Raw genomic sequence first — 143700 nt, forward strand, 5'->3', positions numbered from 1 at the left:
TATCTATTATACGTGATTTATCCATGCACATCATTATTTTTTTTAATTAATGTGCCCTCATAAGCTTTAATCAAAATAACTTGCCCCTCCCTCTTGCAGCATCTCATCTCTTCTCTGATGATGTGTTTTACTGGCGTGAGGGCGGGGCAACCTGTCAATCACATGAGATCCACCAATAGCAAACCACAACCATCCAAAGATCAAATCAATTCCAGATGGACAAAGACCAGCTCTACATTTTTTCTTGTTTGAGAAGCCGTTTCACTCAGATCTACATCACAATACAGGCAAGAAACGACTATCGCAACTTCCGTTTCATGTCGACTTTAATGTGAAGTCTCCAGTTGGAGGTTGGCATTATACTTTTCCTAGAAGGAAATTCCAACTTTCCAAATTAAACGGAACGCAACTAAAACAAGCTACTTTTTCCCCCCAGCTAACATCATCTAGGCTGCACAGGCTATTTGCAACCCAGTGCCATCTTTCTAATAGTTACTGTGATAAAGTTTGCAAACATAAAGTTTAGGGTTGGCAAGATTTTTTTTATGTCTCTTTTGCTCTCCAAAGCTGCATTTATATGATTAAAAATACAATAAGAATTAAAATGTAGTGAAATATTATTACAATTTTAAAGAACTGTTTTATATTTCAATATATTTTAAAATGTAATATATTACTGTGTGATCAAAGCTGAATTTTCAGCATCATTCCTCCAGTCTTCAGTGTCACATGATCCTTCAGAAATCATTCTAATATGATGATTTGCTGCTCAACAAACATTTCTGATTATTATTAGCAATGCTTGTTGTGCTGCCTAATATTTTTGTGGAAACCGTGATACATTTGTTTGTTTTTTTAAGTGATTTGAAATGGCAATCTTTTGTAATATTATAATTATCAACTCCAAACTTTTGAACGGTAGAGCACATAATACTTTTAAAAAGAAGTGTTACCATCAGAGTGGTCTGGAAGCTGAACTTGAACTTTAGTTTCCACATTTTCTCGTTAGATATGTTGTATTTTGATTGAAGTTAATTCGAGGCAAGACTGTTTAGTGTTGTGTAGGAGTTAGTGCTTCAACTTTTTCTAGCTTTGATGGACAGTAAGTTTGAAGGCAAGCACGGTTTATGTGAAGAGACTACAAAAAAAATCATAATACCAATATTTTTCAAATGTCAAACATGGATGCTTATGCCTTATAAGGTAATTGTTTCTAAAATGGAAACACATTAACTTTATAATAGAAAAAGGCAGCAGTGGTTTTACACTTTGCTCACACTACATATAATGTTATGGCAACACTCTTTAGATCACTCAAGTGTTACTGTATGAAAATATGAGGCCAGGCATCATGTGATATCAACCTCATGCAAGCACACGGATGCTTTTGAAGATCGAGGTAATTATGGCTATGACATCTGGATAAAACAATCCTCCAGATTTACATTAAAGGAGGGACCCGTGCCATAAAAAAGACCAGAAAATCATAGAGACTTGATGAGGCTGTTGATTTAAGCAACCAGCCAGCAATGACACAAAATAATTTCAGAATGAACGTTTGATACGGATTAAGTTAAAAAGGCATTGAAATTTGTACAGCTTATTTTAAGGACAAGACAAACTTTGAATCCTAGCTTGGCTAAACCTTGTTTAAAATATTTGAAGTTTGACTTTAAAAAGCATTGATCTTTGAAGGTTTATAGGCTTTATTGACAGTGGACAGAACGATAGATAAAGCGAATGATAAATAGATAGGTAGAACGAGCGACAGACAGACAGGTGGAACAACAGTGTAAACAATACCAGTCAGATGAATACATTTTGTGTCCGAGTCAGTTTTGTGAAGTGTGTGTGTGTGTGTTCTTGTAGTCCAGGCGGTCCAAGTCTGATGAGACTCAACACAAACTCAGTAAGGCTCCGTCACACACTCTGCTCGGGTCACTGCTGTTGCCCACAGCAACGACAGGCAGCAAAACACACCTCGAAAACCTGCACTGTCAAGCAGTCACATCTGAAAGCAGAGAGGTGGACTGACTTACAGAACTATTCCACAGCTCAGTGCTCCAACACACACACACTCACACATAACATAACAAATCGATCATCCTAAGGATGCAATTTCTTGAAATTATGACTATCTTAATATTAAAGGGGTCATATAATGGTACATGCACTTTTACAAGTTGATTGTACTGAAATGTGTGTTGGCAGTGTCTGTACGCAACCATCATATAATGATAAAAATCCATCCAGTGTTTTTGTTTTAATCTCCTTATATGTTTTCCCCTGCCTCAAATCGAGCCGTTCGACCGTGTGACGTCACACGCTCGGAAGCCCCTCCCACGATTGTTGATTGACAGCAGCGTTTCAACACAGACCCGCCCTCGCTCGTGAGCGAGCTTTCAATCATAGTCTGCGCGGTCATTGTTGATATGCTGGAGCACTGTCTATGAGCAGAATGGCTTCTAAGCGATTGTGGTGTTCTGTTCTTGGGTGTAATAACAAACACAGTCATTTTAATGTTCCTAAATCCGAACCGCTGAAGACGCAGTGGCGGAGTTTGTTTTCGAAGGGAATATTCCCCACGACCAACGTCAATGCTCTCATGTTTGCGCGAATCATTTCTCAGCAGACTGTTTTATAAACGAGGATCAGTATAAAGCTGGATTTGCTAAGAAGCTGCTCATGAAAAAAGGATCGGTACCAGATATTCGTGTTCCTGCTGAACCTCTAGAACAACTGAAGTGAGTGTAACGTTTTATTAAACTTTAATATTTATATTAATCTTTGCAAATCGCTAGCTGCACGCTTCACAATGAATGCGTCTAAGGTTTACACTCAGGGTACATTACGGCATGTTTTCTATGTACGACGTTCTCAATATAATTCATAATCCCACGTTTATAATGAACAACGCGTTATGGTTATTGTGTTATTGAGTTACAAATGGTGTATGCACAGAACAGAGAGGCGGGGTGAGCAAAGCTCATGATCATTTAAAGTCATATGCACTGAAACGGCGTGCTGAAAACAGAGCTGTTTTTGACCATGAAATAAGTGTTTTCTTACAATACTAATGAGAATTTTTAATTAAAGTATATTACAAACTTTTAATTTAGACCCTAATGAATCATATTAGCTTGTACAAAAATGGCATTATATGACCCCTTTAAGACTTTATTTCTAATAATTTCATCATTATTTCTTATGATTGCAACTTTAATTCTCGTACACATTACATCTATCACTTTGACTTTAAATCACAACTGCAACTTTTTTTAATTTTAATCTCACAATTGTGGTTTTATTTTTTTAAGCAATCAGACTTAAAATATACATCTAATGGACAACAAAACACCCTAAAAAAAATCTCACAGACTTACACTGAAGAAATAACACCCTAGCAACTGCATAGTGCATAGCAATGAACTTAGCATCTTGGCAACTGCATAGCAACACCCTGGCAACCACCTTCGCACCTGCTTCCACATTTTCTGCAAAACTTGTAAACCAGCAAATGTTGTTGCGATATGAAACAGATTCACATATTTATAGAGAAAAAGCTGCTGCATATAATAACAAATGAATTAAAAGTATTTTGTCACAACAAACTACATGGTGCTCCGACCCAACAGAAGTTCAGCATAATTGAAGCAGCCTACATGCTACAGGAACATTGACGTGACTGATGGTCTGAGTAACTTTTAGAAAATTGTATTATGACTATAAGAAGTGTTAAGGCAGACATTAACACGTAAGTATATATTTCGTTAAAAAAAAATGTTGTAAGGCAAGTGGTCATAACTCAGGCCAACTGTCTTGAAGTTATAGTGCGTTTTGCAGACACCTGCAGGTTTACATGGCTGTCAATCACTCTCTGACCCCCAGGAGAGGCTGGTAGCGGGAGAGGGGTGCGATCGATCACTCCAACTGATACAGAGTAATTAGCTAAATCACTGGAATCAAAATGACTATTGAACGAGTGTGCATCTGTCTGACCACAGAAAGAGCATGAGAGTCTTTAAAACACCTCACACCAAGAGACAGGCTGTCAGATGCAATCGGTCAGTCGCTAGTTTTCCTGCTTTCTGTTTTTATTTGATTACTATACGGAGTCAGAAGAGTAGCTTATGAATTTAAGATCTCGGCCTGATGTTGGTCTCAGGGCGGCCAATGAGTCCTGCTTGAATTCTGATGAATTCATTGTACTGCGTGTTTAATACTTCTGCGTTTACTCAGTGGAACTTACAGTAGTGTTTATTTATATGAATATATACAGTATACTGTTTAAAGGTTTGGGGTCAGTAATATTTTTTTTAAAAGAAATTAATACTTTTATTCAGCAAGGATGCCTTTAATTGATCAAAAGTGACAGTTAAGAAGACATTTATAATGTTACAAAAGGTTTCACTTTTTTAAATAAATGCTGTTCTTTTGATCTTTCTATTCATCAATGAATCCTGAAAAAAATGTATCAGAGTTTCCACATATATATTAAGCAGCACAATTGTTTTCAACATTGATAATAATTAGAAATATTTCTTGAGCAGCAAATCAGAGCAAATCAGTATATTAGAATGATTTGTGAAGGATCATGTGACACTGAAGACTGGAGTAATGATGCTGACAATTCAGCTTTGATCACCGGAATAAATTACAATTTTAAAAATTTCACAATAGCACTGTATATTTGTTTGAAAAAAATGCAGCCTTGGTGAACATAAGGCTATTTTCAAAAACATTAAAATCTTGAGTGTGTTTATATATATATATATATATATATACAGTGCTTAGCATAAGGGAACACACCCATGCTAAAGTTGACTAAAAAGAGGAATAAAAAAATCATCTTTTGGAAATCGATCTTAATGGCTTAATTCAAATTAAAAATCCAGCCTTTCATTTTCTTTGTGAATGAATAACGTATCGTAAATAAATAAATGTTTTTCCTTAACAGGGGTCATAAGTCAGGACACACATAAGTCTATGTTAAATTCCCATAGAAGCAAGCAGATTTTTATTTTTTAAGGCCAGTTATTTAATGGATCCAGGATACTATGCATCCGGATAAAGTTCCCTTGGCCTTTGGAATTAAAATAGCCTCACATCATCACATACCTAGAGATTGGCCAAGGGAACTTTATCAGGATGCATAGTATCCTGGATCCATGAAATAACTGGCCTTAAAAAATATATATAAGCCCTATATCTCACAAAATTAAATTTTATAGATTATTTTTGTAGAAAGCCATTATACCATGCAACAGACATTTTAAAGAGTCACTAAATTACAGATTAACGTAAAACTCATTACAGACTCATTAGACACAACATGGGCCAGTTAGTACTTTGTCCATCAAGTTTTCTTTTAGTCCACTCCAGCAGTTAACTCAGTAGTACACAAAAATTACCCTCACCCACCGAGAGACCGTGTGTAGTCAGCCATTACTGTTAAACTAAAAAAGCCAGGCTCCATCTCCGTACCCCCCGCGTACCCCATCTCTAAACGACATCAGAGGCGGTGCGAGACACACAGGCAGTAATGAAGCGCGTGTCATGTGGAGATGTAATTACCTCACTCTCCTGCTGGGTGTGCACTTCCTGGGTGAGAGGAAAGATGAATCGCCAAAGTGGGAAAGCGCTGAACCCTCAAAAGTTAAATTCACCCAGCGCAGCACCCCTCTCCTCCCCTCCCCGTCCTGCTGGCTGCTTTGGGGAGGGTAATGGTTTGGGCAGGCATTTAGCTAGCTGATAAATGATGAGTGTAGTTTTTGGTGCTCAGGATCCAGGAGATGTGTTTGTTCTGCACTCCTCCGTTTATGTGTGTGTGTGCACACAGACTGCATGCTGGGAGTTATTGAGTTACAGCATATGGCAAGACACAAAAAGGGGGGGGATATAGAGGGAAGGGAGAAGGGATAAAAGATAAATATAAAAAGATAAGTGGAAGCAAAGAAAATTATGGGAAATAAACATGAGATTTACCACGTTTCCACCAAAATGGTGCTGATGACAGCATACTCTCTCAAAACTGGCCAACTCTCCTCTGACTTGTGATGGCGTAAAAACGATATATATACACTGTATATTGTAAAATATAATGTAAAAATTATAATTAATTAGTTTAAAAAATAGAACAATTGTCACGTTGTACCTTTTCTACCCTAAATAAATAAATGTATATTTTAATTATATGTAAATGTAATATTTTTTTAATAATTTAAAAATATAAATAAAAAATATATTTAATAATTACATATACACTACCATTCAAAAATTAAGTTATTTATCAAGGATGCATTAAATTGATCTTAAAAAAAAAAGGTATCATGCACGTTTTCCACAAAAATATTAAGCAGCACAATTGTTTTCAACATGAATAATAATAAGAAATGTTTATTAAGCAGCAAATCATCATATTAGAATGATTTCTGAAGGAGCATGTGACACTGAAGACTGGAGTAATGATGCTGAAAATTCAGCTTTGATCACAGGAATAATATAATAATATTAATAATTATAAAAATAATAATTATTTTACATTTCTTAGTTATTTTATTTGTAATAAAATTTCACAATATTACTGTTTTTACTGTATTCCTGATCAAATAAATGCAGCCTTGGTGAGCATAGAGACTAATCTTACTGATGCCATATTTTTGAACGCTAGTGTATTTTTTTTATTAAACATTTAAAAGTGATATAATGCAAAAAAAAAAAAAAAAAAAAGCAAATACATGCTATTTGTGAATAAATTCAAAGCAATATTAAAGTTTTGCAGCGTGGCTTGAAGTGTCAGTTGTGCAAGAGTACTATCTATTTTCATTTTGCTTTGAAAACCATACTTGGTGATGACATCAGATTGTAAACCAACCAAGTTTAAGGGCCCGATGCAGAGTCAGAACCACTTTTGTTTGTGGCAGATATGTACAGAATGGCTCCAGATTGAGTGCTGGCTCCTGCAAAAAGGGGCAAAAGAGAAAGAGAGGGGGGGGGTTATCGGACCAGTAGGTGGAGATCAATTTCCCAACAGCCTATCAGTCAAACAGCTCTACACTATTCTGCTGATTGCACACTTTCAGCTCAAGTCAACCGATTTCCAAGTTCCAAGTGTGTGTGTGTGTGTGTGTGTGTGTGTGTGTGCGCGTGTGCTGGGCACTCATAACTACAGGTCTGGAGCGAGCGAGGATCTGTCACGATGCTTTATTTCCTGAGCTGGTTAGTGAGGACGGCCAAGAAAGGGACAGTGTGAGAGAAAGAGAGAGAGAGGGAGCTCTCAGGTGAGGGTAACCCGGTCCGCCACCGTTCGCTCTGGGAGAGGGAGGTGGCAGAAAGCCGGTTGTGTCAATGCATTATGCATTAGAGTCTGCGCTCGACTGACAGCCCCTCTGCCGCCCTCGGCTCTAACAGGGCCGCCGCTAATCAAAGACGACACATCCCAATGTCCAGACACACACACACACAAATTTACTAATCAAAAAGTGTATTTCCTAGAGGCTGTCTCCCAGGAGAAATCCGGCGGGGAGAAATTGGAATAATTTATTAGCTTACAAGTTTTGGTTGACAGTTAGCCCGGGGCTATTTATCTCAGTAATAGAGAACGTCTCCAATGTGGCAAAATTGACCAAATCAAACAGCTTTGATCAGAAAATGAATCTGGCAAGCTTGTCTGTCTCCACGCACCCCTCGAGAAAAGCGGGAAACAAACAAATCCAAAAAAAAAAAAAAAAAAGAGAGAAGGAAGACAGGGTAGGGAGAGAGAGAGAGAGATAGAGACAGAGAGAGGCTATTTAAAACAGATTCACAAATTTTCAAAGGAAAAAAAAACCCCGTCACAGATGATAAACAGCGAGTTAAATACATTCTACGACAAGAAAGAACACGCGGTGGTGCCTTGACCCGGCTATATTTATTTCAACCTGACAGGAGGGTATTTTTACATGTAATTGGTGACTTTAATCAACGCGAAAAGACTTTAATCAGGACTGCGTTCGTTATATGAGGTCGATCACATATCTCTAACTGCGAAAGTTGAAGTTTTGAATAAATATTAATACAGTGGCTCGTTTTTAAAGGATGTCCACGAACCGTTCGGACAGAAAACAGCATGTGACAACCTTCAGACACGCGCCACAGGCTTCACTTGTGAGGGACGCGCGGAGCAAAGGGGAACAAATTCGGGTCGAGCACCACAACAAACCGCCATGGCAACTGCTTTTGACAACATCACACCCGGCCTCTATACACGGCAGACAGACACGCTCATTTGCGCGGGAGATTGACGGTTCAAAGGGTCTTGATTTTGACACTGAAAAGGAACAAATATTCTCACATGTTGATCTAGTTTAATTAGAGCTGCGTGCTTTGATGCATGCTTGTCAGGGGCTGCTTGATGTTGCATCAAGTGAAGTTAAATGCGTCTCACTCAAGATGACACAACGCAAGAGAAGTTTGTGTAGGCCTACTGTCGTGCAACGTTCAAACAACCTTCAAACGAAGACGCTTCATCTCTGTTTGACATTGCTCACATGCTCCTAACATCGTTTTCTTCAAATCTGGAAGAACGATGTTTAAATTACAATAGAGAACGTCGTCTCCAATGTGGTAAAATCGACCAAATCTCTCCCAAGAATTGAGGGAGAGAGAGAGACAGGTGAGGAGAGCTTATATAAAACAGATTTACACATTTTCAAAGGGGAAAGAAACATCACAGATGATAAACAGTGAGTTAAATGGATTCTATGAGAACAAAGAATACGCGGTGGTGCCGTGACCCGGCTATATTTATTACAACCTGTAGGCTACTTTAGTTTGATTTGCTCATCAGGAGGGTATTTTTATTTTACATTGGTGACTTTAATAAATGCAAAAAGACTTTAGTCAGGACTGATTTCGCACGCGAGCCTTTTTATACACGGTTGATCACAAATCTCTCACTACGTGGTTGAAGTTTGTATGTTAGGCTACTATTAAAATAAAGGTCTTCAGTGGTTTTTAGCTTTAGCCATTTTTGATTATACTCAAACCCTTTATTTTTAACAGTATGACACAATGCACACTTTATTATCGCTACAGCAAAATTCCTTATACTCACTGTATTTGGTCAAATAACATTATAAAGTTCATTTTTACGTGTATCTTGAATGCAAATTTGAATTTGCCATCACGCGCAACCATTCAAAAGCTTCGGTAAGATTTTTTTTGGTAACACTTTAGTTTAGGGTCCAATTCTCACTATTAACTAGTTGCTTGTTACAATGCATATTACTAGGATTTAGGCTGTTTATTTGTACTTATAAAGCCCATATTAATGCCTTATTCTGCATGACCATATTCTACATCCCTTAATCCTACCCTATACCTAAACTTAACAAGTACCTTACTAACTATTACTAAGCAGTAATCAGGAGTTTATAGAGGCAAAAGTTGTATTTAATAGTAAGTTATTAGTAAGAATTGGACGATAATCTAAAGTGTGACAGATTTTTTGTTTTTGTTTTCAGAAGTCTCTTCTGCTCACCGAGGCTGCATTTATTTGTTTAAAAAACAGTAATACTGTGAAATATTATGACAGTTTAATTGAACTGTTTTCTATTTGAATATTTCTTAGAATGTAATTTATTCCTGTGATCAAAGCTGAATTTTCAGCATCATTACTCCAGTCTTCAGTGTCACATGATCCTTCAGAAATCATTGTAATGCTGCTCTAGAAACATTTCTGATTATTATCAATGCCGAAATGTTTTTTAGTGGAAAACAATTTCTTTTCAGGATTCTTTGAATAGAAAGTTCAAAACAACAGCACTTCTTTATAACATTATAAATGTCTTTACTGTCACTTTTGGTCAAATTAATGTGCCTTTACTGAATAAAAGTATTAATTTCTTTCAAAAACATAAATTACTGACCCAAACTTTGAACAATACGCATGCAAAAAAAAACTGTTTATGAGTGCGGTTCATTATAGGCCCCTCACGCCGCCAGCAGAGTGAAATTTTTCACCTCGTGCAGACTGCTTTTTAAACTACATTTGGACTCGTGCCGACAATTACCTCCTCAAAGTCTCTAAAGTACCAAAGCTCTGCCTAATTAGTATGCATTATCAATTAACGGCCTTAATAGGCGGCAGATTGATCACATCCCCCTGTTTCAGGGGCCGAACAGAGGCGAAAGCTGGAATGAAAATTTCCTCAACCGCTCTCACTCACGAACAGCAACAAAACATCCATGATATAAAACAACTCAATGCTGCTGTAAACACGCCTCCAACACCCAATAAAGTACACCAGGAACCAGAGTTATTTTGAGTTTTTAATTTAGTTTTATTAATATTTTGAATTAGCATTTTTTTTTTACAATTTTCATATTAATTTTAAATTCATTTTTAGTATTTTCTTTTGTCATTTTATTCATTTTTAAATACGTTTAATTTATTTCAGTTTTAGTTAGTTTCAGTTTTTATTTATTTCCAGTTAATAATGTTAGTGCTTCAGCTTAAACCGATTTCAATTTATTGCCAAGGCAACATTTCTCATTTTCATTTAGTTTAAGTTTTTCAACTAATATTTATATTTGAGTTCATTTCAGCTTTATTTCAATTAACAAAAATGTTTTTATTAGTTTTAGCTTTATTTAACGATAATAACCCTTTCAGGAACTACAACAGTAGGTCTACTACTAAAAGTATTATTATTAAAATTATCATTACATACACATTTACATTTATTCATTTAGCAGACGCTTATCTAATGTGACTTACAATTAATAATAATAATAATTAGTGCTGTCAAATTGATTAATCGAGATTAAATCGCATCTAACATAAAAGTTTGTTTACATAATATGTGTGTATGTATTATATTTATATATTATATATACACATGTATGTCTCTGTGTGTATATACACACACACATATATTTATACAGTATATATACAAAGATGCATATATATATATATAGAAAGAGACAGAGAGAGACACACAAACACACACACATATATATTATGTAAACAAAAACTTATGTTAGACGTGATTAATCGCGATTAATCAATTTAACAGCACTAATAATAATAATAATAATAAACCTTTGCTGAAAAAAAAACATCTTAAACCTGCCTAAAGTGGTTTGCTGGTTTAACTGGTCTTCCAATCTGGCCAAGCTGGTTTTGCTGGTCTGCCAGATGGTGTTTCTGCCTGACCAGCTGAGAAGTGCTCAAAACCTCTCTTAAACCATCCAAACAGACCAGCAAACCAATGAATGAATGAACGAACGAATGAATGAATGCGGTCTGAAATACTTCAATGAGAGCGGTATTAAACGCACACTCAACTAAAATCACGTTTGATCCAAAGTGCGGCCATTCATCAGCCAAATGAGACTCATGTTTCCAGCATACATTCATTTTCAAGACATTGTTTAATTGCGCTGTTTTACATAAAAGTCGCTGAGTGGAGGAAGAGTGTGATTTTCACTTACTCTCACCAAACTGTGTCCTCGTTCATCACTCGCACTCATCAGAACTCTCATGGAGAGCCGATTCCATTAGAAGAAACAACAAAATGGAGTTGCTGATGCCGTGTGGTGTTGGTGAAGATTGATTGACTGATGCCTTGATGGAAACCATTCAGGGAAGATCTGGAAGCAAAAGACAATAGAAATGTGACAATAAACATCCTGAAATTAAGCAAGTTTGCAGGAATACAAGAAATGGCTCTTTACTCATTCTCTATCATAGAAAAATGACAGTGTTACAAAACACACACGTGGCAGCATTACGTAAATGAGCCTGCTATACAGAAAATAATAATTTACCAATTCATTAATATTCTGCGAAATGTAAAGCCAGTATATCGCATAGATTTTAGCTGCAGGTACCAATCATGACCAAGTCTTCATTACCTACTTATATTTGATTAATTTTAGACTTATTTTTCATCTACACTCTGTGGCCTACATTATGCTGCATAATATGCAGGTCAATATTGCGAGTTACTGAGATTGCCACCGGCCATTAAATTAAAGTTTGACAAATGACGCTCTTACTGCAACAAATTTTCAACAAAACAACTTTGGTCACCAGTTTGAGCATGTTTAGAATAGAGATTTTAAGCTCCTTTTTATCATATCAAACATCCTTATTTGTCACCGACCCATATACAAAACAATATTTACTATAATATTTACAACCATTTGTTTTCTAAAGGGGTTTAAAGGCTGCTGGAGGGTGCTGAAATGTACCTCCTCTACCCCGTTTGAGCTTACAAAGTTTTAATCTGTATAAATGAATGCATTAAATTGTTTGCTTATTTGAATAAACACCGATACAAATCATTAGATGAATTACTTGGCCTGCTGATTACAACTTATGCATCAAAATGCACTTAATTTTCATTAGGAGGTATAAAATTAGATGATTATTATATTAATTAAGATGATTACAAACAATTATCCTTCCCGAGCACCCGCGGTCCTGCAAACTAGGTCAGCGTGATGATGTATTATTCCCGCACGGAGCCATTTCTCCTGGCCTTCTTTCAGCAAGGAAACCCAGAATAAAGCCCTGGAAGGGCAAATAAAACGCCGGTCAGAAATTTCTTTGTTTCAGCCGTCGTAGGGCCAATGGTGTCGGGGTGTTTTCAAACGCAAGAACAGGGTGCCAAATCCATTACGTGGCTATAGGGCCGCGGACACGCGTCTGATGTCCGAGTAGTTCACGCCGCGTAATACACTGGGAAGAATGTGCTGAGAATTCGGGGAAACTGTGGAATTGAAGAGTCACAAATAATAAGCGTCACCGGGACAGTGACCGGAGAGAATGGCCTTCCTTTTTTACGTCTGTCTGAGAGCGAGCAATCCAGCTCGAGAAAACAATAGCACCATATAGGACTCATTCGCCATGACTTAAATGACAAAAGAGCATGCAAATTAGGTTAGGATGAAGATCAGATGCATACTCACCTCTTTTAAGTCAGATGCCTTGTGCAGAGAATCAACTGCAAACTGCAAGATATAAGGACAAAGACAGCAAACATTTATAGGCCTGTGTATATAGTGTGTAAAATGATTTGAGGAAAAAGAGAAAGTCACCCTGTTTTTGCCAAAATACCAGTTACTGTCATTGTTATACTGTAAGAAGTTTTCCTTTCGTTTAATTTCCTTCTTTTATCTTAATTCTCGTCTGTAAAATACGCTGTATAGCCAATTTTCATTTGTTTGCTAACTAAAAAGCAACATGTCCTATTCAACCACTAAAGTGAAATCATTACTGCAGGCTGTTTCGAAAATGATGTTAAGCTGTCATTAGATCGTTCCTATTTTAAAGTGTATATGAGTCATAACGTAAAAAGCAAAACAGTGCAATATTTTCATATCCAAATAGGCAAAGATAATAAGTGCATCTTGATCTTTTGAGACACAACCCATAATTACAGTATAAAAACACAAAACTATCATTCATTAAAAATGTTTTTTTTTTTGTATAACTCCACAACAAATAACTAATTTTAATAGCAAAATCAACTACAATGACCAATAAAGTCAGAAAAAAAAAGCAAAATAATTATCCTGTAACAATATTATTTCATGCTGCAATGCATGCTGGGAGCTCACAAACCTTTGGGAAAAAACAGCAACATTGATCATTTTGAAAGTATTCTGCAAATTAACTCATTTTTAGTCAAGATGGAACAACATTTAGTGGAGTATTTTGTTATTCTTAAATGTGTTTTACATAAAAAGTCATTCATATTTATTAGGCCTATCTGTGACTACAATGCTGCAATGGATAAAATGCAATTGCTTATTTATTTATTTATTTATTTATTTTTTACAGTGAAGTTACAACCGCTGCATTGTATTTTGGCAGAAACTAAGCTTACCAGGGTAAATTTTGAATAGGGCCAGAATTTGACGAGGCATCTCTGATGTTTCCTAAAGCAAGATCACAAAACCCCCTGCAAACCCCACACCTATGCGCGCGCTCGAGCCTGTGGCTGCATTTCAAGCCTGTTCTCGGCACGCTGATGTATATTTCATTGTCCGCGGCTTAATTTTGATTTATCGTCCGTCCATAAATTAGAAAAATATGTTTTAGAATTCCATCTTGCGGAAAAGCTGCGCGTGATGCCGGGGGATTGGACGATATTTAAGATGTCAGAGATACATATTGGATTAGCGCGCTTTGTTCGCGCGCCATAGCAGGTGTTTAATCACGGCTGATGCGCGCGCTGAAATGCGTTAGGACAGGAACGGGAGCCGCGTTCCCCGGGACTGCGATAAATCACAGCCGAAAGCAACTAACAATCCCCCTCCCCACCTACACACACACACTTCCAAAAAGCATAAAGCCAATCCTAAAGGCGCGCGTGCACGTCACTGAGGGCAGCAGTCACATAAACGCATTTAATCTCGAAATGTTAATCGGTCTTTTAAGCGTTTAAACTTTTTTTTTTTTGCGCCGTATTAATTTTTTACCTTAAAACCGAGCGAGTGCGAGTTATTCAGTAGCCTACCTCTGACAGGGTCTACGTTTTCTGACAATTTCTGTCAGTAGTTTTCTTTTGAGATTCGTCTCGCGCAACCATGTTTGGCGCCCTCAGCATCCAAACTTACAATAGGCCTCTACTTTTGTAATTTTTGCGATTACTGAAATGTTTGCATTGCAGCCTATATGGATTTAGCTCTATGATAATTGCACTAAATCTAATTGTATGTAAATATTAATTTAGCCATACAAGAAAACAACAATAAACAAATATTGTTTAAGGGACACAAAAGATATGATTTCCACTGTACAACCAAATATTTCTACACACAGTTGTAATTGCTGCCTTACTAAACTGTAAGTTTACTTGTTGCCTTACATTTGTAAGTCAAACGAAAGTTTAGAACCTGCAGTTCATTACACTTTTTGACCATTTTGAATATAATTGTGATGAATATTCTGAAAAATCATATATTCAGGTAGAAAATGAGATAACTGACAATTTAAAACGTTAAATGGATTGAAACAAGGATATTATAACAATGAAAACATTGTATGACATGAGTGTGTGTGTGTGTGTGTGTGTGAGAGAGAGAGAGAGAGAGAGAGAGAGAGAGAGAGAGAGAGAGAGAGAGAGAGAGAGAGAGAGAGAGAGAGAGAGAGAGAGAGAGAGAGGCAGGCGGGACAACGTTTAGGAGAGCAAACATTTTCAAGGTCATCCGGTGAACTGGAACGAGCTCAGAGAGATGCATGGCGAAAACGGCGCGTTTTGACACGAGCGCGAGGTTTGATTAAAAGGTAAAGTAATGGGTTTAAACACACGCCACGTGCGTGGCGCGCCAGACTCTGTTGGCTTTTCGCAAATTACTTAACGGTGCAGTGATGGAAATAAGATTGTAATGTTTGGTAATGGAAAAGAAAGCCCCATATTCTTTTTCTGGCCTTCTTGTTTTCTGACATACACAAAATAAATTACCCAGGCTAATAGGCATGGCGCGTGGAATTTTTTTCCCCGCACCTTCTGAGGGAATTCAAACGTGTTCCTAGCGGTTTCATTTTACATTCGTTATCTCACGCAATATTGGTTGGAATGATGAAACATCAAATACCTAATGTAACATTAACAGTACTGACTGCTGAGACAAATAGCTCACACACACAAAAAAAAAGCCCCAAAAGTAACTCAACCTTGAACATAGTGGCTCTGCTGCCTGCGCGCGCCTGGCCTTAAATATGCCTAATAGTGAAAACCAGGGGCAAGAAAACAGCCATCACAAACTGGAACAAATGGGGTTTTGCAAAACACAAACAAAGATGATTTAAAGTGCTACACAAATACGTGCACATGTTAGTTAATACAACACATAATGCATCTGTGCGCACACAATCAACCCGCCACGCAAAAAATGAAAACGCATGACTTTGCATGAATTTTGGCTAATTATAGGCAAAAACCTGTAGGTTAATGGGGGGAGATGTCCTCCTTCATAACAATGTGCATTTACTTTTAAATTGTTACATATTTAGATATAGCTAAGTTTAGCATGTGCATGATTATTATGCATCAGCCAACCAATGTGTTATTATAGGAAATAAATAGAAACATTTGCTAATTAGTTGTTATAGAACAAAATGTAAAATTATTCAAAGAGGCCATTACCATATGAGGCCATATGACTGACAAAGCAAAATCCCAGTAAAAGAGATTTATCTAAAAGCTAAAATTATTCTGCGACTTATGTAGGCATATGAATATTTACATATTTAATTGCCCATATTTTAATCGAAGATGCCACTATGAATGCAAATTGAAAAATTTCACTCAACTAACCCATAGGTTTTAATGAAAGCGAAGATGTCTGACATGTACATTTAATTCACGGAATACTGAATAATAACCCCATTAGTTAAAATAATGATTAAAGTGATGATAAAAAATAATCACACTAGAAACAACAAGCCACTTGAGGCCTTCACTTGAAGGGTGGCACATCTTACCTCATGGGTCTAATTTGATCTTTTTACTTCAAAATAATAACTTTTAATCCCCAAATCCAAAAACAAGAATGTGTCCATAAATCCCTCATTAACAAATAGACACAAAAAACTTTGATATTCAACATAATACAGTATAATAGAGCACTATTTTCCAAAGACATAAAATTAGATCAATTAACCTCAAAACTGTTTCGGCTGACTAAATCTGACAAATGTTGATATTCAGATAAAATGACCAAATTAAAATTAGCGTAGCCATTTATCAAAAGTGCTGAGATGAGATTTTGTGTCATCTATGGTCTGGAGACCAAAAAAAATGAAGGTGACTTATGCAGCAGAGGAGACCGGGGCTAGTTGTCACACTTTCTACTTTCCACCATCGTTGCCCTGGAAAAAAAGATCTTTTATTAAACCAATAACAGTGCATGCTGTCACATTATGAACCTGTCTTGAAATAGCCATATAAAGTAACAAGTAATTGCCAACAGATTGGCTATTGCAATTATTAAATGGGTATAGTGACAACATTTAGAACTTGTTTGGAGAACATAGTTCAACCTTCATTATAGATATGTTTTATATGTTGGTTTATAGTGGTTATTTATTTATTAAACATGATATAATATTACTTCATTATAATATATTGACTTTCATTATAATATATTGACTATCTATCTATCTATCTATCTATCTATCTATCTATCTATCTATCTATCTATCTATCTATCTATCCATCTATCTATCTATCTATCCATCTATCTATCCATCTATCCATCTATCCATCTATCCATCTATCCATCCATCCATCCATCCACATTATAACATTATAAAAAATATGATGGTGTAGGAAATTGTAGAGGATATCATGCACAAAAATGATCCAAATTTAAGACTAACATTCACTTGACTGGACTTTCGACGTAAAACCTTATCTATCCTTATCTATTGATTTGTTTTTACTAGGTCATCACCACACTGACCGGTTAACACCCATCAAGTGCTTCTGCGCAGCTTTAGAGGTGCTGGCGAGCTTCAGAAGGTGATAGCGCCATTAAACAGCGATCAGAATATAGCAATTAAGCTGACATCACACTCGCCCGGCGCTGTCCATAGGTGTCCACCGTTTATCCGGGAACCACCTCCTCTTAATTGCCTCCTAATTCCGTGTGTCAGATCCGTGTTTCCCTGCTGTCCCGCCCGCTGGCCGTGTCTGTGTCTTTACCGTTCTTAACTCCGAGGCGTTACTCAAGTCAATGACACAAGGCAAATTGCGTTTAATAAATGAGCTTAATGGATCACGCGATTGGATTGTGTGCGCGATGCTTCCTCTGGTTAAGCAAAACATTTATATCCAGTTCTAAGTGTTTTTTAAAGCGTGCAGACGGGCTGTGTCTCTCACCTACGATTTAAACTCATTATAAAACAGGTGAGACAAATTCAAGAGCATGAAAAGTGATTTAGGATAATCAGGGGCACGACAGTGTCAGTTTAAGCTTGCTTCAGTCAAAGCGACTCCATTTAATCACAGATGACATTAAAGTACTGAGATATGCAATACTTAGCAAAGTATGATGACACTTGTCCAATATGGCATATGGCAGTCACCGTCAAACGTCCTGGTGCGACCACGTGGTTATTCTCTAATCTTGCACGCTCACCTAATCGAGAATGCAAGTAAAATGTCAAAGAGATGGTGACACCACCTCTCCCTCTCTCTCTCTCTCTCTTTTATGGCCACGGTATGTTTGGGTGCGCAAAACAATCTCATCGGACATTATTGATGTTACAGATGTTGTAGTAATCAAATTATCGGTCTGTGAAGGGCCCCCCTCAGTCACCGGCGCGCGCGGTGATGAATTACGGTAAAGGTCATCACGCGGCTCCGTTTTATTGGAAGTTTATATGGTAACGCTTGGATGAGTGTCTGTAGGTGAGTGTGTGACTGTGTGTGTATGGGAGGGGTTATGTTAGAAGTGTGGGAATATTATCTTGCTTGCAAACATAATATCCAGGCATGTTCACGTGAAGCAAAGATAATCATAGCCCACAAAGTTCATTATGCTGTCACATTAGCTGCTACTTGTAAACATATCTATTTGTAAATGCGCTTTACGGTCACACAACGCAACCCATTTTTGAGTATAATTCAGATACAGTAAGTTGTTTTCTAAGGTAGCATCCTTGACAGACACTAAGTGGGCGATTGCATTTCAGTTCACAGCAATGCAGTGTGAAAAAAAACAAAACAAAAAAACAAGTACATTTAATTCAGTTCATACCAGAAAGAAACCATTTTCTCCATTACATCTAAAATGAAGGCTACAAATCAGCACGTTCAAAACAAGTAGGCCTAAGTGCTATACATAAACAAGCTGGCAAGCTATTTTTATTCTTGCAATCACCTCAATTTCCCTACACGTATTGTCCCGTGGACAAATCCCACATTCAAATGCTCATTATATTATAGGCTTAATGGAATGTTACCAAATAATTCATCCATTGAATCCTGACAAAATCTCTCTCAGCAGGACACCTATAATCCCTAAAGGGGAACCAACACCTATAACTGAGCCTTTATAGGATTATCACGGATTACACCACATTAGGGTCCCACGTGGCCTCACACCAAAGACCCGGAGCCTCATCCATTGTGCGGGACCAGTCCCTCGCGCTGACACTCGGGGTTATTTGTTGTCACCCCGAGCACATTAATCCCGCCACAATTAGGTGTCAGCTCGCGGCGTTCTCTGTTTGATGATAGCCTTGGGCGGCTGCAGCGCTCGAGCCCTAATCAGCAGAGTAAACTTGCGCTATATTTCAATTTGGGGAGGCGCTCTTCCGCGCGGAGGGCCCCAGCACGGCAATAAATAAAGCGCCTATTTACGCCACCATCACACAGAGACATCCAAATGCACTTACCACCGGCCCTCTCATCATGGCCCGCATTCAACAACAGCCATAAATCAGAGCTTTTCAAACGCAATGATTAGTGAAGCCATTTACACACACACACACACACGCACACAGCGCGCTCAAAAAACTGAACATACACTTCACACTACTCTTGCACATTGTAAATAGACATTTTTGGTTTCCATAGGTCTGTGCTGTAAAAGAGAGGCAAGTGAATACAAGCTAGTGTATTTATTTCAAAACACCTCATTCCAAAATCTCATCAAACTTTACTTTTGACTATAATATTACTTTATTATAATTTACTGATCTATCTATCTATCTATCTATCTATCTATCTATCTATCTATCTATCTATCTATCTATCTATCTATCTATCTATCTGTCTGTCTATCTGTCTATCTATCTATCTATCTATCTATCTATCTATCTATGTCTATTTATCTGTCTATCAGTCTATATCTATCTATCTATCTATCTATCTATCTATCTGTCTGTCTGTCTGTCTATATATCTATCTATCTATCTATCTATCTATCTATCTATCTATCTATCAATATCTATTTATCTGTCTATCAGTCTATATCTATCTATCTATCTATCTATCTATCTGTCTGTCTGTCTGTCTATCTATCTATCTATCTATCTATCTATCTATCTATCTATCTATCTATCTATCTATCTGTCTATCTGTCTATTTATCTATCTATCTATCTATCTATCTATCTGTCTGTCTATCTATCTATCTATCTGTCTATCTGTCTATTTATCTATCTATCTGTCTGTCTGTCTGTCTATCTATCTATCTATCTATCTATCTATCTATCTATCTATCTATCTATCTATGTATCTGTCTGTCTGTCTGTCTGTCTGTCTGTCTATCTATCTGTCTGTCTATCTATCTGTCTGTCTGTCTGTCTATCTATCTATCTATCTATCTATCTATCTGTCTGTCTATCTATCTATCTATCTATCGATCTGTCTGTCTGTCTGTCTGTCTGTCTATGTCTATTTATCTATCTATCTATCTGTCTGTCTGTCTGTCTGTCTGTCTGTCTGTCTGTCTATCTATCTATCTATCTATCTATCTATCTATCTATCTATCGATCTGTCTGTCTGTCTGTCTGTCTATCTATATGTCTATCTATCTATCTAACTATCTGTCTATGTATCTATGTCTATTTATCTATCTATCTATCTATCTATCTATCTATCTATCTATCTATCTATCTATCTATCTATCTATCTATCTATCTATCTATCTATCTATCTATCTATCTATCTGTCTGTCTGTCTGTCTGTCTGTCTATCTATCTATCTGTCTATCTATCTGTCTATGTCTATTTATCTATCTATCTATCTATCTATCTATCTATCTATCTATCTATCTATCTATCGATCTGTCTGTCTGTCTGTCTGTCTGTCTGTCTGTCTGTCTGTCTATCTATATGTCTATCTATCTATCTAACTATCTGTCTATGTATCTATCGATCTGTCTGTCTGTCTGTCTGTCTGTCTATCTATATGTCTATCTATCTATCTATCTATCTAACTATCTATCTATGTCTATTTATCTATCTATCTATCTATCTATCTATCTATCTATCTATCTATCTATCTATCTATCTATCTATCTATCTATCTATCTATCTATCTATCTATCTATCTGTCTGTCTGTCTGTCTGTCTGTCTATATATCTATCTATCTATGTCTATTTATCTATCTATCTATCTATCTATCTATCTATCTATCTATCTATCTATCTATCTATCTATCTATCTATCTATCTATCTATCTATCTATCTATCTGTCTGTCTGTCTGTCTGTCTGTCTGTCTGTCTGTCTGTCTCCATCCATCCATCCATCTAGTGTATCTATATTTCCATCCATCAAAGTTTGAATTTTGAATTGTATCTGTCGCTAATTTCATAGTGGCTATATTCGCCATGGATTAAAGCCAGATTTTTAATGCTACAACAATGCTAAACCATGAGCATACATGAAATATATTTTTATAAGTGAACAAATGCGACACAAACATGTTGGCCAACAATACCCATTCTAGCAATCAATTGAAACACCCCAACTTCTAATTTGACCACGAGGGTGATTTCCCCTCTTCACACGGATTATAAAAATCTGTTATTATGGCTAATCTGGCATTAGACATTCAGCACGAGGTGGGCCGAATAGCCCAAAACAGCGCTATTGAGATGTTAAGCAGTGCGTTCTGTCTCTTGTTAGAGTGTTAATTGGGTAAGTGTAGTCCATTTGTGTAATCCCTCAGTTTCTCCTGACTCTCATTGCTTTACTGCTCTAAACGGGAGTGGATCTCCGTCAAGTGGCGCCCGTAATCTCTATTCAAATATCTCCATATGACAACTGCCTGCAATTAGAGCGCCATCACTCTCTATTTGAGTCCTTCATCCGGGATCCGTCAAGGGAGCGCGGGGGGCCAAACAAAGGAAACGCTTTATAGGGTTTGATTTTCCATGAGCTGCCTCTCGGTGTAATTCTCACGCAGGATCTAGAGGAGGATTAGGCCTCTGTTTCAAAACCTAGCAAGCTGCCTTCTTAGCGCTGTGCTCAGATCATGTCAAGTATTTGACTTATACAAACTTATATTTTTATGAAATCTACAATCTTTCACTTGACCATTGTAAAAAGAACCAAAATGGCAGTGGATCAAAGAGTTAAAGGTAGCTATACCTCCACACATTTGACTATTTATCAACATGCTTATGGTGCGCTTTCTATGTTTTAAACATTTCACAAATGTATATACTGATGTCACCAACAACAGATCTGCATCCATTTTAGCATTATGAGCAATACATACAAGAAATGAATCATTTCTGAGGTCTAGGATGTGAACAGTCCACACTCTTAAAAATAAAGGTTCCTCATCGGCATCATGTTCCATGAAGAATCTTTAACATCCATGGAAACTTTCCATTGAACAAAAGGTTCTTTATAAGGTCCTTCAGATTATTAAAATGTTCTTAAATGGCTGTTTCACTTAAAGGTTCTTTAGGGAACACAGAATGGATCTTCGGTAACACTTTACAGTAAGGTTAACATTAGTTAACTAACATGAGGAAGACATTTGTTACAGTATTTATGAATCGTTGTTAATGTTAGTTAATAAAAAATACAGCCGTTCATTGTTTGTTCATGTTAGTTCACTGTTAACTAATGTTAACAAATACAACCTTTGATTTTAATAACGTATTAGTAAGTGTTGACATTCATATTAACTAAGATTAATAAATGCTGAAGAAGTATTGTTCATTCTAAGTTCATGGTCACTAAAGTAGTTACCTAAAGAACCTTATTGTAAAGTGTTACCGGATCTTCTATGACATCGCTGCAAAAACTTTTACTTTTAAGAGTGCAAAGTCAAATAAAGACTCTATAAAACTCATATAGACGACTCACAATTAAGTTTAGTGTGTGTGTGTGTGTGTGTGTGTGTTAATGGTTAGAATGTTGCTAAGTCAACAATGCAATACTCTAATAAGCAAAAAAACAACAACATGAATGTTGTGTAAAGTCAATGATTAATCTAACCAAAAGTCAAATTTTTGATTAGATTAGAAATACAAGTATAATTTGAAATCATCATTTCTGACATTGCCTGCCATGTTCAACAGTATGACAAAAATTAGTATGAAACATTTGTATAGAGGGATTTCCTTCTCTATAAAGATAAACATGTAAAATTTGTCAAAAGACGCTATCTTAGAACACCTTTTGATGCCTTAAAACGCTCCCTGTGTAGTCAACTCATTTGCTTTTAGAACAGAGCCTAAATCTAGGATAAGCCGAGGAATATGCACGGGTGAAAAAAAAAAAAAGTCCCCTCTCTTAACAAAAGTGGCCAGAGCAGCCAATTGAGAAATGAGATGCGCATTTAAAAATCGGAGGCTGGCCGCGGAGGGGTACCTGCTCGCTTTGAGCCCCACGGGTTAATTAATTGGGGTTGAATGCACATGGGCGAGGAGTGCAACCGCGCGCCTGGTGACACTCCGCATCTGTGCGGCCAAGTTGCGCGTGCGTTTTGTCTTTTCTCTTCGCCGAAAGTCCATTGAGAAGGGGCGCGCAGGGGAGGATTCTTAAATGGTAAATTAGCATTCTGATGAGAGCGTTCGGGGCCCCTGAGAGAGTCAGGAAAAAGGGAGGGTGGCATTAATGACACCGCGCGCACTCCAGTGACATCATTTTCCACCGTAACCGGGCCCCTTCTCTCTCTTTCTCATCCCATCATCCCCGTGCGGTGCTAAAAAGACCCCGCTATAGACCCTCCGTCCCCAGGGAATATGTGCCCTCGGTGCCTCGGGCCCCCGAAGAGTCTCAATACAAATAGCCAATTTGTAATACATATTGTGAGGAGGAGGCCGGTCTGGTTTTGTAAAGCGGGCCGGCAGCAGGATCTCATTTCCAACACCTCTCTCATGCTGTTCACCGAGATTCACCTATCAATGGCGGCCGCTACTCGCACCTGCTCGCGAATTTGGTTTTAATTCGTTTTTCTTGTGAGTACGAAGGGAAATGACTGGACTTTTAAGAGACCAATCAGACATGCGCCGGTTATAGAGGCCTACACACACTCATTTTGGGGAAATATAAAAATGTTCTTCTTCTTCACAAAATAATAGATTCAAAACATTGATTTCCGCCATCAAATGCTGAAAACGGGGGAAGTAATGCGTGTTTTATCGCAAGGCCCCTATTATGAGCTTAATATTAAATGCATTTACGTGTTAGGACATTTTTTTGCAATTTATTAGATTGAGAGAGATGCATTTTGGAAGCATTACGCAGGCCACATCTCTCCATTTTAAACATCTCATAAGTCAGGCTTTTACACAGAGCCTCTTGATTTACAGGTTGATGGGGCATTCTGATTGTTTGTAAAAGAGAAATTCATTTAAAAAGCCAAACCGCGGACAAAACCTAAATGGGCATTTCCATGCCTTCCGCAAGAGTGCTTTCTCTCTAAGAGAAGTATGGCGGTGGATTTAAAGAGGATGAGATGGGAAGAGGAAAGCTCTCGCTGATAATAGGGTGGTGGCAGCGCGAGTCTTTATTAGCGTTAGCGTGGAGAGCTGCATGCTGGTTAATGAGGAGTACTCAGGGTCTTTGTGAAGCTTTTGTGTCTCTAATGCTACTCAGCTTTGTCTGGAGGTGGATTTAGCCAGACCTTTATAGAGTAAAATTACAGCTGAATAGACCAGTCAAACCATGGGGCCCGGCCCCCTCTGTCAAAAACTCATTCATTTATATTAACTGACTCTGAGCACTAGATTTGTGCATGCAAGTAGCTGAAGACCCCAAATCACCATTATTTTATGCAAAAAGTCAAATATATATAAAGGTAAAACATATTTGCAAAAATATATGCAAAAAGTCAAATATATTTTAAGAAATATAGGTAACACTTTACAATAAGCTTAATTCGTTAACATTAGTTAATGTATTATTAACTAACATGAACTAACAATGAGCAATACATTTGTTATATATTAGTTAATCGTTGTTAATGTTAGTTGTTAAAAATACAGCTGTTCATTGTTCATGTTAGTTCAAAGTACATTAACTAATGTTAACAAATACAACCTTTGATTTTAATAATGTATTAGTAAATGTTGAAATTAATTTGAACTAAGATTAATAAATGCTGTAGAAGTATTGTTCATAGTTCATGTTAACTACCGGTAGTTAAGTCATTTTAACTAATGAACCTTATTGTAAAGTGTTACTGAAATATATGTATACTCTTCAAAAGCTGCACGTTAAGGCAAACTGAAATATACAATATATATTGTGTATATATACACACAATATATATATACTGTATATAAACACACACACAAGTATACATATATATAACGATAGATAGATAGATAGAACGATAGATAGAACGATAGATAGATAGAACGATAGATAGATAGAACGATAGATAGATAGATAGATAGATAGAACGATCGATAGATAGAACGATCGATAGATAGAACGATAGATAGATAGATAGAACGATCGATAGATAGAACGATAGATAGATAGAACGATAGATAGAACGATAGATAGAACGATAGAACGATAGATAGATAGATAGATAGATAGATAGATAGATAGATAGATAGATAGATAGATAGATAGATAGATAGATAGATAGATAGATAGATAGATAGATAGATACTACATGGCATATATGGCAATATAGAGCGTATATTGTCAACATTGTATTAACAAACCCAAACTAAATATGCAGCATTGGTGATGAATTGTTTTTCTATTCCCAATTTTTCTGCGAGACATGTTAATGCACTGAGTGTTTTTTTATGGCTAATTCAGGCACTTGAGGGCTTTCACAGAGCAATCGGGGCTAATTAAGACACTATAGCCTTCACACTGAGCAACTCCTATTACATCTACAGCTTTTACTACATAAACACACAATCAAAGGCCACAAATTTGTATGTGCGCATTTTGCTCTCCAGAATTCAGGAAACACCTGCAAAAGAGGGTACTTAAACCTTAATGTGGAGGCACAATGAAAGGGACGTCGGCTTTCAATGAGAGTTTAATACGAAATGAAAACACCCTCTTTTATGACAACACATTCTATAAAACCCATTATCAGCCAATTACACAAACTCCGTCCTTTACAGAGCAGCTCAGAGCTGAATCAGCCTGTCGGTAGACAAGCCTATGAATGATGATCATGATTTTTTTGGCCAAAAATTATTAGATTTCATTAAACATTCATAATGTGCCATAACAGCTTTTTTATTGTATATTAAATCAGATGTGATGACATACATAATTGCGGTCAGACAGCTAATCTGTTGGAGTTATCGCCTGTGTTTATTTACTATTTTTTCCTTTGACTAAACTACATATTAACATTTAGTGGTGTTTACCTGTTTGCTAGGGTGTTGTGAATGGTTGCCAGGGTGTTGCTAGGAGGATGCTGGCTAAAATACACTTAAAGGGATAGTCCACCCAAAAAAAAAAAAATCCAGTAATCATTTATTCCCGCTCATTCCAAACCTGTATGATTTATTTTCTGTGAAACACGTGAAAAGATATTTTGAAATACAATGAAAGCATTCTTCAAGATAACTTCTTTTGTGTTTCGCAGAAGAGTCAAACAGGCTTGAAAGGAGGTGAGTAAATGATGACAGAACTATCATTTTTGGGTGAATTATGCCTTTAATACAATGGCAATCACTCTACAGTGTGCAATGACACAAAGGAGGCATTTTTCCATTAAACAGATCTTAAATGACTAGGCCACAGCACCACCTGACCTTTAACCCCGACCAAATCTCACAAACTGGCTTAAATACTAAGACTGAGTTTGAAACCTTTAACTTTCCATCAAGAAATGGGTAAGATACAGTATAACTATTACTGGTACAAATTCCCACAACCACATCAACTATAGGAAGTAAAAAAAAAAAAAAAAATTGGAGCTAGTTACATGACATAATTCAGTCCGTAGTAAAAAAAAAACATACTGGAGTAAATGTGCAAAAAAAATACTTGAAAGTGCAAACCGATCACCAAAGGAAACTCTTTACTGTAGGATCAGCGTGAAACCAAATGGCAGACAGCTGGGATTTTCAGGAAACCTGTTTGGAAACAGTCATTAGTTTTGCAATTTCATTCAGTGAAAATGGTTGAAAAATGACATACTTCAGCTGTGAATTAGCAAACTAACATGACAGAAGACAGAATAAAGGGTCAGTAAATGTGAAGAGGAAAGATTTTGGCATAAGTGTGTGTGTGTGTGTGTCTCAGCTAAACCCTGTGTCCCTGATCTATGTTACCACAAAAATGGCAATATCCAAAATCCTTGACCTTGTGAGGACATTTTTTGGTCCCCAAGAAAAACAGCTTATAAATCATAAGCCCCTTTCACACAGAGCGTTGATCCCAGAAAATTGCCAGAAAATTGCCAGAGTGCCTTTTGTGTGAACGCAAACATGTCCCGGGATCGAGTCCGCCATCGATCCCGGGATGGGGACCTATAGTAACATTGCCCCGCTTTCCCGGAACACACCCTGTGTGAACAAAAGGCAGGATCGATGCCGTAAAGGGCTGTGCCGTAGTCATGACGCGGAGATCGTTCGCCAGCTTAGTGAAATGGTACGTGATGTGCTAATTTATGATCAAATCAGAAATAAAAAAAATGCACAAGTGTGGTTTCATCGCAGATCATAAGCAAACTGAAGACGCTGCAGAGACATTACACGTCACATTGATGGCACGTGTCTTTACTGGATCCCGATCCCAAACGATCCTGGGACACATCAGTGAATTTTCTGGAATCTCTGTGCGAAAGGGGCTACAGTAAGTTATGTTTTTTTGAAAATGCAGAAAGTTTTCTGTGAAGGGTTTAGGGGTAGGGTTAGTGTAAGTGGAAAGAATATACAGATTATACAGTATAAAAGTCATTATGTCTATGGAAAGTCCTCATAAAACATGAAAACACAATGTGTGTGTGCGTACAAACAGTAAAGAAATTCGTTTTTTCTTACGCTATTTCTCCACTAGCTTGTAATGACCACAGGCAGAAATTACAATTCTCCGTTTCATCTCACGAACGAATCATCTATATGAACGACGAAAAAGAGGAAAACAAGACGGAAGATGAGGAAGAGAGAAAGATGGAGAGAGAGAGAGGAGAAAAATCAGCTGAAATTCAGGAAAGATGAATCGGTCTTTCTCGTCTAATGAGCATCTGATTGAATACTTCAGAGGGAGAACATGCAGTCATTTAAGTTCAGCTCCTCAAAGACGACCAAAAAAATCTAATTACAATAAAACAGACATAACATAGCTGTGAAGCAGCCACTTACGGCTAATCATATCAATTACTGCGCCAGGGGCTCCTCAGAGACACCGAGTGATTGTTTGAAGAGAAAAATTGTATTTGGTGAGCCAGAGACACTCACTCACAGCAAACCATCCATTACTCTCCATTCACTTTCCTCTGCGAAACTCCTAACCTGCACATACACAAACACACACACAAGAGTAATCACAGGGAGGAATGTATAGGTTACTGCTACAATTTATGCTGTCGAGCTGTTTAAATGTGTCGTAACTACGTAAATTGGATGTTAAATGAGATGAGAAACTTAGACGCATAATAGGAGATCAATGAAAACAAGACTGTTATTGGTGTCCGTTAAAGATGTAGATGTTATAAAGCCGCAGGTGTGTAAATGTTTTCCATTACTTTAAAGCTCACTTTAAACTACCTTACACAGCAATATCTACTCCAAACTGATTTGTTCTCACTTTTCAGTTCCCTATATAAAACAATATATATATATAGGCTACACACTAAGTTTGGAGTCCATTAGATTATTAAATGTTTTTGAAAGAAGTCTCTTATGGTTGCATGTATTTAATCACAAGAATTATTGTGAAATATTATTATTATTTAAAATAACTGTTTTCTTTGTGAATATATTTTAAAATGTAATTTATTCCTGTGATCAAAGCTGAATTGTCAGCATCATTCCTCTAGTCTTCAGTGTCACATGATCCTTCAGAAATCACTCTAATATGATGATTTGCTGCGCAACAAACATGTCTTATCATCAACGCTTAATATTTTTGTTGAAAAGATGATACATTTTCTTTAATGAATATAGTTCAAAAGAACAGCATTTGAAATAGAAATGTTTCGCAACATTATATGTCTTTCATGCCACTTGATTAATTTAATGAATTTTTGATGAATGAAAATATGAATTCTTTTTTCCTTTCAATCTTCAGGACTGGTTTCAGTTTATGTGGCAAAACAACTGGAAAAAGTAAATGAATTCATGCATCAGCAGAGTTGCGGTGACACTTTACATTATGACACATTAGACTTAATTATAATATAGTAACTGAGAGTCATTGCTGCTTTGAGGGATATGATTTACATGCGATTCATTTATATTACTCAGTAATTTACCTGTATGCATACACAATAATGCAATTTTTTTTTTTTTGCAAAGCCTTTCAAAGAATGATCAGTAAAGAAAACGCCAATAGAAGGGACACATTTAAGCTTTGTTGTTTCAAATTTATATTTAAAATACAGTTCTTTTTTTTGTTTTTCAGTTTTAACGTTAAAGAACATTTACATTTCTTATAACAGGCCAACAAGGCATTTCATGAAAAAACAAATTGACACAAGGCAAATAATAATGTCAAAAATATCTGCATGCGGGAGGTTATTCATTTATGAACTAAATTAAACGTAGAATGAATTCTTTGAGTGAAGCGATTTTTGTTGTTGTTGTGTCTATATTTAAAAAGATTCTGGAAATCCCTAATTAATAATCCTTTTGTCATAATATTAGATCATTTTTAAATACAGATGCCGATTTACTTCGACAGATGATTGATATTCTTTTAGCACAAAATGTGTCACAACAGCCTCACTTGTGTGCAATTTGCCTTTGCTTTCAGTCGGACATGAAACAATCAGGTGAACACACTCAATTTGGACCATTACAATCCCCAAAAATTCAAGTTCTTGATATATTGCACCAAATATATTGCATGTGAACCCTGAAGCCAAACGGAATGTGATTCTTTCCTCCAAGCAGTCAATATTTTACCCTGACAAACGGTCCTGAACATCAAGCATAAACGAGTGAACAATAGGTCACATGTCGCCGTCCCTCCCAGCACTTCACCCGCTGTTAACCGTCTTTGTTAGAGCACAACAGATGCATTTGTAAACGCTTGTGGCACTTTTAACCACACAATTAATCAAGAGAGCTGCTTTTCCTTTGTGTTTTTATTGTTTCTTGTTTTCTTTTGTTACAATATCTGCTGTCACGGAGCACTTAGTGTATTTCACCAGCTGAAATCCCCCCAGGCCTCTGGTAACAGTCGCATTTTCACCACTTATAGGCTACTGAACTCCAGTCACTGACTCCAGTCCAGCTGAATATGCTGTGGGACACATTTTGTGTTGTAAACTACTGAATGCCATATTCAAGACAATGTTTTTTTTACTTTAAATAGTAGTGTTCTGTGGTATTCATAAAATTCAATATTTGTTCTCTTCTCTTAAAGGGATAGTTCACCCCCCACAACAATTAAAGTTCTGTCAATTTACTCACCCTCATGTCGTTTCAAACCTGTATGACTTTCTCCTGTAGAACACAAAAATGTAATTTCAGTAATTGTAATACATTATGTACATACTGATCTAAATAATTAACTTAAAATTATATATATATATATATATATATATATTAGTGCTGTCAAAATTGTCACATTAACGCAAGGGATTCATTTGCTCAGTTATTAATATTTAACGCAATCTGTTTTTCCCGTCATCCTTTGGCTTGCGTGAGATTATATGATCACGCTCTTATTCATGCAAATGCTTAAATGCTTTTAAACCATTCAAGCGCGACAAGACACAAAAGAGAACACAGTACTGGTGCGCGTCTGTGAATCTCCTGTCTGTGTGACACACAACTCGTGTGCATAGAAAGCTGCTTCAGACAGTGCTTGAACGGACAAAAACACCCAATTCTGTCGAGTATCTTCGCAAGCACAGTTAAATGAAGTCTTAAATGTACATAAAGAGGATGCGTGTCAGATCCACGTCATGTACGCCAGCTCTTAAAGTGACAGCAGCCTAATAATAACTGGTAGGTAAAGGGCAGGTCAATGTGACATTTATTATAATGGGTTTATGAGAAGATTGTTTTAAGTTCACTTAAATTAAAATTTGTTATATCATTTAAAAATGATAGCTTTCAATTATACTGTAATGCTAAATGCCTATAATTAATGGCTAAAACTTAGGAACAATAAATGTTTACAGAGACAGTAGCAGTATTGATATCTTCTTTCATAAAAATATGCCATTAAACAATTATTTATAATACAGGCTGTCTTTATGTTGTTTATATGTTAATTTGGAGATTAAATGTGAAATTATTACAATATAAAAATATATTAAAAACTTTAAATGTTAGGTTTTATTAACCACAAATGATTACAAAAAAATTGCGATTAGTTAATTTTTTTTAATCGATTGACAGCACATACATATACATACATATATATATATATACTGTATATATGCAAAAGTACACAAAGTAGTAGACAAAGTGATGCACATTTTACCCAGATCATTTCATTGTGAATCCTCAAAACAATTCCTTCTTTTTCTTCGGGACTGTGAAAACAACTGGAAAAACAAGTAAAGAAATAAATTGTTAGTTGAAAAGTAAATTGGTTCATGCAATTCAATTAATTATTGAAAATTATAATTTACTCACTTTCATGTCACTCCAAACCCATCTGACTTACTTTCCTTGTGTGCAACCAATGCTATCTCACGACCAATTCGTACGTACGAGTGAGTACGAGGTGGCTAGTTTGTACGATTTATCTAAACCCCAGTGAAGGGTACACTGTAAAAAATGATTGTGATTTTAACGGTAAAAGACTGTAAAAATGCTACAGTGCAAAACTGTTAATTGGTTAACAGAAAGTTTCCTTACTATATACGGTTAATAACTGTGATAGATCTAATGGTACATTTAATGTCATTTTACTGTAAAATACCGTTGAATTTACAGTTTTTGAAAGTGAAAAGAACAACTCATTGTATAATTTACAGTGAAAAACCGTAAATTGACATTCCCACAATTCCCTGCATGACACTTCACATTTGATTTTTTTTTTGTTGAAATAACTGTTTCTTCTTAGTTTTCTTAGTTCTTTTCTAATCAGTTATGTACATTAGGGTTTTATGTTACATTTAATGTTGTTAAATTAATGTTTATTGCATTTTTAAAATGTCATGTGTGTTACCATGATGGTGTTTAATGTTTGTGCGAATAACACTGTGCAGCTTCAATATAATAGTATTAACTTTCTTGTGGAAGACTGCTTGTGATGAGCTTTGATTTATCATGTGACTTTTATCACTGTTGTGATGGTTGTTGGTTGTCAGTGTATTACAATGGTACAAAGCAGATATTAATACTTCAATAGGTTGGTAAATTATCATTATATCAGATAATGAATTACGGTTATTACTGTAAATTTTAAGTTAAGTCTGTAAAACCAAAAACGTTGATACCGTATTTTTGACGGTAAAGTTCTGGTAACCACAGCTGCCAGTTTTTTTCCGTAAAAACAACGGGATTTTTTTTACAGAATAGGGTTCAGGGGTAGGTCATTCATACAAATTGGGCAACTCGTAAAATATGTACGATTTAGCAAAAATCGTACAAATTCATTAGCCTGGCTAACGTCAGACCACGTCTCATGGACATTGAGACGTGGTCTGGGAACCACATGTTCATTTTCTCGTATTTGAGGCGTGGTTTACGAATGCCCAGAGCCGTTTATTGGGTGCTACGAATGTCTATCAAATGCGCCTGTACGTAGCTCATAGCCAATCGTTTCAATTATACCAGATGACGTATGTAGAGCGACAGAAATTAGACGAGGAAGAAGACGATGGGTCAGAGATTTATTTGCGTTCTAAACTACTTAGAGCAATATCTAAGGCTGCATCGAAAGGTAACTTCGCGTCTGCTGCCATGTTTGATCCATAGGTATAAACAAACTGCTTCGGTGTGTCGCATAGACGTCGTCATCGTCTTGCTGCTCCCTCCCCGTTCTGTGATTGGTCCCCACGCTGAGGCGAAAATTTGGTCCATGGTATCCAGACTACCTAGCAGCGTGAATAAAATCGCGCTGCGCAAAGGCAGTATGGGGAAACCCAGGCTACAAATTCGTACGAGTGAGGTCGAACGAATTCGTACGAATTAGCCACCTCGTAAAATTCATATGAATTGCCGTGAGATCGTGTTGGTGCAACACAAAAGTAGATATTTTATAGAAAGTTCATGCTGCACTGTCATTAAAGCGAAATGTGTCTAGATCAAAATCACCTTGTGTTATATTTGCTTTGTTTGCTATATTAAAGTATAAAACACAGTATCAAAAAAACACATTTCACATGCTATATTACACATTTCACGACAATATTGTTGATCTGACTGTACTTAGACTGTACTGACTGTACTGTAGAACTGAACTGAGCTGGATGATGACATCATTTTTTTCCAGAACTGCTTCATAGATGAAATGAACTAATTTAATAGTTGATGATCTTTATGACAGAACTGAATCAACACTGAACTGACTTCAGCTGAACAACAGCCGACATGCTTCATTTCCATGTTATCACTATAAAGCTGCTTTGAAACAATCTTATAAAGCGCTATATAAATAAAGGTGACTATGTCTTTGATAATAATAATGCATATATCATTATATTATAGCGCATTAAATATAGGCTAGTTATTGCAACACAGAAATAAGTGATTTTCTGTGAATGTGCAGGACTTCTGATTCATTAGCCGCTGTGTGAAATAAATAGGCTAGAAGAATAACAGTAAACATAAAACTATTTGCACTACCAACCAGTGTGCTTATAAATTACTACAACAACAATACATTAAAATATGATATGAAATACCAGTTTGCAATATCAAGCAGCTGTTTTTCAAGATGACACCAGAAGCCAGACACGTTCAATGTACAAATGGCCGGAAACAAGGTGGATAATGCTTTATGAATATGTCCATAAGGGAATATATATTCAGGGTTTTCACTTTATAATAAATATTTAGCACATGACATCAGTCTGTGGCTAACCTCATCGACATGCATGATGCTCTCAGCAAAGCTCGATAAGAATGAAGCATAAAAAAAATGTAGATTAGAAAACAAGAGCATGAATGCAGAGATGAAGTGGGGGGCAAAAAAAGAAAAAAAAGAAGAGAAAATGCCAGTTTTATCAGAACATGTCAGCACGTGTGTGTGTGTGTGTGTGTGTGTGTGTGTGTGTGTTTGTGACGCTGTCAGCAGATCGGAGATACGCTTGATAAGATTCTGTCTAATAGGAGCTGCTCCCCACGGTCGGGTCAGACAGCCGTTTCCAAAAGCTACTCACACACACACACACACTCTTCCTCCTCCTCTGGCCCTGACAGACACCATGAAAGGCTCAGATTAAGAAGCCCATCATGTTGCCCTGAGCTGCCCACCGAGAGACCACGAAATCAAGCTGTCAGAACAACGGAGAGAGAGACAAAGAGAGAGAAAAGCAAAGGAGTGCCAGTGGTGGAGAGGACGAGAGAGTTTGTTCAAGTGTGTCAGCAATGTATATTTATATTGCACAATTTCTCAAAGTAAACGATTAGCCCTTTTTCATGGCAGTACTTTGAAAGCGAAGCACAAGTGAGAGAAGTCATTAGTGTGCCAGTGTCATGTGTGTGATTGACTGTGTGAATATGTGTCTGTTTGTTTGTGTGTGTGTGTGTGTGTTGACACCTGTTGTTCTCTTTATTCACATGATGAATATGAGATCTGTCCGACAGCCCTTACAAATATACTATGATAAACAGTTTCTTCCACAATATAGTTGCTAGAATTATTGTTGCTAGTAAAAGCATATTTTAAACAGGCCAATAAGCTTTCAAAATCTTTGTTTTCCCACATCTTTATTTTAGAATCAATTTGGTATTTTTTGGGAAACTGTTTAATATGGTACATTTTTGTAAGGGAAATATAGCCTAAATTTCTTTACATTTTTTGTTGCTTCATCATTACTCCAGGCTTTAGTGTCACATGATCCTTCAGAAATCATTCTAATATGCTGATTTGCTGCTCAAGAAACATTTCTTATTATCATAAATGTTGAAAACAGTTGTGCTGCGCAATATTTTGGTTGAAACGGTGATAAAAAAAAATCCAGGATTTTTTAAATGCATAGAAAGTTCAACCTGTATTTGAAATGGAAATCTTTTGTAACATTATAAATGTCACTTTTAATCAATATAATGCATCCTTGCTGAACAAAATATTAATTTCCTTTAAAAGAAAAACTGCACAACACCAACTACGATAGAGACCAACTACTAACCTTAGTGTACATGCCAGGGACTAGATCCTTTGGCATTTGAAATCCACTTAACACGAATAACAGATGACATTATTTCTTATACAAGAAGACTTTTCGAAGCCACGCTGTACTGTATCTGAAGGGTGAATTTAGCATGATACGATCATAAAGCTAAAAGTGGAATTAAAAATTGAAATTCCTCAGAATAGGAACCGACCGATTCATTGGAGTTTGTACCCGTTCCACATTCAAAAACAGCCCCGCATCACAAAGCCCACGCAGAATCTTCACACTGTCAGTTACCATGGCAACACACGTACAACCACGCCACCCGAGCAACCTGCAACATCTCCAGGTTTAATTGAAAGCGCAGTGTTTACATTGCCCTAATTTAAGTCAAATCACGTCGCAGTAGAGTTTAAAAATAATTACTGAAGCACCAGCTGAATGCCTTTAAATCCTCGGATTTTAAATCCATTTCTAACCTCAAACCTACTTTACCAGAGGAAAAACAATTCCTCAATGCAAGTATATTAAACCTTTTATTAAAGGTGTGCCATGCCTTTTGTCAGAACAGTGTGATAAACTGTATTTTGAAGTAAATTACAGGCCTGCTGCTCAATAGTTAGTGTGACCTCTGTTAATCTAAGTGAAACGGCTCCCATTTCAGATACGCTTTGTTTTATTTGAACAGCTTTTATTGGTCGAGTGGAGTTGCATGTTGCTGATAATTCTCTTGACTTTATTAAGTTAACAGTGCATGAGCTGGACTGTGGTTTACAGTACAGTCACACTCATAACACCAACGTTGCAGCTAAAAATCTTGAAGTATCATATCCACATTCAAATCTATGATGCCCCCAAAAAAACAACAAGTAAAATTGACTTAATTTGTCTTTTGCAAGTTTTTGCATGCATCATTTATAAGTAAAATTTCACATATGGAATTTAAGTTTAAATTAGCAGAACGGTCCGATTTTTTGTTTGTACTCGTTAATTGCTCTTAACTTGAAATATTTAAGTAAGATAACTCATTAATTTAACTTAAAACTAATCTAAAAGTAATCTCAAGTTCTCAACTTTAATATTTTTAGTAGTTGAAACTTAACTAGGTGATTTAGTAAATACTAACATGGTAAATGGTAACACAATGCTTTGAATAACATAGAAATTACTGAAAGAACACGGAAATGTAGAACATTTAATATATATATCCGTTCTCAAACTATGCTCATGCTCAACTCGTCGCCATGATGGTAAATCCCCCCACGCAAAAAAAAAATCCCAACACAACAGAAACTCTTCTGAATTAGCATCGCAAACCATTAAACGCAATTAAATTACACTTAACATTATATAACACTTAATTTTAGCATTTACTCTCCCTTTCGAGTGCCATAGCAAAGCATGCTGGGAAATTCAGTTCAATTTAAGTTCCTCTAAATTAAAAGGGTCATTAAACTTAAAACCATTAAACAATTCAGATTACTTAAAACGTGTCAGTTTAAGGAAAGGAAAGTTCTAAATACTCATAAAAGTTCATTTGTTTGAACTAATTTAAGTTTGCACTACTCACACCAATTAAATATACATTTTTAGCTTTAGGGTTTACAGTGCAGGAAAAAAACCTGCATATTGATAAACAATTAAAATAATATTCCCAAGAAATTACAAAAAACTGATTGGGAAAAGAAGAAAAAAAAGATAAAATGTAACACTTTATTTTACAGTGCCCCTTTACACTATAGTAATGACAGTAAATAATGAATAATTACTTGCAACTAAACCCAAACCCTAATTATACAGTAAGTACATAAGTAATAATTATATAGTAAGTATTAAATAATATTACTGTTCTTGACTGTATAATTATACTGTAACAAGACACCTTGAAGTCTTCCTGTAGTCAATACTTTATCTCTTAAAACTCATCTTTGATAACCAAAATGACATATTTAGACGTTATTTCCTTGAAAATTTTTTTTACCCATGCCTTAAAATAGTTTGAATGCAACTACACCCTTGCCTCATTTAGTATTCTCGGTTTTATGAATATGCAAATCAGACCCCGCCTCCACTCACTCCAGCTCAGAGATCCACTCGTTGGCGATCACACGTTGATCTGATTGGTTACAAGGTATTTTGTGACGTCAGAAACACCAGCGATTTCAAACCGTGTTTTCGAGACTGTCTTTGGTTCACTGCAGTTTTAAGGAGAAAATACTCAGCAATGGTGTTGACTTATGAGTTTGCACATGATTTGTCTTAAAGCATGTTAAAAACACCATATAGATAGACATATAAACGATATTAAAAGCTTGATTTTCACTACAGGGGGAGTTAAAATAAAATAAAGTGTAACCAGAGACGATACTATTCCCTAAAGTTCACTTAAATGTGATATTTAAAAAACTAGCTAATATGTAAAATGTAAGTGTAAATAATAGCAGTTAAATGTTTAATAAAATAATTTGTCTAAACATCTGTGTCCCTAATATCCTGAAGGGGCTATAGCCATCTACACTCACCGGCCACTTTATTAGGTACACCTGTCCAACTGCTCGTTAACACTTAATTTCTAAGCAGCCAATCACATGGCGGCAACTCAGTGCATTTAGGCATGTAGACATGGTCAAGACAATCTCCTGCAGTTCAAACCGAGCATCAGTATGGGGAAGAAAGTTGATTTGAGTGACTTTGAACGTGGCATGATTGTTGGTGCCAGAAGGGCTGGTCTGAGTATTTCAGAAACTGCTAATCTACTGGGATTTTCACGCACAACCATCTCTAGGGTTTACAGAGAATGGTCCGAAAAAGAAAAAACATCCAGTGAGCGGCAGTTCTGTGGGCGGAAATGCCTTGTTGATGCCAGAGGTCAGAGGAGAATGGCCAGACTGGTTCGAGCTGATAGAAGGGCAACAGTGACTGAAATAACCACTCGTTACAACCGAGGTATGCAGCAAAGCATTTGTGAAGCCACAACACGCACAACCTTGAGGCGGATGGGCTACAACAGCAGAAGACTCCACCGGGTACCACTCATCTCCACTACAAATAGGAAAAAGAGGCTACAATTTGCAAGAGCTCACCAAAATTGAACAGTTGAAGACTGGAAAAATGTTGCCTGGTCTGATGAGTCTCGATTTCTGTTGAGACATTCAGATGTTAGAGTCAGAATTTGGCGTAAACAGAATGAGAACATGGAACCATCATGCCTTGTTACCACTGTGCAGGCTGGTGGTGGTGGTGTAATGGTGTGGGGGATGTTTTCCTGGCACACTTTAGGCCCCTTAGTGCCAATTGGGCATCGTTTAAATGCCACGGCCTACCTGAGCATTGTTTCTGACCATGTCCATCCCTTTATGGCCACCATGTACCCATCCTCTGATGGCTACTTCCACCATGTCACAAAGCTCTAATCATTTCAAATTGGTTTCTTGAACATGACAATGAGTTCACTGTACTAAAATGGCCTCCACAGTCACCAGATCTCAACCCAATAGAGCATCTTTGGGATGTGGTGGAACGGGAGATTCGCATCATGGATGTGCAGCCGACAAATCTGCGGCAACTGTGTGATGCCATCATGTCAATATGGACCAAACTCCCTGAGGAATGCTTCCAGCACCTTGTTGAATCTATGCCACGAAGAATTGAGGCAGTTCTGAAGGCAAAAGGGGGTCCAACCCGTTACTAGCATGGGGTACCTAATAAAGTGGCCGGTGAGTGTATTTCAACAATCATTATTTTTACAGTAACACTGCATTTCATACCTTATTGGTTAAATATTGCCTCATAGTTTAGAGATTTCTCCATTTATTATATCGACAGTATGATTTATAATGATTATGCTATCAGCATTATTACACCGAGATAAAAGCCAGGCAGAGATAAACCAGCTAAGCACGCAAGGTGTGCGCATGATGAGTGTTTTTCTCAGGGCGTTTTCGGAGTGCATCTTAACGGCACACTGACATCTTAACAGCCTCCAGTGATGGAAGGAGATGCTGCCGAATTCTCTCTCGCACGCGTCCGTTCCATCTCTCAGAGGCACATAAAACCGTCAGCTGCACATCATATCTGGGCTGTGTGTTACTGCAGTGATAGACAACAAGTGCCATAATGCTCAATAAAGATGTGGCTTGTTGCTTGACGGAGGAAAAAAAAGCCTCATACTGGCCATAAACTACAAATTATCTCAGTTAATGGGCAAATGTACTGAAAATCTCTCGATATACATGCTCACACACGCATCGACAGGGCTGAAAAAGGCCTCTAGAGTCAGGAAGTATGTGTTTATGGGAACAAGTGTTTTATGACATTAACGTTATGATTCATGTGCAAGCATTACACTTTGGCTCACACCAAACTTTTGAATGGTAGTGTATCACGGTTTCCACAAAAAGCAGCACAACTGTTTTCAACATTGCAAACACAGCAAATGAGCATATTAGAATGATTTCTGAAGGATCACGTGACACTGAAGTAGTGTGTGGCATAAGTGTCCAAATATTTCCTGGAGTCATCATAACATCTTTAGCATTACTCAGCAAATTACAGAGCTCCTTTTCACACGGCAATTCAACTTTGCCACTTTTTTAGACATCTCTTACCTTTTATTCTTCTTAACTTCCTCACCTACAACATGTTTGTTATCTTGTAAAAAAAAAAGCATAGTTCCCATTGGCAGAGACAGATCCTGCTTGCAAACTCCTCGAATGTTGTATTTTTGTTGTGTCCGGGACGGCCTGCAATCGATACAACAAACTAAATCCTTACACGGTATTTGAGAAGTATCTTCACTCTCTCATCACACAAATTCTTTCTCACTATAGAAAACTACAATACATACCTGTTACCTGTATGCTAAACGCTGAAGAGAACAGAACCTGTAACATTACAGTACATAAAACTCCTGATTGGCTCATCCAATCAGAGGAAGTGACAGTTCTTTCTGACATCATCTCATTAGTCTCATAAAGCCAAGCGGTGGTCAGAAGCGTTCCTTTCTTAAGAAATGTATTTTAGAGAGAAAGGTGCCAGGAACACATCAGAAGCAATAAACAAATATACAGTTAAGAAAGACTAGATCAGCTTTAGCAACTTCCTTTAAACCAGACATCATGTCTTGTGATCATATGACAATAACATCACACAAATTAACCAAACGAGCAAGAACTTCTTAGTTTCCATATATGTTTTAATCACTGTAATTATGAGTAAATGTACTGTAACTGGTCTGAAAGCCTATCGGGCTCCTGGAATAATCATTTAAAAGGAAGGCACTTCACATGTCTGAACATTTTGCATGTTTTGATCACACTAAGCGCAGACAGAAAAAAAAAGGTACAAACTGCTGACATCATGTTATCTGGGAATTTGTCGAAATTAAATCTTCCCAATAAAAAAATAAAAGTCCAAATAGTCAGTATTGAGCTCGAAAATAATTTCCGAATACATATTAGCAGAGAACATTGATGCACTCTTGATGAAAGCAGAGACTAAATGCAAGCATAGAGAATGTGGACCGATATAAAGTCTTTCTGTTTTGTGCTTTACACACTCAAAAACCTGACAGGATATCTTCAAGACAATACAAACCATCCCAAGTGTCATTATAACCCAAAGTGAGCTCTATTTGAATTATGGCACTGAGCTTGCGAGTGTGAAAGGGTGACTGTGAGCACTTCTAGGGGGTGATGATCGTCAGGGCCGTTTTAAACTGTCTCAGAAGCATAGAGGCGATCACGGTTTTCTCGGTGTTAACGGTGATCAGAGCATCAGGATCCTTCAGGGCGACTGACACCAGGACCAGAGAACCAGAACTCACCGTCTTACCAGCAAACCTGGAAACACACACACAAAAATGAAGGAAATAAAAGAACATTGGATTTTCATCATTAAAACAGAATAGACACAATTTACTTTAACAAATACCCTTATGTTATCATGCACAATTCATAAAATTTATATTATTCCAAAAAGTAAACTTTTCACTACATGTAATAACTTTCTCTGTATCTGAAATTACTCTTCTGTAGACTTAATCAATGAATATGACATTACTGAAACATGAAAAAAACTGTGAATGAGATTTTTATCAAATAAATTAGGAGAAATAAATGGAAGATGCCAGCCACAATATATATATATATATATATATATATATATATATATATATATATATATATATATATATATATATATATATATATATATATATATATATATATATATATATGCATATATGCATATATGCAATGTTTGTCAAGGATTTAATGACAAATGATCTTAAAAGAAGGTGGTAATGATAATAGCCGAACAACAATTGTAGTAATACATGACTAGATGCACACATATTATATATATATATATATATATATATATATATATGTGTGTGTGTGTGTGTGTGTCTTGTACACTATATATACACATACAGTATACACACACACGTATATATATATATATATATATATATATATATATATATATATATATATATATATATATATATAAGGTAAATACTGTTCTATATGTCAAATAATATAATATAATATAATATAATATATACAACAAAGTAAAATGTTTTCCAAAACGGATATCAGGTATCCAACCGTTAATAGCAATGACTAACGTAAGTTAAAAAATGCATTTCATAAAGCACATAAATTTGTACCATACCCATATGTGAGCATGGGAGAGGATGGATGGATGGATGGGTGTGTGTGTGTGTGTGTGTGTGTCCGTGCGTGCGTGCGTGTGTGTGTGTGTGTGTGTGTGTGGGTGGTGAACAGGCATGGCAGTCTATTATTTGGTCTGATTAAGAAGCTATTAGGGGCCAAGGGACACACTCCTGTCAATCACAGACTCGAACCTGGTAGCCTCTCACAGACAGCGAGCAAAAAGTGGGGGTGTGCACTAAACAGAGTGCAGAGGACAAGACGACTTCAGTAGTGATGGAGTAAAGCATAAAAAAAGTGATTTCAATAAAAGCTCCAATGTGTGATATACATGCTGCAGTATTAAAGGCCATTCACACCAGTACCAAACGATCCAATTATGTTGGATGATTTTTGTTGGGGATTCATTTAGCTCTGTCGTTTCACACTTGGAGCGAAGTATACATAAATATTGCTAATTGAGTAAGTATGCTTTACTTGGCATCCTTCTGCCAGTAGATAAAGTCACTGATATGTAGTAGAAGATTGCTTAATGCAAATCAGGTATAATGGAAAGACCGTGGAATAATTCAGTGTGATGTGCAGTGATACAGCAGTTTGAACAAGTGTATTTTTGCACTACTGGAACGCTTTTTGACCAAACATCCAGGGAAAGCCGCTATCGATTTTAAAATGCAAAATAAAAAATACAAATGCTAAAATGTGAATGGATGTGTTGTCACTGTCCTATAAATGGTAGTGTATGCTGTAGTGAGCTATAGTAGTAACAGTGGTGAACTGTACTAATGAACCGTTCCATAGCGCAGTTGGAGAATTCTTGGTGTCCAGTAACCGTGGTAACGTCACAGACTGGAAACACTAGTGAACGTACTGACAGTGGAGACACGACCCTGTCCGACCTCTACGCCCTTGTACCTCCTCCGTGTCTGTCTATCCTTCTCTCTCTCACTAAGGAGGACCCACGTGCCTGATACACTGCCATCTGCCTCCCATTTACACACCCTATTATACAACAATGGACCGTTTAGCACACACCCACACACGGGGACCCCTTTTAGCACTGAGAAGCACACATGCCCCCTGTCCCACCATGAGGCCCCTCTTTGACTCCCAAACTCTGTCTCACACTCACACACAATGGCCACCATTTAGTCATGACAGCATGAGACGCAAGCAAACTGCTAACAAACATCTGACAATCAGGACGCAGACACACACACACACAATACCTGACAGATATAGACAGACAGACCGAATGAACGAACGATAGATAGAGCATTAGACAGACAGATAGATAGATACAGACAGATTTTCAGACAGACAGGTCTAGTATTTTGTATCTCTGTGATGTCAGTGTGCTGATGACACTTTGATCTCTCAGTCCCTGCGGCACAACTAATGGAGTCAGTTTATAAAAATCTTATTTACACATGAACTTAACATGGCCCAGAGGTACATTGTGTGTCTGTGAGAGTGATAACCCAAAGCCACTTGATTTACATGATTTCAGTGGCATTTAAACTTACACAAATATAGACACACACAGAGTGTGCACAGTACAATTACAGCTCTGCATGGTCCTGATACTGGACAGCTATTCTGTTTAACTCTCCCTTGTCTATCTGTCTTTCATTCTCACGTAAAATAAACATTCACACACCCACAGCAGCTCTACTCAGTGTGTGTGTGTGTGTTGTATACGGTGTGGTTCAGGCACTAAATGGGTCATTGGTATTCTGGTCTATCTCCACTGGGCCTCTGAACTGGATTAATTGAGGCTGTGGGAAGAAAAGCAAAGCAGAAGCCCAGCACTGGCCAGCCGGACCGCTATCGATCCACACACACACACACACACACACACACACACAGACTTTAACACTTGCTCCTAATCAGAGAGAGAGACTAAATGACTGTCGTCTCTTTATTCAACCTTAAAGACTAGACTGGTAAGATTCCTGTTCACTCGGAACAGTTATCATTCACTTTCACAGATGAACCTAAACAGTGAAAGAAACATTGCTCAGCCAATTTATTAAATCATATTTTACTGATAAAGGGTCTGCCTCGCAGATTCACAAAGGTGTTGACGTAAATGGGTAAGCGACACAAAATCTGTCATGAACATTCAAACATCATGTTTATTTATATTATTTACCCCAAATAAAAAATAAATAAAACAAATAACACTATATTTTACTTATTGGAAAATAGTTTTTTTTTTTTTAATTGTGAAATTATATTAATTACAAGCACATTTAGCCAATCATGCTTCCCATAATGAAAAATAAATAAATACATTTTCATACTCTTTACTGCAAAATAGTGACATATTTACAGTACTTAAATATCATGGTAGTACATGCTGCATTGCCTGTATTAAAAAAAGTAAAATATTTATTTAAATAAACAATAATTGATTGAACTATTATGCAAAAAAAAGTTATATAAAATATATAATTATACAATAAAATTGACACATTAAAGTATAAAAAAACTATATATATATAGACACACACACAATTATATATTACAAAACTATTGAATGTATTAAAACATATTTAAAATGTTTAAAAAAATTATTATGCATAACAGTTTTCTAAATATTTTCAGGGGAAAATGTATAATTACCCTTAATTATCCTGAACATGTCAATAATAATAATAATTATTTTTTAAAGGGCTCTTTAAATGGGCTTAATATTCTTTATATTGCAAAAAATTATTTATTTTCTTTATTTTGACATGTTTTCTTGAGATTCAAAAGCTAGTTCTATAAGATTGGTACTGGCCATCACTGACCCATAACGGTTGACCACTTTCACTAGCTCAAATCTCCTATTCATGCTTCTGCAAAGGCCAGAAAACATTTCCTTAAACAAAATACTAGTCATGTTCTTAAAGGCTGAAAGCAAATGTTTTGCACCGGATGCGCCATATGGTAAAGCCTTATTCTGGTATCTTGTTCCTCTATGTCCTCAAGTCTGCAGAGAGGGTTTTAGTCGTCAATTGCCAAATGTCCGTGCCAAGTATGTTTGTGTGTGAGCGTGTGTGTCTGTTTTAAGAGTCCTCTGTACTAATAGAGGTTAATGTGAGTGACCAGATGACCAGCTGTCCCTCTCCAGAATGAAGGACAAGCTTCTCTCCTCTTCTCTGAAACAAATTCCACTCACACAGCTGCTAACTAACACACAGAGGATAGAAGTACACATACACTAAAGAGCATGCCTGAAATATGACGTAAACGGACATGAAACACTCTGGTCCTGCTGTAGGAGAGCAGAGGACCAGGAGACAGACATCACAAGACTAAAGCTAATTGTGATGACTTGGGGAAGACAGAAGTGAAGAACGTACTGAAAGGATCCAAAGACAAACCCTTGACGAATCCCAATCCACAGAATATGCTTCACTTTGTTAAAAAAAAAAAAGCTAATCTGTATATAAATGCCTGGTTACAGTTTTTTTTAGTTTTTTTTATAATAATTATAAATCCCAAATGTAAAAACATCCAATCTACTCCACTTTAAAGTTTGCGTTCTTTTAATCCAGCTCAGTGGTCACGCTGTGGCGTATCAATGTTCTATTGGTGATGTGAATTCGCAGATCAGAGTTCACCAAACTTGAATTTTGGTACACAGCTAAACTTCGCATGAGCTTGCGTTTCTGGTCTCCGGCATTCGTATGCGTTTGATTCAAGTCAATGGAACGAAAAGTGTAGTGTGAACGCCTCTTATCACTAAACACACACACACAAAAAAATCACCTCATCTATAAGCAGCCCACTGATATGGCTGCTTGTTATCGCTTTGGTTTGGCTTGCTAAAAAACAAAAGTGAGAATAGCTGCGATTCATTCGGTCTCTGTTTAGTAGCAGAGAGGACAGCATGTTTTCTTTCTGTAATCTAGAGAAGGACAGGAACAGAGTTCTGTTTTTCAAGCTCATATAGAAGCTGCTCTCCTAGATTCCCCTGCATTCTCCCACTGCAGCTTTAGACAGAAGCAGTGCTGCCCCCTGCTGCCAAACTGAAGAACTGCAACCCACAAACACCCACAATCCACAGAACAACCGGCTCAATTAGCTCTACCACACCAGCAGGCACCATTAACCACAGAAAGTACAGAACTTTGTGCATACATGTTAATAATGACATCTACAAGAAAAGTATACTACTAAAAAGGTGTCAGAGTTGGAAAAAGAGACCATATATTTCTCGTTACTTGGTAAAAGTGTATATGAACAAGTATGTAATTAACATCTAAACTGCATTACAACAATGTTTAAAACCGAACAAAAAACGGAGCCTTTGTTAATTGAAACTTTCTTAATGAAAACTCACAAAGAACATCTCATTCATATGTTTGTTAGTTAAAGTGTCTAAAGGTTTGTAGAGGAAGGATAAAGGAGTTTTCTTTCAGTAAGTCTGTTAAGAAACAGCCGTGTGATTGATGACACGCTCTCATTTGCCCGATTGCGTATTCTAAATGAAATATAGGCCTTTTCCACAGACCTGCAGGCATTGATTTCCACTCAGCCTGTGTGCTGTGTGTCCTTGTGAGGAAGATTTTAATGCTTCTCAAGGTGCTTTCATATTTGCTCATATTTTATAATTAAATTACCCTACATCAGACCGACCCAAAGTACAGACCAAACGTCACTTTGTTTGTGTGCATATAAGAGACAGAGACAAATAAGTTTGTCCATGTGTCAGCAAGATGGCAGCGTGTGTGTGTGTGTTTGTGCATACATGAAAGTTTTGGCGGCTACAGTCCTTTACAAAGTCAGAAAGACGTCCTATGGTAATAACTCTGAAAACTGTGAATCTCTGTAAATGTTCGAGAAATACACGCATCCCTATGCCTAACTATAACCCTTAAAAACATTGCAAACTGCATTTTAAGAGAAAAAACATAACTGGCTGATGTGTAACTGACACATAAACCACTTTTCCTTTTTATAACATTCCCAAAAGTAGGTTTTGTCAGTTTTATGCAACTTCTAAAGACATTTCTTCTGCAGAAATGTCCTGAAAGTATAGCTAGATAAGACATAAACGCACAAATTCAAGTCCTGGAGAGCAGAGAAATCTATTAAACTCGTATAAAATACTTTTTTTTTTTAAAATTAACTACTACAGTAAAACTAAAAATGGAAATGGATATGAAGCATTGTTTCTAAGAAACAGGACATTATCTTTACCTGTGTATGTTCTCTTGATTGGATGGAATCACACCTAGGTTGGCGGCAGACACCACATTTCTGTTTACTGATTGGCTGGAGATGTTCTCTGGCGTTGTTGTAATTGTTGCCGATGACTCGTTCATGCCCACCAGTTTACCTGAGCACACAAATAAATCATTAGTTTTAGACTTTGAGTAATCTAGGCTCTACAGAGTATTCAGGTAACAGTTGAAAAAGTCAGCAATTCGTATACTTTTTATTATTTTGTTCTGTAAATTGTTCTGGGAGCCCAAGTTAGACTCTAAACTGCAAGAGCCATATGTAACTTTCCTGCATATATTTGTTGAATATAACAGCAGGTGCTTGTTTATGAAGTTAAGAGATGAAAAATGAAGCCTTGAATGGAATAGTTTACCAAAAAAAAAAAAGGAAATTCTCCAGTTTACTCCAAACCTGTATGACCTTCTTCCATGAAAAACAGCAATTGTGATTTTCCACACACACTCAAGGGTTTAGGGTTAGAAGTATTTTTTTATGTTATTGAAAAAAAGTCCCTTATGCTCACCAATCAAAAATATAGTAAAGCAGTAATATTGTGAAATATTATTTATTTACAGCTATTACTAGTTCAATTCAGTTCAGTTTATTTATAAAGCACTATTAAAACAACAGAGCGTTGACCAAAATTATTCCTAATAAAAGTACTCCAGTCTTCAGTGTCACATGATCCTTCAGAAATCATTCTAATATGCCGATTTTCTGCTTTTATTTTTATAGTTGTGTTACTTATTTTTGTGGAACATGTTTTTTTTCTTCAGGATTCTTTGATGAAGAGAAAGTTCAAAAGAACAGCATTTAGTTGAAATAGAAATATTTTATAACATTATAAATGTATTTACTGTCACTTTTGATCAATTTAATGCATCCTTGATGAACAAACGTATTAAAAAAAAAAAATCACACGTAAAAAATGACTGAATTCTATAATGACTATCTTAAAACTTAAATCAAGCTTAAACTAAAGGGAACACTTCCAGAAAAATCTTCAGCATAAAGCTTTTAGGAAACTCACACTTGGGATTTATAGAAAGAAACATCTAGCATGCATACATGTGCGTTATTTCATATTTAACATAACCAGCACAGAATGAAAGGTGCGGGGTTAAAACAATCTCGGCCTTCGGTAAGAGCATGCGATATTCGTGGGCCGCGTTGGACCGCTAGACTTGATTAAGACTAACACGAGCGGAGAAACACGGCGACCCTGCAGGACATTAGCCCGGAGATGGCGTGAATAAGCCTCGTCGAGCGCTAACAAGCACATAAAGCAGCACGCCGTTGCTTCTCCAAGGAAACGTGTGCGGACAATACAGCTTAATGCATCCAAACTGGACTAAATGAAAATGTTGTGTTTCACTTAAAAAAACACAGACAGACAGGGTGCTTTTCTTTCTGAAAGGCACAAACTACGAGCCACTTCAGCGTGGCTTTCAAACGGTGTGAATGTGAGAGAGCACAGTGATACGTGCAAACACACACACACACGCGCACTCGCTCGTACAGGGGGCAAGGTTTTTGAGAGTGCTCATTTAAAGTCTTAAATCTGTCCATTAGGCTCTATTGTAGAGAAAATGTGGAGTAAATGAATATAGCGCGGCTTATGCTAAAAGCCTTTGCCACAGCAACCAATTAAGAATAAATGATTGGCTATAAAAAGCATCTTACTTCCTGTTCCTCGTCTGTAAATAGTGAGGCGGGAAGCACTCTCTTCTCTCATTAAAATGTGCGCGCACGCGTGTCGTCCTGAGTGAAGGTATAGGCGGCTCTCTAAGAAGACAAGGCAGGAATCCATTGAGCGTAAATGAAAAATCAAACCCGCCGCTTCTTTCGGAGAGCGTCTGCTTCATTATGTCGGCCTAATGTTGGGCCGTAAAGCGGAGAGAGGTATTCGAACGGGCCAGGTGTGTGTGTGTGTGTGTGTGTGTTCCCGAAAGGCATCCGAACAAACCAGATGCATGCTAAACCAAGCTTTTCTCCTCTCGGCTTCCATTTATTTGGTTTTCCCATGCCTGTGTTTGGTTTTATTAGCTGGAACGGTTTGTTGCCCTAAGGAAGGATGAACAAATTTGATCAGGAGAAGTTTAAAGTTAATTTCTGCACCACTAACATAACTTAAAAAGCAAAAAGTAATGACTGTTTTCAAACAGGTCTCCCCAGTAGCTAGTCTGTCATTGGTCAGACAAACAAAACACCCCAAATTTACATGATCGGTTGAGACACTCGCTGCATCCTAAACCACCATACGTCCCTACTATATAGAAGGAAAAAAACACTATGTAAAAAGAAAAGTATTTCAGAATTTATAAAACAGTAAGGGAAAGGCGTGCTTCTGATGGACACTTTACTATGCTTAGAGGAGTTGTGAATGGCAGCAACAAAACTGACAATGACAACATGATGGATGTAGTACGATTCATACTACTGTACACACATTCATACTAGAACGGTTACAAAGTAATTACTTTTTCTAAAGAAGTATATACTCAGAGTATGCGATTCTGGAGGCAGCCATTGTAAGCAGAGGCAGGAAACAGCATTTTAAAATTTAAAAAAAAAACATTACAAATTGGCTCAGGACAAGAAACAGTTAAAAGAACAGATTCAAGAAAATACATAAACGCATTCACATCTATTAGTTAACCGCAAAATAGTTTCTCCAGGTTCCTGCGGAGAACAGGTCACGTGTCAGGCCTAGATCTCCGTGGACAACTTGTTCTGGCCTTCAGCGGAGATGCTCGCGGTGTACATGTTAAGTATATGTGTGTCAGATTTGCCTGTCTGAGCTTTCTGCATCAGCGGTTATATTCAGAGGGACAGTTCGAAGAGCGGGGACAGTATTACATGAGAGATTGTGTGTGTGTTTAAATAACCAGATTTATATGTAAAGAGCTGCTTTATTTGAGTTTTTCAGCGGCGCACGCCTGTCACCAGCACTCAGCCAGTTCATCAACTAAACACTGCACACACTCAAAGTGGTGCGTGAGGGTCTCTGGTTTTCCCAACATGTTTGGGCCAAGCAGCTCTGGAGTGCATATGTGTGTGAATATGGGAACGGATCACATGCATATGAGGTTTTTTAAGACATACTGTTTAGGCTGGGCAATATATTGATTTTTTATGATATATTCACAATTATTTAAATAAAGTAACATCATGACTTTTCCAATGACTTTTTTTTTTGCCCATTAAGTTTTCTATGTTAAGAAAATATGTTTTAATTAGGGCTGTCAAACGATTAATCACATCCAAAATAAAAGTTTGTGTTTACATAATATATGTGTGTGCACTGTGTATAATTATTTTTAATCCATAAATACCCACACATGCATGTCTATTTAAGAAATATATATATATAGACTGAATGTAGCCTATATATAATGTATATTTTATATAAATATAAACATTTTATATATAAATAACATTTTTCTTAAATGCACACATTTATATACAAAATAATTATACACAGTACACACACATATATTATGTATACAAAAACTTTATTTTGGATGCGATTAATCGTGATTAATCGTTTGACAGACCTAGTTTTAATATAGTCTCTTATCGTCGTTTGTAAGGTCAATGCAACGGAATCCATGAATCAAATGATCGGTTAAGTGAATTGGTTCAAAACACTGATTCAAACATTTGGTTGTATCATAGCTCACAACTCTGGCCCTCAATGTTTATTACTAAATGCATAAAAACAATAACATTCTTCTTTTCGTTAAACTGAGTGAAAAACAGCGCTATCTAGATTTTGATTTTGAAACTTTAATTCTAGTTGGGTATAATGGCTGTTTGGTGGAAATATTATGATTCTTCATGCTAGAAAAATAGAAGACGCTGAAGAAATATCACCCTAAAATGGCGTTTATATATTGAATATCACCCAGCGCTGAGTAGTATGTTCTTGAGGTGTTTGAGAGTGGTCCGTAGATGTTTTTAAGAGACAGTGCTGTATTTTGAGGTGTTTAAGTGTTATTTGAAGGTTTTTACAGCAGCAGTGCTGTGTTTTGTAAGTGCTAAGAGGTGTTTGTATTACCCTGCTCTTTGGTGAAGTCTGCTTCACTCATTGTGATGGGCAGTAGCAGCTCTCCTACCGCAGGCTGGATGGACACGCTGAATTCATCTTCTTTAGTACTGAAAGAGGGGAGAACAGAACCATCAGGTCACTACACAACTGTCCAACTTTTCCCATGTTTCCCTTCTATATACACACACACACACAATACTGTTCAAAAGTGTGTGCTCAGTAAAAGAGTTTTGGAAATGAATATTCCGCAAGGATGCATCAAATTGATCAAAAGTGACAGTATAAACTTTTACAGTGTTACAAAGAAATTATATTTCAAATAAATGCTAACTATTGAAAAGAAAATCCTGAAAAAAATTGCAGGATTGTTTTCCAGAGAAAAGAGAAGAGAAAAGTTATTTTAAACTGTAATATACATTTAGTGCTGTCAATCGATTTAAAAATTAACTACTTAATTGAACATTTTTCTTTTTTTCCACATTTAATCGCACCTAACATTGACGGTTTTAATATATTTTTATATTTTAATAATTTCACATTTAATTGCCAAATTAATGTAGAAACAACATACAGTTATTTTAAATATTTGATCTAACAGTTAGGATATATACAGAAATTCAATAAAGTTATCAAACAATTCACAATCGTCACTACATAAATTAAAAATAGATTCATCTATTAAAACTTATTAAAGCTTTTGTTCTTTGATTATCCTTAATGACAGACATTACAGCAGCAGGTTTATTAGGCTGCTGTCACTTTAAGATCTGACGCACAAGACACATCCGATGTCCTCACAACTCTGAAGTTATTTTTTGAGTCTTATCACGCTTACATGGTTTAATAGCACGAATGAAATTGAATGAATGATAGCGTGATCATTTAATGTAGCGCTAGCTAAAGGATGAAGGAAAAAAACGGATGCTGTGTTAATTGTGTTAAATATTTTTAATGGATTAAATTGAACAAATGAATTGCATGCGTTAACGCATTCATTTTGACAGCCCTATAATATATATATTTTGTCAAATAAATGCAGTCTTGGTGAGCATTAGAAACTTTGTAATGTTTTTGAAAGAAATCTTACCAACCCCAGAATTTTCAATGGTAGTACAACATAATGGTATTTGGTACAATATAGAGGATTACACCTTATACAATTATATTTATGGTATTTATGACAAATTGATGTCGTCTTAAGCTCAGTAACGAGAAAAGAATTACCAGCAATATGTACAAATAAAGTAAATAGGGTTCATTTTGATTTCATCTTAACTAAGGAATTGATGTGATAAAGCAATAAAACATTTTAGGTAAGTTATAATAGTTGTTTACAGTTTTTAAAGAAGTAACAACATTTTACATCCATGAGGAAAGACTAAAACCCAATCTATTTTGTTTTCGGCCCCCCCCTCTCATCCCAAAAGAGTAAAAGAATAAACTTATTGATTGTCAGGTTTGCCAATTTACTTTGTAAGTAGTCAATTAGCTGAGAAACAGAACTGTTATTACCATCCCACTGGATCAATCATCACTGATCCACAGATGGAGAGAGCCGAAAGATGGATAGAAAGGAGGAGGGAGAGAGAGAGGAGAATGAAAGGCATTTCTATTTTCAAATATTCATACTGATTAGCATCCTCACTGTCTGTGGCCTATTGTAGGAAAGAAGACTGTCAGGTACTCCGATAAAGACTGAAATCTGACATTAAAGTCCCATCATGAAGAGCAGCAGGCTGGGAAATAGGAAGCCAATAAAGAGTGAATCCAGGAGTGGGAGAACAGGGTCACCACGGAGATCAGGTGATGAGGGGAAACAGGCTAGAAAAAGATTTAGAGTCCAAATAAGCGGGCTAGGGATCAACGTGCAAAGTAAATCCAGGTATTTCTTTATAATACGGCATAATCTCTTGACGTATCGGTGATAGAGAGCGGCCGAATCCCTCCTTAAACCGAGTCTGTGAGCTCGGCTTTTGTCTAGGGCCATAGACATGCGTGCGGGCCTGACCTGTGCCCACTCGTCTCCATGTCATTGAACTCACATTGGCTCCATTAGCACACATAATCTACCGGTCTCTTGCTCGCTCTCTCTCTCTCTCTCTCTCTCTCTCCGGCTCGGCTGTTTATGGTGATGTTATTCACGCCTGGCTATTTCACTGTATCGATCACAAAAGCCTCCGGCGTAATCGAAAAAAGAAAAAACAATTACAAGCTTTGTGGGGAAGTGTAATCACTCCAAATTAGATTATGAAAAAAATGTAATGCATATTATTACCATTCACACAATTCGGTAATAATTTATTTTTTTAAAACGTATTGAAAAGGGGAACAATTAATTTTGTCTTATTTTGCCCTGTGTAAGGATAATGAACAGCAGTAATTTAATCTGTATAATGACATGCTAGCGCCATCATATTGTGCACGCATTGTGAGTGTCTATTAATGTTTTTGCTGAATGCTGTTTTTTGAGGAAAGCAAACACCATCATGCCTCATTCTCAGGCGTATCAGGGCGACCTGATCTGAGGGTTTTAGTTCCACTAAAGCATATTGACTTAAGGTAGAGATAGAAACTGTAAGAAATGTAATGATTCTGGTTCCTCTTAACGATATACATGATTTGCTGTATAGAGTATGAGGCATATATGCAGTATGCAGTGAACTCTTACCATAGCTGGAAGTGTGCAGCCTGTGTGGAGTCATTGAAGTCCACACCCATGGACACTGTTGCTGACGCCTGCGGCTCCAAACGCTCTGAAGAGGGAGAGAAACAGCTGTCAGCATGCGGTCCGAAGAATCAAAACCATAAGATCAATCTAATTCTACAGAGAAAGATTAAAAATCAAAGCAATGTTTATGAAGGAAGGAAGGAAGGAAGGAAGGAAGGAAGGAAGGAAGGAAGGAAGGAAGGAAGGAAGGAAGGAAGGAAGGAAGGAAGGAAGGAAGGAAGGAAGGAAGGAAGGAAGGAAGGAAGGAAGGAAGGAAGGAAGGAAGGAAGGAAGGAAGGAAGGAAGGAAGGAAGGAAGGAAGGAAGGAAGGAAGGAAGGGCTCCTCTTCCCAGAATAGAGTTTAATTTAAAATTGAAGCACAGTATAGAAAGAAGCTTCATCTCTTCTCCTCCTTTCACAGCCATTAAATTCATTTTTGTGATGCTTTACCAACACAAGCATGATTCAATTTGTGTTATAAAACCCAAACCTGTCCTGTGAATGACTAAGAACTGTTTTGTGAGAGAGAAAGAAACAGAGTGAGAACATCGGGAATGCGAGTGTGTTTGGTTCTGATGATAGGAGTCTGCTAATCGATACACAGGCTGAAATCATATCAGCTGGATTAATACGGGCTGAAGGAGGGAGAAGGGAACATGTGAATGTGAGTGTGTGCTGGAGAAATCTGTTAACATTTACCAAACACATAAGATACAACTGGATGGCTTTCCTGAATTCTATCAAATTTAGATGGTCTGTGATTAGCTGAACTGATTTAAAGTTTACGTGACAATCTCAGGGGGGGTATTGTGTATTTTTTTTTTTAAATACACAATGTTAATAAAATGTAGTATATCATTTAAATATATTTATAATAAGTAAATAAATAAATGCCCAAAGTAAAAAACAACTAATTTAAAAAATAAATAAATGTCAATAATAATAATCAATGTACACAACAATAAGAATACGCTATGTAAAAACAACAACGGTGGAAGGATGGATGGATGATTGGAGGGATAGAGGGATGGATGGATGATTGGAGGAATAGGATAGAGGGATGGATGAATGGAGGGATAGAGGGATGGATGGATGATTGGAGGGATGGATGATGATTGGAGGGATAGAGGGATGGATGGAGGATTGGAGGAATAGGATAGAGGGATGGATGAATGGAGGGATAGAGGGATGGATGGATGATTAGAGGAATAGGATAGTGGGATGGGATGGATGATTGGAGGGATAGAGGGATGGATGGATGATTGGAGGGATGGATGGATGGATGATTAGAGGAATAGGATAGAGGGATGGATGGATGATTGGAGGAATAGGATAGAGGGATGGATGGATGATTGGAGGAATAGGATAGAGGGATGGATGGATGATTGGAGGAATAGGATAGAGGGATGGATGGATGATTGGAGGAATAGGATAGAGGGATGGATGGATGATTGGAGGAATAGGATAGAGGGATGGATGAATGGATGATTGGAGGGATGGATGGATGATTAGAGGAATAGGATAGAGGGATGGATGGATGATTGGAGGGATAGAGGGATGGATGGATGATTGGAGGGATGGATGAATGGATGATTGGAGTAAATAAATAAATGCCCAAAGTAAAAAACAACTAATTTAAAAAATAAATAAATGTCAATAATAATAATCAATGTACACAACAATAAGAATACGCTATGTAAAAACAACAACGGTGGAAGGATGGATGGATGATTGGAGGGATAGAGGGATGGATGGATGATTGGAGGAATAGGATAGAGGGATGGATGAATGGAGGGATAGAGGGATGGATGGATGATTGGAGGGATGGATGATGATTGGAGGGATAGAGGGATGGATGGATGATTGGAGAAATAGGATAGAGGGATGGATGAATGGAGGGATAGAGGGATGGATGGATGATTAGAGGAATAGGATAGTGGGATGGGATGGATGATTGGAGGGATGGATGGATGATTGGAAGAATAGGATAGAGGGATGGATGGATGATTGGAGGGATGGATGGATGGATGGATGGATGATTAGAGGAATAGGATAGAGGGATGGATGGATGATTGGAGGAATAGGATAGAGGGATGGATGGATGATTGGAGGAATAGGATAGAGGGATGGATGGATGATTGGAGGAATAGGATAGAGGGATGGATGGATGATTGGAGGAATAGGATAGAGGGATGGATGAATGGATGATTGGAGGGATGGATGGATGATTAGAGGAATAGGATAGAGGGATGGATGGATGATTGGAGGGATAGAGGGATGGATGGATGATTGGAGGGATGGATGAATGGATGATTGGAGTAAATAAATAAATGCCCAAAGTAAAAAACAACTAATTTAAAAAATAAATAAATGTCAATAATAATAATCAATGTACACAACAATAAGAATACGCTATGTAAAAACAACAACGGTGGAAGGATGGATGGATGATTGGAGGGATAGAGGGATGGATGGATGATTGGAGGAATAGGATAGAGGGATGGATGAATGGAGGGATAGAGGGATGGATGGATGATTGGAGGGATGGATGATGATTGGAGGGATAGAGGGATGGATGGATGATTGGAGAAATAGGATAGAGGGATGGATGAATGGAGGGATAGAGGGATGGATGGATGATTAGAGGAATAGGATAGTGGGATGGGATGGATGATTGGAGGGATAGAGGGATGGATGGATGATTGGAGGGATGGATGGATGATTAGAGGAATAGGATAGAGGGATGGATGGATGATTGGATGAATAGGATAGAGGGATGGATGGATGATTGGAGGGATGGATGGATGGATGATTAGAGGAATAGGATAGAGGGATGGATGGATGATTGGAGGAATAGGATAGAGGGATGGATGGATGATTGGAGGAATAGGATAGAGGGATGGATGGATGATTGGAGGAATAGGATAGAGGGATGGATGGATGATTGGAGGAATAGGATAGAGGGATGGATGAATGGATGATTGGAGGGATGGATGGATGATTAGAGGAATAGGATAGAGGGATGGATGGATGATTGGAGGGATAGAGGGATGGATGGATGGATGATTGGAGGGATGGATGAATGGATGATTGGAGGAATAGGATAGAGGGATGGATGAATGGATGATTGGAGGGATAGAGGGATGGTTTGATGATTGGAGGGATGGATGGATGATTAGAGGAATAGGATAGAGGGATGGATGGATGATTGGAGGGAGGAAAAGTAGTAGTAGTTGCTGATTAGGCATTGATATGCAAACGTGGCTGTTTATGTTTTAATGTGATCGATTTCAGAACGATTTATACTTCAAACTCTTATTTCAAACAAAAGCAAGAGAGTCGAAATTTCCACGCTATGAATGCCATGCTGTTTCTTTGCATTACACGGCGCGTTAAGCTCACCGATAGCGCTGAAGCGGTGGATGTTTTGTCCGCTGGAACTCTTCTCAGAGATGTGGATGTTCTCGAGGGCTTGCTCACTGTTGTTGCTCAGTGTCAGCTGCAGGGACACCATGCTGTTGCCATAGATACAGGGCTGGCGGGTGAAGCGGTACTGGGCGGACAGACCTTTACCAGTCATCCTGTGGAGCAGCTCATGGGAGGTTTCCGGCACAAACACGGGAGAACTCGCCTGCGTACATGCCCAGGATATTAGAAATGGAAAGAACAATATGTATCAAAAAGAAATTTGGTCATTATGATCAGCAGCAGTGACTTCTGGATCATTTGTGGTACTAAATAAGTAATAATAAAGACTATACTGTGGTCTTAAACAGGTTGATCTAATTATTTAAAGATGACATGTAATTCTGACCAATGGAAGATGAAAGAAGTGTTTGTGAAAACCTGTATGAAAGTCATTATTTTTGCAACTGATCAAAAACCTTAAGAATGCTTAAAATGTCAATGTTCACATTCAAAACATCTTTTGTACACACAGAGCGACACAGATAAAGATGAAAGAGAGGCATACGGCTATTTTCATTATGAACACATTAGGAGAAACCTTAGTAAAAACGTCTAAAGAACGTTAGAGTAACACTTGGTATTAAAAAAAAAAACACTCCAAATTCAGTTATCACCAAAATGTTATACAATCTATATTAGAATCAGTTACTGTTATAAAAAAAATTTTTCCAAATCAATAAAACTGTTATTTTTTTAAAAATAGTACAATGGAAATAAACTAAAAATGTGTAATTAAAAATTGCCTCCTTTTATATTGTGAATCCTCAAGGCTCTGTTTGCGGACCGGTAATGTTTTCACCACTTTAAACATCTTCTGCTCACCAAAGCTCCATTTATTTGATTAAAAATACATTAATATTATAAAAAAAATATTACAATTTAAAATAATAGCTTCCTATCTGAATATATTTTAAATTAAATGTATTCCTGTGATGCAAAGCTGAATTTTCATTTCATTTATTTATTTATATAGCACATTTAATGCAACAGTTGTTGCCAAAAGTGCTTCACAATCACAAAAAAAAACACAAAAATAGGAGGAGTACAGAGAAGAGAAAAAAAAACCGCACATAACATCGACAAGGTAATGATCAAACACCCATCATGAAGATGTCCAGGAAGTCTTTAAAATATTTGCTTTTAACATGGCCTTAAATTTGGGTAGTGACTTTACTGACCTTACAGAAAGAGGGAGATCATACCAAAGCATCATTACTTCAGTGTCACATGATCATTCAGAAATGCTGATGATTTGCTGATCAAAAAACATTTCTTATTTTTTTTACTAAAGTTGAAAACTGCTTAAAGCAACACTATGTAACTTTTCAACCTTCATAATATATTTCCAAGACCCTTGTGATGGTACATCGACTTACAATAGGTTAAATGACACGTCTGCCATAGCCTGACGTGGTCTGTATCGCTTTTACTCGCATAACTTCGGGTTTCGGGTAGTAACCCGAGCACAAAAAGAACTACAAAACTCGACTGCTTTACGGCATACGTCACTTCCCCCACCACTTCCTCAAATTGTCTATGGCCATTGCAGACATCCCAAGTCTATAGCGTCTCCCTGATGCCCGCAAATTTGTTAAAATCTGCCGGAATCTAGAGCGCGCATGCGAGACAGAACATACTGCGCGCATAACATACATACCGAGAGCACGGCAGAGAGGGAGAGAGCGAGAGAACCCGCCACCCCCCCCGTCAACAATCCAGTCACCAAGATATACCTCCCTGAAATGACTTCTTGCAGGTTGGGATGTCTGCCATTGTTGATTCCAAAGCCGGTGCTGGATAAACAGCGAGCGTGCGCGTGCGACAGTAGGCCGCGGTAGGTTAAATTATTTACGACAGCGGTAATGGACAATTCCGCTTCCAACCTGTAGGGCGACCGCTGAGGAAAAGTTACTTGGTGTTGCTTTAATATTTTTGTGGAGAAAAATTCTTTGATGAATAGAGTTCAAAAGTATTTATTTGAAATAGAATTCTTTGTAACATTTCAAATGTTTTTACTGTCATTTTTTTATCAATTTAATGCATCTTTCCTGAATAAAAGTATTAATTTCTTTATAAAAATCTTACAGACATCACATATAACCATTATATCCACTCTCAGCAATAACATAAAAATAATCATCCGCAATTGTTTCAGCAAAAAAGTCTCTATTAGTGCATCCCTTATCACAAACATTCACACATTATCACAATAGTTTGATTTAATAAGAAAAATCTGTAATGGCCCAAAGAAAAGAAAGGCCAATCGTCATGCCTGAATTGCGTCCTGTGACACCGGCTGCCATCGATATGACGAGTGTGGAAAGACCACTGACGTCTCAATGCATTACTCCTGACTCTCTGGATTCTCTCTACCTCGTGTGACAGCAGAACAGATCGGCGGCTGATGGCAGTTTTCTGGCTCTACACGGCACTCCTGAACACCTGGACAGGGATGACATTTCTGCCTGCAATTTATTTATTGGCTGCGGCTCGGTCTTCAACACCAGCAATCCCTCTGAGCTATGGATTCCATCTGCAACCCAATACTGGAGTTCTCTCATAGAGCGATGACGGATGTTAGAAAAGCTAAAAATAGAGCAATGGAAATAAACTAAAAATGTGTAATGAAAAATTGCATCCTTTCAGGTTCTGATTCCTGAAGTGCCTCAAGGCTCTGTTTGGGGACCGGTAATGTTTTCACCACTTTAAACATTTTAACATTAAGACACACCAACACCAGGACCAAATAAAAAAAAAATATTTGTTTTGATTTTGCAGAGAAAGAAATCTACAAAATTCTGGAAAGAGGATTTAAAAATGGCAAAATGTGTTAAATTGAGCTTAAATTTTTTTTTTTTTACTCATATTAACAGCTGAAAATGTTATAAAATATTGTAGTTTGATAAAATACATAAAATATTATTATTAAATAACATTAAAAACAGATAAATAATTGTTGATAAACAGATAAAAATTGTTATGGTTTCAATCATTTGTTTTATATAACATTGATATTATGACCAAATATTATATTTTGATAAATGATATTAAAATATTAATATGACAAAATCATAGATCAATAATATTACATTATTTTATTTTTAATTATTAGTATTTGTTTATTTTGAGATACATTTAAATACCTATTAATGAACCTATTATTTAATATACAATTATTTAACAAAGAGCTTCTGTACGGGCCCGCACATCACCTACAATCACCATGACGGATGGCGCAACTGAAACTAGACAAACCAAAATAAAATTGCTTTGAAAACCTGACAGTACGAATGAGTTGGTTAATCTGAAACAATAGCGTTACTTGAGCACGTGAAGTTGAAAGCACCTTTAGACGTGCCATTCCCTTTTGTAAGCTTCCTACCAAAACACACACGCATTCACACAACATAAATTTACAGCCGTGCTTTTGGAGTTGTCAAGCTGGTCTGTGTTGATAAAAGTAGCTATAATGTTTACAGCGTCAGATTTACCACACAGAAATACACGGGTTGTGTGGTGTCCACCATTTCATGATAACCGCTCCTGTCAGTGTCCTCAAGGACTGGACGAGCCAATATACAACACATCGCTTATGATCACCAATATAACACACACGTCCTATAAAGTGGTCAACTCCGCTGGGCGGTGGAAGAGTAAATAACCGAAAGAAAAGAGTAACCTTGACCGCACCGTCTCGCACACACACGCGCGCACGCACACACACTCGGACATGTCTCCTGTGTGAAGGGGAGCTTGATTGAGGGGCTCTATTATGGATGAGCTTAAAGGAAACCTCAGTGATGGATGACAACTCGCTCTAGTCACCTTCACATATCCCAGCATCCTCTCTGTCCAGCTGCCGCCCAATTCTGCTGACAGATGCAAAACACATCCGCCAGCCGGGATAAAGAGGGAGAGAGAGAGAAAGAAAGCAGAGGAGGGAAAAGAAGGATAAACGGAGGACAGGAGGACATACAGCAGAGAGAATTAAAAATCTATTTTCTATTGCTGTTTGAATATCTAATTCATTTGTTTATGAGACTGTCTGAAAGAGAAAAATGTCATTTGGTGAAATGGCGAGGTGTGAGTGCTAGCATTGATCCTGTCAAATGTTAAAAGTCACAGTGATTAATATTGAAGGCTGTAAAATAAACGTAAAGGAATACGAGTGAGTTTCATTTGTGAAGCAAAACTCAGAATGGCAACACGTACAAAGATGCAAGCATCTAACGTTGAGTTTTGGCAACACTGCTTTGGCAGAGCATCGGCCAATCTATCAAACTAAAATCTAATTTGCGATATGGCACACAAATGGCTACAATCTGATTAAGTATATAGTTTGTTACGCTGTGTGTTTCAGACACTATGTTCATTTACAACAGAGCAGCTCATGATCCAGTGTTTTAAGCAACTCCATCTCTGCGTGTGCTTAAAGGTTCATCATATAAAGCGATCGAGTCTCTTCAGAAAATTTGGACAAAACCGCTCAATTCGTATGGATAAGTTTTACGATCTCTTTAAGAACTTTTTGAAGCATCACAGTGGTAGTTGCGTAGCTGTCAATGAAGGGTCAGAAAGCTCTCAAATTTAATCAAAAAACATCTCCATTTGAGTTCTGAAGATGAATGAAAGTCTTACAGGTTTGGAAGGACATGAGGGCGAGTAAATGATGAAAGAAGTTTCATTTTTGGGTGAACTATCCCTTTAACATCCATTTGGGAATGCAACATGCAGAAGGTTTTTCATTCGCATAATAAAAAAATGAATTGTGGACAGATTACTACACGATTTCACCAGGCTTGTAAAGGGAAACATTAATAAACCTGCTCTCAAATGAACACATAAATGTTTCTCTGCAGATATACGCCAAAATAAAAGCTTGAGGGTTTAACTCGAGTAAAGAAATGAAGATATAAGTACTGTAATTGTACTACTGTAAAGTAAAATAATTATTAATATAGCAATTATGGAAAATTATTTTTTTATTTTACAGAGCAGAGGTATTAAAATAGTCTGTGTCAATCTTAGATATAATATTATAACATTATTTTTTATTATATTCAATTGTTTGGCCTCCTAAAAACACTAGTGTGAATGTAATGTGGACTGAGACTATCACAACTAAAAAAAGAGGTCAGTGAAATTATAGCATCATAATATAATAGAGATACTATTACAGTTTTTGTTCATATTTTGAATTAGTTTTTTATTTTTATATTTTCAGTTTCTTTTTAATTTGAGTTTTGTTGTTGTGTGTGTGTGTGTTTTTTTTTTTTTAAATATGTCTACATAGTTTTTATTAATTTATTTCAGTTTTAGTTTCAGTTATTTAAGTACATAGTTTAAACTATTGAAAATGAGAGATGATGCCTTGGCAACAAGCTGAAATATTTTTATTTTATTTCATTTCAAGTAAAGAAAGTTTTTATCATTTTAATTTTAGTTTTAGTAAACTAATAACTCTGTATTGAGTCTTTAAAGTCTAGTCAATGTCAATGCAAAGACTTTTTTTTTTACTCCGTTAAATATGGTCACTGAAAAGGGGTTGGAACTCCTAATTTTGCTTTCAAAGTGCACCAGATTGATGCATTTAACTTTAAATATCCAAATAAAAACAAAACAATTCCATGGGACCATGTCCCTAGACCCCCTGAGCTCCACCCAACCAAAGTCTCACAAAATCCTGAGGAAAATACTGAACTGACACAAAATCAAATCAAAACTGTCCTACTGCGCACGAAAAACGCTAAAATGTGTAAGCTCATGTGATTGACAGCACGAGTCTCCACGTGCGTTTCTACCTTGCTGCTGAGTCATAATGAGGACGGCACTGAGCGTGCTCCGAGAAGAACAGGGTCACCGCGGCAACGCCGGCCGGCTGATGGGCACCAAATGAACAAATTATGACGCGGCCCCCGGATTGTGATGGGGTCAAACGCCCCCCAGCCCGCGCTCGCCCTCGTTCGCCCCCCGCTCGCCCTACACTGACAGTTCAATTTCCCTCCAACGCCCCGCATTCGGCCCCCATTCGCCCTGCGCTAATTATGAATGAAAAGTTATCAGCCGGCTCCCCCGGCGTGAGCTTAAACAGTATTTCAGAGCAGATCCGCACGTCAAAATGTTATTAGAAACGGGAGGAGCCGAGGCAGATAGTTCGCACACTGACCCCGGATCGGCTAAATACCGCCGCTAACCATCCCAGAATGCATCGGAGTGTCTCTCTATTTCACACACCGTTATTTCATCCGCACCCGTGCCTGCCAAAGTCACACACACCCACACGCGGCCGTGTCACATGAATATATTTTCATACATCTGCATGCACGCGGCTAAGAAAGACCAGCTGTGTGACGTGACACACCATAATAAATGACCACGTTTGAATGCATGTATGTGCGAGCGAGAGAGATGAGGTTTATCCACCGTGACTAAGATTATAGCGGCCTGTAATGTATTTATGCATAGCATTGACTTTAAATAAGCCCTTTCTCTTTCTCTCAATCTCACCCTTTATTTCAGCTCTGATTAGCCTGCCCGCCGAGGCTCGTGGGTAGTATTCTAATGACCTGTGCCTAACAGCTTCTAGCTGCGCGGCAGCCCGGTCCTGACGAGCCTGTCAATCAAAGCACCCGCCCAACGCGGTGATACAGGTCGCCGGGGCAACCCTGCAGTGATGGACAGGAGGAGAATAGGAATTCTGACAGATGGAAGTTTAAAAGTTTTCTTTCAAGGATATCAAGGATCGTGCGTTATCAGCAATCATAGTCCAAACACAGTGCTGCCAGTGTTCGTAGTTTAACAGCATGCTCGTATACTGAAAGTAATATTTCAGTATGACCTTTGTTGGCTTTTTTTGGTGCATTTTTGAGATTCAGAATTTTCGAATAAAATTTGAATATTAATAATATCAGAAAGGACAGGAAATTCGAGAACATGGAGGAATGGATCTAGAAATTGTATTATGATACAATACAATTTAAAGTCAGAAATTGGGATGTAAAACTATAAATTAGTTTGAATGAAATTAAAAGAAAACTTGTTTTACACAATATGTAAATCAAAGAGATATTTTGAAAACAGAAAATATGCATTAACAACCCTTTGCTAAGCCCTGTCTTATAATCATTACTGACTGATCCTACCCATACTGTTGCAATCATTTTCTCCACAAGATTTTTGTTCTTTCTCTAATGAGGATCTGTGTGTTCAGATATTCATCAGTTATTTTTGTATCAGTTATTTTTGGTTAACAGTAAAAAGCATTATTCTCGATTCTAATTCACAGTCTTAAGAGTTTTCAAATCATTCAACTGCATATTTTCGTGCAATCTCTCTATTATTTCCTTCCAAAGTAATTATTTCCTTCCAAAGTAAAAAAAAAAATCACATCAATTTTAAGCTCTTTAAGGGAATGTTTTACTGAAAATTCGTGGAAATCTCCAATTCATTCCTATGGAATGCTTGTCTGAGGGAACAACAGTAACCACGAAGGGCAGAACTTAGTGTCAATTGACAAGTCTGTCGTTAGATTTTGGAACCTGTGCACTTTTGTTGTTCTGCCATCAGCCAGTTCTGAAAAACTTATCTGAAGTAGTTTACAAAACAATTACTTCAGATCTACTAATATGCTTGGACAAGTGGCTATTTTCGTTAGAACCGAAAAATTAAAAAAAATTAGTGTAAAAAAAAAAAGTTACACTTTCACAAAAAATTCTTCAGCAAGGATGCATTGAATTGATAAAAAGTGACAGTAAAAGGCATTTATAATGTTACAAACATTTCTATTTTAAAAATAACTGTTGTTCTTTTTAACTTACTATTCTACAAGAAACCCTAATAAATGTATCACTGTTTTCAACATTGATAATAACATGAAATGTTTCTTGAGCAGGAAATCAGCATATTAGAATGATTTCTGAAGGATCATGTGACACTAAAGACTGGAGGAACGATGCTGACAATTCAGCTTTGATCACAGGAAAAAATGACATTTTAAAATATATTAAAATAATAAACAGTTCTTTTAAATACTAATAATATTTGATTAAAGGCACACTGTGGAATTTTTGGCCACTAGGGTGCGCTCGACCTGTAATTTTCACGTCTAGTGCCCCTAGTGGCCACAAGCGCCGCAGCATTGTCGCAAAAGTCAACAAACAGTCAACCGGTCAACCTCCCGTGTCTTTATGTGTGTGCAGACGGCATTTGATTTGTATGTTGGAGAAAGTTAATCGACTCACTACTGACCAAAATAATAATATAAATATAAGATTAATAATATAAATCCTATAAAGAAAACAAATTGAATAAAAGTAGCATATGTAGAAAACAATGTCTGATAAGGTAAGTCGCATTGACAAGGGTTGCCCAATCCTGCTCCTGCCGATCGTCTGTCCTGCACAGTTCATCTCCAAGCCTAATCAAACACACCTGAAGCAAACAATTAACGTTTTCAGGATCTCTTTGCAATGGGTTGGAGATGAAATCGAGTAGTCGGGGAAATCGTGTAACAAAACTGATATAACTCACTACATATTTCCGTTATTTGTAGTCTTCAGTTTGTTTTTCCTTTTACACAAATACAAACATATATGAGCTGAAAGGAAAAAAAAACATTTAGCTACATTTGTATACGGCAGTATGTTGTGACTTATATCAGTTTTGTTACACGAATTCGCAGTAAATATTACATTATATATACACTTTTATGCCGATGTTTATTTTAAACTCTCCCTTTTTCTTTTTTTTGGTCTCCTCTGACAAAATCTTTGCTTTCTTCGCTTTCTTCCGAGTAGCTGTTGATTCAGCCATGACGACAACATACAGACGCCGGCAATCAAACGCGAGTTGAGCTCTCACGTTAGAATTTGAGGAAGCTGGGGTGGTGGGGGAAGTGACGTATGCCGTAAAGCGGTCGAATTTTGTAGTTCTTTTTGTGCTCGGGTTCCTACCCGAAACCCGAAGTTACATAGTGCTAGTAAAAGCGATACAGACACCTTCAGGCTTCGGCAGACGTGTCATTCAACCTATTGTAAGTCGATGTACCATCTCAATGGGTTTTGGTAATATATTATAAAGGTTGAAAAGTTCCACAGTGTGCCTTTAAGTAGTTTGTATAAGTATTTTGATCAAATAAATGTACCAACCTCAAACTTTTGAACGGTATTGTAGCAATTGAGCTAATGAGCAGTTACTCATTAGCATTTATTAACTTACATTTTTTTAAAGTGCCGACGTGTTTACGATGTAAAAAACATTAAATTCTCCTTTCAACACAAAATATCACTGTGTACGCATAGAGTTAGTGATGTCTTTCTGAACATATGAAAGTGTAAAACAACACAAAGTATTACAAACAATAAGATCAAGGTCTAGATCCCACTAAGAATCTTTTGGTTGAAATATGACAGCAGTGCTGGTCTATAAACACGCGTATAGAGTGTGTGTGTTATTGTCAGGAGGTGTCTGTGGGCCGCAGGGATATTACAGTTCATGTGTCAATCCTAAAAGAGAAAGACACAGATAGTATTTGAGAAGAAATGACCACACATGCTTCATTCATCTCTCAGTGACATCTCTCCCTCCCTCTCGCTCTCTTGACATCCCTCTCTCCCTGACACAGGACTCTCGCGGGAGAGGAAGGAGCCTTCATACTGCAAAAGGTCAACAATCACATACGCTGACAACACACACACACACGCTGGACACACACTGGTGGAGAAGAAAGAGGGAAGGCAATGAAAAACCAATCTATAATACAACAGGACACAGAAACAAAGAACATCCAAGACATCTAGATGGACACAAATAAAAGACTGGAGAGGAAATGACAAAAAGGAAGAATTATGTACAGTCAGTTGGTCATTAATGCAAAATAAACCCAAACAGAATGAATATACACTCACCTAAAGGATTATTAGGAACACCTGTTCAATTTCTCATTAATGCAATTATCTAATCAACCAATCACATGGCCGTTGCTTCAATGCATTTAGGGGTGTGGTCCTGGTCAAGACAATCCCCTGAACTCCAAACTGAATGTCAGAATGGGAAAGAAAGGTGATTTAAGCAATTTTGAGCGTGGCATGGTTGTTGGTGCCAGACGGGCCGGTCTGAGGATTTCACAATCTGCTCAGTTACTGGAATTTTCACGCACAACCATTTCTAGGGTTTACAAAGAATGGTGTGAAAAGAGAAAAACATCCAGTATGCGGCAGTCCTTTGGGCGAAAATGCCTTGTTGATGCTAGAGGTCAGAGGAGAATGGGCCGACTGATTCAAGCTGATAGAAGAGCAACTTTGACTAAAATAACCACTCGTTACAACCGAGGTATGCAGCAAAGCATTTGTGAAGCCACAACACGCACAACCTTGAGGCGGATGGGCTACAACAGCAGAAGACCCCACCGGGTACCACTCATCTCCACTACAAATAGGAAAAAGAGGCTACAACTTGCAAGAGCTCACCAAAATTGGACAGTTGAAGACTGGAAAAATGTTGCCTGGTCTGATGAGTCTCGATTTCTGTTGAGACATTCAGATGGTAGAGTCAGAATTTGGCGTAAACAGAAAGAGAACATGGATCCATCATGCCTTGTTACCACTGTGCAGGCTGGTGGTGGTGGTGTAATGGTGTGGGGGATGTTTTCTTGGCACACTTTAGGCCCCTTAGTGCCAATTGGGCATCGTTTAAATGCCACGGCCGACCTGAGCATTGTTTCTGACCATGTCCATCCCTTTATGGCCACCATGTACCCATCCTCTGATAGCTACTTCCAGCAGGATAATGCACCATGTCACAAAGCTCGAATCATTTCAAATTGGTTTCTTGAACATGACAATGAGTTCACTGTACTGGGATGTGGTGGAACGGGAGCTTCGTGCCCTGGATGTGCATCCCACAAATCTCCATCAACTGCAAGATGCTATCCTATCAATATGGGCCAACATTTCTAAAGAATGCTTTCAGCACCTTGTTGAATCAATGCCACGTAGAATTAAGGCAGTTCTGAAGGCGAAAGGGGGTCAAACACAGTATTAGTATGGTGTTCCTAATATTCCTTTAGGTGAGTGTACAGTTAAGCCTGGGACACAACAACCCGACGTCAAAGAACTAGCGGTGACGAAAGCCTCGGCCAAAAAGCTTCGCTTGAATACACCAAAAGGACTACTATAGGCGATTGTCAGTTAGCACATGCGTTCTGCGCCTGCGTGCAAGTAAATATCTGTCTATATCAGCATGTAGTCTATTTTTCGTCATTCAAAAAAGAAACTGAAACTAGGACTGCAGAAACCGTTAACAAAGCAGCGCTTGCTTAGCTTTTTTTGATATCAATCAAGCTGTTCACTTCCTTCATTCCAGTCAGCTCATGCTATTATGAAAATATTAGTATATTTGAATGCTCAGGGATTTACCAATCCAAATCCAAATACAAATCCCAGACGGCTTCCAACTAGAGCCAATTGTAGGGATGTAACGATTCACTCATCTCACGATGCGATACGATTCACGATACTGGTTTCACGATACGATTTTCTCACGATTTTTTTAACAAATGCGATTTAAGACAAAAGTGTCCCTTTTATTATTTCTCAGACAAAATGCTGCACATTTCTTTTTAATTTAAAATATATTTCTCAAATAATAAAACTACATTAAAAAAATTCCCTTCAAGGTTGTTTCAACTCAGTCTTTCTGTCTGTTTGGTCAAGAGGCTGGACACTGGTACCTTCGCACACTATGTAAAAGACTGTGTAAAATTAGTAGTACCAGATTGACAGGGGTTTTACATTGTAATAAAGGCAAGATTCTAATTTTGTTATAATTTGTATCATTACACTAGTAAGAGTAAAAAAAAAACACATTTAGAGAAAGAGATAGTAAAATAAATACAACACCTGGTTGCCACGGAAACACTGATGCACCTTGTGATCTCCGTGGCTCTCGCAATTGTAGTATTAATGACTTTTACATGAAAACGGAGGTGACTGGTGTTACTCACGGTGGTGATTATTATTAGTCTACGGAAAGTCAAAATGCCGCCACACCTCCGATTTGAATGAGTCAACGTCAACATCTACGCTTGCCGTCGCCAAAGCCATGTTTACTGTTTGACGGCACGTGCACAGCAGTCTATGGCACACACTGGTGCGGCGCGAGCGGAGCAAACCGAGCGTTTTCAGTTCATTCCTATGGAAGTTGAGCTTGGCTCACACAAGATCAAGTTCCATGAATGAAGTGAAAACACTCGCTAGCTTCACGCCAGTGTGTGCTCGCTGCTATTGTGCTATTGTAAAGCGAGGTTCACAACTTCACAGTAGGCTATAGTAAACGCGCCCTGCTGTTTAAAACGTGTATCGCGATTCGTTTAACATTTCAACCGACTTGAATCGTCACACATTTTTATCGATTTTCAACCGGTTGCGAGTGAATCGTTACATCCCTAGCCAATTGTGCGGAACACACCGGAAAAACTAAGCCGACCGACGCTCAAGAACGGCCTACAGTCGGCTTGTTGCATTTCAGCCTTTAAATATACACTTTAGAAGTCATTAAGATACTTTTAACTCCATGACCAATCAGAATAAAGTACTCTAGAGAGCTAACCACAAAAAGTCAGAAAAAGGACAAACACACACACCTGTAAGGCCGATGCGCTGGGTGAGATTGAGAGCCCCTGCAGGTCAGACAGAAGACTAGGAGACATGATGGAGCTCTTGGGTGTGGTCACCGGCATGGGCGAGACTGCAAATACAAAAACAACAACATTAAAACCCATATTGTCGCCTTGTATCTTCTCCAAATTTGGTCATTTTTTATTTTTTTCATAAATCATCACTATGGGTCACCCTTTACATCTGTCTTTGAGTTTTGCAAATAATTAATCAATGAAAAGCTAAATATGATGATCCAGAAGCGACCAGGCAAAGAGAACCCACGTCACACCCAGGGCAGTCCCAAGTACAGTAAGAGGTAGCGGGACCCCCTCGGCCCAGTTCCGGGGGTTGGGGGGTCCCCCTCGGTCCTTTCACGATCCCTCAAGTGCGGGGCCTGGTGTGGTTGCACGGCCCTGGTCACACCCCTCCCGATCTCACTCCACTGGCTCCCAGTTGTGGTGGTCAGAACCAAATGCAAAGTTTTTACAAACTTTTAGGACTACAACTGGAATATCTCAACTCACGACTACATATGTATGCTCCCTCCCACCAGCTCACTCAACTACACTCACTCTCCAAAACTTTCACCCTCTCTGTTCCTCTCTGCTGGAATGAGCTGCCAACCTAGTGTCTTAGTCTAGCATTTGTCATTGAGTCATAGCCAATACTGTCTTAATTATGAGATTGTCTTTTTTTCTAATGAGATTTTTTTTATGTAATAAGAAAAAAATTTGGTAATGAGATTTCGTAATTTTCTCACTGCAATTCTCTGATTGGCGGAGACATCCTTGCAGAATCATGACTAATGAAATTTTTTTCCCCAGGAATTCTGATGTTAAACATGATTATTTAAAAAAATAAGATGAAATAATCCAGGCTGATGTCTTCAACAAAACCATATAAAATCGATTAACAACCTCACAGCTCACAATAGGTCTGTCTTTAAAGGTTTGTAATTTATCATTAAAAATCGATTTCCCTATGGGGAAAATTAATCAGACTTTTACTTCTGGAACCTGTATGTAGACAGCAGGGTTTGGAAAATAGCCATTCTATTACAAAACAACACAATGCCTCAATTTAGTCATCAGAACAAACTTACAGTCGTCCAGATCAAGGAGAGACACTTCCTTCTTCTCAGCCTGCTGAACATACACACAAACATTCAATTGACACATGGGTGGCAGATGTTACACACATACGTGTCATATGCAGAACAACTTCATATTCATAATTGTTTGTACTCTCTTGTACTTCTTACCTTTGTAACCAGTTTGGACTGGACAGTTTTAGACTGTGTTTTTCTCTTCTGATCTGTTCCCGAGTCTGAATTTGAATCCAGTCCAGATTCTGATCCGGATTCAGACGAGCTCTCTGACGAGGAACTCTCAGAGTCTGATTCACTTCCGGATCTGGATTCGTCATTTGCAGCTTTCCCATTCTTCAGCTTCCTGTCAAGATCACACACACACACACACACACACACACACACACACACACACACACACACACACACACACACACACAATTGAACTATTTGTTGAAGGTCACTAGCCATAACTGCAAAATCAACCTACATATTAAAGGGGACCAATTATGCCCTTTTACAAAGTCTTGATTTTGTTTTTGGCATATTTATTAAATGCATATTTCTCACATTTTACACTGTTGCAGCTCCTCTCTTTCCAGTATCTGTTTAGTTCCTGTCTCTACTCTATGAAGCCCCTCCTTCTGAAAAGCACAATGTGCTCTGATTGGTCGGCTGGACCAGTGTGTTGTGATTGGTCAACCGCTTCAAATTTGTTTGGAAAATGTCACGCCTCTTACCATAATCTCGAGTTTCAACACTACTATCGCAACTCGACCATCCTTGCCCTTTTATTTGCATATGCCTTGGGTGGGAATTAAATGAGGAATATTGCAACGTGTTCGTTCCCAGAAGAAACTCAAGACTACAATCAAGGCGTTTCAGGGAGTTCAGAAACAGTGACACTGATATAGAGAATAACTCCCGCTGGAGTGACTTTGTAACTTTGCAGACAATTTTTTAATGCTCAAACAGAAACATAACACACACAAGAGTGTTGAAAATGTAAAATAGCATAACAGGAAAACTTTTAAAAAGAGACACACTTCACTACTCAAGAACATCTATAACCTTTCTTATGCACAAATCACTACAATATTTATAAATGCATAAATACTTATGAATGGGTCATATTTGAAAACCTGTTCGATAATGAACTACTCAAGAACATTTCAGTGTCCAAACATCAAAAGGGACATTGTTTGAGAAGTCTGATAGAGAGAGAGAGAGAGAGAGAGAGAGAGAGAGAGAGAGAGAGAGAGAGAGAGAGAGAGAGAGAGAGAGAGAGAGAGAGAGAGAGAGAGAGAGAGAGAGAGAGAGAGAGAGAGAGAGAGAGAGAAATTAGCAGAGGGAACAATGTCTGTTTAATTGTGAAATGATTAGATGGATTAATTTGGCCTTTGGATTTCATTTGCTCAGAACAAGAAGTGGCGTGGACACACACACACACACACACACACCTAACTGAAGTGTGCACAGTTCAACAGCAGCATTAAAGCAGGTTGTGTGTGTGTGTGTGTGTGTGTGTGTGTGTGTGTGTGTGTGTGTGTGTGTGTGTGTGTGTGTGTGTGTGTGTGTGTGTGTGTGTGTGTGTGTGTGTGTGTGTGTGTGTGTGTGTGTGTGTGTGTGTGTGTGTGTGTGTGTGTGTATTAATGAGAGCATTTCACGGTGGTTGAGAATGTTGGAGAGAGCCTTAAATTATGCACAATGATGGCAGAACAGCAAACAAAACAGGCAAAGAGTGTATCACACATGTGTGTGTGTGTGTGTGTGTGTGTGTGTTTGTGTATTAGCGGTTTAATTACAGTCTCTAATGAAGGCAGCAGGGTCAACTACAGGAACATTACATCACAACAATCAACAGTGCGAACTGTGTGTGTGTGTGTGTGTTCTTGTGTACAGGATGGAGCAAGTCGTTGGTCGTGTGTGAGTTTTTATGCCTTGAAAATTTAAACATTTGGTTTTAAGTAATAGACTAAACATTGTTGCAAATTCTGCTGTTTTTAAACTTGTTACTAATGTTAACAAATTGCAAATGCGACTGTTGATAGGTTTGGAAGCATCAGTATGGTTTGAAAATGAAATAACTATCAATAGATGTTTTGCATTGCAAGTCATTGTTTTCGTGACTTAAACATATAGCTGTTAATGAGTTACATTACAGCTTTTTAATTGAAACTTAAAATGTAATGAAAAATATACATATTTCTGGCACATAAAAACGTATTGCTAAAAATAAAATGTACGGTACAGTGTCTTTGTGGGGCGGCCAGTAAAAATGTTGTAAAAAAAACTGAATTACTTATTGTTGAGTCCTGGCATGTGAGAAAGAGAGAGAAATTGTGTGTGTGTGTGTGTGTGTGTATATGAACAGATGGAGGGTGAGATTATTGGTGCCACATTTTATTAGTCACGTTTTATGCAGCAGCATACACAATCACACAAACACACACTGAACACACACATTATTTACATCCTGCACATATATAAAATCCAAGTTGTACATTGTGCATCCACTTGTGCACACACTTGAGCAAAACACACCAGAAGTCAGAAGACCAAAGTCAATCTCGCATACCATCTGTCTATATATTTATGCGCATGAACACTTCAAAATTAGCAATAGCATGTGATGTAAGTATTAAGTGCTGCAATTTAATCTTTTGAGCAAACCTCCATTAACCTTAAAGGGATAGTTCACCCAAACCTGTATCTCATTCCTTGGGAACAGCATCTCTTGCGCAGATTTTTGTGCTTTTAATAGCTCTTTTTATTATTAAACGCGCCCCGCAAATTAGCAACAGTAGCTAGACTGCATTTTACAACAATCACCGATCGTGCTGATTCTGTAGTTAAGTTTGAGTTTTAGGGAGAAATGACAGCATACTGCTGCGAAGAGAAGGAAGTTGTGCTAGACAGAATCGGGCTATAGTTTTTAATGGTTTTACCGTCCTCAATATATTCTTTTTTTATAATCTTTGGAAGCCGAAATCTAAAATAAAATCCGACTAATATCACAGTCAGATCTAAAGTGTAACCAGGCTACGTTTGAATGTTTAGTTCTGTCCTCCGTCGTCACTCATTAAGCAGGACTGTTGTGTTGTGCGCGCTGTGGCACCGCGTGATATCTCTCTCTCTCTCTCTCTCTCTCTCTCTCTCTCTCTCTCTCTCTCTCTCTCTCTCTCTCTCTCTCTCTCTCTCTCTCTCTCTCTCTCTCTCTCTCTCTCTCTCTCTCTCTCTCTCTCTCTCTCTCTCTCTCTCTCTCTCTCTCTCTCTCTCTCTCTGCGAATAGCAAAAATGCATCACAGACAAATGGTTTAATATTATCATACATAGAAATGGCTGGCGAGATAAAAAAAAAAAATTAAATAACGTCTTTATAGCAATAATAAATAGTAAGTGTATTTTCTTAATTTCTTCAGTACCGACATCAGAACCGATAACATCCGAGCTTTTTGATACAGAATTCTTTCAAAACCCGTTTAATACCGTGTTTCGGTACCCATCCCTACCTGTATGAGTTTCTGCTAAACACACAAGAAGAATATGGGTAACAAATGGTTGACGGTAGCCATTGACTTCCATTGTATGGAAAAAATACTACGGAAGTCAACTTTTTTGTTACCCACATTCTTCAAAATATCTTCTTCTGTGTTAACGTTCAAAAGTTTGTGGTCTGTGAGATTATTTTATTGTTTCACGTTTACATTTTTAATGCTTTGTTTATGCTCAAGGCTGCATTTATTTGATCAATAATACATTAAAACAGTAATATTATGATATATTATTACAATTTAAAATAAGTTTTCAATTTTAATATATTTTAAAAAGTAAAGCTGAATTTTCAGCATCATTACTCCAGTCTTCAGTGTCACGTGATCTTTAGAATCGTTCTAATATAATGAATTGCTGCTCAAGAAACATTTCTGTTGTTATCAATATTGAAAAAAATTGTTTTGCTTAATATTTTTGTGGAGAACCATGATACATGTTTTTTGGAATTCTTTAGTGAATAGAAAACCCCCCAGCATTTACAGTATTTACAGTAACTTTTGATAAATGTAATGCATCCTTGCTGTGTAAAGGTATACATTCCTTTCTTACCTTACTGACTCCAAACATTTGAACATATATATGACATTGATACCTGTCTTTGCTGGCTGGTTTCTTCTGTTGTAGCTTTTTGTTTTTCTGAGTTTTCTTCTTGTCAGTGTCTGATTCACTGGAGCTCTTCTCTGATTGGCTGGAGCTGCTCTTGTTTGAATCATCGCTGTTCTCCTCACTCTTCGAATCGCTTTCTGATTCTACATGCACACACAAACAGGTTAAGACAAGGATCGATTTGAAAAAACATCATCTTACACTAGCCAAGCCAACTCATGTTTTACCTCCACTACTGCTACTACTGTCCTCACTACTGCTTCCCTCTTCCCCTCCTCCTCCTCTTCCTCCTCAGAACCAGAGTAGAACTTCTCATCTGATTTAGCACGTTTGGATTTACCAAGCGCTGGTGCCAGGGCCTCTTTCACCTGCCCCAGACACAAAGGAAACAGGAAATGAGGTCATAATCATTTGAGACGTGATGGGATCATAGGCACTGTAAATACGCTATATACTCTGAGGCCAGTTTATTTTATAGACATCAGCCCTTTTCACACAGTAATCCCAGTAAATTACCGTAAAATTACTAAAATGTCTTTACCAGTAAATACATAAATATACTATTCACACATAATCTCTTAACGGTAATTTACCAGTAAAGACTTTTACCCCCCACCCCACCCTGTGTGTTGAAGGGGCCTGTTGCCTAACATTTTGTGAAGATTATGCGTTTAAAAAAACAAAAACAAAGCAATAATAGAAAAGGGATTCTTACCGGTTCTACTACCGTCCACATTTCTGACTGATTGGTCAGAGCGACAGACGGCCAACTAGAAAGCTCCAGGTACCCAGTAGCATGAGAATTGAGCGAATGAGAGAGCGTAGCCAAGCTGAAAACGATCTCGGTCTGAAAAACAGACAAATACATGTTGATGTCATCAAATACGGTGCAAATGTCATGGTGACTGAAAACATCTAAGGTTTTAATACCGAAGCAACATCTGCTAACACAAAACTCAACGGTAAAACTTTTCAGTCAAGGTAACTGAAAACGAATAAAGTAAAAAAAAAAAAAAAAAAAGGTAGAAGTTTACATATTTTAAATGAATAAATAAACCAAAAAATTACTGAAATTGACAGTTGCCATTTAATTCTGCTTATAAGTTATTATAATCCATATCTCAGAAAATATACAGTGCCAACTTAAATATTTAATAAATATGTTCCAGATAATATTTGACTAATATTTGTAATATTATTTTCACTGTATAAGAGGTTACAATAAAAAATGATTAATAATTAATAATGATTCAATTCAATTTAAAGAATAACAATCATATTAATTATATAATAAAAAACAACAAAGCACAATAAGTGGCCAATACAAATCTAATCTATTCTAATCTAAAAAAAAAAGAAAATATACAACTTCCTTTATAGTTTAGAAATCACATCAACATATATATGGCGTAAAAAGTTTGAAAACAACTCAAACTGAGTTGAACAAGCTGAGAAGTGGTTGATACCTTATGATAGTCAAAAATTTTGCTGCGCAAGACTAATAAGAGGCCTTCTAGTTTATGCCTCCAACTCTCGGTTTACTGTACTTCGTCATAATAAACAAAAAGCAATAAGTGTCCCCACAGACCTTCAAGAGACCTGCTGAGTAATTGGTATTAAACTGGCAGAAATGCCACGGCATTCAGATCTGCCTGTGTGCCCTTCTCACAATACACTGGGTGCGTCCATAATAACCAAGGTATATGAACGCATAATCACTCTGGCTCTGCAGAATATAAACATGAGCGAAAAAACACCAACGCACACAGTGGATCTAAACCAAGAATATTAAAAATGACAGCAGCAGTTAAATGTCTCGCAAATGTTATAGGGTAAATTTATGCCGCATTAATGAAATAAAGACTAATGGCTGTATGTTTCAGTGTACTAATTTATTTTAATCTGTAGTAACCATGGGGACAATCATGAAATCATTGTTCTAAACAAAAGCGGCCCCATCAGAGCCAAAATCAGGAGCTGTCGTTAAGGAAATGATCAATGCACTGGTTCGGACTTTGAGACCGTTTTTTCGGCTAAAGTATGATGGTTCACCTTCTCGCAGAGATCAGGTTATGCGTCACAAATTGCGTCTTCACGTGACTTAAAAAAACACACACAAAGACATGTCGCTTTGAGTTTCATCACAGAGAAGCATAATCATCCTTACAAACTTTATTACCTCCTATTAAGAGCGGGACACGCTTTACAAGCACCGAGAACGATACTCAGCACAACAAAAATTACCCCCAGCGACCAGCCGGCATCAATCACACGGAGCGCATCCTTTGCGCAAAACCCAAATCCATCCATGCATCCATCAATGCATCCATCCACTGTATCTACAGGAGCAAAATGAGTAACACCCTTTTTCCCTGCTCGTGAGCGTAATTACTCCTGGTTAATTGCAGGTGAAGTGCGTGAACGTACAGGAGGAGTTGTAAACCAACGTGAGGGCGTGTGAGGGGCGGACGGGGCTCCCACATTCCCACTGTCTGTTATCAAACGGTGCAAAATCCAACAATTCAATTCTGCACGGGAGGAACAGATGGCATAGCATCCCGATTCAAGCCGCTAATCCAGAGGAAAAAAGTCCAGCTCCGGGGCGGGAAAAAATAACTGCGTGCCGTTTGATAAGATCAGATCAGAGTATTTCTGCATGCTGTATTGACATTTACAGATTAGCATTAGCACTGCTGTCATGGCCTGCGGGGAAGATTTCCCATGATGGTGTTTTGTGTTTCAGCTATGAAGCCCTGCTGCAATGGAATCATGTGATGTAATAAGAGAAAGTGGGTGAAATCAATGTCAGCAGAACTCTTAAGTTCGTATAGATGTGGTGGTATAATCTAGAATCAGAGCATGACGGTAAACAGACTCCATCAGATTTTTTTTAACTGCTTCAGCTGATTTCTCACGCACCAAAGCTTTAAACACGAAAGATATGGCCTAGAGGTTATAGATCTGGGGTGGAAACTGAAAGGTTGTAGGTTCAAATCTTCCACAGAATGATTTCAGGGATCTTATGAAGTCATTCATTTTTAAAAATCATTTTAACAGAGATTGCAATAACAAAAAGCAATTTCTAGCTGATAAAATATTTTACTAGAGTACTTAACTACAAAAATATTCACTATAGAAATTTAAAACAACTTTTTATGAATTTTCCAGACCTAAATATCAACATTATTTGAAATTTCATTATTTTTCTAAATAATTTTTATAGAGATTAGACAAAAAGCTATTTCTAGCTGATACATTTTTTTACTAATTAACTGTAAAAAAAATATATATTCACTGTAGAAATATAAATGACTCTTTATGACTTTTCCAGGCATGAAAATTTATATTATTTGGATTTTGTACCTGCAGTTTCAGGTGGAGAATAAATAAAAATAAAAACATACAAATTATTATATTTGATAAATATAATACTATATTTATAATATAATAAATATAAGTTGATAATTATTAGATAGATGGATAGATATATTTTATTTATAAAGTGCAGAGTTATTTTACATTTGATTACAGTTTCTGTACCTGAAATTTTTAAACACTGTTTATTTCAATAGTATCTTTGTTCAGTTGTATTTATTTGTCTGATTGCTAAATTGAATTTGTTTATTTGGTCTTTTTTACGTACTGAGTGTTTACTTGTCTTTAATAATGCTTGAAATTTATATTAGTTAGGCTAGTTGTTATTGCTATGGTATTTTAAACCATAGGCAAACGTTCCTTGTGTAAGTGTTCTTTAGCCTGTTGATTTTTGTTCATGGTATTCAGCTAAAATAAAATGTTTTGCAATAAGACTTACAAAAAATGTGGGGGTTTTTTCCTCATTGGAATTGAAATTAGGAATCGATAAGAATCACAATCGATAATCAGAATTGGAATCGTTAAAATTCAAATGATACCCAACCCTAGTAATACCAGTCATTCATTTTTTAGAGAGATATTACAGATTACAGAGATATGTGTGATCTGTATGTTACCAACCTTTAAAGGCAGACTGCAAAACAGGAGCTGGTTTGGGCGCCATCAGGATCCGACGAGCGTATTTGCTCAGGGCTCCGCTCTTCTCGTTTGGAACAATCAACTGACGAATGAACCGTGTTCGGTCTCTGATGTCATAGTTCTGATCGTACTTGCCCAAGTTCAATATGTATTGAGTCAACAATTTCGTCTGTATGAGAGAAAGAAAGTGAGATAAAGCACAGCCAAAACACACACACACACACACACAGTGTGATTTGATTTCACCTGTTTGGAATTGGTCAAGTAGAGTTTGGCAGACAAGTTGATGATCTGCAGTTTGACAATGTCCTCCTCACTAGTAAAGGTCTTGGCCATCTTTCGCAGGACGTCAGGGGCGATTTTAGGCACATGTTCACAGTATTCACCCATCAGCCACAGGATGCTGGCCCTCGCCATTGGGACCTAAAGAAGCAAATGGACACAAAATACACAGAACATCAAATTGTAATATTATATGATGTAAATAAGACCTAAACAGACTATAGTTGCACACACAACAGCACTAACTGTTGTGTAATATTGTGCACGTCTCTCACAGTGATGTTGTCGAAGAGTTTGGCCATATGTTTGATGATGTCACTGTGCTGTGATGGTTGAGTTTGCAGAAGTTTCTTGATGACCACAACACTCTCCGCGACAACAGTCTCTACAATGACAAGAAACACGTAAATACACCAATATAGTATGATTTTTTTTTCCCTGAAGTAATTAACTAACTGTTGTAACCAGTGTTTGTGGAGTAACTACGGAAAAGGAGCAATCAAATTGTAACTTACTGTGCATGCAGTTAATATAATTTACTGTGCATGCAGCTTTACATTTGAGCGAGGTGAGGAAATAATCATACACATGCTCCTATAATGTCCTCTCGCTCTCATATGTAAAGTCTGGGAGTTATTTTAGTGAATCAATTCATTCAGATTCAGATAAATCAAGCTGTTTGATTCACAGATTCATTGAGTCCCCGTGATCCACACATGTAGGAAAATACTGCATATTTTAAACTCAAATACAGTGTTTTTCAAGTTACATCAGTTGTGCTATAGTGTACACAAGTTTGTATGTGTTAAATGTAATCCTTTCACCCTTACTGAGATCCTCATTGTTTGTGTCAGGTAAACATTGCTCTGATTATACAATTATATCAGAGGTTTTGCCACTAAAGAAATTACTAAATCCAAGGTTTCACTTAGTTTCTCCACCCTGCACTGTGAATGATTACTCAAGAGTATTCAATTCAATAAACAATGTAAAAAGTACAATTTGTGTGTTATTAGTTGTTTATCTATAATTGTGTTTTAAATAAAGATCAGACCAGATTTATTGAGTAATCAGTGCAGAAATTCTATGTATATTTAATGTATATACATTAAATATCTCATTTTAAATATCACTAGCACTACAATGTCAATGTAGTTAGTTACTTTTTTGTTTGTAGTTTGTAGATGAACTAAACTACTGAAATAATTTCAACATCATTATGTGTTATTGTTTATAGCATCAGGCAATGAGAAGCACTGCTGCTCATAATTGAACAATAACTTTTAAAGCAAAAGGCTCATGAGGTTAGTGTATGATTACCGTCTCTGTTGGACAGCAGCAGGACCAGGCCGTTGAGGCAGGTGTCGGTCACCTCAGAGATGTTAGTGGCACACCGGCCGATGGCCTGGATGGTGGCCGCCGCAAATGCCTTATCCTGACTCTTCACGTATGTCTGGAACACACAAACATTTGCTTAAAACTTCCATTTTAAACTGCCTTTTTTAAAACCTAGTGAGCTGCCTTGCCAGAAAGGATTTTTAAGCATCATAAATGTATTCGAACTTCATCGTTTCCCCTCAAAAGTCTACTTAGAACGCAACTCTAAGGGTTTTTTCCCCCCTGAGCTTTTACCTTAACCTGCAGAAAAAACTGCTAAAACAAGCCTAAGCTGATAATTGGTTGGTTTTAGCTGGTTTAAGCTTGCCAAGCTGGTCTCCCAGCCTGACCATCTGAAGTGGCCAAGACCCCACTAAAACCAGTCTGCTAAACCAGCTATAACTAGACTAGAAGACCAGATAAAACCAGCTTTATGATGCCTAAAATGCGGTCTAGGAAGACAGCTGAATAGGTTTGAAAAACACAGCCCTCCTTCAGGTAAGAGCAAAGCTTAATTCGCAAACACAGAGATATTAAGAGAAAACAAATCAATTTAATCTATGAAACTTTACCTGGAATTCTCTCAGTATGGTGGAGATGTTTGCTTCATTAGCCAGGCTAGTTAAAATCTCCAGCTGAAGAATTTAAAAAGATGAGATAAACATCAGATAACCCACAAAACATCAGCAAACAAGCAGATACTATGCATTAATTTAACACTGCGCTGTAACACAAAAAAGTGATGAAATCAAGGCAAGTCTGTTTTACCTTGAGTGTTTTGATGTGTGTGGCATCTGTAGACCTCACATAGAAGCTCTTCATGAAGGGTTCAAACATCCCCTGAAAAAAATACCTTAGGTTTGTTTTACCTGTTCAAATCAGATTATAGTAAGTTATACCTTTTTGTTTTGTAACCTCAGTGATTCCCTTAAGGCTTTTTACCTCAGCATTTACCTCAGATTCTAGATTAGTGTTTGGCATTTTACCTCAGAATTAACCCTCACTGTTTACCTGCATACATCTTAGTTTACATCTCCGAATTTACACAGATTATAACTCGATACCTCAGATTTTCTTCAGACATTAGCTTAGTTTATCTGAAGCCTAATATAGGCATACCAGGGCTCGAGACTAACGGCGTCCTATCGTCCTGGGGACGATAGAAAATGTGTTTAGGACGAACAGAAATATTCTCCAGGACGCCTACAGGACGAAAGACATTTTTGTATGTGCGTTCATTTATTACTAGCCTATTAGGCTAACTTACTTAGAAAATGCCAAAATTAACCGACCAAGCGCTGACTACAACGGAGCGCGTCTTCACATGCTGTTACTATAGTTACTATCACTGACCGGAGACTTGTTCCGCAGTATCAAATGGCTTAATGACATCGCAAATATGTTGCGCTGGTTAAACAACGGATATTCAACGAATAAAAACTAGACAAAAATGTTAGATCTGAATAAGAGTGACGACGCAAAAAAAAAATGCTCTATTCGGTGCGGCAGCGGTTTTCTGTGCGCGACTGAAGCGTGCAGCCATAGACACCTATACAGCGCGCGAGTACTGATTGAGCTCTCTTTCGTGTCTGAATGGACAAATACACACAATATTATGTCTAAATGTCCGTTTTGGAGAGTATTCATGTAAACTATGTCGGTTCTGTCTAAAACAGTTGAGTGTATCGGATGTGCATCAGTGCATTTGTATCGCATGTCATTGGACATGATCCGACGTCTTAAAGTGACAGTGGGTAATAAATCTAATGCGGTCTGTATCCTCCTTAATAGCAACAAAAGAAAAAGAGAAAAGCATTCACTGCTCGTTATAAGGATTCATTATATTTAATTCATACAAATAAATATCTCTGCTGCTTGAAAAAATAAAGAATGATGTATGCAAGTAGTTAAAAAGAATGCATATATCATTAATTGAAAAGAAGACTGTTCTACTCTAGGAAAAGTGGTTTTAATTTTTAATTCACAGTAGTTAAATCTGTATCTGTATTGCATGTTCAAACTTTAAAATCATTCATATTAACAGGTTAATTGATGTTTTCTCCGGCACAAAGACCTCAGTCAGTACAAAGACTGAGACGGAGACAGAATTTCCCCCAAATTCTGTGTTCTAGAGAAGTCATATTACACTTTTTAAAGCCCTTTCTCTTAATAACACATTTACAGATGATCAGCTATGACACATTACCACTTTGAGATGTAGTCACCAGTATTTATTTGTTATTGTTTAATCCAACCATGTAAAAAAAGGGGAAAAAAAGATTTGTTCTGCATGAATACAAAAAAGCATTTAACTCCTTTTATTTTTCATTAAATCTGTTTTTTTACCCATTTACAGATAACTACTTTGAATGGAGCTAAATAAATATAATAATATATATCATAAACACTTTAATGGTGTTTTTATTATGTGACAAACTATAGATGATAATAACAAAGTACAGAAACAACATTTTTATTTTGGGACGGTTGACATTCACTTTAGGACGGTTCAAATAGTTTTTCAGGACGGTTTAGGGACGGAGGTGAAAAAAGTTAGTCTGGAGCCCTGAGGCATACCTCCGATTATAACTGAGTGTTTACCTCAGAAGATATCTTGGATTTTCATCACACAAAATATGTCAGATACTATCCTCAGTTTGCTTAAGACATAATTGAATCCTCAGATTTTACCTCTTGCAATTTACTTCATATTTTACCTCTAGATTTCCTTTAGAATTGAGGCCTACTTCTCATTTTACCTCAGTGTTTACCTCAGATATATCAGTATGCAATTTACTACTTATTTTGCCTCATGATCTCACTCTGAAGTAAAGTTCAGAGGTAGGCCTGAATTCTGTGTTTACCTCAGATCTTACCTTGCGATTTACCTCTAGATTTCCTTCAGAATTGAGGCCTACTTCTCATTCTACCTCAGATCATACCTTAAGATTTAATTCATATTTTATCTCTAGATTTCCTTCAGAATTGAGGCCTCTCATTTTACCTAAGATAATTTACCTCATGATTTCCTTCAGAATTAAGGCCTACCTCTGATTTTACCTCAGATCTTACCTTATGATTTACTTTATATTTTACCTCATGAATTCCTTCAGAATTGAGGCCAACCTCTCATTTTACCACAGTGTTTATCTCAGATATATTACCATGCAACTTACTTTATATTTTACCTCATGATTTCCCTCAGGATTCTAGCCTACCTCTGATTCTACCTCAGTGTTTACGGTTTACCTCAGATTAAGCACTTAAAATAGACTAACACATTTAGGCCTAATTACTTGTAAATCATTAGCATTGTTCATAATATGTTCAGATTCCATGAGAACAGTGGGATGAATGTTTCGGTGAGTCTGTACCTTCCTCTGAATAGACATGGTGGCGATGTTCTGCAACACAACATACTGAACTTCCCTAGAAGAGCCAAGAGGGAAACCAAAAACAGGAATTAGATTGACAGATTTGATAATAATGATTTGATAATAATGATATTTCCATCCCGTTTCTCTCAGTGTGTGTTACCTGTGGCTCCTCAAGAGTCTCACCAGGGACTTGGTGACGATGCTAATTTCATGTTTAGGGGCCAAATGCCAGTAGAGCTGAGATACTGCCATCACAACCTAAAAAAAGAGATGGTTATATTAATGAAGGACCAAGCATTGTACCATCCAAAAACACGATATTATCACGCTTTTTCCATGGTAAGTTTTTAAAAAGGGAGTGAGAGTAAGAGATAGACAGGAAAGAAAGAGAGACAAATTAATGGGAGACGTGGTGGAGAGTCCCAGAGAAATGTGAAGTCAGAGAAAGAGGAAGAGGAGGGTTTGAGAGAGATAGAAAAAGAGATAGATGGTGATAGATTAGGAAGACTTCAATGTATGTAATGATTTTGTCTTCCCCAAATTACTTTGACCCCAATATACGAACAGGACAGCAGACTTCAACACATCAACCACTAAACCAGCAGAGAGAGAAAGAGAGAGAGCTGATAAAGACAGAGTGCACACTGAGTGTAGAACAAAGCAGGACAAGTTTTAATCAAAACATATCACACACACAAACGTCAAAAAACACACATACACACAAGACCTTGAGCTTCCAGGTTGATGGAGCACTTGAGTCACTCTGTGTGTGTGATGTAGGAAGGAATAACATTTTCTGAGCACATTTCTAAGGGTGAGTGTATGTAACGTGATTGAGCGGTGTCTGACACAGCCTTGGTCCAAACACACACACACACACACACACACACACAAAACACACACACTCAGGTGTGAAGCCCTTCACTATTGCTAAAAGTTGAATAGGAAAGAGCACAAGAGAGGGAGAAAGATATGAGATATGAGAGTATTTGAGTAATATTACAGATAAATTATGAATTAATAAAGCAAAAAGGATGTTACTATCAGCTAAAAATGGAGCAAACTACAAGAATTACATCAGTAATACTTGACTAGATGTTTATCCACCTATACAAAAGCTTCAAAAGAACAATTTAGATTACTTTCATACTTTCATCTTGTGAGAGGTGAAAAAGTAGATCTAGCCTAAATAGTATTATCTAAATTATAATATTAATAATAATAATACACCATATAAAAAATTACCATGATTAATATTGTTGTATCAACATTTAAAAGTGCAAAGCAACATCTTGTCTGACAAATTAAATGTCGTCGTCATTTTATGTAAAAGAGGTCATTGTGTGTCTGTGTGTGTGTGTTCAGGCACTACCCATTGTGGGGACAAAATGGAAATGTTTTGGTCCCCATGAGGAAAACAGCGTATAAATCATACGGTTTAGGGTTTAATCAATAGGTTTAGGGGATAGAATATACAGTTTGTACAGTATAAAAATTCCCCAAGCATAACCATAAAAAGTCCCCATAGTATACATGGAAACCCAACGTGTGTGTCTGTGTACTCACTGCAGTGTTTCTGCTCTGTAACAGTGGTTTAGTGTTTCTGAGCAGGAGTCTGTGGTCTGGATCCATGACGTACGTTTTGGACTCGTCCACTCTCCTCTCTTCCTCAGAATCGTAAAAGGTTTTCTCGCTATTCTCATCAAACACTGCATCCTACAATCACACACATGATTAATAAACAAATGAATACAAATATCTAATGAATCGAACCAACTATAAGCCAAAACTGAATAAAGAGGCTACATAGCATCATTTAGAATAATAGCATATATAGTCCTCTCTCCAACACTCCTTCATACCTGAAACCCTCAATGCTAGCATTGAAAAAGATAAAAGAAAATGAAATTCAGATCAGCAATTCCGTGTGTCCAACTGAAACCGCTTTTCTTGATAGCTGAGCTTTAAAAATATGTAAATAATAATTAAGTACAATTTGTGCTTAATGATTTAATGAAAGCACACACACACACTAGCTCACCTCTCTCCACGGGCTCACAAACTGCGTCCTGGCGTAGCGTGTCAGCATGTTTATGATGACGACCTGACCCCACTCCTCCACATCCACCAGCATGTTACACAGCTTCCGATAGTTCTTATGGATCAAATCGATCCGGTCTGGACATACCTCCTCAAAAGCCATCACCACGCTGCCGGCAACCAGCTACAAAAAACACATGACAAAAAGCAGGGTTTAGAACAGTTAGAAGTGGTTCCTTACACTCTGTGGTACAGTAGCAAATTTAAGTGGTTGGTTGTCACACATTCCAGTGGTGTCAATCAAATAATTCCATACCATTAATGTTGGCTGTTTCAAAGCAAGATGTTTAACCCTCTGGTGCTCTTTGGTCACTTTTGACCGAAAAAAATTCTTTCTTTTTTTTTTACAATTTATGGCAATAGTTTGACACTCGGTGACTTTAGTGTGACTTGCTATGTGAACACACACCAAAATATAATTTTGAACATACTTTGAAAAAGTTAAATGGTTCTAAAAAGTAGTACAACTTTTATGAAAATTGCCATAGAATGAATAGGGGAAAAAAATACAGATATTATTTGGGAGGTAGTATCCACAAATCAGCCACAATGCAGAAAAAAGCACACAGCGATGAAGGAGTTAATTGAAAAATTATTTATAAAAAAACAATTGAAAAAAAAAGTGTCACACACAAACACACACACACCTCCACAGCTTCTGTGCAATTATCACTCACCCGTTTCTCCTGCAGCAACCCTAAAGTTGTGCTGGAGGTTTATAATTGCAAATTAAGCTGATTAGGTTATATATGCGTCGTAATTACAAACCTCAGTGTGGTCTCAAAACAAACAGATGCTTGGAAGATGACAACCTGTTCTGCTTCCCACCAAGCTAATATAACACACCACTCTCACTTTAGACTAATGAACTACAGTATATGAGAGAGAGTGTGTGAAAACAACACAAAAAGAGAGAGAGAGAGAGAGAGAGAGAGAGAGAGAGAGAGAGAGAGAGAGAGAGAGAGAGAGAGAGAGAGAGAGAGAGAGAGAGAGAGAGAGAGAGAGAGAGAGAGAGAGAGAGAGAGAGAGAGAGAGAGAGAGAGAGAGAGAGAGAGAGGGCGAGTTTGAGCAGGTCAGGTGCTTCATTCATCTTCATGCGACATCAATTCTAGCTCTGAGAGAAGGAAATTACAGGTAACGGATCACTTAAACCTTTACAAAAAAAGAATGAAAATGAACTTTTTGCCACATTGGACAGTGGCAGGTGAACTGAAAATAAAAATCATCATAAATATTTCACAGAAGCCATGAATTAGTGTTTTGCAACATCCATTATTTATAACCCTAGTTAATAGAATAAATAAATATACTAAAATGTATTTGAAATACATTTATGTAATACTAAGTATACTACAAATACATTTACATATGTATGTACTTAATATAAAGACCCTGCAATTGCACTTTTGGTATACTAAACTGGTATACTTCAAGTCTCGTAAATTGGAAAAAACGTATTTTGTACTTAATGCACTGTTATCCGGACATAGTGCTGAAGTCCAACTCAAGATATACTCGATATTTGATTGTGCTAAAAAAATGGAACTATTGCAACCATTCCAAACCTGTATGAATTTCTTTCTTCAGTTGAAAACAAAAGAAGATATTCATATTTGGGTGAACTATCCCTTTAAAACTGATGGGTAAAATGTACACTCCTTCTTCTGAGGTAACAGTTGTTTTTGGTCTATCTTTCTATTTACTGTTCATCTTTAGCCATCTTCTCCCCATCTTTCTGTTCCCATATTACCCAACAAGATCTCCAAGGTAAACTCCATCCACCATCAACAAAGCTCTTACACACACACCATCAACAAAGCTCTTACTTACACACACCTCATCAACGAACCTCTGCTATCTCCGCTGCTTGACAAGACCTTAATGGAAAAATCACACTAAGCAAATGGTTCCTCTAATAACAATAAATTTCCTGTAAAATTATGAAGGGTACAGGACGTTTCCCTGGATCCATTTTGTCATGAATTCTAATTAAGGCCGGGGCGTACTGACGGGAGAGGAAACAGGGAATGCTGGGTCATCAGCGAGCGACGAGAGATAGAGAGAGATGCTGGAACGTCGTCGCTGTGATTGATGCTATGCTTGCCGGTCACACTGAAGACACACATACGTACTCGTATTTCTTGAGCAGGAACACAAATCGCAGTGAGCTTCCTGTACACACTTGCACAGTGGAAGCTCATAGAGATGTCCATTACTGTAAGTCACAATAAACTTTTACCAGTGCATATTCGGGGAAGCTCTACAGGTGAAATACAGCTCTGCACTAAAAGCCTATGAGGATAAAAAACACGACAACGTGAGCTGAAACCCCACATCACAAGCAGACGTAATTCAGACCTGAAGCCGGGTCCGGCGGACATGCTTTATGATAATGCATCGCTGAGACTTTGTCTAAGGCCCTAGTGGGGATATTGTAGTGTTTCAAGAATAGAGATAGGGAGGTGAGAAAGGAAGAATGTGGTGTTGTTGCACCATCTGCTGGTTAAGAGCTGTAAATGAAAGTTAATGTAAATCAATGCATTGGGTTTTATTAGTTTAATTCAATTCAGCTCATTTGTTTAACACCACTTACAATATCCATTGTGCCGCTTAACTCTAACATACGTCACAATAGAGAACAATCGCAACTTCCGTTTCATGCCGACTTAGATGAGAATGGATAGACTTCAGTTAAAACAGATCTGCTTCATTATTCAACACAATTACAATATACACTGTGATTAATGATGTTCATCACTGTGAGAATTAAATCACAACCCCATATAGTCATCCCAGAGTACTACATATTCCTCTCTCTTTCGGTGGAGTAGCATGTTATGTATAGGCTTAAAAAAACTCCTCAAAAGAGGAACAAAAATAGAAATATTTTGAATTTTTAGTCATTATTTAATTAGTAATGAATTAATTTTAAATAAATAATAAATAATCTTTACCCTTGTGCAATATATGCTTATGAAGAAAAACCAGGAACAACTATTCATAAAATAAACAGACCATTTAATTATATTAAATCTCAATTATGTGTACAATTAATGAGCTATTATTAACTAGCAAGATTATAGTAATAGCTCAAGAATAGAAAATATGGTTGTGTTTGTGTGGAGATATTTTACCGTGCTTTTGTCTTTCAGGAGTTTCTCAATCACTTCGATCAGATGCTCCTTCTGATCAGGGTCCAGACTGGAAACAAAAAAAGCAGAGACCTCTGTAAAACACCCTCATTCATTAGCATTCAGTGAGGACATCTGTAGGAATGTGTAGATTACCTGTAGAGTTTCTGAATAGCGTGAGCGGCGGTTTTCCGGACGTAAGGTGAAAGATCGGTGGATGATTCTTTGATGGCCAGCATCATGATGGGGACGATGATGGGAACTCTGATACTGGACAGGACCCTGAGAGCGCTCGCTCTGATAAGCTGATTTGGATCCTACACACACACACACACACAAATGATGAAAATGTGTTAAATTAGTGCTGATCTAAAATACAGGCAAAATTGCTATTCTATGCAAAAAGGGGCGGAACATAATGGGAGGAGACTATGGCTACACCACATGGGGGAAAAAAATCAAACATTTTGTTATTGTATATCAATATGGCTATAAAATGATAATAATAATTATAATCATAACTATTATCATCTTTATTACAAAAAAAATATAAAAATTACTAAAACACTTAATATTACTATTGTAATATTTCACCAAAATAAAAAGATAATATTATAATAAATGTATTGTAACACTTTACAATAAGGTTTCATCTGTTAACATGAATGTATTAACTAATAGGAACTAACCATGAGCAGTTCATTTGTTACTGTATGTATTAATCTTTGTTAATGTTAGTTAATAAAAATGCTAGTGTTAGTGTTAACTAATGAAATCTTATTATAAAGTGTTACCAATTTGATTTTACATAACTGTAAAATTACTATACTAATATTTATGGCTGTTTTAATTCATTTTCAAATGTTAAACCACTGAAGATGAAAGGGGCGGGACTTACCTTGAGGGCCCGCTGGAAGGTGCTGATTGACAGGAGGGCGAGATCCTGCTGTTCCTCTGCATACCGGACGAGGTACACGTACACCAGCTTCTTCAGCTAAAGCATACACGCACAAATGCACAAAATATTAAATATTAAATACAAAATATAAAAACAATCCAGTTTTTGTGGGTTCATTTGCTTTTGTTTGTTTTATAGCTTCCTACTAAAACACTTCAGGAAAGAAACAAAACTTTAAGAAGCAGATAATCAAGCATCATCCAATCCCAAACTCATTTTTCATCTTAATAACTTGGAGTCTATCAAGAAACAGTCTGATCTGCTTGTGCTCAAAGGTGAAGGGTCAAAGGTCGGCCCTCCGTTTAATTGCGTCCAGCACTCGAGGTGACGAGAGGTCATTAGCGATCAGGGAGTCACGGCAACGCATTCCATCATCATCACCACAGCGATTACCAGCCAAATGGAAAAACATCACTCACTTCATAAAGAGAGACATTACCCATCTGCCCCTCTGGTTAATCACATTTACATACAGCGGCCTGCTGATCAGGGATTGGAGCATCCGTGCGCATGTTAATTAGACAGCGGCTAAATGAACCGCTGGCATTTATGAAACAGAATTATATGAGGAACAGAGGGCTTGTTTTTTCACGCAAGATTGTTGTTGATAGGTCGTTTGAAATAGGGACACAAGGAGCACAAAGAAAAGTGCTATTCTAATTTGTTTACCAAATCTCTAATAAATCCTAAGTCTGTGAATTAAACCAGGGGTTTTCAAACGGAGGAAGCAAGGATGTGCCAGGGGATCCACCGGAGATGCTCAGAGAGAAAAAAAAAGGCAATTAAAATGAGTAATAAAGTAAATTAAAAAATAATAAATTAAATTAAAAGTAATAAAATAACAGTGATAAAGCTAAATAAAAGTAGTAATACAATAAAATAATAAATTAAATAAAAATAATAAAGTAAAAACTCAAATGAAAAAAATAAAGACTTTCATGTTCAGATTCATGTTTTAGGAAGGGGGGCCCATGTAAGAGGATCCTCATATTTTGGGGGGGTTATGGCATCAAAAAGTTTAAAACATGGTGTAATTTAACAATTTCGTTAGAGAAAATGGGCAGATAAAACGATTTTTATGCCATAACATAATTAAACCCAACAAATGAATATCAATAATGAACATTTTACTGAAATTAATTTAATTTTTACTCCTATAGGATATTCTGTTCAGCTTGTCTCAGTTAGCAACTTTAACTAAAGCGGGGTGGAGCTTACTGAAGGGTCAGTTGTGTGTGTGTGTGTGGATCAATGCCAGAGACCCCTTGTCTCTGAGCTCCAGAGGGCGGCAGCATTCGGCACACAGCTGCCCAGCGCGGCGCGTCAGACGAGTGGGAGACAGAGAGAACGTGACTGGGCCCCTAGACCACCAATTACACACCGGCCCCTCAAAACACCATCCGTCCTCTTCAGCCTGGACGTTTTTCCCAACCACCTCTCATGTCTTTTCCATCATCCTGTGCAAACAGTCTTCTTTCCATCTAAACATCCATTCTTCATCAACAAGGGCTTCCCTGTCAGATGCCTGATCAAAAATAGCCCCCTGTCCAGTGTCCACAGAGGTCCTCACAACTGTCGAACGATTTTCACTCTCAAATCAGACCAGAGCAAAGAACACTGATTCAACACATTTTTGCATGTTGTGTGAGGGTGTGTGTGCAGTTTTGAGCATGTCAGTGTTTTAGATCTTACCTCAATGTTTTTACTTGCAACGTTCTTCACCACAGCTGGAAAAAGTTCAGATGCATTCTTACCCTTGGCAATCAACTGATAAGAGATGAAAATGAAGAATGAAGCATCACACTGATGTAGTCATTTTTAATATGATCTTAATACGAGCCCTCGGTCTCCCAGAAGGACGTACCCCGACTATCCTCTTCATAGCCTCCAGCTTCAGAGACTCTTTGTTGTTTTCCAGCATCTCCTTCAGATCATCATTTCTGTAGAGAAACAGATGATTCAGTGTTACACGTTTAAACACCTAGGATGAACCATTTGAGTCACTGACATTCAACATTACAGTGAAATAGTTTGACTGATGAAATGAGAGTAGTACTGTCAATTCAGTTCAACTGAATGAATCTATTCTTAGTTAACATTCAGTTCTTTTATTTAGTAAAAAATAAAAGATATCTGTATTACCCCTATAATATCTATTATAAATAATTTACAATGGCATTTTTTTTCAGTTTCAAAACGGTAGAACTACTGAAAAAACAATTTCTAAAAACAAAATCCCCAATTATATATACATATGTAGTTAGTAAATATATATATATATATATCTACACTAACTATAATATACAGTATATACAAACTATACAATAATATATACTAGCACAGGGCGATATGAGTCAGGTACTGAAATTTGAAAATGATTAACCTGCATGTCATGATATTAACCAACATCAGAGAACCATGAACCTAGAAATGTTTTGTTAAATTATTGAAATATTAACTTAAGTAAATACTTTAGGTCAGTCATTTTGCTGACAAAAACGTTTAGGAATCCCTGGCCTTGGCCTACAGCACCAAAAACACAGAATTCATGAAAAAATCATCTCCATTCAAGCAGATGGATGACAGTCAGACATATTAAATTAGTCTGTGCGGATGCTGGTCATTCCTCTGTCCGCACAACTCTGTCATTTACATAGATACCATGTGAGAGGCAAATTCTTCAGACAATTAAAGACATTTGCAATCATATCATAAGATGACTATTATTTAAGCAAAAATAACTGGATTATAAAGAGGTTCATACCGTCATGTGAGTGAGTGAGTGAGTGAGTGAGTGAGTGAGTGAGTGAGTGAGTGAGTGAGTGAGTGAATGATAAATAGATTATATTTCGCTTTGAAAATAAAGGAGCAAAGGAGGAAAGCACTGAAAACCACTAGATCTGTGCCTATTTTTCCACCTCAGAAACAATTTCCTTGTTTCAAAGTGATTTAATCTTGCTGGGCATGAAAATCATGACTTTTATTTCCAGAAAACTGGTTTTCTTGAGCATTTCTCATACCCTCTGCTTGGTTTCTCCCCATTACCACTGCTGTGGTTGTTGGTCAGAGCCTGTTCCTCCGAGCTGAGGTCTGATTTTAGCGAGAGTTGAAGGTTTTCGGCAGAGACGAGAGCGGTCCGCAGCGCTCCAGCGGCCTCCAAGCGCAAGCTGCCCAATCCTCCGTTCATCTTACACATGTACAGGACTACTAAAACCACAAACCACAGTGGTAGAGAAGGTCAAGATGATACAAAAAACCTGGATGCGTTAGAAGAGCCATTCATCTGTCCATCACAAGAGGTTTCTTAGACCCGATCTTTGTAAATCCATGAAGAAAGAAACATCCAAACAGGATTACAAGATCGACCATATCTTCAAATCAACCAAGAAGACCAGGTCTCAGAAGCAAAAGCCAAGAGAAAGTTTGACAGGGGATGAAAGACGACGTCTACTGGTTCCTTTCTCTCCACCGATGCCGTCGAGAGGACCAGAGAGGGACAAGATAGCACTATCCTCCAGTCTGACTCAATCATCTGGTTAATGGCCACGTGCAGCAGTCGCACAACCATCCTCTGTCACCATCACACATTAATTAAATCCATGAGCGCTGAGAGACCAGCGAGGTTACAATGGTTCACTCTTATCATAGACTGAAGCCTGAATTCCCATCCAAGTTCTCCTGATATATGTTCAGTTGCTTCTTCCAAAGATGCTTCTTGCTTTTGGTTTTCCGTTAGAGTATGATAAAGCCTCAGGTCTCAATTAGGTTGAGAGATGCTCAATCTCAGCAGATCCAAAGCTTGCAATTTGCGTCCTTTTGAGTGCCAGATGTGACTAGCCAAACTAGGAAGAGGGGAAAAGGGGAAAAAAGTCCAGGGAGGTCAAAACAACAAGGCTGGAGGGTGTTCCTGATGTCTGAAACTATCAGGAATGCTTAACCAAAGATGCTCAACTAGATCCAGAGCTTGCAAGTTGGGTCCCTTTGAGTGCCAGTTGTGAATAGTAGCCAAACTGAGAAGTGGGTAAAATGCAAAGGAAGTCCAGGGAGGTCTAAACAGAAAGGCTGGAAAGCCGACTCGAGCTGTGGTATTTCTTTGCGGCAGCGGTCGCCTCCCTTCAGAGGAAGCATAGAGGCTCTTATCTTCAACCCAAGACTTTCATCAACTCTGCAGAACCGTGTTCTTTGCCTGTGTTCTTAATTCACGGCAGGTCTGCTTATTCTGATAACGTGAAACTTCCTCTGCTAACCAAGGCAACAAAATATAACAAGTCTGAAACAAAAGTCAAACCCAAATAGTGAACTGGAGGCAGGAACAGGAAGAATATTTTATGCACATGGCCAGGCAAATGTGTTTTAGGCCTTGAAGACCATATTCAACTGGTTGAAAACACTGGATTGAATCTGTTGGATTAATAAGTATCCACTTTAACACAAGCAGTAATTTAGTAAAAAGTAAAAAACTTTTTTTTTTTTTTTTTTTTGTTGTTAGAGGAACAGAACAGAAAAAAATCCATCCAGTGACTAGTTCCATCTCAACTCGAGAACCGCTGCAAATGACTTAGTGAATCAAGGAGTTCAACCACAGAACAGAAGCAGTGAACAAATCATTATTTTGAGCTGATTTTCATAATTGGGCCTGTCCAAATACCCTCACCTGAGGTCTGTGCACTTGGCCACTTGTCTACTTATGACTTATTTCCAGAGTTTGGCCATAGTGTTCAAGTGGGCATGAAGACCGCAAGTGTTTTAAGATTTAAGTTTAAGATTTTGGGATGAATGACGGGATAAGCTTAGCCTGAAAAACCCCTCCGAAGCATCATGATTTTTTATGGCTGATTCTAAAAAACAAATTGGCCTATTCTGGTTGCTATTTTTTTCTTTGTTTTATGCCAATTTATTTGTTGTTTATTTGCTCAGTAACAGGTAAACTGGCCTTAAACAAAATATCTGTAACCCTTTAAAATTAGAGGCAACTTATGCTTTTTAATCACAATCCAAACAAATATGCTACATATGTAGCAGGAGCAGTTTTTAAAAAAAAGATGTAGATAGTATAATTTCAAGATTTAAAGGGGTGGTATAATGCGCTTTTCACAAGATAAGTCTCTGATGTCCCCAGAGTGTGTGTGTGAAGTTTTAGCTCAAAATACCCCACTGATATTTTAATATAGCATGTTAAAACAACGCATTCTCATCCCAAGGCGTCATATACTGACGCTTTTGCCAAAGCGTCTACACCCAACGCACATGGCACCCTTTAGCGTCAATATAACACGCTTCGGTTATGGGTAGGTTTAGGTCTGGGGTAGGGTTATGGTTAGACCACTAGGAGGCGCCTTCTGGCCCATATATATCTGCGTCTCATATTGACGCTAAAGGGTGCCATGTGCGTCGGATGTAGTCGCTTTGCCAAAAAAAGCGTCAGTATATGACGCCTTGGGATGAGAACGGGCTGGTTAAAATTGTCACTTTTTGAGGGTGAGCAAAAACGCACCGTTTTTGTGTCTGTCCCTTTAAATGCAAATGAGCTGCTGCTCGCGGCCCAGAGGGCGGAGCTTCAACAGCTCATGTCCTTTTACCTCACACACACATGCACTGAACATTTCAAGAACGTTTAGCCTTTTATGTTTAAACCGGAGTCAGATGATGGAGAGACTCAAGAAGAAGTGACAACATGTAGAATGCAACAGGACATTTCTGAATGGTTAGTTGATGAATTTATGAAGCTTATGTGTAGTTATCTTCTAGACATTGATTAGCATATTCTGTCATGATAATCTATAAATCGTGTTCCGGGGGCGGGGTTTATGTAAATTCTGGGGTTGGTGATGTCACTAACCTGTGAGGAATGTCGTGTAGTCCCTACCAGCCGTTTGTTGTAGTCCTTAAAAAGCAATTTCTTTAAAAGCAAATATCTCCCTTTGCTTTGAACTTTGAGCGTCGTAACTTTGCAGATGTTGTTTATGCTCAAACAGCAACATTACACACTAACTACAGTTAGAAAAGTGAAATCATAATCAACCACCCCTTTAAAGCAAAAACAGAATGGTCTTACTTTAGCTTAATGAAATTATGCTGCATAAGACACACCTGCACAAAGTTCACTCTCTGACAGTATAGGTGGCGCTTAAGGAACAGCAGCGGTACCGCAAAACACAAAGCAGCACTGCACTTATAAACACTACTTTTCATATGGAGGTAACAGGAAAGGTCAGAAGTCAGTTCCCTTCAAAGATACATTCATATAAAGTAAACTTTAAAGGGGTGATGAACTGAGAAATCAAATTTTCCTTGAGCTTTTGACATCTAAGAGGTCATCATATTATAAGAATATCCTGTAAGTTTCAGAACTGAAAACGTCCTTGTTAGTCCAATAAAAGCTTTTATTGACACCAGGCTCAGCAAACGACTCTTTTTTCAAAGTGGGGAACTATGACGACAAAGAGGATAAAACACCAGCCCCGCAGAAGAAGATCAACACCTACTTCAACACGGACGGTTTAGCCCCGCCCACCAATTCGCGCATTACACGAAACTCATTATAATATGCAAAACTGTTATCCACTCACAGCAGTGAGCGTTTACTTCCAAGTCTTCAATGCGACACGCACATAAAAACCGAGCGTTTTTGAGCTAGGCTCAAAACTAGGGTAGAAAATAGCCTATTAGGCTACTTATCCATTTTGATGTTTTTTAATGTAAAAACCAAGCGAACGTCATAAGTTGACCTCAGACACAATATAAAAAAATTTAAAAAGCCAGTTCATGACCCCTTTAAATTGTTATTCCTATATTTCAAACATTGCAAACAGTGAACTTTCTGTGCCTGGTACAGTATTTGCTCTGCTGTGTTCTCTTCTTTGCGTTCGTCTTCAGCTTGTCCCGTCTCTGGCCTGCGGGTTAATGTTCTGTTTACAGACTTCGTAAAATTTTCACATAAAAGACATTTTGGGAAATTATTGCAATGCAGTTTGTTTGCAAGTCCAGAATAGTGGAGCAAAACCCGTCCGGTTCCAATTTATGGCCAGTTGCCCTGTGCATCTCTACTGGAGTGGAAGATTGTCAGTGAATAATGACTTAAATGTTGATTTGTTAAATACACAAAACTATCAAATGACTTGAAATACGACGCATGAATGAGTTGTATACACTTGTTTATGATGTGTTTTTTTTTTGTTTTTTGTTTTTTTTGGAGCTGAGAGCTCAATCAATCATATGGAAAAAAGACCTGTGTAGATATCTTCTATATCATCACAATTTAAATCGGATATATCTAACGTTTTGTTACAGAGAAGAAAGTAAGTCATACAGGTTTGGCAATTGGCACAACATATAAAGGTGAGTAAATTGACACTTTTTATTTTTTTGGTGAACTGTGCCTTTAAGTGTGTGTTCTCAGTGTTGTTGTCCCTGTGTCTCATTCTCAAGGCTTCTCTCTCTGTCCTCATGACTTCAGTCTCCTGCTTGCAGTCATGTGAGAGAGCCAATTCAGTTAGGCCTAAATAACATTAAGAATCCTTCCGTTATTACCCTCAACATACCAATAACACACACACACACACAATCTTAAGCATCAGCTATGGCAGAAAACCATGCTCTTGAATTCAGGAAGCAGATCTTAGAAAGCCAACAATACCACACACAAACAATGACCTTCTTAACAACAAAAAGAAATCCATACAATGAAGTAAGAGTGAATAAATAAAGACTAACCAGCAGTGAAGTCTATTTGCGGCATAATAAATTACCCAATTCTCATCCGTCCGACTCCCATCATACAGGCTCATTAATGCAGGAAACAGTATCAGACTTCCTGTCTAAGGAGGGAAATTTGTCATTCGGTACCATAATTACTTGGAGCAGAGCTAAATGGAGTTAAGATCCCACGGGAAGAAGACATAAGGGTGTACGTCAGCCCTGTCTATGGCCTTCACAAAGAGGCTGGAGAAGACAAACACTGAGATAGTCTGGACAAATAGCAAAAACAATACAGTATGTAAATCAATCCAGTGAGATCCATAGCACCTTATGAAACACCTCAGTAAAAAGTAAAAACAATAATGTTATGACCCAGGCCTAGTTTCACAATTACCTTGATGTGATAGCCTACCCTCACCAGAGGATCAATAGTACTCTAATATTACAGTTATACTGCCCCCTGCCGGAGGAGGACTGCAACAACCAACTGCATGAGTTTGCAAGACAAAACACAAGACTCAAAGGTTATGCTGCTGACCCACCAGAAAATTAAGATTTTTTTAGGGATGCACAATATATCGTCCCCCATATCGGTATCGGCCGATATATGTTCGTTTTAATGTTATCGTTATCGGCCTGATAAGAAAATTTGGCCAATGTATTAAAGGGGTCATATAATGCCATTTTTGTACAAGCTAATATGATTCTTTAGGGTCTAAATTAAAAGTTTGTAATATACTTTAATTAAAAATTCTCATTAGTATTGTAAGAAAACACTTATTTTACCTGGTCAAAAACAGCTCTTTCAGCACGCCGTTTCAGTGCATATGACTTTAAATGATCATGAGCTTTGCTGACCCCGCCCCTCTGTTCTGTGTACACCGTTTGTAACACAATAACACAATAGCCATAACACGTTGTTCAGTATAAACGTGGGATTATGAGTTATATTGAGAACGTCGTACATAGAAAACATGCCGTAATGTACCCTGAGTGTAAACCTTAGACGTATTCATTGTGAAGCGTGCAGCTAGCGATTTGCAAAGATTAATATATTAATATAAAGTTTAATAAAACGTTACACTCACTTCCGTTCTTCTGGAGGTTCAGCAGGAACACGAATATCTGGTACCGATCCTTTTTAGCAAAGCTTCTTAGCAAATCCAGCTTTATACTGACCCTCGTTTATAAAGCAGTCTGGTGTGTGAAATGATTCGCGCAAACATGAGAGCATTGCTGTTGCTCGTGGGGAATATTCCTTTCGAAAACAAAACTCAGCCACTGCGTCTTCAGCGGTTCGGATTTAGGAACATTAAAATGACTGTGTTCGTTATTACACCCAAGAACAGAACACCACAATCGCTTAGACGCCATTCTGCTCATAGACAGTGCTCCGGCACATCAACAATGACCGCGCCGGTCCGGTCCGCGCCGCACAGACTATGATTGACAGCTCCCTCATGTGCGAGGGCGGGTCTGTGTTGAAACGCTCCCATCAATCAACAATCGTGGGAGGGGCGTCCGTTTTATTGACGTCACAAAAACGAACGGCTCGATTTGAGGCAGGGTAAAACATATAAGGATATTAAAACAAAACCACTGGATGGATTTTTATCATTATGTGATGTTTGTGTACAGACACTGCCAACACACATTTCAGTACAATTAACTTGTAAAAGTGCATGTACCATTATATGACCCCTTTAAAGCCGATAAATAATGGATTATTTCCTTCGACTGAGACATTTGAGATGCGCACTGTTCGCCATGATGGTTTTGAATTGCTTGAAATATGATTGGAATCACTTCAAAAGAAGGAAAAATGTTCAGCGCAACTGTCATAGGCTACATAAAATTACAATGAGAACATTATAATTGTGTGCTTGGGACATGGCTTTTATTGGTGAGACTTTTGTTTTTGTAATCAGGATCTTAAATTTTTTTAGTAAAATTTGGATTTAGATTTACCGACCAATATAATCGGTATCGGCCGAAATGTTCATCCCTAGTTTTTTTTAGTAATATATTTTTCGTTTGTTAGTCTTACTGAAGCAAGACTATCAAACACACAAATTATGTTTGCAAATTCCACAAAACCTCATCTATTATGTCAACCAGGTAGATAACAATATATTGGTGACAACTTTTGCATCAACAGTGAAAATTACATGACACAAAAGCAATCATTTAAAGGGATAGTTCACCCCAAAATAAAAATTCTCTTATCATTTACTCATCCTCATGTCGTTTCAAAAAGAGATATTTTGAAGAATGTTGGTAACCAAACATGACAGAATTTTAACTTTGGGGGTGAAGAATCCCTTTAAGTTCTCAAGGAATAAAATTGTATGTACATTTGCAGATGTAAAATCGTTTGTGACGACACAACAGCCTACTGAACAGAAAAGGCAAATGACAGATCTGTCAAACTTACAGTGATGATAACTCTGTGAGACTAGCTCCATGCAAATATTACAGAGGCAGTTGATCTTATCTAATAATAATATCTGTGGAAACTGAAAACCACAGTAAATAAAGAGTTAAATCAACGTGTACTAGTATGTTTACTAGTAATTTACGCAGCATACATAAAAACACCAGCTTCAGTAGTGTGAACGACCATGACGTAGACTGCTTCGTGCACATCTGCATATGTGTGTGTGTGTGTGTGTGAACTCTTACTTCTTGCAGTCAGCGCTGAAGAGGCTGAACGCGGCCCCTCCACTGCCGCCGCTGCTGATGTTGCTGTTCTCCTGCGCCGCGTCCACGCCGGACTCCACCGAGCCCTGCTCGTTATACGACACACTGTTGGCGGACATCCCGAGCATTTACCCCGACTTACACCGCTCACTACAGAAGCACAATCTTAGTTATCCTCCGATAAAGGCAGCTGTGTTTAAACAATATCGCGCTGCTATCTTTCACTGAATGAATCGCAAGAAAAAAAACTTGTTGACTCCTGACGTACAACTTTTCCCCTCTTCCACGCAGAGTCGGAAGTGAGCTGGAGTCACATGACCGTCACATGACGGCAGCGTGACGAAGACCAAACACACATCACTCTTCTCTCCACCTTTCCTTTACATTGTGTACAATGTATTTTTATGCTTTTTTATTATTATTATTAATATTATAATGTACAATTGATTGTGTGTGGCATATAAAAGGGAGGGAGGGAGGGAAATAGGAAAAAAATAGAGGACTCGAGGCATTTATTTTTTATTTTTTCAAATTTCATTTACTGTAAATCATATGTAGCCCAATGTTTTGTTTGTTTTGCTTTTGTTTTTTTCCTGGTTCTTTTTTTACTCGTTATATAGGCCTATATATATAGTGTGTGTGTGTGTTGTTGTTGTTGTTGTTAATATTTGTTGTGAGTTGTAAACATGTAGTATGTGTACTTTTGTATACGCTCAATAATAAAAAAGAAAATCTTCTCATTCATAAAATTAAAATTTTCTCACTTTAAAAATGATTTCAAGATTGTACTGTATTGCGTAATTGCACAAGTAAAAAGGTAATCCGCCTATAACAATGATGTTGTATGTGGCACCCTTTTCTTATATATATAATCATAGAACAGGAGAGAAGAGAGAATGTTTTATTAATGCATAAACAGTTCTTTTCCTTTGTAAACATTTATTTTTTCATCGCATTTGTATCACATGTTATTATCATAAATTAATCTAGCTTTCAAAGTAAAAGAGACTCTTTCTGTTTTTAGATTTTCCTTTTTTATTGTTAATAATCTAACTTTATGATCCTAATTAATTATTAAACATATAGCCCCTGAACGTTCTCTTTCACTCTTTGCATTTTGTATATTTTTCTTTATTAATTATTTAACAGAACATTTAACTTTCTTAAAAGACCAGATCATATTTTGTCAGCCCCACACATAAAGTGTGATGGTACTATGGTATAGGCTAATGATGTAGGCTATTAGATGGTAATACCGTGGTACTTTGATGTAGGCTACTGAATGCTAGTTACCACCCTGTTTAACCCCTTGCTTTTAATCATTAGGCCTACTAGATTTAAAAAATAATAATAATAATTGAGAAAATATCCAATTACTAATATATAGTAGGCTTATATTAATTGTGTATACGTTCAAAGTATGGTAGTTTCGGTAATACCCGTAAGTGATGCACCATTTTCCTATTATCACTATAAAGCTGCTTTGAAACAATCTGTATTATAAAGCATATAAACAGGGATGGACTGACAATCTGTGCGTTCGGGAAAAGTGTGCGTTTAAAAAGCAATATGACCAGCCAACAGCAGGGGCACTAATACGATCACCTGCTATAAAAGAACAACTGAGGAAGAAGAGTCGGCCTACTAGCCACTGACAGAAAGTTAGTTTTATAAGGCTTACCTATACTGCACTTTTTGCTCAAAAAAGCGGAACGAACCTAGTTTGATGTGTGCAGCGCGGAGCATTATCAGCTCGGCCCCATAAACAGCGATCGCGGCTGATCTCGGTCACGCGGACGTTATTACACAGAGCTGCGCGAGCCACTGACAAGCAGTTCAATTCAGCGCACAATTCTCTATCTCTATTATAAACCCACAGATGACTGTGTGATTTAAGCTAGTTAAAAAACAGATGAAACAGCGCTGATATTCTCAACATATTGACGCAAAAAAAAAAAAAAACTGGCGAAACATTGTTCCAAGAACAAACCAGTTAAGACATTTCACTCCACAACTTATGAATTAACTGTAAAACAAAATTTTTTGGCAGAAATGTGCCTGTATATTGATATATTCATATTAAAAATGCTGTTATATTAATAGTCATGTAGGCTTAAATGTAATGCAGTAATGTTTTTGTTTAGAAGTTATGGCAGTTGTTTATTTATTTTGCATTTATATAGGCTATTAAATGTTTGGGCTATACTGTTTTTGATAACACATAGGTTTATAGAGAATTTAAAAAAATCAGTATAGGCCTATATTTTCCCAAATTTTCAGGATTTTTTTTAAAACGCTTGTAAGTCTGAACCAGAATATGATGATGATGCATTTTATTTATAATGCGCTTTTCTCCAACCCAAAGTGCTACACAGTATGGTAAACAAATATAAAATAATTAAACAATAATTAAAAACAGAAAAATCAAACAACGACATACAAGATAATACCAGACATAATACAGTTCAAAGACAATAAACATTTTTTAAAAGATGGGTCTTTAAAGACCTCTTAAAGCAGTCCAAAGTTGGGGAATTTTTAATCTCAAAAATATAATAGATATTTTTAAAGAATATAAAGAAAATCATATTCATATTCTTCATATTCGCATATGATGGTGAAAAATAATAGTTAAAAGTAAAGGTAAGGTAAAAAAGCACCACCATGTTATATGTAGGCTATAATAAATATTTTTGGGTATAGCCCTTCTTATTTTATCCCTTGAGGAAGCCCTCGCACACAAAAAGGTTGGAGACCCCTGTAGCCTAACTATATGTTTTATAATTACAAGTTTGTGTAATTTGGGGTTTCTGTAGCCAGTGACATTTCATTATTTGTATTTTATTTTCAATGCAGATGTAATGGCATTGTACATTTTTTGTTTTTATTTGAAGGCTGAAGCTTCATTAATAATAAAGGTAATAAATAAAGGTGATTTGACTTGATGCTCAAAATAACCAGCAGAGGGCGACACATCCTGATTAAAGCGTCCAGATTCGTCATGTGCTGCTGCTGCTGCTCTGAAAGTCAGTGTGAGCTTGTTAAATCCGTCTGTACGTCAACACAAGTGGCCCATTAACTACTACAGGAACAAAAACTTGACTTTATAACTTTACTATCAGCAAGTAGACAAAAGTCAAATCTTAGAAAGTCATAATTTCAATGTTTTATCCCATAATTATTACTGTCATAATTTCGACCTTATCTCACTTTTTATGTTGACTTTTTAAGTCAGATTTTCAATTTTGTGACTTTTTAAGTCATAATTTTGATTTAGTATGTCATAATTTTGACTTTTTATCTCAGAATTATCACTTTTATGCCAAAATTGTGATTTACCAAAACAGCAATGTTTTCTTCTTCTTGTGTGGCAGAAATGAGCTTTCATACAAAACCCTCACCTGGTTATGCAATCCCTTTTTTCTTTACTTCACTTCTTACATTTCTCCTCACTTCCACATGTTTGACCCTACGCTCACCATTACATTGTAAAGCTTTTAGAGAAGTCAAGAGTTACTCTTTAAACCAGAGCAATCAGATCATTGTTGACCGGGTCATTGTAAAGGCATATGTTTAAAGCTCTGTGTCTGTGCCTCAGAATATCTGACACAGGTAAGGCTGGTTTGGGGGATGTTTCTTCTTTTTCTTGTAATGTTTATAGAGCAGGAGGCTAGAGGTCGAACAGTCTCAGGGTCAGTTAACAGCCACATTTACAGTGCTTGAGGGAAGACAGCATAGAGCCTTACATCAAGCCTTCAGGTTCAGAGAGGGGGGCATCATGACATCATAGATGACCTCAAAATGAACACTAATGACTGTAAAATATTATGTTTTAAGGGTTCACACACACACACACACACACACACACATAGGGTTTCCATGTTTTATGGGGACTTTTCAGACATGATTAAACTGTACAAACGATATATATATATACAGTATATAAATATATATATATATATATATATATATATACACACTCACCTAAAGGATTATTAGGAACACCTGTTCAATTTCTCATTAATGCAATTATCTGATCAACCAATCACATGGCAGTTGCTTCAATGCATTTAGGGGTGTGGTCCTGGTCAAGACAATCTCCTGAGCTCCAAACTGAATGTCAGAATGGGAAAGAAAGGTGATTTAAGCAATTTTGAGCGTGGCATGGTTGTTGGTGCCGACGGGCCGGTCTGAGTATTTCACAATTTCAGTTACTGGGATTTTCACGGACAACCATTTCTAGGGTTTACAAAGAATGGTGTGAAAAGGGAAAAAAATCCAGTATGCGGCAGTCCTGTGGGCGAAAATGCCTTGTTGATGCTAGAGGTCAGAGGAGAATGGGCCGACTGATTCAAGCTGATAGAAGAGCAACTTTGACTGAAATAACCACTCGTTACAACCGAGGTATGCAGCAAAGCATTTGTGAAGCCACAACACGCACAACCTTGAGGCGGATGGGCTACAACAGCAGAAGACCCCATCGGGTACCACTCATCTCCACTACAAATAGGAAAAAGAGGCTACAATTTGCAAGAGCTCACCAAAATTGGACAGTTGAAGACTGGAAAAATGTTGTCTGGTCTGATGAGTCTCGATTTCTGTTGAGACATTCAGATGGTAGAGTCAGAATTTGGCGTAAACAGAAAGAGAACATGGATCCATCATGCCTTGTTACCACTGTGCAGGCTGGTGGTGGTGGTGTAATGGTGTGGGGGATGTTTTCTTGGCACACTTTAGGCCCCTTAGTGCCAATTGGGCATCGTTTAAATGCCACGGCCTACCTGAGCATTGTTTCTGACCATGTCCATCCCTTCATGGCCACCATGTACCCTTCCTCTGATGGCTACTTCCAGCAGGATAATGCACCATGTCACAAAGCTCGAATCATTTCAAATTGGTTTCTTGAACATGACAATGAGTTCACTGTACTAAAATGGCCCCCACAGTCACCAGATCTCAACCCAATAGAGCATCTTTGGGATGTGCATCCCACAAATCTCCATCAACTGCAAGATGCTATCCTATCAATATGGGCCAACATTTCTAAAGAATGCTTTCAGCACCTTGTTGAATCAATGCCACGTAGAATTAAGGCAGTTCTGAAGGCGAAAGGGGGTCAAACACAGTATTAGTATGGTGTTCCTAATAATCCTTTAGGTGAGTGTATATATATATATATATATATATATATATATATATATATATATCGCAATCACACCTCTAAACCCATATTTCTGATATCCAAAAATATTCCCTGCAGGGTTACCAGAGTCATGCTTTGAATCGACATGCTCCTTGTATAGATGAGATAGAAAGGTAGATAAAGAAATACGAGAGTGAAAGAGAGAGGATCGGGATGGGGGTCGAGTTTTTCCTCTGAAACAAGCAGGAAACTGAGATGCCATTTCCTGATATTCCCGTTCACTCCAGCCAGTTTGTGCCACAGCGATCAGACTTCAGCTGCACATAAACACATTGGACATTTTCTTTTCGACTCTTTCAGCAGGGGGTTTCTAGAAAACAAGTGAAAGATGGTTTCCTGTTGTCAAAGAAATGAATGTTCAAAATCGAATGTTCAGATAATGTTCACCACTTAATCCCTGGAAATGTTTAATTTTGTTGTCTTGTGCACTAAAACCAAACGTGCCAAATGACTGACAAGCAGAGAGCAGCCGTTAGCCGTTACAACTTCTGACAATGATTTTTGCTGTGGGATATTTCAGATCCAGTGTTTAATTTGATGTTTTTTTTAAAAGTTTTGTTTTTGAGAACCACTTGATTTAGACGTTTGGATTTAGGAGTTAAATGTGTGTGTTTGTGTGTGTGTGTGTGTGTGTGAGGGCTGGTATTGTGAGCTCGAGTGCGCTGAAGTGTGTTTAAACAGTGATTAGCAGCTGAATGTTGATGAATTCCTGCTCAGAGATGTGGAGAAGAGAGAGCGAGACCTCAGCATTAACTCTTTATCTGTCCCTCTGTCCTCTGACCTCTGTCCTCTGTCCTCCCTCTCTTCCTCTGGGGAATCTCAAGATTGTCCCCTCAGTTCATTCATTCTTCAGCAGTCAACCTCCAGTGCTAAAAATCACACTGTGAACACGCAACACTTCATTATGCACACTAATTTTGAATACACAAAACAAACAGCATCTATACTTCAACTGCAAACAACACACTTCACATTAGCGGCACTAATAACAATGACTATAATGAACAATTATTGCTGCACACTTGCCCTATGCACACTAAAATAAACCACTTTATGCCAAAAAATATATAATTTTCAGTATTTCAATACAATTATATACATATAGGCCTAATGGTCAAAAATATATTCTACTAATATAGCCTACAGTAGATTTTCAAATGTATTTTCACAAATGTATTTTCAATTAGTTTTAGTTACTTATATTTGGGCATTTTTATATAAAATTTATTTAATATATTTAATATAAAAATGTCATATAGTCCAAAATATTGAGAGAAAAAGATACTCAAAAAATATTTTGAGAAAGGAAATGTATTTTCTTCCTCCTTTTGGCATTTCAAATTAAATAAATCAAACAACATAAATTTAGCATAGGCTACGTCTATTAAATATATTTGGCCAGAATTTGTATTCATTTATTTATTGCTTGTATTGGTATCTAGAATACTGTAGATGTATGGCAGATTGTTTTTCAAGCTTGTTTTTTTCCTTTGGCAGCCATTTAAAAAATGGTAGTTTGTTCTAACGTACATAATAAATGTTTTTGCAAGCAAAAATATAAAATGTAAGGATTTCATTATGTTATAGTTGATGGCTCACCATTGCCATTTTTTTTTATCTATTTTTGAACTCTGTACTGTATATTTCCATTTTCCACCAACAGGGGGAGTAATTAATTTAATTATATAAGTATTGAAGGGATAGATTCTGTCATCATTTACTCAACCTCAAGTTGTTCTAAACCTGTATGAGTTTGTTTATTCTGTTGAACACAAAAGAAGATATTTTTTAAGAAATATTGGTAACTAAACAGTTTCTGGTCCCCACTGACTTCATAGTATAAAAATTTAAATTACTAAGGAAGTCAATGGGGACTAGACACTGAAACATTCTACAAAATATCTTCTTTTGTGTTTAACAGAAGAAAGAAACTTTAGAACAACATGAGGGTGAGTAAATGATGACAGCATTTTTATTTTTGGTTGAACTATCCCTTTAAAACTCTAAGAGGGAAAAAATGTATCATTCAATCTCAAGGAGATTCAAATAGATTTGGACAGGTTTAAAATAAACATAGGTGTCACTGAATTAAGTGTGTTGAGTTTAGAAATAACAGCATCTTTTTATCTTAAATCTGCTCCTTTGGGAAAAAGGATTTTCCTTTGGGCTCTACTGCACCTGTCCTCTCTCTCTCTCTCTCATACACACACACACACACACACTGACACTGATTTATTGGGGTCGACTGCTGTGTTTGTAAACACACTGAGGGTCAGGTAACCTCAGTGAGCCAGATTTCTTATCTACACCACACACACACACACTGTAAACCCGAATAAGTTGGCACAACTCAAAAAATTTAAGGCAATAAATTGCCTCAAATGTTTTAAGTTAAGAAATTCAAAGTTTAAGTAAGCAGAACTGACATTTTTATTTTGTATTTGTACATTTGAATTGTTCTTAACTTGAAATGTTTGAGTACACTAATTCATACATTTAACTTAAAATTTCATGGAATCTCAATGTGAACACTTTTATTAGTATAAACTTAGCTAGCTTTAACAAGCTAGTTTGCTAACATACTATTTTGTTAACTTCTTAACAATAGTATGCTATACAGCAACACTTGCAGCAATATAAAGATTTAATTTGCTCTCAAATCAAGCTCATGCACCACTTGTCACCATGATGGTAACTATCCTAAAACTAACATTAACAGAAATTCTTCTAAATTAGCATAACGAAACATTAATCATTACTAAATCACCCGCTTAACATTAATCTTGCACAAAAAAAACATTGTATTACACTTAATTTTAGCATTTACTCTCCCTTTCGAGTGCCATCGGCAAAGCATGCTGGGAAATATACATCCCAGCCGTTTCAGTTAAACTTAAGTTCGTCTAAATTAAAAGAAATAATTTCATAAAACTCAAAACAATGAAATAGTTCAGTTTACTTAAAATATATCCATTCTGTGAACTTGAAAGAAAAAGAAAGTGCTAAATACTCATAAAAGTTAATTTGACTGAACTAATTAGTGTAATTTAAGTTTTTCCTACTCAAACCAATTAAGTATTTTGAGCGTTAGGGTTTACAGTGCAGAGAGAGAGAGGGGGAGGAGAGAGAGAAACTCAGATCAGTTGTTTTATCATCTCTAAGTGGAACACAATGAAAGGGAGTTCACAGCACATGAAGACTTCAAGACACACATGAATCAGTGAGTCGTGATGATAAATGAAGCCCCGACTGTCGGAAGTGGACATTCGCTACAGATAACCTCACACACCTGTTGGACATATGCACAGAAACACACAGACAACATCATGAAGATCTGCCCTGAAAACAAAAAACAGAAGTCAAAGACTAGGAGAAAGTTTGGACAAACTGAAACATAACCGAGTTGTTTAAAATGGTGGTTCTCTACTGGTTTTGCTTCAGGACACAATTTCACATTAGACATGAAGTGCTGATCCAAGTATCAGAATAGTTCATTAAATCAACATTGGAAGAGAGACTTGGAGGTGGGCTCTTGATCAATAAGAAACCATCAAGCACCCAGAACACCCAATAAACCACACAGAGTTCAATTAAAAGGATAATTCACTGAACAGGGCCGAGGGAGAGAGATGCAGGCACTGCAAACGTTCATCATTTGGATTTATGTTATGTATTTATATAATGCATTTTTATAAATACATTTTTGGAAATAGCTCTTCGCTCTATTTCTGCTCACTCGTGAGAGAATCAAGTTCACTTCATTGCAAACTTTGCACTTGGGTACATCATTATCATGACTGCCTGGTCATAATCTCATTGATATTTTGAACAATTCACTCTTTTTTTTAATTCTGACTGCTAATAGTCCAATAAAATCCGCATGAAATGGAATCTGCGATAGCCTTTTCTTCTCTATAATGACGTATATCCGAGTGAAACGGCTTCCCGAACAAGAATAAATGTAGGGATGGACTTGATTTTGTCCATTGGGAATTGATTGGATGGTCGTGGTTTGCTATTGGTGGATCTCATGTGATTGACAGGTTGCTCCGCCCTCGCACCAGTGAACACATCATCAGAGAAGAGATGGGTTACGAGGGCAGGGCACATGAATTTGCACAGATAAATCATTCATAATAAATACTGCAATATTCTATTAAAAAAAAAGATGTGTCAATTTTGATTTCATGGTGATTTGACACATTTTTGACTCACTCCGACCCCTTAGCACATTTCCCCCAGAAAACATAGTTAAATCACATCATAAACCGAGACAGGTGATATTAGTATAAATTCTTAAAAAATACTAGTCTAAACATGTAAAATCATTAATGAAGCCCTGGTCACTGTTCAGGGCTGACGGATGACTTCGGAACGATGATGTTGCAGGAAGGAGTCACACTTCCGGCTGACAACATCCATTGTTGCCACGGACAAAAACGAAATAGATGCGCATACACACTCGCTCATAAAAATACATCCCAGAATGCAGCAGGGAAATGATGTACGGTGCACAGGATGCGAGTAAGCCTGCACAGATGCTCCTGAGGAAAGCCAGAGGAAACGTTAGGGAGATGCCAACCAATAACTAACATCATCAACAGCCACTGGCTAAGTTTACACCTCAGCAGGAAGTGACCTCATGGCCTGCATCCTCTCCTGTCTCTCGGCTCTTTTACCCTGGACAGGAAAGAACCACCCAGCGCACATGACCTTTACGTGACCTCCAGCGGCCTCCTTTCTCTCTGTAGACGTCGTGCTCATCCAGGCCTCATGACCACACAATCTCAGGGTCAAGAGAGTGTGTGTGTGTGTGTGTGTGATTAGTTTTACATCCTGAGGGCCATCAGACAGGATTTCACAGCCCTGTAAATCTTAAGAATGCATTAGGAGTCTCTTTTTCCTCATGATCTCTCTTCTCTGTTGCCGCTTTTCACAATCAGCTGTATGAAAGTCCATGTAGATATTGAATGACAGGCTGATATTAAAACCCTCAGTCACAGATGATTTGAACCCCGCAGGCTTAAAAGAAGAAGAAAAAGAAGATGGATGTGACAATGTGTCGAAAGAAACTCCAAAGCAGCAGCAGGAAACTACAGGGAACAAGAAAGAAAGACTTTTGTAGTAAAAATTCGAACTGGAAAACATTAAAAAAGCTGATCGTTCAGGTTCATATCTTTCCTAAGCTGAATCTGCAGGACAGAGTTTACTAGCATGAACTTTGATACGCAATAGGTGAAAGAGCTTGTGTTCATGTTCACATGCTTATCACAGAATCTTCTAACATAATATCATGCTTTATGTATTCGCTTAATAAAATAATGTTTTAATGAAAGTTTGTTTCCTTAATATGTGTTTATATAATAATAAATACATATGTAATACAGTTGTTAATCATTTTATTTTAATATAAATGTGTATAATAGCTTGCAATAATAACTATTATTGACATCTGTTAAATATGTATTATTATTTAATATAATATGAAAGTATAATTAACAGTTTTTTAAAGCAAATTTACATTAAAGGCCGAGAAAGAAAGAAAGAAAGAAAGAAAGAAAGAAAGAAAGAAAGAAAGAAAGAAAGAAAGAAAGAAAGAAAGAAAGAAAGAAAGAAAGAAAGAAAGAAAGAAAGAAAGAAAGAAAGAAAGAAAGAAAGAAAGAAAGAAAGAAAGAAAGAAAGAAAGAAAGAAAGAAAGAAAGAAAGAAAGAAAGAAAGAAATGTGTATATATACATGTAAATGTAAATAAAACAAGTGTAAATATAATAAATATACAATAGTAAATATAATTAATATACAATAATATATCATATTTTTTTAGATTATAGTATATGTATACTTATTTTTATATAAAATAAATAAATTTCAAATGTATAAATCTAAACATCTAAATAATATAAATCATTCCACCATTATGTAATGCAAGAGAAAGAAAGAAAGAAAGAAAGAAAGAAAGAAAGAAAGAAAGAAAGAAAGAAAGAAAGAAAGAAAGAAAGAAAGAAAGAAAGAAAGAAAGAAAGAAAGAAAGAAAGAAAGAAAGAAAGAAAGAAAGAAAGAAAGAAAGAAAGAAAGAAAGAAAGAAAGAAAGAAAGAAGTGTTACATAATGTCACAAATGAAAATAACATAAATGAGGTATTATTTATTATTATTAAATCGTTTTGGATAAAAGCATCTTCTAAATGAATAAATAAGCGTCTGCTTAATTAACACACACACACACATATATAATGTACAATAGTAATATATCTTTTATTATATTTATACTTATTTTATATTTAAAATAAATATTAATATAATCTTTCAATATAAAATCTTTCACAGTATAATAACATGAGTCGATAAATCAGTCCACGGTTGCGCAAGAGTCGCTACACTGTAAATGTACATCATCTAGGTGATTTTAGGACGACTGACATCAGTTAAATATTTTCTCAGTCGCACATTATTAGCTAATAAAGCACATGGATTGGGTTCAGAGTCAGCGAGAGAGTGTATCTGTGGGAATATGTCTGTTTTAAGGTCTTTGCCATCTGGGTCCACATGCTGAGAGCGGGAACAAAAGGCCAAGAGAAGGAAGGACAAGGAGAGGCGACCCAAAATAACGAGTGAAAAGAAAAACAGCAGGAGGGAGGGAAAGACTAATAAATAAATCACAGGTGGAGCAGAGACTGGACACTACGACATACACCTGACAACACAGAGTCACATGAGAACATGAACACACTCCTGTAAGTCCAGGTCTGTTTTTGTGCTACTGTCACACAGAGTAAATCAACCCACTCCCACACAAACACAAGCACACTGTACGGGAACAGAGGTCATTCCCCCCAGACGGAGCGTTTGGGGTGGTTGTGATGCGTACAGTGGCCCCAACAAGTATTTGGACACTTATGCATGTCTGAATGTCATTGCATTATAGATACAAAATATCTGACCAAGTGGCATTTCATTTTAAATAAAGATTGCACAACAGTACACTATTAGAACAAAAAATGATGTGGGTTTCTATATAGAACCCAAGGGTTCTTAACTCAATTTTAAAGAACTCTTTATGCCAAAACGGATCGGAAAAGTCCCCCTGGAGTCAATAATTGTATCACTTAAAACTCATCTTTGATCACCAAAATGACATATTTAAACGTTTTTTCCTTGGAAAAACAAATTCTTCATGCCTTAAAATAGTTTGAATGTAACTCTACACCTCATTTAGTATACGCTGTTCTATGAATATGCAAATGAGCCCCGCCTCCACTCACTCACTCACTCACTCCAACTCAGAGATCCACTCGTTGGCGATCACGTGTTGATCTGATTGGTTACAAGGTAGTTTGTGACGTCAGAAACACCAGCGATTTCAATCCGTGTTTTTGAGACTGTCTTTGGTTCACTGCAGTTTTAAAGAGAAAATACTCAGCAATGCTGTTGACTTATGAATTTGCACATGGTTTGTCTTAAAGCATATTAAAAACACCACAGACATATAAACAACATTAAAAGCTTGATTTAATTTCACCACACAGGGACTTTATTGGGAAATTATTGCAAAATACTCAGTGCTGGGTAAATTACTTTTTGTAGTCTGTTACTGATTCCAAATTACATGACAACAAAATGTAGGACCATTACATTACACATGTTAATATAATCAGACTACTTTTTGATTACTTTTAGATTACTTTTGACCTAACTCGTTTATCACATTGAATAGTTGATAATTGATAATAGTATTCCCCATTGATAATACTATACCATTGTGGTGAGCAGGACGGCCGAGGGACGTGAGAGAACGTCGCGAGGCCGGTGGTGCGATTGCTAATGAGCAGCACCTGGGAAGCACACCGGTCTCGCATCTCTCACGGAGGAGCGGAAGCATAAAGGAGGAGCGACGGAGTGGATGATCGAGAGAGGAACAGGCCTGCTTTTGTTTGTGTTTTGTTTTATTTTTATTTTGGTAGCCAGCAGTCGTCCGTGAGGGGCTGCTGGCAGGTAGTTATATTTTATTTTGGGTAGCCAGCAGTTCCGTGAGGGACTGCTGGCTACCAAAATAAAATACAAACAAAAGCAGGCCTGTTCCTCTCTCGATCATCCACTCCGTCGCTCCCCCTTTATGCTTCCGCTCCTCCGTGAGAGATGCGAGACCGGTGTGCTTCACAGGTGCTGCTCATTAGCAATCGCACCACCGGCCTCGCGACGTTCTCTCACGTCCCTCGGCCATCCTGCTCACCACAACCATATTGATATAAAAAAGCACAGAGAAAGAAACTGTATTCCATTTTTATCAACATTAATTGCATTAAACATTACATTACAGCACGGTTTCCCACACTGGGGTTTGTGAAGCAACTGCTGGGGGTGTGTGAGTTTAATGACAAGCTGAATAAATAAATAAATCAAAAAAATTCGAATATTTACCATTTAAAATAATACAAAATTATAATAAATGTGTTTGAAAGACAAAGGCCTTCCAGAGACTTGACTAATGGCTCGTCTTTGTGTGCAATTTCTATAATAAGTGCTTTCTCAACATATAAAACATACATGATTTACTGTCATTATGTGAATAATATGTAATCATGCAATCAATTAAAAAGTAAGTATTTTATAAGTACTTAATCTATGATGTAATCCTTACATTTAATCAGTTACTACTTAGCATTGATAATACTTTAATGTTTAAAAGGATATAAAAAACAATTCTAGTGATATAATATGTTTACTAACTGCGAAAACCTATCAAATTTCATTCAAATTAAAAATTAATTGAAATAAAATTAATTAAAAAATACATCCATTAATGACCCCATGATGGGACCCCCTAAAAGGTTCATATGAAGTGACTGACAGAAGCTTTTACGGTTCTGAATAAAGTGACTTATTTCACACAAAAAAAGAACTTGATGTTTAAAGGTACAAAAAAATAGAAATGCTGTTCACCTGTGTGAACCTGAGGAAAGATGACTTCATACAACAAGTAAAGAGAACAGCTGCATTTGAGCAATTTAATTCACACACACACACACACACACACACACACACACACACACACACACACACACACACACACACACACACACACACACACACACACACACACACACACACACACACACACACACACACACACACACACACACACACACACACACACACACACAGTACAATATGAAGCACATTTTTAGATCTGCTTCGTTTTCTCTACTATGACATCACCATCTTTCTGTGTGTTTGACCGCAGTGTGTACCACAGTCGTTTACTTTTTGTGTAATGTTAGCTGTGTTTTGCCGTCCTGGCTGAAACTCTATCCTGTTCACCCGGCTCCATATTACTTCTTCAAATAAACTGCCTACAGCTTCTTCCTCTACGCCTCATTGCTGGCTGGCTTAGTTGGGGACACTTCATATTCAGCGATTTGACAGATTTGACTGCACTGACACTATTGGATGAGAACTGAATATGACATCACTGTTTTCTACAGAGCTGCTTTATAGCTGAACTGAACTCATTTCACATTTGATGCTCTTTTACACAGTTATTGAACAGAATCAACCCTGACCAGAGGTGGGTATGGAGTATCCAAAAACTGTACTCAAGTAAAAGTACAAGTGCTTATAGAAATATTTACTCAAAGTAAAAGTAAAAGTAATAATCTCAAAAGTTACTTGAGTAAGAGTAAAAATACTCAAGTAAATGTAACAAAGTAAATGCACTTCGTTACTACCCACCTCTGACCCTGACTGAACTGACCTCAGCTGCACAATGTAGAACAGCAGAGTTGAATTCTGTTTACATCACTGAATCATTAATTTCCTGTTTATTCCTGTAAAGCTTTGAAACAATCTGTATTCTATAAAGAAAGAATCCATTGGCTTGGCTTTTCGCAGATGGCGAGAACTGAGGGATTTGAAATGTTGTAAAAGAGACACGGAGATGAGTAAGGTATTTTATTGAACCGATAAATTGCCATATGTAGCTCTCAAACAGAGTTCATTGTAAAGCATATCTATTGTGAGGGTCATATCATTATGGTTGTTGTAGCTGGAATTTATTTTCAAGGAATAGCGTGTCTATGAATGCGTAGAGCTACAGTAACATCTTCAGTCAGCTCGAGATCCTTTTCCATCTACACTTATGTCTCTTACGCCTAATATTTAATGTTTTATGAGCAGTAGGAGAACCATATTCATCCACACAGTCAAGCACAAATGTGTTTGTTTTTTTCAGTCAAACAACAAATTCCCTCTTCTCAAACTGATAATGTGGACTAGAAAGCGATTGGCCGCAGATCTGTGTGGGCGTGGCTTGAGGGTGCAGCATTGTTGGCCACGCAGGGGAGCAGTAATGCTGACATCACTTCCCGTCTTTGTTCCTGACATTATTTTCAGGTTTTGGAATGTAATTCCCCAGAGACTGGATGTGAAGGCCCAGAACAGAGTCTAAACTCTATGAACATCTTGTTTCATTCTTGTCTTCCTCATTCAAATCATACAGTTGTCATGTAAATGAAATATGGTGTTTGAAGATGTCTGCATGTGTGTGTGTGTGTGTGTGTGTGTGTTGGTTCTTTCTCAGTAGGGGAAACTTCTGTCAGCAGTGAAGGGATTTGTGGGTTACTGCACATTTTCCACCCAACATCAAAATCACTGTGTGTGTGTGTGTGTGTGTGTGTGTAAGTTTGCTCCTGGTAAACCCTATGTTACGGGGACAAAATTTCCCCACAAGAGGACAATATGAAAATGAATGTTAAAATGCAGAAAGTTTTCTGTGATGGAGAGTATTGGGGTTAGGATTAGGGAACAGAATATACAGTCTGTACAATACTGTATGAAAATCTGTATATACTGTACAGGGCTTCACATTAACTCTTTTTTGCTCACCAGTCACTGTGTTTAGTGGTTTTACAAAGTTACTAGCCACTCAGCATTTTCACTGGCCACAATTTTGCAGAGGTGGAAAGAGTAATAAAATATTCTACTCAAGTAAAAGTACTACTACTTCAATGAAATTTTACTTAAGTACAAGTAAAAGTACCGGTCTAAAAATCTACTCAAGTAAAAGTAAAAAGTAGCTCATTTAAAATTTACTCGGGGTAAAAGTTACTGAGTTACTTTTTTAACAGCGGGGGTGGGGGAATCCCCCGTGTAGGGTTATATTAATGGTATGAGATTTTCACAGTATGATAACGTCTCAGAAAATATCACGGTTTACAGTATTAATCAATTATTAAAGGTGCTATATGTATTTTTTAGCGGCCTCTATCGGTGATGTTTCAGATTGCAACCAATTTTTACAAGAGCGCTCGTGCTCTTGCGCGTGCTCGAACACAAGAGCGAGCACTCGTGGTACCGGCCACACTGAGACTTTCAACACACTGGAGAAAGCATCACACAACATGCTGGAAACTCATGTAAACTCCCACTGCAACGTTACAATAATAGGCTACTTTTATCAGCTTGACGTTGAACTAATGCTCCATGCTCGTACCATGATAACGTTACATTTGTGGTGTTATCTAGCATAAGGCATTTCACTAACTATTCGTGTATCTTTCACAATCAGCAATGTCAACATAGATGAATGTGATAACGAAAACGGTTAGTGAACTAGACTGAACAATTTCAGTGTAACAGTAAGATCGTAGAAAGTAACTACTGTACTGAACGTGTCTGGAAATGTGTATTATAAACAGTATGATAGTGGGATGAGTGACGTTAGACAGTAGATCTAGTACATAAAATAAAAGTTACATCCTAAAGCACCTACTTTTTGTTATCCTGGAACAGTCTTTTGTATTAATTTCATATCTCATGTATGTTATAGTTTACTTTGCTATTTCATTATAGTTTAACATTGTTTCAGCATATCTGAAAACTTGTAATTTATCGCAATAAAAATAGCGGAGGTCTCTCCATAATTCAAACGCTCTGCCGATGTTGATCCGTGTTTTCGTCCTAAGTCGATCCGATTCACGTTTGGCCTGACGAGCTTCAGCAGATACATTTTTGTTTTGTTTTGTTTTTTATATTTTTGTGGTGTTTGTGTTGGAGTGTGTGTTGTGCTGGAGGCAGGTCGTGTTTAGTGTTATCAGACTCATTGTGGTCAGCTGCAGTGCCGTCGCATAGACTGTATATAAAAAGGAGAGAGGCTCGGGAGCACACATGCACGTCACATCCGATGGCTTTCGCAGAAAATCCGACCCGGAGACTTTACATAGAAATAGGAATACCGGCCTTCAGAGGTAATAGCTAAACCCGACAAGTGGATCATTGTAATGTGTGATTACAACCCCTTTACACACAGGCAATGAAAAAAAGGATTCATTTTAGAAGAAAAGTTACATATAGCACCTTTAAATAAATAAACGGTATTATTAAATTATGGTTATTATTATTATTATCATTAGTTAAAATGACAGTTAAATTAATGAAAACAGGGTTTTTTTTGGTTGAACAAATGCTTTTACTATAACAAACTTGAAACCATTTGTCTGTTTTGTTTATTAAAATTTCAATAAAACATGTCTAATCAATTAAATTCAATAATTGATAATGAATTAGATTAACAACTTATTTTTAACATTAATACTTTATTAAAATGTTTAAGAATAATATAGTCCTATGAAATGTATTTTATTCAGAAAATGAATGTTTCTTTTTATGATTTAATCCAAATATATTATCAAAAACGGTGGTACTCAAATGTAAATTTAAACTTTGTGTCCTTTTATTTTTTGGGGAAGCGCTGCAAAAACAGATTTACTAAATTAAACCATGGACAAAAAAATATATATTCCTTTGAATAATGTTTAAATAAAATGTATTATTGTTGTTATTATTATTTTGAGAAGTTCGTTCTATTGTATGCCCAGAATTTCTCCTAGTAAAACCGAACTTTTATTTTGACAGGTTGTAGTGAAGACCTGTTTCAAAGTGTATTTGACAATGGTTTTTCTCAAATAAAATGATGAAAATGCTCATTAGGCGTTCTCTCAGAGCAGCTCTGGAAATGTTCATGTATTCATGTCCTCAAATTGTTTGTGAGACGCTGAAAACACCACGAACATCACACATACTTGAGTATGTAACGTTAGTAGACAAAGCGGCGCAGCTCAGCAGAACAAATATGTTATATATTTACATAGCAGTATTTTTGTGCTTAAATATTCACAGACCATGTCGCGATTGGATTTATTGCACAGTTCTACTTTCCATGTATTCATCCATCCATTATTTTGCGTGTTTTACGTGACATCTGCGTTATGTGAATAATTCCATTTTCATGGATTCCGGGATTCCCTCTGCATCACGTAAGTCATTCGGCCTTAAGTTATACTAATCGGGAAATACCTTTATCTGCAGGAGGGATGGTGTCCTATGTATCCTCCTTTTGCAGCCACTTTGCGTCCACATTTTTTGCAAATTGGATATCTATCCTCGAGGACAACCACTCGTTTTTTCTACAAAGTATTTCCATACTGGCCATAATTCGCTTCATACGAATTCGAGGGCGCTTTCAGCTCAGCTGGGTCTGCGTCACCTTTCTTGCGCGTTTGTTCTCCCGCCCTTCAACCAATGCAGTAGTTTCCGGAGTGTGATTTTTCTTTTCTCCCTTGTATTATTATTTTTTACTCAGTAACGGATATGATTTCAAATGTAGCGAAGTACAATACTTGAAACAAAACGTACTTAAGTAAAAGTAAAAGTACAGATTTTAAAAACTACTTAAAAAAGTAGAAGTACACATAAAAACTACTCAATTACGTAACGCGAGTAAATGTAATTCGTTACTTTCCACCTCTGCAATTTTGACATTGATACAATGGTGAAAAATTGCTAAATAGATATTTGAAATATTATCTCATAATTTGGAAGCAGGAATATTGGGCTGGTGTCACTTTAAGACCTGACACAGATCAGATCCATTATACTGTTACACGTGTTTTCTTTCTCAACTGCTTTTTTTTTTACAACATTATTTTTTGTGTATTTGACTATAAGTGCAATAAGCCAGGGGGAAAAAAGTCAATTTAGTACCGAAAGATGGCTTTATGTCTGAAAAATTTTAATCTGAAAAAAAAAAAAAAAGTATTTGACTTCTGAAGTGCAACACACTATTTGAAATGCACATATTGGTCAAATAATATTCTGGTTTAAATGTAGCCTACTGATATAAACAATTTTATGTGAGAGCAGCTTGGGTTTAGCCAATGTATGATTAAAAAACAATAACGTCCCATTAGTTAACATTAGTACTTATTATTCTTTGTTAACATTAGTTAATAAAAAAAATACTGTTCATTGTTAGTTCATGTTAGCTCAAGTCCATTAAATAATATTAACACATACAACTTTTAACAATTTTAATAATATATATTTTATGTATTACTATATTGTAATTAACATTTTTCGTTGTTAGTTTGTTAACCCAAAAAGGGTTTAATAATTCTGTCACACGCACCAAAAAAAAAAAAAAAAACATCAGAAGAGTGATTGATAAATAAGTAAGCATGAGCTAACTGTTAAAACTATGTTATTTGCTTTGTTTCTTCAAACAGTTGGACTGATGTAAACTTAACACTGGCAGCACAAACTGAAACCAATTTAAGACCATCAATACTAATGTCCCTGAAAAACACATTCACACACTGTGCACCTCATGAAGTCACATCCAGGGTGCGAGGTTCATTAAAAAAACGTGTCAGAGCCTTCACCATGTGTTACTTTCTGTCAGCAGAACTATTAACTAAAATAACACGCATGCACTCACACCTGGGGTTAATTATGGTAATACATAACATACATCACAAACGCAAATACACAAATGTTAATATCAGTTGTTTAACTGAATAAAATGAATGACATTACAAGTCCAGTCAAGCAGATATTTGCATAAGAACACTGATGAACCTCTGATTGGTTCTTTACAGAACTCACAACAGCGCAGTCAGCCAATAACCTGTGAGAGTTGCTATTAAGATGAAATGCCTGACCTCTGATTGGCTGTGTCAGCACCTGAGCTGCGTTAACAGGCATGAATGAAAACTGAGCAGCCAAACACCAAACATATGTCTGGAATGACACTACCAATTGTATTTAAAAGCAACTTGTAGTATATATTTCCTATGTGGAGTGAAGATTTTGCAAGCAAATGCAAAGTTTCTCAGTGGAACGAGTGAACGCAAAAGCATTGACTTTGTCTCGTATTTTTGATGTCTGCCCTAGAAAAATTACCAGCTTCACCCTTTATTCAAATATTATTATAAAATTCTTAAAGATTTTGTGGAGTTGTGCTTGAAGTCAATTGTTTTCTTTGTGATAACGCAATAAAACATAATTATAGTGCTGATATATTTTTTGGCCAGACGAAAAAACGAACAGAAAAACAAGAGAGAACCAACAAAATATTAATAACTGATATGTTGTAGTCAATGTATGCTTTTTCCTGTGAACGTTTTGTTTTTCTATGCATTTATTTAGCATAGTAAAATAAAGTCTGTATCTGTAATTTGCCTTTTGTCAGATAAATACCTTAACCACGTTTAGTGTTTTGTTCTTTTCTCATATGTAAATATTTTTTTTGTATAAATATTAGTAAAAAATAGTAAAAATATATTTTGATGGTTTAATCAAACTTGTAAACAAATACCCCACTCCAGACATACCTTTTGGCAACTACTGGACCCAAGGGACGAAAACTGAACTAAACATCTGAGATCATGTGACAACAATTCAGCATACTGTCAAAAAAAAGGCTATACTAAGTACTGTTTTATATAGTATTTAGTAGGCAGCATATATAGCCACAATGTAGTATAAAATATAGTAAATATGATGCTCGTACAAGTGAAAGAAACAATGAGAGTTCAAAAACCACTCGTCACTGATGGAAAAATTGTGTGTGTGTGTGTGTGTGTGTGTGTGTGTTCTTGTTTTTGAAGGGAGTCAGTGTCCAAACAATATTCAATGTCTCTAACGTCCAGGAGTCAATATAAGTTCAGGAACAGCTGACGCATGTTCAACTGTACTTAACATAGTTTGTTTCTCTTGTCTCGCCATCTCTTTTCTCCATCTCTCATTTTCTACCGTTCTCTCCCAGAGGATCATTACTCAGATGACATTGAGGAAAGTTCTCTATTCCTCTCTGAAAATCAAAACTGAGACAGATTTTCAGGTCATAATCTGGGGGTATCAGCCCAGATGACTGTGAAGTATTATAAGTGTGTGTGTGTGTGTGTGTGGCTGCTGTGCTGTTCCACTGCTTCCCTCAGCACTGAGGAATTTTTGTTGCTACAATGAATGAGCCAATTTGACATCTTTCCACAAACACACTTACACATGTAAAACCATATGTACCATCGCGCACACACACACACACAGATTTCCCTTTTCCAGGGGTGACACATAGCAGCAAGTTCCTGTTTTTTCTGTTTCACGGGATTGTGCAAAACTGCTGAATCCTGGAGGATATGTAAGGAGTTTAAACAGTCAGACAATAATGATTCACTAAATGAGATCTTAATTATATCTGAATGCAGTCCAAGATCTATAAACATCATTTATAAACTATACCCTTTAAATGTTTGGGGTCGGTAAGGTTTTTTAAAAATGTTTTTGAAGTCTCTTATGCTCACCAAGGCTGTTTTTATTTGATCAGAAATACAGTAAAAACAGTAATATTGTGAAATTTTATTACAATTTAAAACAACAGTTGTCGATTTGAATATATTTCAAAATGTAATTTATTCCTGTGTTTAGTCTTCAGTGTCACATGATCCTTCAGAAATCATTCTAATATCAATGTTGAAAACATTTGTGCTGCTTAATATTTTTTTTGTGGACACTGTGATACTTTTTTTCAGGATTGTTTGATGAATAGAACGATTAAAAGTAGGCCTACATCATTTATTTGAAATATAAATCTTTTGTAACATTATATCTTTGCTGTCACTTTTGATAAAATTTTTGCATCCTTGCTGAATAAAAGTATTAAATTCTTTTAAAAAAGTGTAGTGTAGTGTAGATAGAAATAATATATTTGATTAAATAATTCTATGTCATTGATAATACTCTGATTATTTTAATAAAATGAATGTGAATAAAACAGTATATATTTAAATTTGCTAAGAGAATACCTCAAATGAAAATCACTGGTCATTGTGGCATACAAGTAAATCACTGAAAAGACAAAAAAAGTGGGATTCTGACAAAAAACGGGCTATTATCTGTAGTTATTATAATTAAAATGAACATGTAAAATGAACAGCCCTGAGCATCTGTAGCATGATCACACAGAACATTAAAACCATACCAAATCCTTCTCTTCAGCTCTCACTCTCTAAATCCCCGTCCGCCACTTTCCCGCCCTGCTCTCACGTTGACGCATGACTCTTTCCTTTAAGTTCTTACTCTCATTGTTCCCTGTGACCCAAAGCACAATCTTCCTCTTCCACACACTTCCTGCTTCCTGCTTCACAGGAAGTGCTGTGCAGAGCCGTTTCCTCAACTTATTTGGACTAATATATCAGTCTTTCGTTCTCTAACACGCACTTACTCACACATAATGTGGATCAAATAAAAGCTGAAATCCTTTTAATACAGTCTAATGTTGTCTAAATTAGTATTTTGTGCGTGTGAATCAAAACACACACTTCACAAACATTGCACTACAATGTCAATATGTCAGGACTGGAAGCATGAACGCGATGTCTACTAGACCTCTTTTCTGGTCTGGTTTAATCTGATGGTTCAAATCACCGACCCCCATAACTCCCACCCACATCCATTAAACCAGCCTGAAAAGAATAGCTCGCACAAAAATGGAAATGCTGTCATCAATTACTCACTCCTTCAGGTCGGTTTGACTTTCTTTCTTCTGTGGAACACAAAAGAAGAAATTGAGCAGAATCATGGGGACTTCGCGGGGGATGATGTGGTCAAGAAAAAAAGAAGACAAAATAGAATATAATAAAAGAGTCTAAAAGATTTGTACATTATTCTCTGAAGCCTTACAATATAGCTTTGTATAAGAAGCGAAGATTTTTGGAAAGCTGTGTCACACAAAGCGATCGAGTCTCTTTAGAAAATTTGGACTAAACCGCTCAATTCATATGGATTAGTTTTACGATCTCTTTAAAAACTTTTTGAAGCATCACAGTGGTAGTTGCGTAGCTATCAATGGAGGGACAGAAAGCTCTCGGATTTCAACAAAAAACATCTTCATTTGAGTTCGGAAGAACGAAAGTCTTACGGGGTTGGAAGGACATGAGGGTGAGTAAATGATGACAGAATTATCATTTTTGGGTGAACTATCCCTTTAAGGTAACACCTGCACGTTTCATTTTTCATTTTTGGGTAAATAACCCAAGCCTATTCTTCCTATAGCCTAGTTGAAATCACAGGGCCAAACTCTCGCTGCTTCTACAGTTTATCCCAGTGTGTTTGCGGTCTTAGATAGAGACGTGATTACCCGTATTGGGACTTGAAGGGCACGAGGGGAGTGTTTGTGCAGGCCAGAAGGGGTTTATCAGCTCCAAACACTCGCAGGATTTCCGGTTTGGGATTGTCCGTCCAATTCCTGAGTTCCACAGGAAGCGCAGAATAAAAAGCAGGAGAAAAACGCCCAAAAGCATCTCATTCCTCGCCAGTCGGTTCACGGGGAGCATCGAGACGTTGACCACACGCCGCTCTTTATCAGAGAGAAGAAGAGTTTATAAGAAATGCTGGCGATGGAGAAGCGCGTCAGAGCGCGCGACAGGTGGATCGAATGGCCTCGAGCTCAGCGCGAGATCACGTGATTTTATTAACTGGGTGAGTGTGAGGACATTACTTACATTGGCATGGCGATTTTCTTTGGTTACACTTCAGTAATAAGCCATTACACATTATATACAGAGTATTTCACTTACAATAAATTGAGGACATTAAAAATGCTTGACATAATGGACGATGTAAAATAAAAAATGGGGGGAAAATTAAGGTGCAGTGTGTTCTGTCTTTCTGGCAAAATTTTATAATAATGAATTGTAGGCTATATAAATAATGTTTAAATTCACGACAAAACGATCAAGTGTTTCCAGCCTATTTCCATGTAGGCTAGGCCTACTGATTTATTAACAGCAAATTATATTTGGACCAGGATGTGATTTACATTTGAACTACTGCGCGTTAAACAGAGAGGGTTTAGCTTCCATTTCTATTTTTCCCCCTGCGCTCTTAAATGTTTCCCTTTATTTCTGTGTTTTACGTGTGACCCGGTAAACTGAGCCGCTGCGCGTGAATTCCTGCAGCGATGACGTCACGCGGAGCGAGGGAGAGCTCTTGCGTGAGTGTTTCTCTCGGGACGTCCCGGTGAAGGAGGGGCAGTAGTGGTGTGGTTACCCCCCTGCACGCTTTGACAGTTGTGAGGGAACTCAACTGAGTGTGCAAAAAAAAAAAAGAAAAAAAAAAAAGACTCCTAAACACGGAGAGCTGAGCTACGGGAAGCGCGCGCAGGAGTTTCGAGCCAGTGCAAATTTGGGCACATGTGTGTTTTTGGACTATTTATAAAATTATTCCACGTTTGTCCTCAGAGTTTGGTGGGAAACTTCGTTTTTGGGAACCGCTGGGGGACCACTCTCTTTCTTTCCTCTTTTGCATCCACGCACGAGCGGTTAATCTCGTGAACAGGAGTAATCCAGCAGTGAGTCATTGAACAAATATATATTTTAAATAGTTTTTGTAAATTCATGCATGCATCATGCAGTTCATTATAATCTATTTGCTCATGCAACAATTTTGTACAGGTCATTATGTGTGTGTGTATTACTATAATTGTCATTAGATTAGACTGAACTGGATCAACACTGGGATCTGTGAATGGTCGCAAATAATGTTGTATGAAAACAGCGCCGCCTGCTGGTCGATTACCGTTAAAGCGGCCAGACTGCAAACTATACTTAGTACACAGAATAGCATACTATATCTGAATTATTTAACATGCATCAGTGCATAATGTGCATGAAATACTCGGATAACCTACTTATCCAAAATGCTTGATAAGTGTGATGAAGCGAAGGTAATTGCTTTTTTAGGTAATGGAATACTAGTTTACTACTGAATACTGCTCAGTACGTTTTTTTGAAGTGCCAACACTTAAACCCCCCACAGTTTTAAAGTAAATAAATATGCCAAATTTATGATCACTAGACATCACTTACTGAATTGAACATACCGGTAGGCATTTAATTGTAGAAATAACAATGTAGCCAACTACTTTTATAAATGCATCATGATATATTGCACATTGTTTCACATAATACTTTTTAAGCAGTAGTATGCAGTATATACTGCACACTAAGCAGTAAGCATTCCATTCCAAATATAAACACACACACACACACACACTAAAGGCTTGCCCTCCATTAGTCTTAACTGCTTCCGTTTCTAATTAGTGCCATTTTTTCTGATTATATGCAGTGATGTGGATCTAAATGTCAGTGTGTTTATATACAGAGTTTTACATTCATGTTGAGGCTTTTTTGTGGTTTAGCATTTGTGTTTAAATGTACATTTTGCACGTACACAAATGCACTACGCGTTGCTTTGTGATTCAATGATTATTGTTTGGCAGAAAGTGTTGAAAGTTTGCAACACTATAATATTCACCTTTCTCTTATGCTTTTTATCGTCCTTAACCATAACTAATGGATAATTATCTTCATGCAACATCACTAGCAAGTAAACTAAAGTTTATTTTTGATGTGTTACGCACACGGCTGCTCAGAGACTGTGAGTCCGAGATCTGGCAGCGTTTATATAAGACACGTGGCAAGTGTTTACATATGACGGCAATCAGATGAATTGTGAGAGACACACACATATACAGTTTCTGTAACTCATACAGCCTGCAGGTATGGACCTGTAGAAACCATTACGTGTTTGGCAGGAGATCAGTGTGAAAGTCATCCAGAAGTCTTAAACCACTTTACTGCCTCATTGTGGTGTCAGATGTTCTGCGGTGGGTCGTCCGACTCAAACTGCAGACATGTGAAAACACTATCTGACCCACAATCCTTATGTGGAGGTTTCAAAGCTCACCAGCTGCTGTAGAGGCGCTCAGTGCTGTGGAAAGTGTTGTTATCTTAACAAATCCCATTTTAACAACCAAACAAAGTAACAACAGTAACACACATGGAATCGCACATGATTAGCCAGTTGCGCGCACGCGCACCTCAGTACTGGCAGGAACATCAATTCATTTCAGTTGAATTTCTGTGAGAATGTTGCTAAGCTAACACCACAATGCTCAAACAAGCATTAAATGCAGGGTATGATTTGTTCCAGAAACATTTTTTGTTATGCTGGTTGAAAGTGTCCACATCCTTATAGCAATCACTAAGTTATGGTCTAAAAGTATTTTATATATCGTCTGTGGAAGGCGTAGGACCATAAAATGTTTGTCCAATCATTGAATTCGGTCCGAATGCAATGATACGATGTCCTACCTGCCTGTCAGCGTATGTCTCGCGCAGACATCACGCGTCACTAGCGCGTTTCATGCTATGCAGAGTTAGACAGACGTCAGTCAGCGAGCAGCGCAACCGAAACAGCAGACGCCTGTTACAGTTCCTCCTGAACCAAAACCAGCAGCTTATGCTGCGTTCACACCATAACTACTGTCATTTGGAAGAGATTAAATGCAATTAGTTGAACTTAATAATGTTTTTTTGGCATATAAGAAGGACTTAAAGGGATAGTTCACCCAAAAATGAAAATTAGCCTGTGATTTACTCACCCTCAAGTCATCCTATGTATATGACATTCTTCTTTCAGACGAATACAATCTGAGTTATATTAAAAAATGTCCTGGAAAAAAAATATATTAAAAAGTCGATGCGTACGGCCGTTTGCCGGAAGCTAGTTATTTTAGTCGATTTAAAGTTTTAAATATGAATATTTTTGTTACACGAGCGCTTCACTTTAGAAGGCCTTTATTAACCCCCAGAGCCGCGTGGAGCACTTTTATCAGGAATGGATGCGCTTTGAAGGACTTCCACTTTACTCCAATTATAAAGCTTGGAAGTCTGAAAGAAGAATGTCATATACACCTATGGCTTCAGGGTGAGTAAATCACGGGCTAATTTTCATTTTTGGGTGAACAATCCCTTTTAGTACACCTTTATTCGTAATTTCATAATTAATTATATTGTCTTTAAAATGTGGTTAGAGACAAATATCCTGGGAAACTAAAATTGTATGTAATTTATATGGAAACTTATATGTCATGTATTTAAATATGTTTGACAGTATCTTTTTTTAAAATCCAAAAATATACTCACTAAGTTTTGCTCGCTAACTTGCTCAGTCACTGAAGTAAATTAAAAAAACGAAAACATTTAGTAGCAGATCCAGATTTTACCAGCCCTACACATGCACACAGGTCAAAATCATTAAGCATAGATCAGGGGTAAAATGGGTCATTAATCTCCAGAAAATATGACAGACCTTGTTTAAAGTGCTTCTTACACACACACACACACACACACACACACACACACACACACACACACACACACACACACACACACACACACACACACACACACACACACACACATGCACACTCATATCCACAGCCTCTTGTTTCACTATTAATGAGGAGGACATTGCATAGACTTCCACTGATTTTATAACAGGTTAATGATGATATTTCCTATGGCCTAACCCAAGTAAAAGCCCCTAGATTTCAATAAAGACATGTTTTGGCTGATTTATAAGCCTTTTTAACTAGTGAGGACCAGTAAAATGTCCTCACTTGTCGGTTGTCATAATGTTTCACTATATAGGTGAGGAAATTTGGCTCTCTCATTTATAGCCACACACACACACACACACACACACACACACAGGTGTGGTATAATAGCTGTTGTCAAAAGCTCTCTAGGGAAAACTGAGACCTGTTTTACACCGCGCTTTAAACCTGAACTCATTAAACCAGCCATAACCTAATGATTACTGTAAGCTGTTCAAGATGAGAGAACACACGTGTGTGTGTGTGTGTACATGTGCATACAAGTTAAAATTTTACTTCAAGAAGAGAAATGACTTTTAATATAGTTGACTTTGCATAGTCTCGTGTTCATCTGAAGCAGAGGTTCATGCGTGTGTGTGGCGGGACCGACGACATGCTAAATGCTGTTTCAGTAATCGAAGCCATGTTTTTAATAACATGTTCTTATTAAAGTTATATTTAAAACCTGTATAACCTGAAATCTCCATGTTACAGATGGTAACACATAAATGTATCTTCATAACACCCAGATGAAAATGAAACCACTTTAGCTGCGTTATGAGTTATGATCTGATTTTAGCACTGTTATAAAGCATGCGAATGTGTGTGTGTACTTATGAAAACACACATTTCTTAGAACCATGTTTGATTCAATCAGCTGTGATTTGTAACAAATGCACTTCTTAATGATGATTAATTTTCTCTAAGTTTCTGCCTTTAAAAGTGCATTAACTCTCTCATGTTTAAACATGAGAGTTATTCTTAATGCTATTCTTTTTTTTTATTCTTAATGTCTGTTCTGTGTGTTGTCTGTACAGTATGATGGGATCCAGCTGTTCAGTAAGGAAGTATAGCAGAAATAACATTTCATAAAGACTAGTTCAGTGCTCTCTGGGCAAAGATCTTGGATCTGGTAGTACTCTGATGGGGCCATTTTCAACTTAAAGGAGGAACCTTTTTTTTTTTTTTTTTATAATCAGAACAAGGTACATAGAAAGTATTCAGTGGCAAAAACACTTCTAAAGGCATTCCTTTTTACTTTTCCTACCCAAATTCCCATCCCAACACAACAACCCCAAATGCCAGGGAAAAATAAATACACTCTAAAAAATGCTGGGTTGTTTCAACCCAAATTTGGGTCAAATACGGACAAACCCAAATGTTGGGTTAAAAATGTAATAAAAAAAATTAAAGTTGAAAGTGAAAGTTGAAGTTGGGTTAAAATTTTAAATTACATTTTTAACCCAACATTTGGGTTTGTCCATATTTGACCCAAATTTGGGTTGAAACAACCCAGCATTTTTTTAGAGTGTAACACATTAATAATATTATTATATAATATATATATTACAGGTATTTCTCAAGTTACTTTAAAGAGGGTACATTCTTCTTAAAATAGATTATTAAAGCGTCCAATGTTTTATCTAAAAAACGCTATTTTTTTATTATTACTAAAGGAGGTGAATTCTGGAATCCACTGGCGTGAAAAAAAAAAAAAAAAAAAAAAAAAAAATATATATATATATATATATATATATATATATATATATATATATCCTTTTCAGTGATTTGTAATGAGTGTCATCTTTTGAAAGCAAAACATCTGCTTCTGTCTTTCAAAATGTCAACACCAATTATCGCGCCTACATTGTTTTCACCAACCCAGAATTCAGTCCAATAAACATTATCAGCATTTGCAAAAGTGAGAAAGTTTGCCATTTAAACCTTCTATATACAAGGAATCGAATGGTTTTAAGAGGAAAATTTGTGCTAAATACTGTTGCCCCTGTATCGATCATCATATACTATTGTTATTATTACTGTATATTATTTTAAATGTATTATTATAGATTGGTTATAGATTACTATTGTATAAGACATTTACTGTTTTCTCTCTCTCTCAGGTAGCTGATTGACCTGGGTGTACCTGAGGGGGACAGACACTCCCGAAAGTCTCTCTTCCTGCTGTCAGACACACCTGAGAGAGAGTGACAGATAGACGGAGAGAGAGAGAGAGAGAGAGATGTACACAGCGGTCCTGCTCTCCTCTTCTCTGTTTCTCCTGCATGTGACCTGCACGCCTCAGATTCATGGTCACCACGGGTAATGGCTCACATAAATACACACACAGTAGTGACTGTACGCTTCGTCCGAAATTGTATATAGTATGTGAAAAACAGTACGCGTAAAGAGTAGTATTCGAAAAAGAGTAGGTGAAAAGTGCCCGGATGACCTACTTCTTCTGGCGAGATTCTGAAGTGCGCATTCGCTGACACTTTCCCATGAGGCCACGGGAGAGGATTTATGAATGGCAGTGAAGTATGTATCATAACTGACGCTGGTAGGTCACATGACAGTTATAGCAAATGTAGTAGGCCTATACGTCCGATTTCCATTCATACTAGCCATATTCATATTATATAGAACTTTAAGATACTTTTTTAATGGTCGTGGAGTAAATTCAAATGTAGTACCTACCTACTCACATGCAGCGGTAGTGTCAGGAAGTGTCAATGGGCTCTTGGGCCTCATGGGGTCATGGGTCACTATAAGGTTAAAGGTCAACGCATATAATAGCAGCTAATTACATCAATCAGCCACGTCCCGTTAGAACTGATGGACAGCAAGCTTTTGATACACAAACGACAATATAATGTCTTTCCAAGCATTATATTTAACACACACTTTTAAATGCTTATTGTAATATAATATAATTAAATGCATATTTTTTTTATTCAGCAAGTACTCATTTATTTGACAGTAAAGGTATTTATAATGTCGCAAAATATTTTTTTTTTGTTGATAAAGATGTATCAGTTTCCACAAAACTATTAAGCAGACTAACTGTTTTCAACATTGATAATAATAAATGTTTCAGCAAATCAGCATATTAGAATGATTTCTGGAGGATCATGTGACACTGAAAACTGGATTTTAAATTGTAATATAAACTTTTTTTTTTTTACTCTATTTTGATCAAATAAATACGGAGCCCCCTTAGTCCCACTTTGTCAAAAAAATGTATTATAACTATCTCGTGGCCTCAAGATAAGTAACTCGTGGCCTCAAGATAGAGAAACTATCTTGAGGCCACGAGATAGTTATAATACATTTTTTTGACAAAGTGGGACTAGGGGGGCTCCGTAGAAGAGACTTTGAACGGTAATGTAAATATAAGCGATATTTGTGTGTAGGAGTGTGTTTGTTTATAACTGTGTGTCTGCGTGTGTTTCAGAAGGAGAGTGTGTGTTGGAGACGCGTGGAGTCGTCGTGTGTCCTACAGCACAGAGTCGTTCCTTCAGCCTGTACACAAACCCTACATCACCATGTGCCAAAACCACCGCATGTGTAGCACATACAAGTAAGATCACACAACAACACAAGAAATATACATTACACTGCATAAAGTATCAGCAGTTCACTAGACTATGTGTTTCACAGGACGATCTACAGGGTTTCTTACAGACAGGTGAGCAGAGCGGCTCCAAATGTACACATTTACCCAGAATGCTGTCCGGGGTGGCGACGCATACATTCACACAACTGTAACCAAGGTAACCGGAGGTCCAAAAGTCATATTGGTTAACGTTAGCTCTGAATGGGTTTTCACATTTGAATTCATAAATGCATATGTGTGTGTATTTCCATCTGTAGCGGTGTGTGAGAAGACCTGTGTAAATGGAGGGTCATGTATAAGGCCTAATCACTGTTCATGTCCGAGAGGATGGACAGGACGATACTGTCAAATAGGTACTCACAAACACACACTAACATTCATTTACTGTTATGTTCATGGTGCATGCTTTATAAAATGAGTTGCATGCACAAAGAATGGCATGCTTTGTGAGTAGGGATGCACAATATATCGGTATCGGCCGAAATATGGTCGTTTTTTAATGTTATTGTTATCAGTCAATGTATTAAAGCTGATAAATAATGTCTTATTTCCTTCAGCTGAGACATTCTAGATGCGCACTGTTCGCCATGATGGTTTTGAATTGCTGGAATTATGATTGGAATCACTTAAAACAAGGAAAATACAGTTAAGAGCAACATGTGCAGCGCAACTCTGTCATAGGCTATATAAAATTATAATGAGAACATTATAATTGTGTGCTTGGGACATGCCTGCTTTTAATGGTGAGACTTTTGTTTTGTAATGAGGCTCTCAAAAATGACATAAAAATTTGGATTTAGATTTATCGGCCTATATATTGGTTATTAGCTTTCAAACATAAAGAATAATCGGTATCGGCCGACATTTTCAAATCGGTGCATCCCTAATTGTGAGCCGTATATACATATAACACCTAAGGGTTTATATATGTGTGTATACATATATATATATGTGTGTGTGTGCTTGTGTGTGCGCGTGTGTGTGTGTATGTGTTTTATATTTACATAATTTTTTATATTATTTTATTTTTAATAGAGAGCAAGGGAAGTCCTGTTTTCCTGTTTTTATATAAATATTAGGGCTGGGCAAGTTAACGCGTTATTATCGCGTTAACGCATTTATTAATTAATGCCGACAATTTTTTTATCGCACGTTAACGCAGTTTTTTTATTTTTTTTATTTTGAAAGTCCGTTGCACACTGGCTCTAAATAGGACATAGGCCTAGAGTCAAACCATGGATCACAGGAGGGGTGGGATGTTGGTCAGCCAGCAAATAACCCACCCAAACCAGCTGCAGTGGAGAGGCTTTGGCAGGTGAACAGAAAGGGAGACAGCGCTCCGCGAGTGAATGACAGGCGCTCTATGGATAGTAACCATAGCAACGGCTTCTGTGCGCAACGAAGCTGTAGTCTTTTTAACTTAAATTAAAATTATACATAACTTTACCTGATGTGCCTGCGTGTAGTTTAGCGGGGATGCTCTGTAATGTGAATTCCCTTCTGTTGATGTCCTGATAACTATTTAAATATTGGAAACTCAAACAGCGAGCCGAGGATCAGTCTCTCTTCCAATGATTTGTACTGCGCGTCGTGTACAAAAAGTTATAGACAATCAAAATCCTTTTAGACAATTCAACTTCGGCAACGGGCGGGCGCGTGCGTGAGGCGAGCGCGTGAGGCGAGCATGAGCGCAACAGTTTCACAGAACGCACCCGCTTGTCGCTGCACCTTGTGCTCGACCAATTCACCTCACTCTAAAAGGCTGATACTTCTGTGTCGCTATACACTACGCGTTGGTTGGTTTTACTTCTGCGTCGTTGTCCGCGTTGACGCGCAATTACACATGCAGAGGGAGCATGTGAAACCCGTGGAGCGGTTCTAGCAATCACAGCGCTTGCGGTGCGCGTAGAATTGACGCGTCGTTAAATTTTTGGAGAGGTGCACGTCAGGGTACGACGTAAGTTCGACGCAGAAGTATAAATTGGGCTTTACCTCTGTTTAATGCGATCTTAGTGTACGTGCGAAACCATGGCATGACCAAACCTAAGCTACTATCAGAGAAGTAACGTTGGTCGACTTATATCTCATGACCTCTGACATAGACTGTTTCTGCTGCTAAAAGACACCTGTTGATACCTGTTAAGAAAAAAACCAAGAAAACTGGACTCGTTTTAACAAGCTAGATAAAAGGTAATGCCCTGGCAGTGGCAAATAGCTTTGTTTTAATATTTGATTTGATTACATTAATGTTTAAGTTGAGATTTACAATAAATATTTTATTGCTGTGTAAAGGGAATACTGCTGGTAAAAGCACCTTATTTGTTTAAAGTTTTTGCAAACCACATGTTATTACACTTTTGTGTATATAGCAGTACATTTAAATCAAAAGTGAGTAATAGACTACTTTAGAATTCATTATTAAAGTTTGCGCGTAACAATGCGATTAATCGCGATTAATCGCAAGAAAATCATGCGATTAATCACGATTAAAATTTTTAATCGTTGCCCAGCACTAATAAATATAAATATAATTATGGGTGGAAAGTAGTTGCTTCGTACACTTATTTTAAAGGGCTCATGAAAAACCATTTCACTGCTCCTTAAAATGATATTTTTTTAATATATTCGTAAATTAGTTTAAGGGTGGAAAGTGGTCATGAGATACTAACAATATAAATGGGCTTTAGGGGAAAAAGAGTGGTTCTTTTAAAAGACATCTTTCTCTCTCAGATGTGGATGAGTGTAAGGAAGGTCAGCGCTGCTCACAGAAGTGTGTAAATACGCTGGGGAGTTATCGGTGTGTGTGTGAGGAGGGATTCAGTCTGGCTGAAGATGAAATAACGTGTTCAAGAAGTCGTCCCCCCTCCCCCCCGCCCATCGCTCCTCCAAAACCCGACGATCGCTCATCCAGTAGCGACGCTGGTAAGACATATATACATTATAATCAGCCGCAGACATACTGATAGATATTCATCATCAGCACTCAAGATACAAGAACCATGAATCTCCATACACACGCACATACATGATGACACCAGGACAAACCGCACACACTACTATATCTTACAATTGCATTGGAATACCACAGATCCCTGTTCGCATCCATCTAAATTCAGTATTAATTATAAGTTCATACATTTATAAACTGTGGCAGTTTTGGTCTCACATTCCTGTCCACTTTTCTGCAACTGAAAATGTGGGAAGAGAACGGTCTCAGATTCCCCATTTCCATTGCACAAGGGGTTGTGGGCAATATTAACCAAAAAAGCATGCACATACTTCACAAATCCACTAGAAAAACCCGGCACTTTTGGCACACTGCTTGCAAAAATACAATGAATAGAGACACATTTATTCTAAACTCGCATACTATTTAGGAAGAATAGTACAGAAAAGCATTTCGAAAATAAAACAAGTAATGGGCTTAAGTGGTAATGCAATTACAGTGTGTGAAAATATGTCATAATAGGTAAGTGTGGGCAGTGTATAAGTGTGTTTCCTCTCTAGCGCCCCCTGCAGGTGGAACTCTGACCAGCCTCACGGTTCATTATTACTTTTGGTACGCGCTATGCCACTCTCAACTCGTACCGTGAGTAATAGTGCACTGTGACTGGTGACCACAGCGACCACAAACTCCGTCTGCCTCCAAACAGCAGGAACAGACCACCTGAACAGCCAGCTTCTTCAGCGGGGACACACGGCTTCTTCAAAATACAGGCCCTGCATGGCTGCAAGCTCTCATTGACTTTCTTTGTTAAGAGCATAATATCACTCCAAAGATATGTTTAACAGATATTGACAATAAGGAGTTTTTCAGATTTTTACCTACCTTTTTTATAAATAATATATATATATATTTTAATGTCATTTATATTTTTAGTTTTAATGAATTATAAATATTTTAATAAAATTAAAAATTATTAAATTATTCAAAAAATATAATGTAACTCTATGACAACTAAACTAGTTTATTTATAAACGAAACATTACTGATTTGCTTATAATTTCCAATCTAGTGACTCTCTTGTAGTGTTATTTTTGTATTATTTATATACTATTGTTGTTTTGTTTTGTAATATTTCTGGATTAGCTTTTATTTTATATAGGCTATTTCACTTTTCATTTAAGTTTAAATTCGAGTCATTTTGTTATTGTGCTTTTGTCATTTTTATTTACTTTTGGGCTTTTTAAATATTACCATCTAAGATTAAATGATTTCTTATTTTAAGTTTTAGTTGATTTTTTTTTCATTATTTTTTTTTCACAAGAAGTTTTTCATGTAATATTTATATTTTATTTTATTTCAGCTTTTTCAGTTAACCAAAAATTTTTTTTAATAGTTTTAATGGTATAAAATAATGCTGTTTTTGCACCAGCGATAACGGAATTAAAGTCAAAGTCCCTTTAATCAAGTCATTTCACTCACAGCCAAAATTACCAAAGCTGTTCTTCAAACTTACGATTAAATTTGATATTTGAAATCACACATTAAATCTGACCACAACTGTCTAATAAATTTGGTTTCTAAATGCTCAAATCATGACAAAAAACTGCATTTTTCAGGCCGGAGCTGTCAATGCGCCACTGATGCAACTTTACCGATTGCCGATTGGCTCTTTTATTTTGAAGGCGGGATTTATTCCTCCATATTGCGAGTTGCACTTTCTCTATTCATATTAAAATGAGTGCACTGTCTTTGTACAGTATATCTAAAGCCTTTGTTAAAGTTTGAGTTCTTTAGTGAAGTCCCTATGAGAAGCTGAACATTATACTCTCCCCTTGTCTGTCTGTCTCAATATTATGCCAAAACTATGTTGTGCCTTTAAGCCTGTTGGCAGCGCTCCTCTCACTCCTCTCTTCTGTTTTCTTTCCCTGAACTATTTCATATCTGTCTGCGATTTAAAAATAACAGCATGAACAGAATCTCCTCTGGCCCTAAATAGTCATGTTCGCTGTTTCCTAGCGACAGTTTAAAATAATCGCCACGTTCTGATTGTTGGCTGGAGCTCAAACACGCATTCCTGGAGTTTGCTTACTAGAAAGTACAAGAGAGTAGAACATTTTCAAATCTCAGCAGTAATGTATGAATCCAGGCAGTTGAAAGCTATAGCAAGGCAATCTAAATGTTGATAAGCTTGTTTCTATAGGACATGCTTAGTTTCTTTATTCATTTTTAGATATCAAAGGAAACCTATTTCAAAGTAAACCTTTAAGTGACCCCACACACTAGTTTCTCTGTTCCCACACTAGTCAGACCTCAGTGTTGTTGAGTTTGACCCTGTGCCACATCTGTCTGGTGGGACGTCCCCTGAGACTCGAGGTGCAGAAGCTCAGTTTACTCTAAACCTGTCATCAGCCTCACTGACCAGCAAGAGTAGTTCCCTTACACACATGTACCGTAGTAAACAGTTTACACCAAATATCTCACTTGCTACAGTTACTGTTGCTACAGTAGAAAATAAATAAATAATTATTATTATTTTTTAAACTAATTATTATAATTTAAACTAATTATGGCTTAAACTACTACTAATAATTAGTATAAATATTAATTATTTAAACTATAATAATTTGAGATGTCTTTTAAAGTGTAAGCATTATTTTTTCAGTCTTACAGACCAGCAAGAGTAATTCCTTACACAAACATTTAGCATAACCACAGTTTATGTTATTTGCTACTGTTAAAAATAATTAAATTAAAACAAGATTATTGTAAAAAAATACTAAAAAATATTAATTGTTTAAAATATTTTTTTTTAATTAAATGAGATGTCTTTCAGACAGTGTAAGCTTTAAAAAAAAAAATATATATATATATATATATATATAAATTTGTCATCAGTCTTACTGACCAGCAAGAAGTTTCCTTACAAACATTTACACTAAATGCTATTAGCCAGTTACTGTTACTACAGTAAAAAATAATCAAAAGTAAATAAATTAATAACAAATAAAATTAATGTAAAAATGCATAACATTCATTTAGTAAAAATATTTATTTAAAGTATTTAATAAAAAGCTTTTTAAAGTTTTTTTATGACAGTGATAGCTAATACCAGATGATTACAGCTTTCTGTAGTATCAAAAACAATCTGTTACTTATGATATTATTCAAGGTTGAATTGCTTATTCCGCAGCTCATTCAGAGTGTGCATGTCAATCGTCAACTATCATTTTAAAAAGTCATGTTTTTCTTGCATTAACCGGTTTTTAGTTTTTCATCTATTGTTGTGCATTTCTACGTTTTGATGATTTAGCATATTTTTGCTTTTTCTTTACTTAAAAAAAAAAAAAGACATACTTTCCCTTTAAGTAAAATGTTTCATCATTTTATTTAAGTCTAAAGGATCAGAGAAAGACAGACATGGAGAGCGAGAGAGCCCTAATCTCTTAAATGTCATTTTGACCTCAACTATTGTACAAATACTTTGTTGAGTTTATGGGGCCCAAAGTCCCTGAAACCTTGAGTTTGAAACTCCATTAGTGTCATCAGATAGAAGAACAGGAAGCTGAATGTTTAGCTGTATGATGATGGTGATTTTGCTTTTAAAGAGGCCACTGCCGGACACGATTTGTAGCTGCTGTTCCCGTTTTCGTTTTGGCTCAATCCGTAGCTCGCATTCCATATCTATCAAACTCAGACTGCTGGGGGTCACTGTTTTCCCTCACACAAATCTTCTCTCGCTCGCTCTTTCTCTCTCTCTCTCTCTCTCTCTCTCTCTCTCTCTCTCTCTCTCTCTCTCTCTCTCTCTCTCTCTCTCTCCTCTCTCTCTCTCTCTCTCTCTCTCTCTCTCTCTCTCTCTCTCTCTCTCCTCTCTTCCCTCTCTCTCTCTCTCTCTCTCTCTCTCTCTCTCTCTCTCTCTCTCTCTCTCTCTCTCTCTCCTCTCTCTCTCTCTCACGTGTCTTCATAACACACACATCTGGGACAGATTGACTGAGCTTCAGTGTGCGTCTGTGGAAGCAGCCAAATCAAACGCTGAGGAAAAAGAATATGTGTGTGCGCGACCCATTGACTAGTTTAAGACTGACAGAGCTCATAACCTAAAACATTCAGAACAACAGCCAACGGGCGGGACTTACTGGGCTGAGCTCTGATATGATTGGGTCTTAATCACGTCCATTTACAAAACAACCAATCACAGTCACAGTTATCTCTTACTGAAGCTTGTGATTTTAAATATGACCTGATTTCATGTAGTGTGGAGCGCAAAAGTCTCAAAACACTGGGATTTCTTCATTTTAACCTGGACAATGAACAGTTGTAGTTTAAAAATAATACTAATTGTAAGCAAAGAGCTCTGATGTAACATGAAGAAATGTTTTCTTTCTAGCTCTTTCTAGGTCACAATAAACCAAATAGTGACATGTGACTCTTTGCAAAAGCTGTGTTCATGCTCTTTTGGGACACAATCATGCTGAAAGATTATGATTATGACAGTGCTGCTGTCATTAAAGCAAACGGGGACATACAAATAGCAAAATAAGTCAATAAACAAAAATAAATAATGTGTTATTAAAAACAAATAAACAGCCAATAAATCAAACACATCATTTATTTAATGAATAATTTAATAAATAAAACACATTATTTACAGCAAACAGCAAATAAATAATTTTAAATAAGTTAATAAAATAAACGAATAAATAAATAAATGGTAAATAAATAAAATACATAATTTATTTATTTATTAATCAATAAAAAATAAAATGCTTAAATTCAAATACATTTTTAAGTTAAAAGTTTTACTCAAACTGCATAATATATAATATAATTTGAAGAAACACACACACACAAACACATATATATATATATATATATATATATATATATTGTATTAAATTGAAAAACAAAGAACAAGAATTTTCTCTAGTTGTCTCAGACTTTTGGACTCGAGTGGATATCAAAGTATTTGCATCATATTCTTGCCAAACCTCAAACTTTCCTCCTTTTGTCGCCCCCTACACTCATTCTCTTTCTGTTTCTATTTCTGTCTGTCTTTCTATTCTTCTGTGATCTTTGGTCTGCTCTGGGAGCGCTTTGGATATTAATTCATGCAATCAGAGAACATGCACAAATGTAACGTAAAACATTGCTTTTGGAAGTCTTACAAAAGTCAGTTTGTGTGTTTGCATGTTGTCTGAATAAAAGCGTTATTTATATTCAAAGCCTGGATCTAAAAAGATCAAAAATAGAGATGTGCACTGCGTTCTGGGTTTTAATGAAGGCTGAATGTCAGTGTGTGTGTGTGTGGTCCGTCTCTAATTTATGTATTTCTTTTGTTCTTAAAGGTGGAGGTTTTGTATTGGTGGAGAACGTTACCGAAGAAGTTCAAATGCTTAAAAACAGAGTGGAGCTCCTTGAGCAGGTCAGAAACACACACACACACACACACACACACACACACCCTCAGGACACATCCTACTTCAAACGACAGGAAACTGTAGCACGTTTTGCCAAGAGAGGTTACTGGTTCAAAGCCTTGCTAATGGTTTAATTAAAAGCAGTAGTCAACCTCACACATCACAGGTTCTGAAACAACACAGACACAGGTTTAACCATCTTTGTTCGTCAGGAAAAGAGCGTGTTTGGCAGATATTTCTAGTAGATAATAGTTTGTTTGTTTTCAGTCAATGCCACAGGAACAGGAGGTATTACATAGTCACATTATTAATAACATTAGTTGGCAAAAAACAGTTTTTCAGCACTTCCAAAAGGTTTATGTACAATTTAAAGTTATTGAACATGTTAATAAATAAGTTAGCCCTCATTAACCTCGCTCAATTAAGATATAAACAAAACAATATTCACATACTCTTAGAGTATGTACTGTAAAACACTAACATTTAAATGTAATAACAGTATGTGATGAAGGGTATGCATTATGTAAGGATAAAACAGTAGTTTAAACTGCATATTAAATTTCATATTCATCATTAGGTGACAAGCAGTTTTTCTATATTATATTTTATAATAACATATTTTGATAATAAAATAAAGACTAGATCTGCTACAGTACGCATGAGTGTAGACATGAACATACTGTGAATATGAAGGGTGAATAATGAATGGGTAACGAGATGCTGCAAGGAAAGTTGGGGAACCTCTCACAGATTTAGGCAGGTGGAGCTGGGGAAGGAGGAGGGCGAGGGAAATCCTCATGGTTGCAATGCAGTTGAGCCGGTTCGGGACGGAAATAAAAAAGGTTATGTAGATAGAACAAACAGATCGATTGGCTCGATCGTCAGCTGCTCGGAAGAGTTTCATGACTGAACTATATATTCAGAAAAAAAATAAGTGTCTTTAAATGTAAGAATACCTTCCTCTCTCTCTTTGTAGAAACTAGAGATGGTTCTGGCTCCCTTCACCACGCTCTTCCCGTTGGATGGTGTGGGAGACGGTAACAGCTTCCTGTCCGAGAGGACCAACTTCCTGTCGCATTCTCTGCAGCAACTAGACCGTATCGACTCGCTCAGCGAGCAGGTCGGGTTCCTGGAGGAGCGTATCGGAGCCTGTAAGCATATATGTGTGTGTGTGAAACTTATCTGTACAACCTGTTTCAATAGATACAATAACAAAAACATCTTATGTGTGTCTTTATCAGGTGCCTGCCAGGAAAACTAGACGATCACTCAAAGATGGGCTGGATCCAAGTGAAACCAATATCTGATGTCTAAATGAACAACTGCAGCACTGATCTAAGGGTCTGAAGCATGTAAACATGTATCCACTTAAAGAGCATGTAGGGAAGCGCAATGGCAAGCAAAAAATTCTCTCGAGTTTTATGGTGGATGACCGGGTGCTTTGATTGTTTCGTAATGTTTTTCCACGTATTTCTCTCATTTAATCTTGGTGTAAGTGCAGCTGTATAGGTCTCTCCATGTGTAGGTTTGGGTCAGGAGATATGTAAATTTATATATTTATAATTCCATGTTCTTCTCCTGAGTATTTCTATTGGGAAAAAAAACTACTTTTTTATTTTTTATATATATTATTTTTATGTTTACATTTTTTTTTTTTAAATAAAATTGCTTAAACATTGAATGTTTCTAGTTTGTTGTTCACACAGTTTACAATTTGTTTTTGTTTTTTTACTTTATATAGTTTGGATTTTTTCTTTTTTTTTTTATATGGAGCTACAATAGTCTCAAAATTAATGACAACATTTTACACAATATGCAAACAGTATTTCAAAAACACAATTAGGTTATATATATATATATATGTAGCAAAGTTGGTTATTGTGGGAAGAAGGAGGCGGGAACCGGCGAACATTCACAGACTTAAATAAAACAACGAACACATACAAAACGAAAGTAAGACAGCAGCCCCTCACGGACGACTGGTGTCACATAATAAAACAAAACATAAATCCAGGCCTGTTCCTCTCTCGACCTTCACTGTCGTCGCTCCTCCTTTATGCTTCCGCTCCTCCGTGAGAGATACGAGACCAATGCGTCGCGCAGGGGTCGCTCATTATCATTATCAATCACGCCACCAGCCTCGTCCTGCACGCCACAATATATATGTGTGTGTGTGTGTGTGTGTATATATATATATATATGAAAAAATATATACTTTTTTTTTTGTAAATATGAATTTAGCATTTGTTAATCATATTTTGTAAGTACGTAAAACTTTTTAAGTGAATTAGCTTACACTTTTTGGAATCACATTTTGTAAATGCATTAATTTTGAGACCATTTTAGCTTCATACTTTACGTGCATTTCGGAACATCCTCAACTGGAAAATGATTTACTATATATAGAATATATATTGTTCAATATAAAAAGCATGTCTATGTAAAGTCCCCATAAAACATGGAAACCTGTGTGTGAAACGATAAAGAAAAACAAATAAAAAGATACACACACAGATGACATCAAGAACAAAATCCTAACATTTATATTGGAAAAACAGACGATTTTATTAACTCTTTGTCCTAGATGCTCTTAACACAGTTCGCATCCAGATTCTACCACAATCAACATTTTTTTATATATATAATCATCGTCTTATATGACTTTACAGATTTTACAATGGGCTTTAGCTCATTTGTGTGTCTGGTCACCATACAAACACATTCAGCACACACAATGGACCACACACACACACACACATTCATACATACACACACGTACACAAGGCTGCCCGTGAAATGTCCGACAGGTTCGTCTAACGGATCTTAGAATCAGAGCTTTACAAGCTTCCCCTGTTATACATCCTTAATAGCTTTGGTGAAAATCACACAACACCTTGTACACACTTTCGTACATTGATTCGTGTACGCGGCGCGGTTTTCAGTC

General features: G+C 37.1%; 2 protein-coding genes across 4 annotated transcripts; one reads left to right on the forward strand and one right to left on the reverse strand.

Moving 5' to 3' along the window:
- Positions 1–40878: 40878 nt before the first annotated feature.
- Positions 40879–101336, reverse strand: ap3b1a (adaptor related protein complex 3 subunit beta 1a). Its single transcript, XM_056244066.1, is given in 29 exon segments — positions 40879–41207; positions 47238–47376; positions 51322–51419; positions 53981–54065; positions 57422–57650; positions 70128–70231; positions 71246–71288; positions 71405–71594; positions 75378–75534; positions 75619–75663; positions 75666–75759; positions 76107–76214; positions 76216–76238; positions 79388–79574; positions 79652–79828; positions 79963–80072; positions 81008–81140; positions 81637–81699; positions 81833–81904; positions 84439–84493; positions 84602–84699; positions 86008–86157; positions 86483–86665; positions 89676–89742; positions 89829–89989; positions 90571–90666; positions 92323–92397; positions 92495–92570; positions 101011–101336. Coding segments are annotated over 29 exon segments (3321 nt in total). The 5' UTR covers positions 101157–101336; the 3' UTR covers positions 40879–41050.
- A 23435-nt stretch (positions 101337–124771) lies between these two features.
- egfl7 (EGF-like-domain, multiple 7) lies at positions 124772–142116 on the forward strand. 3 transcript variants are annotated; one of them, XM_056244068.1, is made up of 9 exons: positions 124772–125037; positions 130903–131101; positions 132234–132359; positions 132440–132552; positions 132653–132748; positions 135126–135317; positions 140685–140761; positions 141733–141907; positions 141998–142116. In XM_056244068.1, exons 2-9 carry the CDS (start codon positions 131022–131024, stop codon positions 142015–142017), a joined length of 879 nt encoding a protein of 292 aa, XP_056100043.1. In that variant the 5' UTR covers positions 124772–125037; positions 130903–131021; the 3' UTR covers positions 142018–142116. The 3 variants fall into 3 exon arrangements, with proteins under 3 accessions (XP_056100043.1, XP_056100044.1, XP_056100042.1); XM_056244069.1 differs by lacking the exon at positions 124772–125037 and adding an exon at positions 125666–125908 and having other exon boundaries at positions 132237–132359; XM_056244067.1 differs by lacking the exon at positions 124772–125037 and adding an exon at positions 125667–125908.
- The last annotated feature ends 1584 nt before the right edge of the window (positions 142117–143700 follow it).

Source organism: Rhinichthys klamathensis, unplaced genomic scaffold, assembly GCF_029890125.1.
Source record: "Rhinichthys klamathensis goyatoka isolate OS25496 unplaced genomic scaffold, OSU_Roscu_1.1 h1tg000903l_1, whole genome shotgun sequence".
NCBI lineage: Eukaryota > Metazoa > Chordata > Actinopteri > Cypriniformes > Leuciscidae > Rhinichthys > Rhinichthys klamathensis.

Coding starts and splice junctions, on each gene's coding strand:
- egfl7 (XM_056244068.1), top strand. CDS start 131,022: ATGTACACAGCGGTCCTGCTCTCCTCTTCTCTGTTTCTCCTGCATGTG. Junction 135,318..140,684: donor CTCATCCAGTAGCGACGCTG/GTAAGACATATA, acceptor TTGTTCTTAAAG/GTGGAGGTTTTGTATTGGTG. Junction 141,908..141,997: donor GGAGGAGCGTATCGGAGCCT/GTAAGCATATAT, acceptor TGTCTTTATCAG/GTGCCTGCCAGGAAAACTAG.